Source organism: Leptodactylus fuscus, chromosome 5 (genome assembly GCF_031893055.1).
Source record: "Leptodactylus fuscus isolate aLepFus1 chromosome 5, aLepFus1.hap2, whole genome shotgun sequence".
Lineage (NCBI taxonomy): Eukaryota > Metazoa > Chordata > Amphibia > Anura > Leptodactylidae > Leptodactylus > Leptodactylus fuscus.
In genome coordinates, this window is record NC_134269.1 from 49,069,816 (window position 1) to 49,193,867 (window position 124,052).

The 124,052-nt window shown below is 42.5% G+C and overlaps 1 protein-coding gene across 1 annotated transcript; it reads right to left on the reverse strand.

The window, feature by feature from the left end:
* Nucleotides 1-9,406: 9,406 nt before the first annotated feature.
* Nucleotides 9,407-73,337, reverse strand: MINAR1 (membrane integral NOTCH2 associated receptor 1). The gene is made up of 4 exons (XM_075273148.1): nucleotides 73,024-73,337; nucleotides 17,159-19,311; nucleotides 13,973-14,215; nucleotides 9,407-10,489 (listed from the first exon to the last, which is right to left on the reverse strand). Exons 2-4 carry the CDS (start codon nucleotides 19,289-19,291, stop codon nucleotides 10,292-10,294), a joined length of 2,574 nt encoding a protein of 857 aa, XP_075129249.1. The 5' UTR covers nucleotides 19,292-19,311; nucleotides 73,024-73,337; the 3' UTR covers nucleotides 9,407-10,291.
* Between the last annotated feature and the right edge of the window lie 50,715 nt (nucleotides 73,338-124,052).

Sequence of the window (124,052 nt, forward strand, 5' to 3'; positions counted from 1 at the left end):
CATCAGCTTTATACTGTGGTAATGCATTTACAACCAATCCCTCATTACTAAACTGCAAACATAGCAGAGCAATTGAAACCCCGCCCACCAATGTGCCGAGAAATCCAGGAAGTGAAGAGAGCACAAACCCTGCATGCTGCAGAACAAGAGTTATGGGAATACCCATTTAAGGGTATATGAGACTTGGAAGTAAAACGTCATAGATCCCCAAATGCCATCTGGGTCCCCCACTGGTTATTATGCTTCTTGTTCACTCCCATGGGGGCTATACAGAATTAGAAAAATTCGGTTTTCTTCTAATAACAGTGCTATAGGTTGTGTATGGTTGTAATGGATAATGGACATACAGATCCACACAGGAATACATAACAAAAGAACATGTGTCCCCATGTTAACAGAAATGTGTACATAGCGGAAGTCCAAAGGCCATTCATGCGTAATGGAAGGACATATGCGTCCAAACATAATAGGCAGAGAATAGAGCATAGGTCAGATATCCAGACTTCAGTATCAGAAAGAAACATAACTCAGAATCAGATATACAGACAGAAGGATATGCACATCCAAACAGTAGATCATGAGACAGATAAATGGACACTACAAGGCCAAGGTGTAGCTACAGAAGCAGACATTTATACACATAGGCAGACATGGATTGGCCAGAGGAAGGTTAGGAGGTGAGCACACCTACTAGATCTCTAATCTTTAAAGAAACATAAGCGCTCTTATAGAGATAACCAGGCATATAGGTCAGCTGGGAAAGGTAGTACCATGGCAAGTGCAGAGCACTAGTGTCACAGTAGTATTGCAACTTGGCTCTGTTCACTTTGGGGAAGTTGAGCTGCAATTTCGGATGCAACATTTTGACAAGTGTGGAGATGTTTGTAAAAGAATACAGCCACACCTTGTTTTAATCCCTGATGTAATTTATTGTCCGCCATCTTGATTCCTTCGTCCACTTTCATATGGGTCCCCTAATGCAGGCTGCCTTTCCTGCGATATCTATGGCTTTGCAGCGACATAGGAAGAGGAATCTCATTACAGTGCACCTGCTCTGCTCCTATCTGAAGAAAGCGAGTGATAGATCAGTGATGTAAAGCTTTTATCCACTAACTCACACTGCAGAGTTTCAGTGTATCCTGTATTTTTGCAGCTTCAGTCTGTCTACTGCATGTAATCGCTTTCTTTCCGGACTCTTTCAAGTAGGGGGAGAACAGTGTGCCTACATGGCTTTCTTGCTGTTAACTCTTTCAAGCTGTTAACCGGGCAGTCCAATGTGAAGCAACATCTCCTAGAAATACACTGGAGACTGTGCACACAGCATACAGACAGTATAGACAAGTAGTGCAAGTCAGGGAAGTTTTATAACTCTCCTGCTCTGTAGAAAGTCTGGAATGTGATATATGGTGGTGCTGGTTTAGGACTGCATTTTTTTTTCTTGAACTTGGTTATTCTATCAGATTTGAAATATTTAGTAAATTATTGGCATCTGCTATCGGCTCACCTTCATGAACTTGGAAGGAAATGTAGGTTTGTGCTGTGTTGTGCAACAACCTATTACTCAATGGTTATATTATGAGATCATTCATGACTTAACTATTGCATGTACCATATTTTATTTACACAGTTTCGTGGTATCTGCTTTGCAATCTGGAATCATCTCTATTAACCCTTTAAGGATAATGCGTAATGACTTTTTTCATATTTTCCATCTCTATCTTCCAAAATTCATAGCTTATTTTGTTTTTCTGTTGGCATAGCCATGTAAGGGCTTATTCTTTGCGCGACAAGTTGCATTTTCAGTGAGCACCATTTGGGAGTACATATAATGTTTTGGGGGGTCTATATGAAAAAAAAAAAATTGCAATTATATCATTATGCTTTGCCAGGCAAGACTTCGAAATCTCTGTCTGGCTCTGTCATTCTCCCATTAACAGCGACACTGCGACCGATCGATTTGAACAGGGCACGAGCAGCCTACAGCGCAGGAGACACCCTCAGTGCTCCAAGCTGCTCATTTGCATAATAGCTTTTATGCAAATGATTTGGGAACCTGACCCTAAGGTATTTCATTATATGCTTAGTTTAATATGCCCTGGTCCTGGTGACAGATTCCCTTTAAAAATGACATAGCAACTTTGTCCGACAGGTTATTATTACAATTACAGCGCTACCATATAGATCTTGGTTTTATAATGTGTTAACACTTTTACTAATTAAAACGCCATTTTTCAAAACTAAACTATTTTCTTGGGGCCACCGTGTGCTAAAAGGGTTGCCCAGGCTAATTTGTTTTTTTTTAAATTAAGCTGGGCTAGGTGAAAAAAATGTCTTTTAAATATACTCATCTGTCCTGGTGCCGCCCAGCGTAGTCCAGTCCCACAGCTCTATTGTTTTCTTCCGGTGGAAGTCCTTGCAGCACATGACCGCAGCGGCCTCAGCGAAGAACACGGGATGTGAATACCTGTGACACTCTCCAGGCCCCCTTCTCTGGTCTTGGCCTTTGCTGTCACATGAAGAGGCCCGGGAGGTCACAACTGGCGAGGACTTCCACAAAAGAAAACGGGTGAGCAAGAGGATCGGGCGGGAGAACAACAGAGCACCGGGTACAGGTAAGTATATTTAAAAAAAAAATTCACCTCTTTGGCCTAATAAGAAAAAAAAAGTTGGGCCCGGTTCACATCTGCATTCGAGTCATTCCGTTCACCTCCCTTTGCAAGCAGAACTTTTCTCTACGCATTTTTCGAGCGAAGAGCACACGGACCCCATTATAGTGTATGGGTTGCACGGGTTTCCTAAGATAACTGTTTTTTTATTCGGATTAGGTTTCTTTTATGGGGGGTCATCCCCAAGTGCACTCCCTGAAAGGAAACCAATGCACAGATGTGAACCGGGCCTTAGCCTGGACAACATCTTTGATTTGTAGTTTTTATTGGTATCACGTTTTTAGTATATATAACTTTCCGATTATTTTTTATCGCTATTTTCCGTGACCTAGAAGTCACGTCGCAGCCTGTATTGTGCTGTTCTGTTATGGCGCTGAGCGTTAATTGCGACATAATAGTACAAGGCTGAGCAGGAAGAGGTTAACTAATCTAGAATGGATCACATTACAGCTTCCTGTTTAGATCTGTAAACCTCTATATAGTGTTCTATTACAATTTGCCATGTAACCATTCTATCCATCCCTGAATATGGATTGCTGAGGTCGTCACCTATAGTCGGCGCTTTGCACAGTGTTATTAGTTCATGCCACATTTGCTTTTTAATACTTCCCCACCATACAATTACATTGCATACATTAGAATTAGATCATTACCAGCTGAACGCGCCGCTCTCCAGAAGCCACAGCAGGGTAATTGGGAGGCAGATGTGTAAATTAATAGAGAATTATGTGGAGGAGGGTTCTGGTCCAGATTCTTGCACTAAGTGTCTATTATTTATGCATCTGGGGCATTTTACTTTATGTTTTGCTTTGAAGTTTTGTTAATGTTTGAACATTTCCCATATTCTACTCCCTTGTGATTTACTCCGAACGGCTCCAGAACAGGCGCTCACTACAATCTGCTTTTAATGCAGGGATAGAATAAATCCTAGTTATTATTTTAGTGTATTGAGAATTGTTGTTTTGTACAGAAAAACAAGAATTATTCATTATAAAGTGCCCCCATTTATTTGCTTCAAAGGAGAGTAACTTGGGCTTTAAAGAGGACCTTTCACGTCCTCGGGCACATGTGGTGTAATAAACCGCTAAAAAGCCGACAGTGTGCTGTATTCAGCGCACTATAAGCCTTCCCGTTCTGTAACCCCGCTGAAGAACTGTCGGTGCCAGTACCGTAGCTTTTCAGTGTCAGAAGGGCGCTGTACTCACTGCTCAGCGTCATGGTTGGGCGGTAAGGAATGCCCCCTCTCACAGTACAGCGGCATAGACACTACTGTGAGCAGGAGCGTTCCTGACAGACTGTCAGAAACGCCCTTCTGACAGTGAACAGCTACGGTACTGGCACCGATAGCTCTTCACTGGGGGCACAAAACAGCGAAGCCGATAATGCGTTGAATTCAGAGCACGGTCGGCTTTCTAGCAGTGTATTACACCGCATGTGCCCGAGGACGAGAGAAGTCCACTTTAACACTCGGCGGCTTTTTTCCTATTTTCCATCTCCACCTTCCAAAATGTTTAACTTTTTTATTTTTCTGTTGATATGAGAGTTTACTCATTGCACGACAAATTGTACTTCTATTGCTTGTTCACACAGGGCAAGAAGGGTGGATTATGGCGCTGAATCCACGTCATAATCCACCCCCTCACAATGGAGGTCTCCACAGCTGATTCAGCCCCGGCGTCCTCCTCGCGGCAGCACCCTCCGAAGTAGGCCCATTCGTTTGAGCCTACTCCGGAGGGGGAGGCCTCTTGCCGCATCACTCTCGGGACCATAATCCGCCAATCCGCTCCCCGTGTGAACGGGGCCTTAGTCAGTAACAATTTGGGGTATGTTTTGATTAGATTTTACTGACTTTTTGAGAAAGGAAGTACAATATTGTTATAGTTTTTTGTATTTTATTTTTAGGGCGTTCTCGCTGCTTTTAAAATGACATTGTAGCTTTGGATGGAGGGTCAGTACCAAGAAGGTGATGCCGTATTTATGGGTTTTATGTTTTACCACTTTTTGTTAATAAATTTAAAAAAAATATGCAATTTATCTGGGGTCACCATATTCTGATATCTATAACAATTTTTTTTTACTTTTTTGGCAATGCTTTGTAAGGACTCTTTTTTGTGTGTGTGTGCTTTTTATTGGTACTATTGACATAGACAATCTATCAATGTACTTAGCAATAAAAACCACAGTATAGGTTGCTTTAGTGAGTATACAAGGTCAAACATGATGCAATAGGGTTGTGATCTTAGATAATGATACAACAATAATCAGGTAACTTATAATGGTTGCACAAAGAACGTACACAGCAATGAAATAGAAGTGAACACATAAATAGTAGACCAAACAAGTGGAATTGCTGAAATGTCATTAAAAAGAAATTATGTACAGGCATCCAAGTGTTATGTAGGCTGGAACATGTACAGTACACGACACAGCCAACATGCTTTCCCATCTAATCCTTACAAGCTAGAACCGTGACATGGAGACAGAAGATCTTCCGCCGCCATCGCTGCTGCCCCCTTTTGCCGTCATTTTCTAGACAATCAGCTTGGCTATCTCATACATAAATGTGACTTGCAACTATTTATTATATTTTTAGTTATGCAGATTCTTGTCATGTGACTGTATTGTTACTGTTTTGCTCCTAAAAATCTAAATTATTATTTTTTATTATTTTGTAAATCCACCTTTGTCTTTTAGCACAGCCTGAATCCTTCTGGACATGCTCTTGATCAGATTCAAGCATGTCATGACCGAAATCTGATCCCCAGTCTCTTCTACACATAACCAGTGTTGGTGCATACTGGTCGACTCATTTGGGTACAAATACAGCTTTTTCTTCAACTCTACCTACAAGTGTTCACTTGGGTTAAGGTATGGGAGAGGGGCAATATGGTGGCTTAGTGGTTAGCACTGCAGCACTGTAGTCCTGGGTTTGAATCCCATCAGAAACAACATCTGCAAGGAGTTTGTATGTTTTCCCCGTGTTTGCGTGGATTTCCTCCCATTCTACAAAAGACATACTAATAGGAAAAAAAATGTATATAGTGATCTCTATATGGGGCTCACAATCTACAAAAAAAAATGTATGCGGTGGCCAATTCACCACCTCTATTTCATTGTCTTTGAACCGTTTCTTCATTGTATGTTTCAGGTTGCTGCTGGAAAACTATGTCATCCTTTTCATATCCATAGTACTCAAGTGTGCGAAGTAATTCATCTTGTAGGATACACACATATAGCTCATCACTGAGACCACCATTGATCCTGGTCAAGTATCCAACGCCTTTGGTTGTTAAACAACCCCATATCATCAGGCTTTCTCCACCAAACTTGTCCGTTCCTTCAATTTCTCAATCCGTTAGCCCATTTCCAATATTTTATTGTCCACTTTTCATACTTTTTGCAAACTTGAGCTGACGCTTCTTATGACGATTTAGCAGTTCAGGCTTCGTCACCTTTTTTGATCCATCATTCCAGACTTGTGTAATGCGTGTCGTACAGTGCTGGCATGGACGTCTGTGGTCTCACAATTATGCCACCTCCACTCCACTGCCTGTGTTTGTCGCGCCAGAACTAATAAACCTTGTGAGAGCCAACTTGTTGACTCTGATATTTTGCCTGGACGGACTCTGAATGGTTGGACGGACTTCATTTTGTATTCTTCCAACTATCTTGGCACTCACATGATGTAGTTTGGCAATTTTCCTGGCTGAAATACCGCGATAGATGAGCTGGATGATGCTGTCTCTCTTTTCTTCTCTTCTCCATGGCTGATCCTCGATTGAAGCCAGTGACCTTTCACTTGGGAATTAACTGGCTACTCACCTGTGCCCCAGCTTCTGATTGGTGTGTGAATCAGCAGGTCAGTCTGTACATCTCATGACCAACTGGAGGCTGAATAAAAGGAACAATGTACCTGGTGACGCTAGAAGACGGAAAGCACAGACCAGGTCCGGCCGTGAGCGGCGGTGAGTGTTTTATGCTCTCCGCCGCGAAACCGGATTTTTTAATCCGGACACAGAGTACTGCATGTCCGACTCTGTGTCCGGATTAAAAAACCCGGTTTCGCGGCGGAGAGCGCAAAACGCTCACCACCGCTCACTGCCGGACAGCTTTCTCACCCATTCAAATTAATGGGTGAGAAAGACTCCTGCAGGTTTCCGTCTCCTGCTCTGTTTTATGCAGGAAATGGAAACCTGCAGAACGGAGACCGGGTGCAGATGTGAACGAGCCCTGAGGCTAAGGTCGCACGTTGCAGAAACGTAGCTTTTTTTGTTGCAGATTTTATTTTTCGTTTTCTTGAACCAAGAGCTTCTTATAGATTTCTCATTACTTTAGTAGCCATTCTTGGCTTTGGCTCAAAAAAACAAAACAGAAAAACGCAACAAAATCTAAAATTACAAAAAAAAATCTGCCTTTCAGCAACGTGGGGTCTCAGCCTAAACCTGGCTTTCCACATTGAGGTTTTGCATGCAGTTTTTGAAGCCAAATACACGACTGGATGGAAGAAAGCAAAGGAGTACCAGTTTTGATTTATACTTTTTTTTCTGGCCTTACAGTCCCAACAGAGCAAAGAAAATTGTGAATAAACCCATAGACATTCATGGTCATATGGGCATCATGTGAATAAGGCCAAAGACTTTGAGGGGATCTTTATGATCCTTGTAGATTCATACACAAGACACACACAGTCCAATTGAAATCATTTTAATGAAATCTCACTTTTCCTCATACATTCTTCCTGTCCAGAGATATAACACATTATCATCTTTATAAAGAGTCCTTGTTAAATTTGCTGATGATTACAAATATCGCTTCCTTGGTCTTTCAGTTCACGTACAGACCACTATAGATCTCTAACTTAACTCAATATATAGTCTACCAGAGATGCCTGGCCTAGAGGACATGGCCCTTTAATAATTATATGTATGTTCAGTATATAATATAGAATTCATGCTAATAGTAGTGTTGAGTACAATGCATATTCTTATACATTCACATTATACAATATATATATATATCTATATAATATAGTCAACATTTCTCAATGTCTTTGCTCTTGTAAATAATCTGACTATTTGCAGATTTGTAGGAGTAAGAAAATAGCTTGCCCTTTTAGTACAGGTACGAGTCTATGCTGCTTTTTGTGTGTTATGAGAAGAAAAATCTCTCACCTTGAAGTCTGATGCATAACAAGAACCACCTGGAAAACCAGATTAGAAATTAGGGTTAGTCTCTGTCCATTGGCTGCCCTTTGACTTGAATGGGGATGGGCGGCTATACCAGACACTGACAGGTTACAGCAGTGGCAGTGTTTCTGGGAAAATAAATGAGACCCTTTTTTCTAAACCATGCCTGCCAAATGATTTCTGTGTCCGATATGGAAGCAATATATAATAGAGGGAGAGAAGCCGGGCGCTGTGATATATAGGTCCAGTGGCATAACTACCGGGGTAGCAGGGGTAGCGGCTGCCACAGGGCCCGGGACATTAGGGGCCCAGCAACAGCCACTACCGCTGCGTTTTTTTTTTTTTCTAATAGGCCATTACTGGCTGCAGTTACTCCAGACAGTAACAGGCCCTATTTACTTACCAATCCTGTCAGGGGCCGGGATCGGTAAGTGACGCCACGGGCCCCACACACATTGTGTCCCGGGTCATGTGACATGCTGGCGTCATTGAAGATGGCCGACACCACCGAGGACTGCAGCGGAGCCGGGGATAGGTAAGTGACAGTGTTTTTTTATGTTTGTATCCCCCCTCGGTCTCCGATTATTATACTCTGAAGTCTGAAAAGATTCCAGAGTATAATAATTGTTCATGGGTGTCCACATTGGGGCATAATAGTGTGTGCAGGGGACACTAAGGGACATAATACTGTGTGCAGGGGCCACTATGGGGCATAATACTGTGTGCAGGGGCCACTATGGGGCATAATAGTGTGTGCAGGGGCCACTATGGGGTATAATACTGTGTGCAGGGGCCACTATGGGGCATAACACTGTGTGCAGGGGCCACTATGGGATATAATACTGTGTGCAGGGGCCACTATGGGGCATAATAAAGCGCACAGGAATGCGGGGGGGGGGGAGGTCGGTTGAGGTCTTCGGTGTCAGTCGGGGGGGGGGGCGGGGGACCATGTTGAAAGTTCACCACGGCCCCGCCATTTCTAGTTACGCCACTGTATAGATCTATATGATTTGGAGCAAGAATTTATAGTAAAAAGCAGAATAGGACTCCTGCTTACTCCGCCCATACCGGCTGATTGACAGCCTTCTCTTTACACAATCTGACATAGGAAAAGCTGTCAATCAGTCTGTATGGGTTAGGGATTCAGGACTCATATTGGGTCTACTAGGTGTCCTGTTATGATTTATACTGCTGTTTTATTCAGACATTCTGCACCAAGCCATATAAACCTATAGCTTATCTGCCTCTGTCATATCCTACTCTCAGAGAGAGCAGCAGAAATCTCCTGTCACCAGAACCCAGCATATCAGCCTACACCTACAGATAGATAGGTTAGAGTCACCTCCATCACACTGTGTTTTGGCCTTGTGAATGGGTGCCTCCATTGACAAGATATCAATGGTTTTGTCAACATGCAAATGAGTTCTTTGGAGCAACAAGGGCTGTACCGTTGCCCCCAGAGAGGATTGGTGGCAATGCCCTCATCCCTCCAAAGAGCTCAATTGCCTATTGACAAAAACAGTAGGCACCATTTGATTTAGGTGACCATAACCGATCTACCTGCAGAGCTGGGTTGATATGCTTGGTGCTGGTAACAGACTCCCTTTAAGGAACAGACTTAAAGATAGTCTATGTTAGTGAAGATAGAAGGAAATCAAGATGTACCCCCTGTAAAAATGCCACTTTTGCACATTACAGTTTCGAAGACACATTCTGTCACTGTCGTCACGGAATTACAATCATGCTTATCATAACTCGGCTTGTTTCAGACTTTGACATTGAGTCCAGAGCTCCATATACAGGTATCGATGGCTCATTGAGCCTGCCAGATGTGGCTCTTCATGGTTCTTAGCTTCTCCACCAGTACTTGTTAAGAGGCAACTTATCCTAATATTCAAATAAAAAAATACATGTAATGCTAAAAGCAAGAATTGCTGTCAATGTATCGAAGAAAGGCACGAAAGATGGAATGATTGTGTATTGCTGTTGAACCGATGCTGCATCATCTCTTTGGCTGTTCACCTTGTCCTCTAAATGTCTCGCTGCTTTGTTCCCTTAGGCAGATGAATGCTGAATTCACATCTTTGAGGTCTGTGCATGTGGGTCAGCTCGATGCGTCTTCTTTGCGGTGGTTTTTATAGTGTGTGATGACTATCCAAGAGGATCTCTCTGGAGGGAGGAGGATTTGTAGTCTCTATAATCCGTTTACATACAGTATGTTTCAAGAGGTACATGCCATAGTGTAATTCCTACTCCTTGAATCTGAGTTCATAGAAAATGCTAGCATCATACTTGTAATGTTCACATTGTCAGTGTCCTACATATATATATAATGTTCTGTATCTGGCACTGGCACAGGGATTTATCAGTCACCTATTATCCAATCCTGGTCGGGATACATGGGGAGTGCAAGTTGAGCAGTCTGTCTGTTTCTGGAGATTAGGACTTCATGGTGCAAATAGGTACCACAATCACTAGGATTACCGTACAGGCAGCTGCGGTGATGAGTGCCGCCATCTTACAGACCTTGGCCCGCCGGAATTCAGCTTCCTTTCTTTTCAGTAGAGAGTCATAACCCGGAGTGTAGATGTCTTCCATCCAAAACTCCAAGTTATTTGGGTTCAGGGATTCCTGAGTCTGTAAGGAACAAAATGACAGTAGACCACAATAATGGTAGAAGCACAGATTTGCACAACCAATGACTACTACAGTGAGCATCAAAAAATAAAAAAGTACATGGACATACTGTATTGACACAATAGAAGCCAACAAGACACTGGAGCTTTAAGCCTTGCACACAAGGGCAAGCAGGGGACACAGATTTACCATAATTTATGGCAGAAATTTGGCATAAATGACTGGGGAAGTATGCCAGCTACGACCGGATGTCCATTTTTCCTCGAGGTGCACAGCCTGATTAATGAGGAGTCATGCACCTTGTCATAAATGTGGGGCAACCTCCGCTGGCTTCGGGGCTATGAAAACTGGTGTGGGTAACACCATATTTCATACACCCCAAAGTTATTACCTATGTCAGGTGAATGGGGGCATATCTATACAGTATGTTTGATATACAGTATATGCCAGGAGTATCCCAGAGCACACACCAGTGTGAACAGAACCTGATAGAGTACCTCCGATTATAAATCCACTTATCATAACTGAATGGTACAGGTAAATATATGAAACTTTGTAATATATTTTATTAAAGAAAAAAGACATTTGCTTCTCCGTCTATTAGGCTTCTTTCACCTTTCCCTTCACTCAGGGTCTTCTCTCTATAGTATCTGTACACATCATTAGGTTCACATACAGAAGTCTATGGAGGAGAAGGCTGCTGTTGACCTGTTAATTGATTTATGACCTCATTCTGTGATGTGGTAGAGCCTTGACTTTAAAGAAAGCAGGTTAAAAAGAGCTCTTTCATGTACCGTGTAGCAGAATATAGCAGCTGCAATTATATGTGTGTCCTCCTCTACATTCTCCATAGACTTCTATGTAAAAAGTAACTCACCTAGATAAAAGGAGAAGGAAACATATTTCTTCAGTAAGTTGCATTACAAAGTTTCTTATATTCACATGAATTATTCATTTATGTAAAGTTGTTTTAAAATTGGTGGTACCTTAAACAAAATTTTGGGGCCAATTTATGAAGACAGCATGTTCCATACCAGCTTGATCAATCCTCCTGCTGGAGTTTGCAGCTGATCCTATCATTACAACTCAATTTTTTCTCACTAACACGTCGGAATTGCCTTAAGAAAGGCTATTCGTCTCCTACCTTTAGACGTCTTCTCTGCGCCGCTGTATGGTATAAATCCCGGTTTTTGTTGGTATGCAAATGAGTTCTATCGCAGCACTGGGGAACTCTCCAGCGCCGCCTTCCATCTTCTTCAGGAATGTACTCTTCACGCGTCTTCTTCCGCGCAGGCTTCAGACATCTAGGCCTAGGGCAAAGCCGACTGTGCATGCCCGCCGAAGAAGATGCATGAAGAGGACGTTCCAGAAGAAGATGGCCCCATCTATGCCAAATTTATGGGGCGAATGGCCAAACCTACACAACAGCCCCCCCCCCCCCCCTTGTCATGCCTCCTTTGAAGAAAGTGTTGTGCAAAGTGCAGAACATAAAAAAGTCACAATATTTGTGCAAGTCTGCACAAATTTTGACTTTTTAAATCCTGTGCCCTGCAAGCCAGTTTTTATTTTTCTTGGCTTGTACGCCAGTTTTCTGACACCCAAGTCAGTATAAATGAGCCCCAACGTGTAAACTTATATACAACGTGTCCTTTTGCAATATGCTTTTTTTTTACATTTATTTTAGTCCTTCTATGTGGTTTGAACCTGCATTATTTCTTAAAAGAAGGCACGACTAGGGACGCAGGTTATACAAAGGGGTTAATTACTTTATAATATAAGAACCTAATATTTCTCATGGCAGAATTTAGAATTATATGTCCAGTCCAAGCGATCTTTTTTTTTTGGCTAAATAGCTTAGATACTAGAGATGAGCGAGTACTGTTCGGATCAGCCGATCTGAACAGCACGCTCGCATAGAAATGAATGGACGTAGCCGGCACGCGGGGGGTTAAGCGGCCGGCCGACGTCAAAGCGGAAGTACCAGGTGCATCCATTCATTTCTATGGAGCGTGCTGTTCGGATCGGCTGATCCGAACAGTACTCGCTCATCTCTATTAGATACCAGTGTCATACATGGAGGTAACTGGCAAGAGACATTTATAATGCTGACATATTTAGGTAAGATTTCTTACCCATGACGTTCCAACTGACCGTTTAACTTAAGGGTGACTTCTGTCCCCCAAAGGTGCTCAATTTTTTTTTAAAAAAAGGCATATTGTGCAGTATGCGTTTCTTTACCGGAAGTCACAGCATGAAATGGCACAGTCTGCTAAACAGAAACCCCAATGGATATGATCCAAATGAAGGCATTTTTAGCCTCTGTCTGGGTGGGGGGGGGGGGGTACGGGTCAGTGTAATAAATGCAGCAGGAGCTTTTCTCTGTGAATATGTCAAACGGACAAGAGCACAGTATGAAATAAGCCTTTGGCTGCTTTCACACTGCATTTTGCATTTCCAGTTGGACATATACTGTATGTCATGAGAATTTCCTGATGTATTCCTCTGCTAATACGCCTGTCACCCATAGGCTCCTTATTATAAATCTGCTCTACGCTACTCTATATAGCAGTAAAGAATGTATAACAACATGTCCTAGTCTGACAGACACTAAAAGGACACTCTTATGACCTCTGTCAGATGAATGTGAGCTTATGGATAGGTTTGACATATACGCTGGTACTATTCCTCGCACATACTGCAATCTGCCAATGCAAAATGGCGTGTGACAGTGGCCTAAGCAGAAATAGGTATTTACAGGTTGTCAGATGTAAGCTCAGATACTTGCATTAGACAGCAAACTAATACCAAACTAAAACACCAAGGGAGGATTTTATTAAGACTGCCCTGCTCTTAATAAGGCCCCTTGCAGACAGCCATGTTTGACTTCAGTATGCTATACGGGATTTTCCTGGATAACACACTGACCCATTCATTTCTATCGGCCCACACACATGACCATGTGTTACACGGATCGGTGTGCGGACTGACGGTCTGGGCTGCAAAACTCACAACAGGTCCTATTCCTGTCCAGTTTCTGTGGCTCCTATTCATTGAATGAATGGGGCACAAAAACATGCTTGGTGCACAGACGGCACACGGATGTTATTCATTTGCCACTCATGTGCCGATCATGCCGTTCAATCGTGGCCAGCCCACGGTCGTCTGAAAGGGGCCTTGTTCAGGTGCAAGTCAGTATGCCAGAACGGACATCTACATCAAGGACTGGCGTAGATTTCCTATATAACTTACGCCAGTTTTCTGGTGCAGGGCCAAGATGTCCCGTATCCGTCATGCCCCACTTTCCACCCTCATTTGCAGAAAGCGGCAAGCGAGGCACCTGGTGGGGAATATGGTGCTAGAAAGTTACAGAACATTTCATTATACAATGATTCAGCTTTGGTTATATACGGCTTTAACCCCTTTCATAGTAAAACAACAGTGCTTAGTATAGATGAGAATAGCCTACGTATGACACGGACGTACCTGGAGATCCAGTGCTGTGAGACGCCCCTTTTCTCCTGAGTTGTGTGCATATTCTTCTATAGTCCATGACGGTTGGGTTCGTTTTAACTCTGCCATCTCTGTTAGCCGCATGTCTGTGTAAATGGGGTTGCTTTTCATGTGGGACTTCAGAGATGCTGGATAAGGGTGTGGACTGAACACTTGCTCGACCATGTAGGAGTCCCTGGCAGGTTTTGGCATCCTGTGCAAATGAGGTATTTCATGCTGGCAATCCACCGAAAGCAAATAACAGGATAAAGATACATTACGAAGGTATACCAATGTAAGAGGTCAGCTCTAGGCTGGACCGGGGTGAGTCTTTGGATATTGTCTACCTTGAGTTTGCAAAAGCATTTTACGCTGTACTATATAAAAGGTTGCTACATAAAATGAGAAGACTTGGACTGGGGCGAAATGTCTGTGAATGGTAAGTAATGGTGATAGAAAACAGAGGATGGTCATCGACCGTAAGTACTGAAACTGAGCCACTGTTACTAGTCAGGTCTCACAGAGGTCAGTATTGGGGGCTATTCTCTAATATACTTAGAAATAATCTTATAGGAGGAATAAGTTGGATCAGGATAAGTTAGAGGCACATGGGAAGGGGAATACAGGACAAGATTTCTTACTAAATAGGAAAACACTGACTAAGGGATGTTAGTTCACAGTAAAGATAAGTGTAGCATCTAGTGCCAAGCAGCTGCTGCCAAGGCAAATAAGATCATGGGGTGCAGCAAAAGAGGAATGGATGTACGTGAAGGAAACATCACAGTGCTACTTTCCAAATCACATGCTAGACTGCACATGGAAATTTGGAAGTGATTTATCAAGAGGGGGTTTTAGCCACTTTTTTCACTTGGCTTCTTTTCCATTAGTGATTTTTTAGGTTTGCAGCAAATTTATCAAACCATCTCATGATGCTACTTGATAAATTTGTTGCAGTTCACTAGTAGGAGGGTGCCAGAGTTCACCAATTATTATTTTTGGGGGGAAATGGAGTCTGTTTGTGCAAACATTTTGCAGTCACAAGTAATAAATAAGGGAGTGTTCACACTACCGTCGGTGTCTGACAGCTAGTGTCCGCTGCTAATGTCCGTTCAAAATCTTGTGCGGACATTAGCATGGGACACTAGCTGTGTCCGTAACATTTTGCATTGATTTAAATGGACATCGTGTGCGTTCTTTTACTGTCTGTGTCTGTCCTTAACTGTCCGTTCCCAAAGATGTCCGACTTTTAAAGAGGATAGCAAAACCCCGACATGTAGTTTTTTTCTGTCCGCTTGAAAAGTCGGACATCTTTGGGAACAAACAGTTAAGGACACCCACGGACAGTAAAAAAACGCACCCGATGTCCATTTAAATCAATGCAAAATGTCACGGACACAGCTAGTGTCCGCTGCTAATGTCCGCACATACGGACATTAGCAGCGGACACTAGCTGTCAGACACCAACGCTAGTGTGAACGCCCCCTTAGGCTCAAAGGGGTTGTCTAGTTTCAGACAACTATTGAGAGGAAAATATTATTGTTAGTATAATGAAAAGTTTTAACAACTTTCCAATATGCTTTCTGGTTTTCTAGATCTCTGCTTGTTGTAATTCACTCGGTTTACTTCCAATGGATAAAAATCAGTCAATGGTCATGTGATATACAGTCTATGGTCACATTAGCTCCCACATTTCCCCACATGATATGATGTCATTTCAGGCTAAGTTTTTATGTCCAGGCACCATCCACGTGTTAAAAGACACGACTAGTGACGGCTCATAAAGTTTTATGTTTGTGTAATGACAGTCACCTCTATTACAGAATTGTCTGAATACTGTATAAGCAATGCCGCCCCTGCTACCTCTTGTGTCACGCCCTCTACCTCATAGATTGTAAGCTCTTGTGAGCAGGGCCCTCAGTCCCATTGTGTGAAATGACTTTCTTTGTAATGTATCTTTCTGTCTGTATTTGAACCCTACAAATTGTACAGCGCTGCAGAATATGTTGGCGCTATATAAATAAAATGTATTATTATTATTATTATTATTATGTGATGTACAATCCATGGTCGTGTGATGTACAGTCCGTGGTCATGTGATAGACACACAGGTACACAGTTCATACCGGATAGGTGTTTGATTACTGTGCTGTGACTATAACAAGCTGTGCATCTGTGTGTGCATCACATGACCATGGACATAATATCACATGACTATGGACTGTATATCACGTGACCACGGACTGACTTTTATCCACTGAAAACAAAATTAATGAAAGCAAGCAAAGATCTAGAAATCTGTGAGGAATTGATACAGAAAGCATATCGGAAGATTGTAGAATTTTTCATTATACAAACAATAACATTTATTTCTCAATATTTATTTGAAACTGGACAACCTGGCCTGGCCCTCATGTGGCTTAAACCATGGCGTAAACAATGCTACAATTTCCAAAACCATTGCATTTTTAGAAATTGCAGCAGTGAATTATGCTTATGGAAATGCTGATGGTTTCCCTATAGGTATAAATGAAGCTAAAAGAACTTCTGTGAAAGTGCTGCAGGAAAAACAGCGATACTTTTCAGTCACAGTATTTCCTGCAGCACTTTTTTGCTACGGCCCACTACGTGTGGCCTTAGCTTAAAGGGGTTTTTCCATCTCAGGGTTTCTCTCGCTCTTCTGTCTCCTCTCCCCTCCCCTTCCTGATTTTTAGAGCAATCCAGCAGGATGCTCCATGCTTGTAATAAGGAGCCACCCTCTACATTTAGAAGGAATAAGGTTTCTAAACCAAATGGGATGTTTTACTGTAAGACCATAAAGGCTTTGGAACTCTCTGCCATAGGAAGTTGTCGTGGAAAGGTCTATAAAAGAGTTCAATCCTGGAGGCCTTTATTGGGAGAGTCGAATATTACTGGGTTATGGTTATTGGATTTCTGGCGATGGATCATTGATCCAAGGATTTATTCTAATTGCCAGTTTTAGGATTTTCTACTAATATTAGAATTGGCATGTATCTTCTAAGGATTTTTCCCGACTCTGGATCAATATTGCAGGACAGTAGACTGTACTGAGAGGACATATTTTTTGAGCCTTACAAACTATGGCAAAATAAAAAATATTTCACATTAAAGAAGACATAAAATTATAGCTTTGAGATTTTACTTATGTGCTTGTTCTGTTACCTCTTTCGATTTGCGATGCCAGTCTCTACTCGATCCTCCTTTATCCTTTTTGTCATCTTCAGATATACTAGGCTGTTTTGGGAATCCCCAAGGTCGACATTCATGCTGGGGGTTTCCAGGCTTGGACTCAGTGGTGGTAATATCTTCATTTAATGATCGGACAGATCTTTGTGAGAATAGGGGCTTCTTCATGGCTTTTACTCTGAGACTTTCAGTGGCAGCATTAGAAATGTCTGGACAACAACAGTCAGGCTTGTCGCCATTCCCATTGTGGGAAGAGTTTTGATCTTGGAACGGACTTGGTGAAGCTCTTGTACTTGAAATGGCATCACTATGAGGTTGACTTTCAACCTCTAACTTTGCTTTCTCTGGGGGCTGTATTCTTTCATCTAGCTTATTTAACTTGGCCAAAACTTGGGATACCTCATCTCGCACACCAGAAAGTGACTCCAACTTTCTTTCTATCTCTCCAATTCTTCTGACTAATTTTCTGACACTACTTTTGAGTTCTTCTTCTTCTAAAGTCTCGCCCCGTGGGCCCTTGGTTGGTTTGTTGCTTGATCTATTTGATGCATGTTCTGGAGAACTTTCATTGTCTGCTCGTGGAATTTGAGATAAAGAACCACTGCTATTATAGCAAGAGGATTGAGGAATACCAGAAGATCCACAAAGACTCATGTCATCTAGGAATCTGAATATGTCACTGATGTCATCGCTAATGATTTCAGAATCTGCTTCAGATTGATTTCGAGCCCTGCCCTCTATATAGCGGCTGCAGTTGGTGGGGATATTTGGTTCTTTTCCCTTTTTCGCGTCGGTTTGTTCCGTCTGCGTACCAACACTCTCGGTCTTCTCAACACTGAATTGACAGACGGGAGTTTTTGTACCCTTATCTCTGAATCTTCTTAAGGCCTCTTGTTTCTCAACATCTTGAGGCTCACAAAATTTCTTTCCATTGTTTTTCAATGCTAGATCCGGTAAATAAGAATGGTGTCGCTCTGGTACAGAAACAAAATTTGCTGCCGGTAAGCCAGTACTTGGGTAACACATTGCTTCTTCTTTTCGATTAAAAAATGATCGTTCAAAATCCGGTACTTCTTCAGTATTTAGGCTCCAGCTTTTCACAGGCTTTCCTATAAGGTGTTTGGGCTTGCTAGTAAACCTTTTTGGATCTTGTAGCGCTGAACCAGTTGTTGGACCAAAGTATGTGGAAGCCTGAAGATCATCTAAGCTTTCATGCTTTGACCTTCGAAAGTCCTCGGTAGAGGAGTATGCTGTATTCAGATAGTGAGAGCTGTAGGGCATCTCAAAACTATGATTGAAAAAAACTGTCTTGGGACTTATTTTCCCTTCATTCTTTTTCATTGTTAGGTTAGGTGAGACTCTAACCACATTATGGAAATCATCCTTAAAGACGTTTCTTCTCTGTCCACTGGAGGGTGGAAGTCTGAAAGGCTCTTCACTAGGTGTGGGTGGCAGTGATTCCGGCTCAGATAATGGCTGACTGGGAAAATAGGTGCTTTGCATTTCACAGGATTGCGGTGTTACCATAGGGTACGAGTCCAAACTTTGCAGTCTCTCCATAGAAGATGCTCGCTCATTTCCTTCTTGCTTTACTCCTAAAAGGAAATTTGGCTCAGGGAGAAATGTATGACATCCTTCACACTCTTCTTTGTGGCAACTGGAGGACCTGGTAATGGAATAGCTACGATTGGTATCTCGTTTCTGTGCTTCTTTATGTGGGGCCATATCTTTGCCACTATAAACCTCTGTATCGGATTCCATGCCCTCTTTCTGCTGAGACTGCTGTTGAATGGGCAGTTTTTCTTTGGCAGCCCCATCATTCATTTGTATCAGGTTAAATATAGTGACTATATCGGCAGCTGCGATAATTTTTTTGGACTGTTGATTCTCGGCGGCATTTCTCATCTTGTCCCGGAAAAGGCTTGCTGGGAAGCTGGGATCTTGACAGGCAGTGTAGTAAAGGAGACTGCGTAGCTTTGCAAGTTCGGGTAGTTCATATCGGGAACATAAAGATTTACACAGATCTTGGTAAGAAACTGAGTTTTGTTTTGAGTCTAAATCTTCTAGAATCTTCACAAGAAGATAGGAAGAGTCCTGGGCATCACCCATGGTGACAGGTTTCTGTATTCCTACAGTGGGTGCAAGAAAAAAACATTATATTCCAGACAGCAATGATGCAAAATAATTTAACACCTAAATTCATCCAAAACCTTAAAGGGGTTGTCTGGGATTAACTAATCGGTAGGGGGCCAACACCCGGCCCCCAGACCAATCAGCTGTGCGGAGCCACTTCTGGTGCCTATTCTGTACAAAGTACAGGGATAGAAGCAGAAATCTGTGTCCCCTGTATAGCTGCTAGGCGCATTCATTGCAGTTCAGTGCAGTAGGAGCTTAGTTGTAGTGATAGCTCCCGGCCACTATATAGCAGTCAGAGCTGTCTGCTACTGGCCCTATATATTGTATAGGATGGGTGTAAAAAGCGGCTACTTACAGCTGATCAGTCTGGGGGCCAGGTGTTGTTCCCTTACCGATCAGATATTTGAGGAAAGGCCATTAAAAAATTAAAGCCAGGGACTACTGGACCCCTCCACCATCAACAGAATGAGGGTCTCTGATTGCCGCTTGTGAAATGAGTGGTGGTACACATACATTCACTTCTATGAGACTTCCAAACATCTCAATCATTCCAATAGAAGTGAATGAAATGTAAGTAAAAATTTCTCTATGCATATAAAATTAAGAATAAGTTATTTGAAAAGAATGGTGGACAAGCAAGTACCCCACCACTCTATTAATGTGGAACACTTGGGCACCCTCACTCCCAACAACTAGACATTTATACCCTTTGAATAGAATAAAAAAGGTTTCAGTAATGGTAAAACTGCTTAAATATGACTCTTCGGATAAGCTAGACTATACCCAGAAAACTTTATGGGGTGAGGCTAGGTTCACATCTGTGCTTGGGTTTCCATTCAGGGGAGTCCACTTGGGGACCCCCAAACGGAAACCTAATCGGTTAACCACAAACCCCATAGACTATAATGGGGTCCATATGGTTTCCAAATTGTCAAAAATGCAGACAGAAAATGGAGAGGAAAATTTTTCAAGCGGAGAGGGGAACTGCAGCAATGCCATGTGACCAGTGAATGGGACATCACTGACCTGAGAAGAGAAAGCAACACTATGGATAGGTCATCAATATCATAATCCCAGAAAACTCCGCTTTTCTTTATAGCTAAGAGCAGCCATTCAGTAATAATACACCTTGGCTGTAATCATGTAGAAAAACACAGAATACATCCAATCACGACATGAAAACAAATGGAAAAGATGTTCAGTATCTGCTTTTAATTAGCGAAAAACATCTAGGTGAGACATTCCCTTTAACATGTCTGGAGTATTACTAAAGGAGATTGTGTAGCAATTCTGAGTTGCTATGTGATTCTACTATTTATATCTCTTGTTATCTCTCCAAGTTGAAAGAGGTGTTAAATGTAATCAGAACTACAAAAGTGGAAGTCTAATTAATGGAAGAGTCAGGAAGAGTGATTAAGATGCTGAGCGCTAGTACTCACAGGGAGCGGGACTCATCCTGCAGATCTCCTATGGTTTTATTCTGCCATCCTTCAGCATTATGTAATGATTTCATATCACCTTGAATATCTCAAAAAGAAATGCTTCCCCCTTCTAAGTCCAAGTCCTTGCTGTGTTTTCATAGAAAGGTGAATATCTACCGTTTAATACTTTGCTTACCCCCTTAGCGCAATCACATCTTGCTGTAATTTTGCGCAAAATTTTTGCAGATTAGCAAAACCATAATTCAACTGAAATATGAAAATTCATCCATATACTCTGCAATCGTCAAAAGCCAAGCACTGCTTGCTTTAGGACATGTTCACATGTGGTGGATATGCTATAGATTTTAAACCAAGATATGCAAACAGAAAATCAACAGAATATTACAGCAGCAGCAAAGTAGATTTTAGCAGATCTTATTCACAGCATGTCAATTCTTTACTCGTATTTTTACATAAGGTGAAACCTTCCACACAATTTCTTTACAAAACTTGCTTGTAACATATGGATTTAGCTGCAGAATCAGAACTTTTTTTTTTTGTAACTTCAGGGCAAAAGTAGGGACGACCTTTTTAAGGGGCATGTCCTTTATAAATGGGCACAGTTACACTGACGAGCAATGTTTAGAGCTTGGGACTTTAAGGCTCCGTATCTCACCATCCACTACAGATTGGAACATGAGACTGCCATCACTTTTTAGACAATCATCTTGGCTATCTAATGCATAAATTTGACTTCCAACTATTTAGCATATGATTATTTATGGAGATTCTTGTCATTGTTACTGTTTTGTTCCTGGTGGTAGAAAAATCTTTTTCTTGTGTACTACACATTATAACATGTTCTCACATTCCCTAATAGCTTGGTGTGTTATTAGGTTGATCCCCAAGTGAGAGGTCAATAGTTGAAATTGAGGATCAGCCATGAAGAAGATTTCCCAAGAATAGAGAAACAGCATCATCCAGCTCATCGATAGTGGTCCCTTGGCCAAGAAAATTGTCAAATTGCATCATGTGAGTGTCATGACTGTTGGAAGAATGCAAAATGAAGTCTGTCCATCCATTAAAAGCCAAAAGGTGGGCATCCAGGAAAAATATCAAATGTAAAGAAATTAAATTACTGGTGCTATATAAATAAACAACAATAATAATATCAGAGTCACCAAGTCAGCTCATCACAAGATCTATCACTTCTGGTGCAACAAACAGTGCAGTGGAGGATAGTCTGGAATGGTGGCCCTAAAAAGGATGAAGACGCTTCAAATTCATTATTGTCCCAAGAAGCATCAGCTCAGGTTTGCAAAAAAGTATGAAAAGTGGACAGTAGAAGATGGGAAACAGGACTGGGTTCTGATGGATGCAAATGGGTCTGGAAGAACCAAGAGAAAGGGGGCTAACGAATCAAGAAACTGAAGGAAATGTCAAGTTTGTTTCACAGCCAAAGATGTTGGATACTTGGCCTGGATTGATGGTGGTCTCAATGCTGAGCTATATGTGAGTATCCCACAAGACAACTTACTTTGTATATTTCAGTGCTATGGGTATGAAAAGCAGGACAACGATCTGAAGCATATATAACGAAGAGATGGTTGAATGGCCATGGCGTACTGGATTGGCACCCACAGTCCCCAGACTTTAACCAAATTGAATACTTGTGGGTGGAGTAGAAGAAAATGCTGTATTTGTACCCAAGTGAGTTTACCAGTATGCACTAACACAAGTAACATGTAGAAGAGGCCGGAGATCAGATTTTGGTCGAGACATGCTGGAATCTTATCAAAAGCATTCTTAGAAGGATTCAGGCAGTGTTGAAAACCTGCAAAATAATAATAACTAACATTTTGATTTTTAGGAGCAAAACAGTGCACAATGCAGTAGTATGATAATAATCTGCATAACTAATCATATGCTAAATAATTGCAAGTTAATTTTATTTATGAGATAGCCAAGAGGATTGTCTATAAAAGGATGGTGGTCTCACGTAGGAAGCTGCAGTGGATGGTGAGATATGGAGCCTGAAAGTCAAAAGCTGAAAACATTGTTACCCTTTTGCTCCTCAGTGTAAATATACTCAGATCTGTACTGCAAGTTTTGAACTCAGAATCCCAGTTAATGGTGATGTATACAAGGCAAACTCTACTGCTTGAGACACTGCCTCCATTGGGGTGTCAGTGGGAGGTTTTTCTATTACCAAAATTCAGTAGTAACCATACATTGTTGAAATTTAGTAAGAGAAATACCTCTCACGGAGAATAATGGAGGTCGAGTGGGCAGTAGAGTGGCTTCTTCCATATATTATCATTAGGTGTATTCCTGGGTTCAAAACCTGGCTCACACCTAAGGAACAGATGAATAAAGGAAACTTTAAAAAGATTGAGGGATACCCAGGCAACCTCCTCTTTAGTATTCACTGCACTAATGTGACATGACTGTGCAGCGAATACTAATGAGCCGGCAGCCTGTATGAATGTGAAGGCTCATCAGATGACCTGACTGAGGTGACAGCACAATGCAGTGAATATTAATGATCCGGCAGCCTGGGTGAAAGTGATTGCCCATTGGGTGAGGCGACATCACAGTGCAGTGACTGCACATGAACTTACAGCCCAGGGGAAAATGAATGCTCAACAGGTGAACGGGTGAGGGGGCCTGAAAACTGGGGTACTTGACATGTCATGTACCAATTTATGCAAAACACTCTAGAGCTTAGAGATACCATGACCTTACATGGTGCGGATGATGTCACCACGGGTCCTGAAAGTTACAGCAATTGCTGCTGACTATACCGAAGAAGGTAATATGGGGGTATTTTGATTTGACTGTGAGAGAGAGGGAAATATGAGCAATGTGGGAGGCAGAGTGGGCATTAGACACTAGGGCAGAAGAACAGGGTGCAGGACTAATAAAAGAGAAAGAGATCTTTCATTTACATAGCAACCCATGCTCAAAAAAGAGGTCACTCTGATCTTGTGACTTATTGAAGAAGGGAAAGCAGCATAGGGAACGACTGTGTGAGCAGGCAACTATTACTATTGAGGAATAATCCCAGCATCATTGCAAAACAAAGGCCCTTTGGAAGGTCGAGCATGATGTTAAAGGGAGCAGCCTCTATTGGGCTTTATCACTGAGATTCTGTCTTCCTAATTACATCAGGTAAGACAGGCTTGCACATTCCAGTGAGCGCCCTCTATTGGTTTGCAACACTGAGGCACCTGACTTCCTAATTACATCATGGAAGACAGATTTGCATATTCTTCCTATTGAGGAAATAGTACTTCAAACAATATAATGAGTGAAAGAATAATCACTGGCGTCTCTTTAGGTGATTGGTTGCAGTGGGACTCAACCTCTGTTAGCTATGACTTAGAGTTGATGGTGTTTTTTAAAGAGGTTTTCTAGGGTTATGACATTCATGGCCTATCCTTAGGATAGACCATTAATATTAGATTTGTAAAGTCCAACAACCAGGACCCCCACTGTTCAGCTATTTGAAGAGCTAGTGATATTTGGGTGAGCTCCACTTCCTCTTCTGAGGCCAGTGACATCACATCTATTGGCACATGGACCCCCACTGATTTAATATTAATGACCTATCCATTGAACAAGTGATCGATATCTTAGTTTCGAAAACTTTATTATATTATTTATTGGTTTTCCTACTTGTGATGGCGTATCATACGTGTATACTACTGTTTCCAGGGATTTATTAGAGACACCTCGAGAGACCTTTGTCAGTTTCATCAGATTCCCTCCTATGCAATGCATCAATCAAGTTTGTTCATGACATTGAAGGGGTTAGGTAGAGGACATTTAGTGTGATCAGATGGACAAGACTTGATGGTCTGCCCCCACATACCATGTCTAGACTATAGCAATGACCATAACTCGTAGATAGTGGTGTAACTAAAGTTTTGCACGCCCTGGTGCAATCTTTTGTCCAGGGTCCCTACCTGATCCCTACAGCAAATTCTTGATAGTGATTGTTATGGGTTCTAAGGAGCTTAATCCACTTTAGTGTGGTTAGGGTAATCTGTGGGTCTCCTTGTCTTATTGGCCAAATGGAAGCTGCAATCTCAATACTGATGCCAGTGCCTATGGGCCCCCTAAGGCTCCTGGACCCCGATGCGACTGCACCCCCTCAAGTTACGCCCTTCTTGTAGACTTACTGCCTTGCCCTCACACTTAGCATCTTTGTGCAGACTGCAATCCCTCTGCAGACCTAAGTGACAGCGATGGCTATGATAGCATTGACAATCTGCCTGACATCATTTAGAAACCACAGTCCAAACATGTGGATAATGTAGGAAAATACTTGCAATATAAACAGGCTGCCATAACACTCACCGCAAATAGTATAGATGAAGAGTGTATCACGGTAAAATACATTGAACATGACATTCCTATTATACCAGTGTGCAAATGATGACAACGCAGATGGCGCTGTAGTTGATAATTAGATGTCTCGCCAGGTCTCTATAGTGCTAATTAACTTTGGACTAATCAAATACACAATGTAAGTGATCCATGTCGCTGAATTCTGATGCCTTTTAGATCATCTGTAGTACATTTTAACCAAGCATTTATATTTTGGGAAGAAAACTGATTGTCAGATTCCTTCATTGTCTTAAAAGGCTGTTAAAAGATTTTTAAAGTAATTTCAGGTATACATAATAAAGTAATATTAATTTTTTAAATTACATTCAAAATAATGTTTACTATTTTATATGTTTTCTTTCATGTAACCTCCTTAGTGATGCTAAGTATTAATGTTTATCACTAGGGCCTGTTTTGGACAGAATCAGTCTCCTTCCACCTCTGGCAGCTGACGACATAGTCCCTTGTTACTTCTCAGCTATACCACCATGTTACAGCAGGCGCTCCTTCCCTGGTATAAAAGCAACTTTTGTTGGTTGCTCTGCAGTGAACAGAGGATCACACTAGAGATCCACCTATGTAGGTGTGTCCACAGGTACTTAGCTCATTAGCTCCATTTTATAATGGACGCCACATGGCAGCATTACATTCAAGTGAATGGGGGCTATTTACATGCCAATTATTTTGACGGTCTGTTAAAACGGACCATCGGAATACTGGTAATGTGCTATTTACGTCCTTAATACACTGTAATGTATGGGGGATCTGTAAAAATAGCGGCCCTTTGGGTGCAACCCGTTTTGCACCTTGGTTATGTGAATGTATACTCAGGATTAGAGATGAGCGAACACTAAAATGTTCGAGGTTCGAAATTCGATTCGAACAGCCGCTCAATGTTCGTGTGTTCGAATGGGTTTCGAACCCCATTATAGTCTATGGGGAACAGATACTCGTTAAGGGGGAAACCCAAATCCGTGTCTGGAGGGTCACCAATTCCACTATGACACCCCAGGAAATGATGCCAACACCTCTGGAATGACACTGGGACAGCAGGGGAAGCATGTCTGGGGGCATCTAACACACCAAAGACCCTCTATTACCCCAACATCACAGCCTAACAACTACACACTTTACACACTCAATACCACATCTCTGACAGTAGGAAAACACCTTGAAACATGTGTATTTGGCACTTGCAGTGAGGAGAGCTTGTCACCAGCAGTGAATTTGGCCCTTGTAGTAAGTTGAGGTTGGCACCAACATTTGTTTTGAAAATCAGGGTGGATTGAGCCTCTAACCAGCAGAGTTTGGGCAAATTCATGGTGGAGGGAGCCTCTAAACACCCCAGTTTGGGCAAATTCATGGTGGAGGGAGCCTCTAAAAACCCCAGTTTGGACCAATTCATGGTGGAGGGAGCCTCTAACCAGCCCAGTGTGGGCAAATTCATGGTGGAGGGAGCCTCTAAAAAACCCAGTTTGGACCAATTCATGGTGGAGGGAGCCTCTAACCAGCCCAGTTTGGGCAAATTCATGGTGGAGGGAGCCTCTAAAAAACCCAGTTTGGACCAATTCATGGTGGAGGGAGCCTCTAACCAGCCCAGTTTGGGCAAATTCATGGTGGAGGGAGCCTCTAAAAAACCCAGTTTGGACCAATTCATGGTGGAGGGAGCCTCTAACCAGCCCAGTTTGGGCAAATTCATGGTGGAGGGAGCCTCTAAACAGCCCAGTTTGGGCAAATTCATGGTGGAGGGAGCCTCTAAACAGCCCAGTTTGGGCAAATTCATGGTGGAGGGAGCCTCTAACCAGCCCAGTTTGGACCAATTAATGGTGGAGGGAGCCTCTAACCAGCCCAGTTTGGGCAAATTCATGGTGGAGGGAGCCTCTAAACAGCCCAGTTTGGACCAATTCATGGTGGAGGGAGCCTCTAAAAAACCCAGTTTGGACCAATTCATGGTGGAGGGAGCCTCTAAACAGCCCAGTTTGGGCAAATTCATGGTGGAGGGAGCCTCTAACCAGCCCAGTTTGGACCAATTTATGGTGGAGGGAGCCTCTAACCAGCCCAGTTTGGGCAAATTCATGGTGGAGGGAGCCTCTAAACAGCCCAGTTTGGACCAATTCATGGTGGAGGGAGCCTCTAAAAAACCCAGTTTGGACCAATTCATGGTGGAGGGAGCCTCTAAACAGCCCAGTTTGGGCAAATTCATGGTGGAGGGAGCCTCTAAACAGCCCAGTTTGGGCAAATTCATGGTGGAGGGAGCCTCTAACCAGCCCAGTTTGGACCAATTCATGGTGGAGGGAGCCTCTAAACAGCCAAGTTTTGGGAAATTCATGGTGGAGGGAGCCTCTAACCAGCCCAGTTTGGACCAATTCATGGTGGAGGGAGCCTCTAAACAGCCCAGTTTGGGCAAATTCATGGTGGAGGGAGCCTCTAAAAAACCCAGTTTGGACCAATTCATGGTGGAGGGAGCCTCTAACCAGCCCAGTTTGGACCAATTAATGGTGGAGGGAGCCTCTAAACAGCCAAGTTTGGACCAATTCATGGTGGAGGGAGCCTCTAAAAACCCCAGTTTGGACCAATTCATGGTGGAGGGAGACTCTAACCAGCCCAGTTTGGGCAAATTCATGGTGGAGGGAGCCTCTAAACAGTCCAGTTTGGGCAAATTCATGGTGGAGGGAGCCTCTAACCAGCCCAGTTTGGACCAATTAATGGTGGAGGGAGCCGCTAAACAGCCCAGTTTGGACCAATTCATGGTGGAGGGAGCCTCTAAAAACCCCAGTTTGGACCAATTCATGGTGGAGGGAGCCTCTAAAAAACCCAGTTTGGACCAATTCATGGTGGAGGGAGCCTCTAACCAGCCCAGTTTGGACCAATTAATGGTGGAGGGAGCCTCTAAACAGCCAAGTTTGGACCAATTCATGGTGGAGGGAGCCTCTAAAAACCCCAGTTTGGACCAATTCATGGTGGAGGGAGCCTCTAACCAGCCCAGTTTGGGCAAATTCATGGTGGAGGGAGCCTCTAAACAGCCCAGTTTGGGCAAATTCATGGTGGAGGGAGCCTCTAAAAACCCCAGTTTGGACCAATTCATGGTGGAGGGAGCCTCTAAAAAACCCAGTTTGGACCAATTCATGGTGGAGGGAGCCTCTAAACAGCCCAGTTTGGGCAAATTCATGGTGGAGGGAGCCTCTAAAAAACCCAGTTTGGACCAATTCATGGTGGAGGGAGCCTCTAAACAGCCCAGTTTGGGCAAATTCATGGTGGAGGGAGCCTCTAAACAGCCCAGTTTGGGCAAATTCATGGTGGAGGGAGCCTCTAACCAGCCCAGTTTGGACCAATTCATGGTGGAGGGAGCCTCTAACCAGCCCAGTTTGGACCAATTCATGGTGGAGGGAGCCTCTAAAAACCCCAGTTTCGACCAATTCATGGTGGAGGGAGCCTCTAAACAGCCCAGTTTGGACCAATTCATGGTGGAGGGAGCCTCTAAAAACCCCAATTTGGACCAATTCATGGTGGAGGGAGCCTCTAACCAGCCCAGTTTGGACCAATTCATGGTGGAGGGAGCCTCTAACCAGCCCAGTTTGGGCAAATTCATGGTGGAGGGAGCCTCTAAAAACCCCAATTTGGACCAATTCATGGTGGAGGGAGCCTCTAAACAGCCCAGTTTTGGCAAATTCATGGTGGAGGGAGCCTCTAAAAACCCCAGTTTGGACCAATTCATGGTGGAGGGAGCCTCTAACCAGCCCAGTTTGGGCAAATTCATGGTGGAGGGAGCCTCTAACCAGCAGAGTTGTGGGAAAGCAGGGTGGAGGGAGCCTCTAACCAGCAGAGTTGGTGGAAATCAGGGTGGAGGGAGCCTCTAACCAGCAGAGTTGGGGGAAATCATGTTGGAGGGAGCCTAGTATTAGCAGAATTGTGCAATTGTGGATGAGTATGAGGATGCGGAGGAATTGGAGAGGTTGAGTACAGACATGGAGTTTCATGTTGGGGTGCTTTACACAGGTGGGCACAAAAATGAAGGCTCTATCCAGTGGTGGTTCATTTTTATCAAAGTGAGCCGGTCGGCACTCTCAGCTGACAGACGGGTGCGCTTGTCAGTGATGATGCCACCGGCTGCACTGAACACCCTCTCAGATAGGACGCTGGCAGCAGGACAGGACAGCACCTCCAAGGCATATAGGGCAAGTTCAAGCCACAGGTCCAACTTCGACACCCAATACGTGTAGGGCGCAGAGGGGTCGGAGAGGACAGGGCTGTGGTCGGAAAGGTATTCCCGCAACATGCGCCTATACTTCTCACGCCTGGTGACACTAGGACCCTCCGTGGCGGCACTTTGGCGAGGGGGTGCCATCAAGGTGTCCCAGACCTTAGACAGTGTGCCCCTCGTTTGTGTGGACCGGTGAGAACTTGGTTGCCTACTGGAGGAACTGCCCTCCCTGCCGCCAACATCACATGCTGGAAACATCTCCATCATATTCTGCACCAATTGCCTGTGGCAAGCATTGATGCGATTGGCCCTCCCCTCTACCGGAATAAAAGACGAGATGTTGTTTTTATACCGGGGGTCAAGGATAGCAAAGATCCAGTACTGGTTGTCCTCCATGATTTTGACAATACGCTTGTCGGTTGTAAAGCACCCCAACATGAACTCAGCCATGTCTGCCACAGTGTTAGTTGGCATGACTCCTCTGGCCCCACCGGAAAGTTCAATCTCCATTTCCTCCTCATCCTCCATGTCTACCCATCCGCGCTGCAACAATGGGACGATTCGAAGTTGCCCGGAAGCCTCCTGTATCACCATCACATCATCGGACAACTCTTCTTCCTCCTCCTCCTCCTCCTCCTCCTCCATTAAACGCAGTGAAGCGGACAGATGTGTGGACCTACTCTCCAGCTGTGACGGATCGGATGCTATCCCTAACTCCTCTGTGTGATCTGAGTTATCCCTGATGTCAATCAGGGATTCTCTCAGAACACACAAGAGCGGGATTGTAAGGCTCACCATCGCATCCTCAGAGCTCACCCTCCTTGTGGACTCTTCAAAGACCCGTAGGATGTCACAAAGGTCTCTCATCCATGGCCACTCATGGATGTGAAACTGAGGCAGCTGACTTTGTGGCACCCTAGGGTTTTGTAGCTGGTATTCCATCAAAGGTCTCTGCTGCTCAACCACTCTATTCAACATCTGAAACGTTGAGTTCCAGCGTGTGGGGACGTCGCACAAAAGCCGGTGTTGTGGCACATGCAGGCGTTGCTGGAGAGATTTTAAGCTAGCAGCGGCTACTGTCGACTTGCGAAAGTGGGCGCACATGCGCCGCACTTTCACCAGTAGCTCTGGAACATTGGGGTAGCTCTTTAGGAAACGTTGCACCACTAGGTTGAAGACGTGGGCCAGGCATGGAACATGTTGGAGTCCGGCAAGCTCCAGAGCTGCTACCAGGTTCCGGCCGTTATCACAAACGACCATGCCTGGGCCCAGGTGCAGCGGCTCAAACCATATTGCCGTCTCATCGAGGAGGGCATCCCTCACCTCAGAGGCAGTGTGCTGTCTGTCCCCCAAGCTGATCAGCTTCAGCACAGCCTGCTGACGTCTACCAACGCCAGTGCTGCAACGTTTCCAACTCGTAGCTGGGGTCAATCTAACAGCGGAGGAGGAGGCGGTGGCGGAGGAGGAGGCGGTGGCGGAGGAGGAGGCGGTAGAGGAGGAGGAGGAGGGGGGTGTTCTTCTCGTGTCCCTGCCAGGAATGTTAGGCGGGGAGACGAGGTACACCGGGCCAGTTTGGGAAGCAGTCCCAGCCTCAACTACATTCACCCAGTGTGCCGTCAGTGAAATGTAGCGTCCCTGTCCGCATGCACTTGTCCACGCGTCGGTGGTCAAGTGGACCTTTGTGCAAAGCGCGGAACTAAGGGCAAATGTGTTGAGTGACACGTGCTGGTGCAAGGCGGGGACGGCACACCGGGAGAAGTAGTGACGGCTAGGGACGGCATAGCGAGGTGCCGCAGTTGCCATCAGGTCCAGGAAGGCGGGAGTTTCAACAAGCCGGAACGCCAACATCTCCTGGGCCAGCAGTTTAGCGATGTTGGCGTTCAAGGCTTGCGCGTGTGGGTGGTTAGCAGTGTATTTCTGCCGCCGCTCCAATGTCTGAGAGATGGTGGGTTGTTGTAAAGAAACGCCTGATGGTGCCTTTGATGGTGCAGGAGAAGGAGATAAGACAGGACCAGGGGAGGATGAGGTAGAAGTCAACAAAGTGGCGGAGGCAGATGAAGTGGTGTCCTGGCTCGTCCTCTGGAGTGCATCGCCAGCACAGTCAGCAGTGGCAGTGGCAGAGGCAGTGGCAGAGGCAGTGGCAGTGGCGTGAACGGCAGGCGGCCTTTGTCCTGCCGTTGCTGCCTGCCACTGATTCCAGTGCTTGGATTCCAAATGACGGCGCATTGAAGTGGTGGACAGGTTGCTCTTCTCAGAGCCCCTAATCAATTTCGAGAGGCAAATTGTGCAGACAACACTATATCTGTCCTCGGCGCATTCCTTGAAAAAACTCCACACCTTCGAGAAACGTGCCCTCGAGGTGGGAGTTTTTCGGGGCTGGGTACGAACTGGAACATCTTGGGAGATTCCGGGTGTGGCCTGGCTTCGCCTAAGCTGCTGACCTCTGCTTCTGCCTCTAGCTACCCTTTTTGGTGCTGCACCTGCCTCAACATCCACACTACTTTCCCCGCTTGACATCCCCCCTGTCCAGGTCGGGTCAGTGTCCTCATCATCCACCACTTCCTCTTCCAACTCCTGTCTCATCTCCTCCTCCCGCACAATGCGGCGGTCAACTGGATGCCCTGACGGCAACTGCGTCACATCATCGTCGATGAGGGTGGGTTGCTGGTCATCCACCACCAAATCGAACGGAGATGGAGGAGACTCTAGTGTTTGAGCATCTGGACACAGATGCTCCTCTGTTAGGTTCGTGGAATCGTGACGTGGAGAGGCAGGTTGAGGGACAATGAAAGGAGCGGAGAACAGCTCTGGGGAGCAGGGACAGTTTGGGTTATTGTTCTGTAAAGCTTCGGAATTTTGGGAGGAAGGAAGACAAGACTGTTGGGTAATAGGAGGAGAGGAGGCAGAGTCTGACTGGCTGCTGGACAATGTGCTGTAAGCGTTCTCTGACAGCCATTGCAAGACCTGTTCCTGGTTCTCGGGCCTACTAAGGTTTGTACCCTGCAGTTTAGTTAATGTGGCAAGCAACCCTGGCACTGTGGAGTGGCGCAATGCTTGCTGCCCCACAGAAGTAGGCACGGGACGCCCTGTGGCTTCACTGCTACCTTGCTCCCCAGAACCATTCCCCCGACCTCGCCCACGGCCTCGTCCACGTCCCTTTCCGGGAGCCTTGCGCATTTTGAATTCCTAGTTAGAAATTGGCACTGTATACCAGTAGTAAAAATTGTGGGTGCACGTAACCCCAATATATTCTTTGAATTACCAGTCAGAAACTGGCACTATATGGCAGTAGCAAGAAATGAGGGTATTTGTATACCCAATATATTCTTTGAATTCCCAGTCAGACAATATAAAAAAAACAAAAAAAACTTTGCAAGTCTTCAGTAGGTGATACTTTTTTTAATGGCTAACTCATTATGAGTTAGCCATTAAAAAAGGTATCACCTACTGAAGACTTGCAAAGTTTTTTTTGTTTTTTTTTATATTTTATAACCACTGGCTAACACGGTACCAAAACAAACATTTTCCTTTTACCAGTCAGACAATGGCACTGTATACCAGTAGTAAAAATTGTGGGTGCACGTAACCCCAATATATTCTTTGAATTCCCAGTCAGACACTGGCACTATATGGCAGTAGCAAGAAATGAGGGTATTTGTATTCCCAATATATTCTTTGAATTCCCAGTCAGACAATGGCACTGTATACCAGTAGTAAAAATTGTGGGTGCACGTAACCCCAATATATTCTTTGAATTACCAGTCAGAAACTGGCACTATATGGCAGTAGCAAGAAATGAGGGTATTTCTATTCCCAATATATTCTTTGAATTCCCAGTCAGACAATGGCACTGTATACCAGTAGTAAAAATTGTGGGTGCACGTAACCCCAATATATTCTTTGAATTACCAGTCAGAAACTGGCACTATATGGCAGTAGCAAGAAATGAGGGTATTTATAACCCCAATATATTCTTTGAATTCCCAGTCAGACAATGGCACTGTATACCAGTAGTAAAAATTGTGGGTGCACGTAACCCCAATATATTCTTTGAATTCCCAGTCAGACACTGGCACTATATGGCAGTAGCAAGAAATGAGGGTATTAATAACCCCAATATATTCTTTGAATTCCCAGTCAGACAATGGCACTGTATACCAGTAGTAAAAATTGTGGGTGCACGTAACCCCAATATATTCTTTGAATTCCCAGTCAGACACTGGCACTATATGGCAGTAGCAAGAAATGAGGGTATTTGTATTCCCAATATATTCTTTGAATTCCCAGTCAGACAATGGCACTGTATACCAGTAGTAAAAATTGTGGGTGCACGTAACCCCAATATATTCTTTGAATTCCCAGTCAGACACTGGCACTATATGGCAGTAGCAAGAAATGAGGGTATTTGTATTCCCAATATATTCTTTGAATTCCCAGTCAGACAATGGCACTGTATACCAGTAGTAAAAATTGTGGGTGCACGTAACCCCAATATATTCTTTGAATTACCAGTCAGAAACTGGCACTATATGGCAGTAGCAAGAAATGAGGGTATTTCTATTCCCAATATATTCTTTGAATTCCCAGTCAGACAATGGCACTGTATACCAGTAGTAAAAATTGTGGGTGCACGTAACCCCAATATATTCTTTGAATTACCAGTCAGAAACTGGCACTATATGGCAGTAGCAAGAAATGAGGGTATTTATAACCCCAATATATTCTTTGAATTCCCAGTCAGACAATGGCACTGTATACCAGTAGTAAAAATTGTGGGTGCACGTAACCCCAATATATTCTTTGAATTCCCAGTCAGACACTGGCACTATATGGCAGTAGCAAGAAATGAGGGTATTAATAACCCCAATATATTCTTTGAATTCCCAGTCAGACAATGGCACTGTATACCAGTAGTAAAAATTGTGGGTGCACGTAACCCCAATATATTCTTTGAATTCCCAGTCAGACACTGGCACTATATGGCAGTAGCAAGAAATGAGGGTATTTGTATTCCCAATATATTCTTTGAATTCCCAGTCAGACAATGGCACTGTATACCAGTAGTAAAAATTGTGGGTGCACGTAACCCCAATATATTCTTTGAATTCCCAGTCAGACACTGGCACTATATGGCAGTAGCAAGAAATGAGGGTATTTGTATTCCCAATATATTCTTTGAATTCCCAGTCAGACAATGGCACTGTATACCAGTAGTAAAAATTGTGGGTGCACGTAACCCCAATATATTCTTTGAATTCCCAGTCAGACACTGGCACTATATGGCAGTAGCAAGAAATGAGGGTATTTGTATTCCCAATATATTCTTTGAATTCCCAGTCAGACAATGGCACTGTATACCAGTAGTAAAAATTGTGGGTGCACGTAACCCCAATATATTCTTTGAATTCCCAGTCAGACACTGGCACTATATGGCAGTAGCAAGAAATGAGGGTATTTGTATTCCCAATATATTCTTTGAATTCCCAGTCAGACAATGGCACTGTATACCAGTAGTAAAAATTGTGGGTGCACGTAACCCCAATATATTCTTTGAATTCCCAGTCAGACACTGGCACTATATGGCAGTAGCAAGAAATGAGGGTATTTGTATTCCCAATATATTCTTTGAATTCCCAGTCAGACAATGGCACTGTATACCAGTAGTAAAAATTGTGGGTGCACGTAACCCCAATATATTCTTTGAATTACCAGTCAGAAACTGGCACTATATGGCAGTAGCAAGAAATGAGGGTATTTGTATTCCCAATATATTCTTTGAATTCCCAGTCAGACAATGGCACTGTATACCAGTAGTAAAAATTGTGGGTGCACGTAACCCCAATATATTCTTTGAATTCCCAGTCAGACACTGGCACTATATGGCAGTAGCAAGAAATGAGGGTATTTGTATTCCCAATATATTCTTTGAATTCCCAGTCAGACAATGGCACTGTATACCAGTAGTAAAAATTGTGGGTGCACGTAACCCCAATATATTCTTTGAATTACCAGTCAGAAACTGGCACTATATGGCAGTAGCAAGAAATGAGGGTATTTATAACCCCAATATATTCTTTGAATTCCCAGTCAGACAATGGCACTGTATACCAGTAGTAAAAATTGTGGGTGTATATAGCCCCAATTCTATTGCTAGGGGACTTGCAGGGTATTTCTGGGGTGAAGGTGGGGGGGCACACCGTTGGAACGGGTATCGGGGTATATATCGGGTATACGGGAATACACTGACAGTGTATTCCATTCAGGATCCTGGGAAAGCTGGGTTGCGGCGATTGAGCCCGTCAGTGCCACGTTACACTGACAAGCTTCTCCCTGGAATTTAGCTCTTACAAGAGCTGTTGGTTGTCTTCTCCTTCCTATCCTAGCCTGTCCCTGCCTACCCAGAATCTAAGCCCTAGCTAGCTGGACGGAAACCTCCGTCCTCGGTGAATTGCAAGCTCAGAATGACGCGAACCTGGGCGGCGCTGTTCTTTTAAATTAGAGGTCACATGTTTTCGGCAGCCAATGGGTTTTGCCTACTTTTCTCAACGTCACCGGTGTCGTAGTTCCTGTCCCACCTACCCTGCGCTGTTATTGGAGCAAAAAAGGCGCCAGGGAAGGTGGGAGGGGAATCGAGTAATGGCGCACTTTACCACGCGGTGTTCGATTCGATTCGAACATGCCGAACAGCCTAATATCCGATCGAACATGAGTTCGATAGAACACTGTTCGCTCATCTCTACTCAGGATCTGTTCTGCTTTGATCCGTCCATGTCATGCAAGCCAAAATTGAAACTCAACTATATAACACATTTTCAGATGTAAAACCAGGCAGCTAAAGAAAACCCCCTTACCTCTTCGCTGTTCTCACTATATATGGTATCTGCTAGACATAAACGGGGTTAATCCTGATGTATAAGCCAAATTTTAACAATTGCTTCTACCTGGGAGCGTAAACTCATTGTACTGTCACATACAGACGTTCCATCCTGCTACTTGTTATCTCAAACTACAGGATGTCACAGCATTCAGGTGACACAGAGGAAAGTAGAGCAGCTTGCTGCAGTCATATAAATAACATCAGTGCGAAGGAGAGAATCTTGGAATCTCTTCTCTATTCCTTACCACTTTCTCGGAGCTCGTATTTTCATTTTCTATACTATTAATTGTATTACTGCGTGAGACATTTCTGTGACTTTCGGCAAAACACGACAAAGTCTATTTCTAGAAAATGTTAGCACTTTAGCCGCCCAGAACACAACACATTTGCCATTCAGTAATGCAGGAAATGAGATATTATATATGCAGGTTGCTCTTTACACAGGGTTATTTCTATAATGATTTTCTTTGTGAACCCTGCGGACTTATCTGGATTTCTGCAACAGTGACTCTCTAAGGAATCATGCATTCAGCCGTACTGAGTTGTATAGAGCAATAATAGACCTTTAGACGTTCATGGTTTTGTGCCCGTGCGGGTCTCCACTTTCATACAAAGGTATTTTTGTTTAGATTCTGTATGCTTCCAACATAGTCCATGTTTTCCTTGTGATACAGGGGTACAGAAGTAGCACCAACGTAACGTCACAGATTTTCCTTTTAACTGTATTGCCGTAGTAATTGGCATGACTAAGGGCACTACGTGTGCTTGAAACGTAGAAGCAATTTATGCGCCTGTTCACACTAATGGTTTTCATCTATCCCAAATGAAGCCGTTGATTTTGTTCAGAAGAATTGGATGCTATTCCTGTTTTGTCCTGCATTGAGATTTTCCCCTTCCTGACCATACTACCTGTAATGCTGGTGAGCTGGCTTGCTGTGTTCTTAAAGGGGTTGACCATGAATTGTATAAATCAAAATGGAGACCAGGGAAGGTCTATTCGACATGCACCATGCCTTCACTAACCTAAGGCCTGATTTACATCTGCGTCGGTAATCCATTTGGGAAGTCCGCATGGGGAGCCCCCCGAAAGGATTACCGAGCAGTGAAAGCACACGGACCCCATAGACTATCATGGGGTCCATGTGCTTTCCACACAGTCTCTGCACGAGTCATGTGGACAGGAAAGTAGATCATGAAGTACTTTTCTGTCCGCATGTTCCATGCAGAGACCTGCAGAGAGAACTCTGACATCATTATTGTCTATGGGGTCCGTGTGCTTTCACTACACACCACTTGACAATGCTTTTGGTAGTCCATTCAGGTGGGTCCACATGCGGACTCCCCGAACGGATTACAGACACAGATGTGAACCAGGCTTGAGTCTTACATTGCACGTCACCACTGAAGCCAATTTATGGCCTCAATGGTGGCTAGAAAGCACCTGGTCACTCACATACACTACAAGGAACTTTCCAGCAGCGGCCATGTGTGGCGCAGGACTTCCATTGGCAAAGGCACGGCACACGAAGCGGACAGTGGCGGCGAAAACTGGAACGCCAAGGACAGATGAGTATGAATTTTTTTTATGTTCCCCGGCCTCCTCTGTGATTTGTCCAATTCTTAGACAACCCCTGTAACTTTATCATCGTAATCGAGACTCTATTGGATGCTATTACTTCATTCTTCTCTGATATTATAACAAACAATCAAGATGACATAAATATTAGGGGGGTTTTTTATTTCACGATAATTTTTGTGTTTTTTTATCTTATATATTTTAGAGTGACGCTAGGTTCACACCTGCGTTCTACTCTCCATTCTGTGCTTTCCGTCCTCTGTATGCCAGAAGACGCAAAGCACAGACCGAGTCCGGCCGTGAGCCCCCCGAAAGCGTTTTATGCTCTCCGCCGCGAAACCGGATTTTTTAATCCGGACTCAGAGTACTGCATGTCCGACTCTGTGTCCGGATTAAAAAACCCAGTTTCGTGACGGAGAGTGTAAAACGCTCACCACCACTCACGGCCGGACATCTCTCTCACCCATTCAAATGAATGGGTGAGAAAGACTCCTGCAGGTTTCCGTCTCCTGCTCTGTTTTATGCAGGAAATGGAAACCTGCATAACGAAGTGCCGGACGCAGATGTGAACAAGCCCTAAATGGAGAATTAAAGGATTCTCTTATGGAGAGTCACTTCCTTCAGTGAGTGCTGTGTGCGGAGTAACAGTTTCTGCTACATGTGCCTGAAAGAAAAATCCACTAGAAAACCATGCAAGCACTGGAGGATATCATGATTCATGGTATGGATATACGTCTACTAATAATAATGAGAATAGTCATATTTATATAGCGCCAGCATTTTCCGCAGTAATTGGGAACGTAACAAACAAAACAACAATAATTGAAACAAATGAACAGACATTGAGGTCAAAGCAGAGGTCTCTTGGTGCCAAACTTTTAGTAGTTATTTGGTGCTAATTTTGTCATCGGGACCAGTTCTTTGTGTTGGTAATGGCGATATAAAAAACCTGCATGACTCCTCATTAATGTAGTATCTGAGCCAATATGGATATAAAGTGCTGACTAAACCTTGCACAGTATGTCGACGGTCCAATAACTAGTAAATGGCCGTTATTCAGCACATTGTAGAAATCCAGCCTAAGCATTGCAACCGTCGTCTAGACGGTAATGGACATCATTTCTAGGTGATGTATTTAAAGGGGTTGTCCATGATTTATAGCAAACTGTGGGGTGGCCAGGGTGCATGTTAAAAAAACAAAAAAAAACAACATACTCTTCTATTCCTGGCACTCCATTGTCTAGTCCTAGTCCTCTTTCAGTTCCGCACTGGGACTTGCCGCACCAGAAGGAATGAGTCTCACAAGATGACTGAGACCGACAGTGGCCTGAGGGGTGCTCGTGATGTATGTAAGGGATGTCACCGTTCCCTTTCCAGAGACAGCTGAGGCCACTGATTCGTCTCAGTGGTCATTTGAGCCTGTCCACTTCCAGGGCGGTGAGTTCGGATATAGTTCGAAGGATGAGCAGGACTTGACACAAGAGCACCAGGGATAAGTATGTATTTCTTTTTGCTTTACACACACCCTGATCGCCCCACAGTTTATACTAAATCCTGCACAAACCCTTTAAATAGGTTTCCTAAGGTAACCGCTTTTTTATGCAGATTAGGTTTCTGTTTGGGGAGTCCCCAAATGCACCCCCTGACCGGAAATACAAGCACGGATATGAACCCAGCCTAAGAAGAAGGGTTTTCTTACTTTTATGATAGCATTTCTTATAAATTGCCCTCACAGTAAGGAAATAAAGTTTTGCACTGTTCTATAGAAATAAGTATTGACAGGTCATTGTAGGATGTCAGACTGGGAACCAGACAACTACGTTCCATCAAAGTGACTTGCAATTGCTTGATGTTATAACCCAGAATGATTCATGTGATGGCTGCACCGAGTAGGAATGTTTTTCTCCATGTCACCAGTCACCTGTCACCTCACTGAGACTATAATCACAAGTGCAGCAGGTACCTGTCAGGAAACAAGGCTTGTTATGTCAGCTGAAATGAAGAGACGCCAAGCTTATAAATGCCAATATAAGACAGTAAGGATGGTATGATATGGTATGGAGGGCCGGATAGTTAGTGATATTACAATTCATCAAATACTAAGGGTCAGATTCTAGCGCTTGATGTGCACGCATTCTTTGGGCATTAAAATAGGTCTCCCTAGAACTGGCACAACAGTTGGTAAATGGGCAATGCGAAATGCAGAAATATCATAGATAGAAACACAGATCACAGATCTCAGTCTAAAGCTGTTGGTTGAAGATTTAGGGACCGTCTGAGAAAGTTCATCATCAGTTACCATATTAAGGACTCCTTTGTTAGCCAAAGTGTAGAGTGGCTACAAAGAGCATCTCTCATCCTGGAGGACCCAGCATATCCATGCATTACACTGAGACACCACTGATTTTATTGGCAACAGTGTAATTCAACATTTCTCCTGTAGGGGAGCTGCAGAGAAACTAAATACTTGCTGCAGGTACCCATCCAGATTACAGGGGTCACAGCAGAGGGATTTATAGAGATCAGTTTAATTGAGATTATATAAACTGATCGTCCATAAAATTCAAACTACATTAAGGGAATAACTGTATCTTGTGACAGTGGCATTTGACAAGGGATGGGATGTATAAGGTAACAAGTAAATGCTCAAAACTTCAAGTCCACGTGTTGGAAAAATGTGGCAGCCTAGGGATTTGTCTGTCTTTGTCAAAGCCCAAATTGTGATAGCAAAAGATCCAAAATGGCAGGTCTCCTTGGCTGTTCTTGGTATGTAGTGGGTTGTATCTACCCAAAAGTGGTCTAAGAAAGTGCAACTAGTGAACCTGTTAATTGGTATATAGGCTTATAGATGTGCAAAATACTGCCCATAGTATAAATTGCTTAAAATGTTAATACTGGCTATGTATGAGGTTGATCAGCTATCCTGCCCACCAGCAACAATACCTAATGGGCATGTGAGTATCAAAAAATGGACCATGGAGCAATGGAAGAGATTGACCTGATCTCATGAACCATACTTTGTTTAACATCATGTGGAGGTCAGGAGCATCACTTAGGGTACATTTACACATAGGAATCTGCCGCAAATTTGGGAGGTAGAGATGGTAGCAGAACGCAGCAAACGATCAGTGTCCTCCTCTATCTTGCCATGGATTCTAAGGCTTGGGAGGCCCTGACGATGAGGCCTATTCATCCAGGCCTAATTAGCAGAGGAATGCCAATGCCCTACATCGAATACGGTGGCCAAAAATGAAGAGTAATGTATCTTCATTTTCCGCCGTGTGAACATAGCCTAACCTGGGAAAAGATGACACCAAGATGCACTATGAGAAAAAGGAAAGTCAGTGGAGGGAGTGTAATATTCTGGGCAATGTTCATACTTTGGGTCCTAGCATTCATGTGGATGTTACTTTAACTTGCACAACCTACCTATTCACGACAGGGGTATACACTAATGGCAGTGGCCTCTTTCACCCCTGCCACCCTCCAAACATTTTCAGAAATGGTTTGAAGAGCATGACAAAGAGGTAAAGGTGATGACTTGGCCTCCAAACCCCCAGATCTCAATCTCATCAAGCATCTGTAGGATGTGCTTTATAAACAAGTATATCCATGGAGGCCCCAACGTGCAAGCCTAAAATGATCCACTGCTAATAGTACACCTTTAGAGGGATTGGAAGCTCATATCTTGAAGGATCAGAGTTGTTTTGATGAAGGGGGTGTCTAATGACTGATGTATATTTGTCATCTACAGTCACCTTTGTTCATTGCCCTATTATTCTTAGCTTCCCTATGCAGGCTGCAGTTGTCTGGTGCACATGTTTGACAATGCCATGGAATTGTGGCTGTTGTCATGCCCAGGTGGCACCGTATGCTTATTGTAAAAATATGTTTTACTCCAGTGTGTATTCTCTTAGAACTGATAGAAAGCCAATTATTTTATTTCCCACCAATCAAGCTGTACGTGATTCTATGAAGGACACTATTCAATAATGCAGTTGTGATCTGCGTCTGGATACGTTAATATCTACTGACATGGATAATGTTCACATACTTCAGATATATAGATATATATATATATATATATATATATATATATATATATATATATATATACAGTTTTACAGCTGATAACGTTAGTCTCCATCTGTCAGGCCCCATCTGTTAGCCAACACATGTTCCTGTTCTCTCATATAACAGTTTTTTTTATGTTTGACATTATGACTATAGCTTATTGTTTAATTCATCACAGTTAGTTTATAGGCATGAGGCCAACACGGAAATTGAAAGATAACGTCCAGATCTGGTTTCTTACAAAGTACATTGTTCATTGCCTCTCTGAAGTATAGCTAAGAATTGCCACAACTTCTTTATTTGCGGTGTGTTGACCTACGGGCCCCCAGCTATAGGCAAGAGGACTAGTAATGTCCAGTTGTAAAAGGAGGTTTCCTCCCCTGAAGTCTATCCCTGTAGATAGGGGATAAATGGTAATGATTAGAGATGAGTGAACAGTAGGGTTGAACGATCAGGATCGGAAAAGTTCGGATTCCGATCAGCGATCGAGTAAATTCTGCGATTGGAATTCCGATCCTGATCGTTTTAGGCAGGATCGAGGTCGGAGGTTATTTCCCACAATAGTAGCGAAGCATTGTGGGAAAAGCGAACAATGTTAGGAATGAATGGATACGCTCAGCTCGGCTCATCTCCGGAGTAGCGAAGCTGAGCGCACGGCCAGCACTGCAGTATAGATAGGATCCTTGTGATGGGACAACCCCTTTAATCTAATAGTCTTTACTTTTAGTAGGTCTGTCTCAGCCTCCAACCTTATAAATAAATCCTTTCTTACAAAAAAAAAAAAAAATTAAAAGTGTTGGCTTTCTTTTAATGCAACAGAAACATTTCCTTAAAGGAAAACTGGAGCTGGGAGACAATATGGCCTTATTCTTGTTTTTCTTTTCTTTCTTTTTTTTTTTTTTTTTTTTTGGGGGGGGGGGCAGATGTCTTCAGCCACCACCATGGAAAAAAAATGAGTAACGGGAATAATAAAGGGAATAAAGGGAACCTACTACCATGTCTGGGACCACTAAACCAAAATCACCTTGCAACCAAAATCATATCACATTTCTGATGGGTCCAGGACTGATCTGCTCAGCTTTGGGTTGCGTCCACGTTGTGCAGATTAAGTCAAGGACAACACAACCTCACTTGTGCATGCAGCAAAAGTACAACGCATGTAGAGGAAAGTGAGGTGTTCTGTTCATCTACACTATGCACATGCAGCTGAAGTTGAGGACATGAGTCCTAACCCTATCTTCAGTACATTATAAAATGCGTTTTCTAAAAATAGTCAGTTTGATGTTGGCAGGATTTCGACCCTATATACCAGCTGCATTGTGACATAATAGTGGTCTAGTGGACTCAATCCTGCTGACTGGTTCTCTGTAACTCAAAATTCTCATATAGGGTCATTGAAATGGGTTTCTTTATATAGAATACATGTGGGTCAGAATGGCCGTGGACTCCTGTTCCAAATGATCTATGTTTTTATATTTCTTTTAATAATTTTAGACTATGTTTATTAGCTGTACAAGTAATAATTCAATGCTGCCATCTAATATGATCCCAATATACGAGGAAGATTGTGTACATGGCAGCCTGTGGTGCGGAGCGCTGACGGTGGCCTTTAGGATGTTAATAAATGTTGAGTTTATTAAGCAGAAGTTAATTATACCGGTCTGGTAGCGATGGGCGCACACCCCGCCTGACATCCTGAGATGTAATAATAAAGTGTATCAATAAAACCAAAGTATCCATATTACAGCCATCAACAAAGACGGCGCAGTCACGTCCCAAGTGAAAAACTCTCCTAAATGAATCTCTCACCAATTCTTTAATCCCAGTCTGCGAGTTATACATGCAGGATAAAAATAATCCAACTAATAGCATTTCTATTACATGCTCCATAGGTGCACTGGCATTCTATATACAGATAATGTATTTATAGCATAATATCCCATAAGTCGGCAGAGGTAATTATGTTCTGCACCATTGGAAGAGGCGCCAAATCCTTTTAATTGGTATCAGGTCTCGTCTTCTTCAGTTTCTCATTTCAGATGCAATTTGGTAATTGTACATTGCAGGAATGTGAAATACTTAACATGGTTAAAAATCTGGGAAAGAGCGTCAGAACTACGGCTATAGTATCTATAGTGGATTCTACAGGTCCCGGGATACCAAGTGTCCTAACCGGTGGGTTGGGAAAGAAGAGGGCAAGCAGCAGGAGAGGCAATGGAGATAGAGGGAGAGACTCCAGCAATGCTCTTCGATCTCCTCTGCAGAACTTCTAACTGTTAAGGACCTGCACAAGTCTGATCACATGACCAGGTCTGTGCAGGTTCTCAAGCCAGAGATCAGGGCTGCATCACTCAACATAGAAAAGTGTGATGCTAGTTTCCACTTAAACAGTGGCTACATGTGGATCCGATTGACTAAAATGTGGTCCGCTGTATAAACATTGAAAACTACAGAGAAAAAAGTACATCATGCAGGACTTTTCTTTCCGCTAATTTTTGTCTGTTTCTGCGACAGAGTGGCCAACGGTGCAGATGTGAACCCAGTTTAAGTAATTCTGTGTGAGTATTTAGGGTTTGTAGTTGCTGTACCAATCTGGTCTGGGAATTGCAACTTAGAGGACATCTTTTTAGGGAGTCTGACATGGGGGCTGTATTTAGGGGATCTTTGTTTAAAGGGTCTGGTCTGGATCCGTGTTTAGGGATCTGGTTTGTGGTCTGTATTTGTTTAGAGGGCTGATCTACCATATTACTACTATCTCTACAGGGCACTTAATAGTATAAAGTTGAAGATGAGATGCTCGACAGGACGGTATATTTGTACAGACTATATGTGAGTTGTGTCCACACTATGTGCAGCAATTTTCAGCTTAGACCTTCTTTCAGTCTTTTTCTGTTACCAAGATGTCAAAAGACATATGTAAATGTATTATAGTATGTAGGACCTATTTATCTATAGGCACTTATGGCCTTTACAGGGAAGCTGGCAGGTCCAAAATGCATCCAAAACTAATAATGGTGCAATATAGGAGCAGAGCGTACTTTGTGGTCACAAAGATGAAGCAATGCAGAAAATCATCTTTTTTTTTTAGAAACGCCTGCAAGTGCACTGACCCGATTTGCCATATTTACCTACACACATCCACAAGTGCTTCATCTTTCTTTTGGACTAGCCATTGAATGCTGCCATTATTCTGTTATTGACATTGGTAAATTTGGCAAATCCGTCCCATTTCCAGAGCACTTTCAGGCGGATTTCTGTATCCATAAAAGATGATTTCATTGCTTCTTCTGTTTGTGGCCACAAAGCTTGTAGCTACATATCTATCAGTCCGGACATGGCACTATTATTGGTTTTGGAGGCATTTTAGGACTGATAGACTCCCTTTAAGTGGCCCTAGAGGACAGATACTTGCTGAATCATACATTTACATACGAATACACTGAACAGCATGTATTTATATGTAAATTATGGATATTTTTAGACGCTCACAATGCCGGCGAAGTGAGAAGAGGATGCAGGTGAGATAAGACGAAGGCAGAAGACAAAGAACACACAATATTTCTGAAATCATACATGACTTGTCAGGAGCTGCAGCGCTGTCAGGTCTTCGATCCTTCAGTTATGGGGGTATATGGACCTAGTCATGTCAACTTACCCTTACAATGATCCATAGAACAGCTAGAACGTACCATCCACACAGCAAGCAATGCATTCACACTAGTGCCTTTTTTTAGACTTGTGAACCTGTAAGTCTCTAGGTGAAGCACGGATAGGAGAAGTGAAGCATTTATTTCACACTCTGTATCCAAACACTTGTAAGTGTTGAGAAAATGTAGGAATAGATGTCTTTTCTACACTACAATCCTAGGCTAGAAATCCACGGCAATAAATAATACCCAGTTATCACAATAATCTCAATACATTACATTGCAGTGCGATATCATTTGTCATGTTTTCCTATGAGGTCGCATGAAAGTGCTAAAAACATTGGATTTCGTTGTGATCATTACAGATTCTATGCTATTTCTTTTCTCATAGGGGGATATAATAAGCAAGTCAAATTGGGATGTTATGCAAGATTACAATTCATTGTGTTTCTAGTCATATACGTCTCCACCCCTGAAAACGTAGAAATGAAATGTAGTATCACATATCACATGCAATAATGCAATGTAAAAGACACATAAGCCCTTCTGGAATGATCTTAGGCTATGTTCACAGTGAAAATTGGCCCTGGTGACATCTGATTTTTTAATGGACATCAAATGGCAGCAGGGCCGACGGTGGGGGGGGTTTGGGGCAAACTGGGCAATTGTCCAGGGCCCCTGTCCTTAAAGGGGCCCCCGGGATTCGGAGCATCAGGTTTAGAGCATGATACTCTGGATCCCAGGAGCATGTTGTGCATGCTGATACTATTTAATTGTATGACAGAGCAGGGAGCTAAAAGTTTCCAGCTCTGACATAGAGGACCGCTGGTAGTGAACAGGACGTTGCGGCGCACCTGGCGTGATGACGCCACAGCATTACGCCACTTGTGCCACTAATACAGGGAGAGTCTTCATCTGCTCCACTGATCGCATGAGCATGGTAAGGTGAGTACACATAATAAGGGGCACTATTAGGGCCCCTTCACACGGCGTAAGCGCTCGACTCATTCCGAGCCGTACACGCGAGCGCTTCTAAACACTTCCCATTCACTTCAATGGGAGCGCTCGTAAAGCCGGCTTTACGTGCACTCCCATTGAAGTGAATGGGAAGTGTTTAGAAGCGCTCGCGTGTACGGCTCGGAATGAGTCGAGCGCTTACGCCGTGTGAAGGGGCCCTTATATGTGAGAAATTATTATATATAAAGGGGACTATTAAATATAAGTTGGCTATTATAAGGGGGAACAATTATATATAAGGGGACTGTTATAAGGGGAGACAAATATAAGGGGGTTATTATTTATAATCGAGTAATTGTTTTGTAAAAGGAGCGCTACTATAAGAGAGGAATATATTACGAGGGCTACGATAGGAGAGGCCCTATTATATAAGGCTGGCTATTGTAAGGGGGAGACTGTTATATATAAGGGGCTATTATGTATAAGGGAGAAACTGTTATAGATAAGGAGGTACCTGTTATATATAAACGAGGAACTGTTATTCATAAGGAGGAGACTATTATATACATTAGGGGGGTATTAGGAGAGGAATTGATATATATTATAAAGAAATCCTTTTTGAGCCTTTTTGTCTGAAGCATGCCTCCACACAGACAAGGAAGACTGGTTTACACTAAGGAGACACTATTACACCTTGGAAGCATGCTGCAGGACAAGCATGCTCTTACCATCCCCCACGAACTAATAAGGAAACTTAGAAAACGCGGAAAACGAGCCGGCATACTGAGACGCGAAGGAAAAAAACGCAAAAAGCATGTGATCCCGTCCATCATTATGGGGAATGTGAGATCAATTGTGAATAAGATGGATGAACTGACAGCACTGACCAGACATCAACAGGAGTTTCGTGAGTGCAGTATGATGCTGTTTACAGAGACTTGGCTTACTGAAATCACTCCGGACATACTTGCCTCCGTGGAGGGCTTCAAACTTCTTCGGGCGGACAGAACACTGGAGAGCGGTAAGCGAATTGGCGGAGGGATTGCAATATTTGTCAATGAGAGATGGTGTAATCCAGGACATATTGTGGTTAAGAAACAATTGTGTGGAAAGGATATTGAACTGCTAGCCGTGGGCATGAGACCTTTTTACCTGCCAAGGGAACTATCACATGTTATCGTACTAGCTGCATATGTCCCCCCCTCTGCTAAAGCTGACGCTGCCTGTGAAGTCCTCCATGCTGTTGTGAGTGAGCTGCAATCATCTCACCCCCATGCCCTGCTCCTAGTGTCTGGAGACTTCAACCATGTCTCAGCATCCACTCTACCAGGCTTCACACAGTATGTAACCTGCCATACAAGAGACAACAAGACGCTGGACTTGCTCTTTGCCAATGTAAGGGATGCATATAACTCATCTGCCCTACCACCCCTAGGCAGATCAGATCACAACCTGGTACATCTGCGACCCACATACATTCCACTGGTGCGCAGAGAACCGGCGGTTACCCGTACCGTGAAGATTTGGTCAGAGGGAAGTGTCGAGTCTCTAAGGGACTGCTTTGATATAACTTTATGGGAAGAGTTTCAAGACTCATTTCCAGAGGACATTGAGGGACTCACACATTGCATAACGGACTACATTAATTTCTGTGTGGAAGCACGGTACCAACTAGGAAGGTGAGGTGTTTCTCCAATAACAAACCATGGATTAACTCTGAGATTAAAACTCTCCTCAAGCAAAAAAAGAGAATTTTTAGGTCTGGGGACAAAGATGGCCTGGGGGCGGTGCAGAAACAACTAAGACAATTGATCAGAGAAGGGAAAGCCAACTACAGGCGGAAGATGGAGCTACAGATGGGGGAGGGTAGAATCTCTGAGGTGTGGGACAGCCTTAAGGCAATTTCAGGACACAAGGAAAAGACAGGGCACCGAACAGTAGGGGACAGGAAGTGGCTTAACGAGCTTAATCTATTCTTCAATAGATTCGACTCCAAGCAAATGCTCCCTCCACCAGCATGTCAGCCAACCGCCCTCTCCTCACACACCAAGACTCAACCCCCACCGAACTGCGGTCAACTGCAATCTGACTATCTGATTCTGCAGGAATCTCAGGTGTGTAAGGAAATGAAGAATATTAGAGCGAACAAAGCGGGGGGACCTGATGGTATAAGCGCAAGAGTTCTTAAAATGTGCAGTGACCAGCTGTGTGGTATTATAACGCACATGTACAATATGAGCCTGAAGCTGGGAGTAGTACCTCAACTGTGGAAAACATCTTGCGTGGTACCAGTCCCAAAGAAACCCAACCCGATGGGCTACAATGACTACTGACCAGTAGCACTGACATCACACCTGATGAAGGTCCTAAAGAGACTGGTCCTGACACACCTACGCCCCCTAGTGAGCTCCGCTCTGGACCCCCTCCAGTTTGCCTACCGGCCAGGCATTGGGGTAGATGATGCCATCATCCACCTTCTTCATAGAGCTCTCTCTCACCTGGAGAAACCCGGGAACACTGTGAGAATAATGTTCTTTGATTTCTCTAGTGCTTTCAACACCATTCAGCCAGGGCTACTGAGGGAGAAGCTGAACCTTGGTGGTGTGGACCATCACCTGTCCAACTGGATCCTAGACTACCTGACAAACCGCCCTCAGTATGTGAGAGCCCAGGACTGTGTGTCTGACACTGTGATCTGTAGTACGGGGGCACCACAAGGTACAGTGCTTGCCCCATTCCTCTTCACACAGTACACTGCTGACTTCAGGCACAACTCATCCAGCTGTTACTTACAGAAGTACTCCGATGACTCTGCTATAGTCGGCCTTATCACTGATGGCGACGATAGGGAATACAGAGACTTAAACCGGGATTTTGTTGAATGGTGCCAGCAGAACCAGCTCAGGATTAATGCTGGGAAGACCAAGGAGATGGTGGTGGACTTTAGTAAACAGAGAGGTGCTCCGACCCCGGTGGAGATCCAAGGAACATGTATTGAGATAGTCAGGACCTATAAGTACCTGGGCGTGCTCCTCAACAATAAACTAGACTGGGCTGATCACCTGGAGGCGCTGCACAAAAAGGGCCACAGCAGACTCTACCTGCTCAGGAGGCTGAGGGCCTTCGGAGTCCGGGGGACACTTCTTAGGGCCTTCTTCAACTCTGTGGTTGCCTCAGCCATCTTTTTCGGTGTAGCCTGCTGGGGAAGCAGTATATCAACCAGGGACAGAAATAGACTTGACAGGCTGATCAGGAGGGCCAGCTCTGTCCTGGGGAGCCCCCTGGACCCAGTACAGGTGGTGGGTGACAGAAGGATACTGTCTGTGGTGACCTCCATGCGGGAGAACAAATCCCACCCCATGTATGGGACCCTGATGGGACTTGGCAGCACTGTAAGCGACCGTCTGCTTGACCCCAAGTGTGAGAAGGAGCGCTATCGCAGGTCCTTCCTTCCAACCGTGACCAGGCTGTATAATCTACATCAGACCAAACGAAGATCACTCCGCACAGAGAACTAAATGATTATGACGATGACCATGAGGTCTTCCTCTTTCTCTTCTGTTTTTTTTTCCTTAGCTGCCATGGACTCCTAGTATATCTTCTCTTCTCAGCTTATCTGTGTCTACGTCTGTAATATATTACTCTGTATTATCCTGTATCTGTATTACTATGCTGCTGTAACACGCTGAAATTTCTCCAATGTGGGACTATTAAAGGATTATCTTATCTTATATATATAAGGTAGATTGTCGTAAGAGGACTGTTATGTATAAGGGAGGAACTATTTATAAGAGGGCTATAAAAATAATATGGGCTACTTTTATAATGTGGTCTCATTTATAAGAGGGAAACTTTATAAAGAGAGTATTGTTAAAGGGACTATTTATAAGGGGGAGGACTATTATTTATGAGAAGGATAATATTGATAATGTGAACTATTATTATATAATGTGAACTATTATTTATGGAGCGGCTCTTACTGATAAGGGGGAACTATTACTTATATGGGGCACTGTTTATAAGCAGGGACTATTATATATAAGCAGGTGCTATAATAACTGATGAGGGGTGTGAAAATCTTTTAGGGGGTACAAAGGTGGTTATTTGAGTTGTTTGTAGGCATAAGAGCGGGTGGTTATTACTGTTTTGGAGACAGAAAGGGGGAGTTATTAAAGGAACTTCCACTGGCAATATGATGGTGTTGTTGGTAAATCAGCATTTGGGGCCCTACTTTTAATTTTGCCCATGGACTCTGTTTGCCTAAAACCAGCCCTGCATGGCAGTAAATGGGGAGTATTCACATTATTGTTATTATGATGGTCCGTTGTCTTGGACTGTCAAAATATAGTACTTACTTATAGTTACCCAGTGCCTGTACTGATGCCATCTGCGTAGTTTTACAGTAAACTCAGAGCAGATCACCATGGCTTCAGTGGGCATGCGTCCGACCATGAGCAAATGGGTTCACTCAACAACTGTGCAGAGGTGTGTCTGATCTCTGATGAGACTCAACGGACTCATGTCTATGTATATTTAATTTTTTTGTTTGTTTTCAGGGTTATTAGGGACTACTAAACCACTGGTCCATAAGAACCTGTGGTTGATTTAGTTTCACAAATTGACCTGACAGGTTCCCTTTAAGGCTAGGACTACATTTTGTCTTTGGCCAGGACACTTATCATGCAGTCAAAGATGGCAGAATATCACTATGTATGTATATTGTTGCTAATCCATCAGATTTGCAATTTTGGTAATCATGTTCTGGTCGCGGCAATTTGCAAGTTGCAGTACGACTACATTTGCATACATTAGCTTTGATAAAGGCATTGCTATCCTGCGATACTGAGCATGACGGGTCTTACATGCAGCTTCAGCCTTAAAGGAATTTCCTAAGACAGATTTTAATAAAAGCAGATCAAATTTATGATAAACGCCTTCCAATTCATGCACACTATTCTGAGCACGCAGGAAGGAGCCACGTTCCAATATGATAAATATATCATGATAAGGAAATTGCATTTTTTGCAAGGTTTGCACGTAGAAGGAATTAACGTATAATTGTAATCTATGGAATAGCCATTTAATACAAAGCAGTATAACAAGTCACCAAAAAAAGTGTCCAAAAAATCATTACCTAAACAATCACGACTATCAAACTCCAAAGTTTAAATTTAAACAAGAAGATATTAGACTAAATGCATTACTATACCACAAAGGAGTTATAGAAGTCGGTAGAGCACCATGGCCACTCCATTAGGTACAAAGCCACTGTTGTGTATTGTATCTAGTTGTTAGGGCGGGCTGGGCCTACTTTGTACCGTGCGGAGGCTGCCGGTCCACTGCGTATCCAGCGCTGGAATGGCACTTCCGCTCCCTCGTGGAGGACGGCCGGAACCTCCACTTCAGTCTGCGGAGTTTCGGTTTCCCTCTTGTATTGGGACCAGTGTTTCTGTGGTCAGGGGGAGTGGGAGTCAGCGGTGGGCTGGAAACTATTTAGGCCTCATTCTGGCTCCAGCCCGCCACTGGTTATTCGTTATTTATGGGAATCAGCTCCCTCCTGCGTTTGTTCCTGCCTCCTGTCCCTGAACTTCCTGATTGCCTCCTGTATATGTATGACCTCTTTTTGATCTCCTGATTTGGTATCCTTGTGACCTCCTCTGCATGACCTTTGGCTTTCCCTGACCACTCCTGTCTGACTCCTGTTTGGCTACTCCACAACCTCCTTTGTATGACCCGGTGCTCCTCACTACGCTTCTGCTTCTCCCTCCTGCTACCACATGACCTCATGTGTACCGACTCGGCGTGATCGACTACGTTTTTGCTATCCCTGAAACTTGCATCAACCTCTGGATTACCGACTTGGCCTGTACGACTTCCCTACGGTGCTTTTTCTACCACCTGGCAAACCTCAGATTTCTGCTCTCCGTGCTGACCAGCTCTCCTGATTTTCTTCCGCTGAGGTTAGTGTCTCTGGGTTTCCTGGGCCCTCTATTTACTTGGGGTTCACTGGGTGTGCGTCACTCTCTGGGTGGTTGCAGTCCTGGGTCCCAAAGTTTACTAAATCCAGCTCCACCATCAGGAGCTCTGGTGAAGAACTCCGGGGCCCGGTTCCGCTCTGGTTAGGAGAGCATAGCACACTCAGGGCTGTTTCTACCTCGGTGCTATTGGATTCTAGTTGCCCCGGACTTACTTTATTATTGTTACATCAGGTTCCTAACACTAGTATTGTGGCCCTATTTTACCAAGTATTAGGACCTGCTCATTTTTTAGATCTGGGTTTTTAAAAACTTCCTTACTAGACTAATAGACATATAGATATGTAGGAATATGGTGGCCCAGGCAGTGCATTGAGCTCTTAGATTAATTGACTTTCTTTGAGATTGACAGGGGTCAATGTGGACGTTACATTCCCCTTGCAGTGCTTATATATATATATATATATATATATATATATATGCTACATGAATTAATATTTCAGTAAATCGATTACTAGCTAAAAATATTGGATGTTATTTTTACATGGATTATATGTGCTGTCACCTTGTCTTATTCATAACTCACTAACCATTGTCTTCCATTGTTACGGTGAAACACAGCAGAAAGAGACTGCTTGCGCTTGAATCAGTGCCAATGCTTCTGTGATCACAGGACTTTATTAGCAAACAGGTTCTATCTACAGACACAAAGACAGTTAAGTTATTCCCTGTTTGGATAAGATATTCAATTAATTTTAGCTAGCTAGCTGTCATCTCTATGTCTGTAATAAGAAGTACAGTAATAATTCATGTCTCCTCCTACATTGCCCCATACTGAAATAAATGGAGTGTGCAGCCTGCAATTAAACAAAGCTAATAAACATCAGTGAGTGTTCTATGGAACATTGTAGATTAGAAATTGGAATGTACACAATGAGGTGCATATCCTAAGTGAATGGGGAGGGAGGACGGGATGCTTTGACGTGGGGTGTCCTTTGCCTAAGATTAGTGAGTCAACAGAGACTGACAATTCTATTCTCTTTTGGCAGCAGCATTCGCCATAACTATTTGCAGCACAGTGTTATTGTTTATTGTGCTTACTTGTATAGCGCCATCGTATTCTGCAGCGCTTTACAGAAATTGGCTCACAATCTACAATCCCTATCAGTATGTCTTTGGCGTGTAGGAGGAAACCCACACAAACACGGGGAGAACATACAAACTCCTTGCAGATGTGTCCTTGGCAGGATTCGAACCCAGAACTCCAGCGCTGCAGTGCTAACCACTGATCCACAGTGAATATTTTACTATGCAAAGAGCTAAGGTGAAGCATGGTTATGACACTTGGCTAAGGTGGAGCATGGTTATGACACTTGGCTAAGGTGGAGCATGGTTATGACACTTGGCTAAGGTGGAGCATGGTTATGACACTTGGCTTAGGCAACTTGCTTTTTGACATTGGGACCTGCATAAACTGACAAAAACTGTGCACCCCCGATGAGGAAAACTGTACAAGAGCTGTGTAAAATATGCAATATACAGTAATCTCCAGTCAGAACGTACATCCATGTCTTGCTTTTCCTCCCTGTTTTACATTAAATCACAGCATGTATGAACATAACAGGATAAAGACACACATTATAATCCAATAAAAAGTACATTTTCACCTTTAAATGCCTGTTGGTTCCACATCAGCTTATATTTCTAATCTCATTCTATCACGGGAAAGCTATCTTCTCAGCATAATATCATGTAGCACCGAGGCTGCAGTCACTAGAGGTGATCCATCCATATGGTTCGTCTTTACAGGACTAATTTGCCATGGCAGCACATGCAGAAAAGGTGATAAACATTCATGTGAAGGGATGTGTTAAATTGGCTGCTGATGTTATTATATCCACCACTGTATATTGGTAGCATTTAAAGGCTTACTGCGCCTCACCGCATTTGTGAAATTAGAACAAGAATAGCAACTAAAATTACTAAAAGTGTAGGGAAGATTTCTGGAAGTACTGGCCAAGCTCCAATTTTTGCGTCGGAGGATGTCCAGAGTCTAAGCCATTACATCATCTTACTGGCACCAGTTCCAGATCCATAGACAAAGCAGTGTCCTGACCGATACTGTACAGAAACCGAGAAAATCAATTACGTCACTGAGTTGTAAGATGTTCTTTATTCTGTATTCTAAGAGGTAAATCTAAGTGACAATATCAACAGATGACCCAATGGTTCATCCCATACTAGTCTTCATTTGAAACTTACGAAACATTAAAATCTATTCAAATGAATGTGTTTTAGCACTAACCACCAGGAAGTCGTTCCCTGTCTAGTGTCCCCAGGGCAGAGGACGGAAACCCAACAGAATGACATAGGGCAGACATGGGCGCAAGTGTGAACGTCCCCTTAGACAGCTGACAGCCAAACCCTTGCTGACTTTACAGTTGTTTCTCCCAAACCCACCATACATGTGCACTCTACTTAGACAATAAGAGAGGGATATAAACCTAAAATCAGCCAAAGTAAAATCCAACAATTCAGATCCTTCTTTCCCCTGACATTACCATTGAAGGATGAGTCAGAACCCCCATGTACATTAGATGGTCAGCCGTTTCCAACATTCATCAAATGTTTATGGGAATCTTAAGACCAAGAGAAAACTAAGAGTGCTTAGTTCCCCCTAGGCGCTAAATTGTCTACCAACTGGAGCGAGAAGACACTTGCATTAGTTTTATAGATGACATTATAATGGCTAAACTATCACTGGATAATTGGGAGTGCTGCACTTATAAGGCCAACTTATCCCCACCATTTCCTTCTGGATTCTCTCAGTCTCTACAACCCAATGTTGGAAGTCTCTCTTTCGCAGATAGGGTCACACAAATGACGCATTGTAGGTGTGCCCCTTTAAGGTATGCAATAAGGAAATGTGGACTCTACTGTCCATGAGAGCTTGAGGATTGCCGATGTAGTCATTCTTCCCCTGTCCAGGACATAATTGGAGTTAGTGAGTTGTTTTCACTGGTTACTGTCTATTTATCTGGTCGTGGGTGGTATAGTTACCGTATATAGCACTGCCGAAAGCCCCAACCAGCAACTACATGGGCAGATGGAAACGTTCTTATATTTCAGGGTGCTTCTTACATAACAATCTATTGTTATATAGGTCACTTAAGCATAGCCTGGCGGCATATCCTGTAAAAATGTCATCGCAGCCTTAGTCATGTCGAAAACTTTAGTTATACATTTTCCTGAAGGTTTTTCAAACTATAGGTAATAAGGCCTCCCGGGAGAGTATTTATTTCTGTAGAAACTGTGAAAAATACAGGATTAGGATGAGAAATTGAGAGTTGTACTCCACGGGCAGTGTGCTGTACAGTCATTGCGGGCTTTCAGAGGAGGTTACCGAGCTGACTTCTAAACAGTTGGACTGCGCCAATAATGCAATTTTGATATTGACATACCTGCATCTAATCGAGTGAACTCTAGCACAGTCTACAGGGATATCCTGAACATTTGGCCTTTCGCGGGGTCTTGGTGACGTGAGCTGAGCACACAGTCTTGAACTGCTCGCTAAATTGGCTACTTAAAATTCTTTGTGCACATCGACCTTGAAGGGATTTCTATCCAGTGAAAGATCCAAGGATTGTTGTGTAATCAGATTTTAATAAAACATGTAAAAAGAACGCTAAGCAATTAACCTTATCTTGCATTTCTGTGTGTAGACATGGGGCGACATTGTGTGAGAGTTGTGATTGAACATGACAATTTGGATTGCATTCATTAAATTACCTTTGTGTTTTGTCAGAAGATTCTTGTTGGTTGGTGACCTGTGGACGCTTATGGCCAATGGTTGATTAATGAATGGAAGGATCAGAATTAAAATGGGTTGTAGGTCATGCAATTGTAGAAGAATGTATTTTGAGATTGGGTTTATGAACAGAATTTAAAATGTATATATTAAACTATGACTACCGTTTTGTTGGCGCCATTTATGGTGGATCACCATATTTGATATTTTTAGTCTAAAAGGGATTGCCTCACAAGAACAACCACTATAGTAGAAATATAAAACAATTCACTGCTTTAATCTCTGTCCAAACATGGTCACAAGGATCTATAGGTAAAGACTGTCAGTGACCGACTGCTTCACCCCAAGTGTGAGAAGGAGAGCTATCGGAGGTCCTTCCTCCCAACCGCGGTCAGGCTGTATAATCTACATCAGGTCAAGCGAAGATCACTCTGTACAGAGAACTAAATGATCCTGAAGTCTTTCTTTTCTTCGTAGTTGCTATGACTCCTGGTATCTTTTCTATCTGCTATTCTGAGCGTGTATGTGTTCTTTCTTGTAATATATTACTGTATTATCATGCTGCTGTAACACACTGGATTTCCCCATGGTGGGACTATTTAAGGATTAGATATTCACCTGAATGGCTGCATCATCTAGTTTCTGGGGGATTGGACCAGTGAACATCATCAATGGTAGGAATAATCTAAAAAAGTGTTGCCTTTGGTGAGGCAGCCCCTTTAAAATAAATACCATATATAAGGTTAATTTTCTGGTTTTCTATCATGTTATAGTTAATTTATATATCTTTTAAAAAATTCTTATATACAGTCCTGTTACTTGGAGGTCTTAGTGTTTTTACTGTCTACTGAAGCAAAACTACAATGCTTAAAGATTCTTGCCTACAAGCAGTGAATGGCATAAAATAGAAAAAAAACCATGTTCAACTGTTAAAACCCCCTGCCACCCCAGTGCTGCTCTGATGGTCCCCAATGAATGGAGTGATGATGTAAGGTACATCATTCTTGTTCCTTCTAGGGTCAGTCATCTGACTGTTGCATGTGACTTCATGGCTACAATACCAGTAGAGACCACTGAAGTGGCAGGAGACACATAACCCATCCAGAGGTTTTGGGACAGTAAACCACGAGCATGTCCTTAAAGGGTTTATCAAGCTTCCTAAAATGGTCAGCAAATGCATCCACAGCAATGCAAAATACTTACTATGCACCTTTTGCTTGGCTTTATTTTACTTGCTGCTTCTTGTGTCACTGTTATTTACATGCAGTGAATCTGTGGACAAACTACATTTCCCATGATTCATCTGCCTGCTTTCCCATCTCCGCTCTCCCCTACAATGAAATAACAGGTAATAAATCATTCACACATCTGAGGTCACGTGATGCTGTGATGTTTCGTTCACTCCCCCGCCTCCTGTGATCAGCAAACACAAAGAGTGAGAGCAAGCAGATGAATCATGGGAAATGTAGTTTGCCAACAGATACAAGGAGCAGCAAGTAAAATAAAGCCAAGGAAAGGCAGTACAGCGGAACAGTGAGTATATAGCTGTGATGTTGATGTATTTACAGATAGTTTTTGGAAGCTGGTTAACCCCTTTTTAGGACCAGTAGTTTATGGTTCCAAGGATAAACCTTTTTGCCCCGGGATAAGTATTTCTCCATTGAAGCTAGACAGTACACCCATGCTGCACAGCACATATACTTGACATCTAGGAGCACCAGATGAGAATCCAATGCAAACATCAGATTTATCTCTCAGCTAGTACTAGAGTATTTTTTTTACAAAACCTGGGGCGGACAGGCTAGCCATAGACATATTTGAGACACCCCCCCAAAACTGGTGGTTCCCTATTAACTGGTTGAGTACTTTTTTAATGCCCTTCCCTTCTTGTAGGCAAATTTCAGAAAATCCAGAGAAAATTTTTCAGTTTAACTCCTTTAAGTGGAGTTGGCTTTCCAACAAATAACTCAGCAAGTCATACAAGCAGGATACTGTATGTCTCTAATCCTGCAAGCCGGGCTTGATAAATTCTAATAGTTCTGAGCTCTGATAGTTCTAAGAAAAGATGCCCCAGAATTCTTATTTAATTGGGAATACAAGTATTTACTAACACAGACATGTCAGGAGCGGTGACAGATCCTCTTCATCTAATGTGCAGGATACTGCAGCTGTGTCTATATAGTTCTGCATACATTACAAACGCACATAATATTACAATGAATAAGTCTCAAATATCCAATTCATTCATTCTATGCCGATTCATTTTAAAGTAAAGTACTGTATACATTTTGGTAGAAGGCATTGTTCACATGTCTCCCGGGATTTCTGTTCCATTATAGGAACAGAAAAATGAAAATGCCAATGGGGAAGAACATAAACAGATCCCTATGGACTATAACATCAGGTATACATTATGGTGTATACCATTTTGTCACAAAAAAGTCCACCACGCATTTTGGCCCACAGTCTTTTTTTTTATTTTTTATTTTTTTTAATCATTTCTGTCCCTTAAAGAGGATATTTCACCATTTGGGGCACATGCGGTTTAATATACCGCTACAAAGCCGACAGTGCACTGAATTCAGCGCAATATTGGCTTTCATGTTCTGTGCCCCTGGTGAAGAGCTATTGGTGCCAGTACCAGTCTTCACCATCAGAAGGGCGTTTTGGGGCGTTACCCCCAGCGATGATGCTGAGCGGTGAGGAATGCCCCCCCAGTACTCGTCTATGGACGAGTACTGTGAGGAAAGGGAGAGGGTGTTCCCCACCGCTCTCACAGTACAGCGCAATAGGCGCTGCTGTGAGGAAGGGTGCTCCTAACTGACTGTACTATCGGTACCGGCACTGATAGTTCTTCACCGTGGGCATAGAACAGGAAAGCCGATAGTGCGCTGAATTTAGCGCACTGTCGGCATTCTAGTAGTATATAAAACCGCATGTGCCCCAGGTGGTGAAAGGTCCCCTTTAAATTAATCCCGGGATCAGAGCAGAGAATCTTCCTACGTCAGGTGGGCAAATGCATATTATTCATAGAAGCAGAAATAAATATATTGGTTATAGTGAGAAGCAAAAGGAAATATATATTTCATCATCCTTAAAATGCCAACATCCGTCCTGAAATGTCAACATCTAACCTCAAAGACATCTTGTAGCGTTATATGTCACAAAAGTAGCAATTATGAGCCCACATGGATTTAGATGCTAATATAATGACAATCTCTCTTCTCAGAAAGGTCATCACTTTTGGGTTCCCAAGATCAAAGGTTCAATTGCTTTCAAAGGCCTTGCTGTAGCTTACAAAGTCTCCAATGACCTTGTTTTTTATGAAGTTGGCAAATTGAACAAATTTACATAGTTGTCAAGTCATACAACGCTATAGCAAGACTAATTCTCACTGTCACTGAGAGTTGGCAACTCATCTGCCCGTCCTTGGATCCGTATGTACAGTCTAGTGGATCTCACGTGAGGTGTATCAGTACCATCATGGGCTGTTTCAGCTATTGTATCTAAGCCTATACGAATAAGCTGCAATACACGCCACAGCCAAGAGACAAAAGTGGTGCAGTTTCTGAAATAAAATAGACATTTTTTGGTAATCTTAGACAACCCTTTTAATGCAAGATAAGAGATGGCAGATTCTTTAGAGGCACTCCAGTATTGTCTATATTGTGCAACATATGCTATTATTAAAGAAAATATACAGGCATATTTGTATACTAATGTATGGGTTGTCTGCCATCTTGGTTCCTTCTTTACCTTTGATAACGTTTCCCTAATTGAGCTCACATTTCCCATCATGCTTCTGTGGTACGAGGGGGACAGTCTTATTATACTGCATTTTCTCTGCTCTGAGTCCTAGCTATGATTTACAGGTGATAGTACAGAATATGTGTTTCCCCTCATACTACAGAATCTCAGCATATCCTATGTGATGCAGCCTCAACCTGCCTCCTGCTTATGATAGGTTTCTCTAATAGCTCTTACAAGCAGTAGGCAGGGAAAAGCAGTGTGGAGCTGATAGGAACATAGACAGTGCTGAAAGACAGTTTGTAATGATGTTAATGTTAATAATGTGTCGGCCAATTTAAAGCACTGAATATACATAACTCACTGAAAGCCAATGGAAAAGCAGGTAAAAATGTAGTTCATTTAAGTTAAAGTTTGCTATATCTGTACATTGTATATTCTGCACACAGCACTTACACTAGGTTCACGCTAATGTTTGAGTTTCCATACTTTTGATTCGCTTGGGGACCCAAAAAACGGAAACACTGCTTAAAAAGCAGTTACCCATAGAAAAGACTGTAATGGGATCCATTGGGTTTCCACCCAAAATTGGCAGAGAGAAAAGTCTTGCTTGCAGGACTTTTTTGATGCATATTTTAAGCGGAATGGGGAACGAAATTGTCAAATGGTCACACAACAACATTAGTGTGGCCCATAGCCTTACAGATTCCCTTGACTCACACTGCCTATCCTTGTGAGTCAAAGGAGTTTAGTTGCACAGTGTGAACTTGCCTATATTTGCTGCTTTAATATATAGGGCAGATATGATATCTTTAGCAGTATTGGAGGGCATGCAGAGGATGAAGACACATGGAGTTTGGAGGGGGTAGGTGTCTTAGAGCTGCCAGGAGGGATTTCATAGATGTCAGGCACATAGGAGAGACTGACATACGGGTTATAGAGGAGAGCTAACTCTGGATGAATGGCCACATTGTGATGAAATGACGCAAAGTATTCAAAATGCATGGGTGCAACTGAGCTAGCATGAAAATACTTCACAAGCCAGCATTGTATGCCCAAAAATTAAAATAATCTTGGAGTTCTTCCTATCAGAGTCATGTACAGTATGGCCGGCCTTGGCTTAGCATTACTAAGTCACTGTACTAGGAGAGTAGGTTATCTGGAGGATGAACACATACACAATGTACTGTATAACGTCCTGCTTATGGGGACCTCACAGAATTAGAACAAGCCAACACATCAGGAGATTTATTTTCTCCTACTGTCACGAGCCATCATTGAAATACAGTTTTTTCCCATTAAAATCCATTGCCAATTTTTCTATGCATAGTAAAATTCTTGAACACAAAATTCTGGAAGAACTCCAAAAGCATCAGTTTGTCTTTGCAGTGTAATCTTGCAGCAGAAAGTAACAACGTAACGCAAGAATAAGCCACATTACAGCAGGAAAATCTGCAAGTATTTGCATAAAGCAGAATTCTTCTCATGAAATTATACAGTTTACCACCTAGCCAAGAAAACTCAGCTCTGTACTGAGATTTTATTTACTCCACACAAAATACAGTTTCCTCTCTACTGTAGTATTTTTCTATTACCTTTGTTACTATAGACATTGAGCTGCTAGATAAAAATTACATTGTGAGCAATAGGTATGTAAAAAATGCAATGCACCTGGCAGAGCAATCCTTGGACTAGGAGATACATAGATAGATAGATAGATAGATAGATAGATAGATAGATAGATAGATAGATAGATAGATAGATAGAATATACGATAGATAGATAGATAGATAGATAGATAGATAGATAGATAGATAGATGATAGATAGATAGATAGAATATATAAGAGATAGATAGATAGATAGATAGATAGATAGATAGATAAATAGATAGATAGATAGATAGATAGAATATACGATCGATAGATAGATAGATAGATAGATAGATAGATGATAGATAGATAGATAGATAGATAGATAGATAGAATATATAAGAGATAGATAGATAGATAGATAGATAGATAGATAGATAGATAGATAGATAGAATATATAAGAGATGGATGGATGGATGGATGGATGGATGGATGGATGGATGGATGGATGGATGGATGGATAGATAGGATATATAAGAGATAGATAGATATGAGATAAATAGATAGATAGATAGGATATATAAGAGATATATAAGAGATAGATAGATATGAGATAAATAGATAGATAGATATGAGATAGATAGATAGATAGATAGATAGATATGAGATAGATAGATGATAGATAGATAGATAGATAGATAGATAGATAGATAGATAGAATATATAAGAGATAGATGGATGGATGGATGGATAGATAGATAGATAGATAGATAGATAGATAGATAGATAGATAGATAGGATATATAAGAGATATATAAGAGATAGATAGATATGAGATAAATAGATAGATAGATATGAGATAAATAGATAGATAGATAGATATGAGATAGATGGATGGATAGATAGATAGATAGATAGATAGATAGATAGATGATAGATAGATAGATAGATAGATGATAGATAGATAGATAGATAGATAGATAGATAGATAGATGATGATAGATAGACAGACAGCACATAAAGACATCCTGTATGTTGTAAAACGTTGTTTGCTATTTAGCATGACTTGATGTATTGATAAGTGTGAATTGTGGTTTTACATAATCTTATAGATGTTTTCTCTTGTTGGTGAAATAGCTTGAAATTGCTCTACAATAATGTACAGATGTAGCCATGATGTAACTTGTCATTTATGTTGATAATACAGAATTATTTATGCATTCTGATTATTTTCTAAGTTAAAACGGGTGTCTTGCTTAGAAAACCCATTCTTATATGGGTTTTCTAAGCAAGACACCCATTTTAACTCTGGGGTGCTCTGTTCTGGGCACTCATTGCTTGGCAAGATTGCAGAATGGTTACAAGAGTGTCTCTTGCTTTGGAGGATCTACCCTTTCCTGTATGACACAGAAAAGCCATTCATTTTACTGTTATGTGAATTTCCCCTGTGATGGTGCTGTAATGTACTTTGCTATCAGACACTTATGTAGATTTGGATTAAACAACTTTAAAGTGCTATGCAAATGAGGCAATAGGTGCACTGGGGGCGGGCCTTCAGCCCTGGGAGTGCAGCTCTTGTCAGTCTATTAAATGGGGCTACATGGGGCCTTAGCTTTAAATGGCAAATTCATCTCTGCCCTATTTGCAAAACATTGTATAGCAACTAGCAATGAGTGAACCCAAACTGCAAAGTTTGGGTTTGTGCTGAACTTTGTGGGTACGGGTACCTGAACTTCAGCGCTGAAGTTCAGGTTTAGCTCATCCCTAAAGCTGGTAGATTGGCTGTTGAGCAGCCTATCAACCAACTTTAAAGAGGACCTTTCATTTCCTGGGGCACATGTGGTTTAATACACCACTAGAAAGCCAACAGTGCGCTGAGTTCTGTGTTCCCGGTGAAGAGCTATCGGTGCCGGTATCGTAGCTCTTCACTGTTAGAATGGCGTTTCTGACAGTCGGTTAGTAACGCTCTTCCTCACAGTAGCGTCTATAGCGCTGTACTGTGAGAGGGGTCGTTGCTTACCGCCCAGCGATGACGCTGAGCGGTGAGGAAAGCCACCCCCCAGTATTCGTCTATGGACAAGTACTATCAGGAGGGGAGGGGGCGTTCCTCCCCACTCTCACAGTACAGCGCTATAGGCTCTGCTGTGAGGAAGGGCGTTCCTGGCTGACTGTCAGAAACGCCCTTCTGACAGTGAAGAGGTACGGTACCGGCATCAATAGCTCTTCACCGGGGGGCACAGAACGAAATTTAGCGCACTGTCGGCTATCTAGCGGTGTATTAAACTGCATGTGCCCCAGATCGTGAAAGGTCCTCTTTAAGCCCACAGACATCACAGACATGCCCAGTATGTCTGTGATGTCTTTCCATATAACAGGCAGGGTTACAGGTTCCGTCTCCATTCCAGCTAGTAAGGCTAGGTAGGGAGAGACTGCAGCTGGAGATAGGGGGGACAGTCAGGGCCTGAGCTAAATGTATAATAATTGTCCTTCTCAAGACAGTACAGCGAGGTAGGAAGAGGAGCCGGATACTGTGAGGGGCAGTTACCTAGAAATAAGAATTGTTTTTTTCAGGACAGTGACAGTAAACTGCGTGTGTACACCATCCTATACCATCTCCTAGCCACTGCGCGTGTACCCATACCGCCTCCTAGAGCAGTAACTGCATGTATAACCATATTGTCTCCTAGCACAGTAACTGCATGTGTACCCATCCCGCCTCCTAGAGCAGTAACTGCGTGTGTACCCATACTGTCTACTGGTGCAGTAACTGCGTGTGTACCCAGTGCTGCACCTCCCATGAGGCGACCTGAAGCGAGCGCTTCAGGAGGCACTATGCTAGGGCCTCAGGGAGGGCAGCATTTTTTGCTTCCCTAAGCCAGTCCAGGACAAGCTGTCCTGGACTGGCTTATCACCGAGCGGTGGTTTGGGGAGGTCACTGGAGCAGCGCTGCTCCAGCAGCCTCCCCTCACGCTCAGGCAGAGAGCAGGCAGTCTCGGGGCCTACTCTCTGCCGGCGAACGGCGCTAAGCCCAGCCCCCTTCACTCAGCCACGCCCCCGCTCCGCCCCCTCCTCACGGCGGGGGGGGGGGGCGGCTTTCTGCAGTTAGCCTCGGGCGGCGAAAGGAGCAGGCTCACCCCTGTGTGTACCCATACTGCCTCCTAGAGCAGTAACTGCGTGTGTACCCATACCGCCTCCTAGAGCAGTAACTTCTATGTAGCCATACTGTCTACTAGTGCAGTAACAACCTGTATAACCATACCGTCTCCTAGCGCAGTAACAATAACTACGTATATACTCATACTGTCTCCTAACGTAGTAACAATAACTGCATGTGTACCTATACCATCTCCTAGCGCAGTAACAATAACTGTGTATACCTATACCTTCCAGCACAGTAACAATAACTGCATGTGCACCCATACTGTATCCCAGTGTAGTAACAATATTTACGTGTGTACCCATACCGTATGCTAGTGCACTAGCAATATATGTGTGTGAACCCAAACCATCTCCTAGTGCAGTAACTGCATGTATACTCATACCATCTCCTAGCACAGTAACAATAACTGCATGTGTACCCATACTGTCTCCTAGAGCCGACTATGACTTACATAGTGGATGTGTATCTGTTGACATGTCTCCTGGTACTGAGCGAGGAGTCCTCCCTGTTCAGCTTCTGGGTTGGTAAATATGACACGTGGCTAGAGCTTGCACTCTACGCTTTGGAGATGCTGGCCTGCCCTCCAGCAAGTATCCTATCAGAATGTGTGTTCAGCATAAAAGAGGGGGGGGGTCTTCACCGATAAGAGTATTTGCCTATCCATAGCCAACGTGGAAGTACTTACGTTCATTAAAATGAACCAGGCATGGATCCCACAGGACTTGGCTGTGCCAGTGCCTGAGTGAGTGGTTAAAGTGTTGGCTCCCCCCTCCTCCACCTTTTCCACTTACACCTCCACCTCCTCCTCCCCCTGGACCTCTACCACTTGTTTCAAAATTATTATTTTATTTTATTTGTTTTTAATTTATTTTTTAAATTTATTTCTTTATTTTATTTTTCTATTTTATTTCATGTTATAATTTTAAATACTTTCCCTTCCCCATTTTTTGCAGGACCCTGTTATTACCCCCATTTTGCAGTCCTCTACCCCTTACTATTCTCATTTTATAGCCATTTTTGGGTCATCAATTTCCGGTCCCCATTGATTTCAATGGGTTCAGGTTCGGGTCAAGTTCTTGAACCTAAAGCGGACTTTTGGTTAAAGTTCGACTAAACTTGTTGAACCTGAACTTCAATGGGTTCGCTCAACACTAATAGCAACTGAAAGTTTCTGTAGTGATTGTGTTAGATTTATTTTATTTATTTAATTTGCTTACTTATATAGCGCCATCATATTCCGCAGCGCTTTACAGACATTGACAGTTGTTATTACTGTATATGGATTTTATGTTAGGCTAGGTTCACATATACGCTGGGCTCTGCGTCAACAGAGAACCTGACCTCCCAAAACAGCGTTACCCACAGACATTGGTAGACCCCAAAGACTATAATGGGATCTGCCAGGTGTTTGTTATTAATACTCAAACCGGCAGCGAGAAAAGTCCTCCGTATATGATGTTTCTCTCCTCCGATTTCTGCTGGTTTCTACGGCAGAGTCTCCATAGTGAACATAGCCTTAGATGTTATATTGAATGTGTGTAAGTTGTCAGATTGGATTTTTCGTTACATGTTAGACTGGATATGTGTTAGATGCTTGTTATATTGAATGTGTTTTAGAAGCTATAGTGACTGTGTCAGATGTTATATTAAATGTGTGTTAAATGTATTTTAGATGTTAATGAATGTGTGTTAGATGTTCTGTTGGATGTGTATTAGAGGTTATATTAAATATGTGTTAGATGTTATACTAAATGTGTGTTAGATGTTATACTAAACGTGTGTTAGATGTTATACTAAATGTGTGTTAGTTGTTATATTGATTGTTTTGGAAAATGTTATATTAAATGTGGGTTAAATGGTATATTGGGTATGTAGTAATAAATGTTACATGTTACATGGGTTAGATGTGTGTTAGATGATATATTGGTTGTTTAGACCATTTACCAAATTGAATTTTGTGTTGTCTAATCCACCAAAAAGTACAGTCAAACCTGTATCATCCCAACTCACAGGGCCCCTTCATACGGAGTATACGCTCACTATTCTGAACGTGTAAACGTTCCGAATCAGCAGCGTTTATAACAGATCCCATTGCTTTCTATGGGAGCCAGCATACGTGCGCTCCCCATAGAAATGAATGGGCTGCTTTTTTCCATTCTTTTCTATGGGGAGCGCACGTATGCCGGCTCCCATAGAAAGCAATGGGATCTGTTTTAAACGCCACTGTTTCAGAACGTTTACACGTTCAGAATAGTGAGCGTATACTCCGTGTGAAGGGGCCCACATAGTGAACTTTACTGGCTGGATCCGTACATATCTTTCACATGCCTGCTTTGCTTAGAAGATATAGTGGCTACACCTGCTACACTTTCAGTATAAACTGAGCTACAGAATCAGATTGTTATAATAGCTTTCCCGAAGCCCCGAACAAGAGAAGAGATTGTATGTGATGTTAATGACAGTTGTTATCATAAAAAGAAGTACCAGTAATAAGAACATATACAGCCACAGCTATAGGACCAAAATATCATTCAGGTGGGTCCTGTAAGCCTCCAACTGAAAAAATGAAAATAAAATTTACTTCAAACCCTAAATTACGTATATATATATATATATATATATATATATATATATTGTATATAACCTACATACTAATAACATTTGTACATTCATGTATCTACACACTGTATATGTATGTAAAGGAACCATAGGCATTATTAGTAAATTACATTTCTATAATACCCTGTGATATAATTTATATTGTGGAAATTATTTGCGTATTCTTCTTCCCCAATGCTGCTCAGATCAAGGTAAATGTACAGTATGTAGGCAGTGGGTATCAGGGTCATAGTTGGACCCCTATCTAGATCTTTCCCCCGAGGCTTGACAAGTATAGATATGTGTAATAAATTGTGATGGGACTTTACAAGCGCAGTGCTCACATCGTCCCTCTGTATATGACTACTTCTTGTGCGTCTGTGTTTTTGGATATTCTCACAACTACAGCTATATGAGATAAAGTAGTGATCATGGGCAAGCAGTCTTTGGACTTCCTATCAGTTACCCCACTAGGTTCACACCTGCGTTCAGGTTTATGTTCTTCGGGTCCATTTGGGAACCTAAAAAGCAGAATCCCAATCCACTTAACAAGCTGTTACCCCCAAAATCCGGGTTTCTTTTTTAAATGTAGATTTTGAGCCCCATATAGGGCTCACAATGTACATTTTTCCCTATCAGTATGTCTTTGGAGTATGGGAGAAAATCCACACAAACACGGGGAGAACATACAAACTCCTTGCAGATGTTAAACTTGGCAGGATTTGAACCCAGGACTCCATCACTGCAAGGCTGCAGTGCTAACACAAAATCTGGGTTTCTGCTCAAAAAATCCAGAGAGAAAAGTCCTGCTTGCTGCACTTTTTGCTCTGCACTTTTCAATAGGATTTGGGAAAGGAATCCCCGAATGGAGACCTGGTGCAGGTCTGAACCCAGCCTAAGTCAGAAGTATTAGTCAGCCTCTCCCCCAACCTCAAATGTCTCCCCACAACAAACGGATTCAGTGACTACAAAGTAACAGTCTCCTGCCGTGGAGGACTGACATGTTTGAGGATTATACAAACTGCCTATTGATTTCAATGGGGATTGTGTGTAATGCCTCATTTTACCTGCGGAGGTGCTACAGAGAAATTGAACTCTTGCGGCCAGATTTCCCTACAGATTATATCTGATAGCTCAGTGCAAATGTATTAACAAAAGTTTAGTATCCCATTAACCAGGTAAATGAGACATTTTAGTCGCTATAGAATAAGGGAGCATGTCAGGCTCTGTTCACACTGGTGTCAAGAAATTCTTTATTAGATCAATTTTTAACAGAATGAAACAAGATCTTGGCCACACAGCACACAATCAATACATGTACAATCACCCTAATACGTCCTTATACTATAAATCCTAATGCGTTTAATGGTATTGCTTGTATTTCCTCTTGTTTTATGGGGTAGAATAGTTAAGCAGACTACACAATTGATGGCACAGAAATTTCCTCGACAGCGATGGTGGTAATATTACTGGAGACATTTTATTATGAAACAGATAAATCCACCAGTGTGGACATGGTCTTACCCATGCAGCGTATAGACTATCACTGTATTATTAAATATAATTTTGCTGTAGTATTGGATCTAGAAATAGATCATTTGTGGAAAGGGCTGGCTTGCAGATTTTGACAATGCCTGGTTTATCTTCTGCACTGGCACAGGTTTTCTAATTCTCTGCTGTTCCATTTTTGACGGGTAAATGGAGAAGAGATTGATAATCACATTGCGATCATTGATCTTTATAAAGAACCGCCATCAGAATGCAACACACACTTTACCAAAGCCAGTGGGCAAGTAGAGCCTGACCTGAGCCTTATTGCCCCCCAGTCCTCACACCGTTGATAAGATGACTACTAGTGTTTTCCATCTATATACCATATTCCCTCCTCTCTCTCAGGCAATGCCATACACGGGTAATACTTGATCTATAATGGATTCCTGTTAAAGGGGTTGTCTACTTTTAAGCTTTTGTTACATTATATGGCCTAATGGAAGGAGTTCATTGTGACTTTGGAGGACCATAGCTACCCATTAGAGATGAGAGAATGAACAAATTTCTGACCTACGTTTTGCTAAGAGATACATTTTCTATAATGTAGTTTTTGCTGCAAATAAGACTAAGGAGGCTAAAGGCTGAAAATTATATATGTATTTTAGACCTGCTTCACATCTACATTTAGTAATCCGTTTGGGGAGTCCGCATGGGGACCCCCCCGAACAGAATACCGAATGCATTGACAAGCGGTGAGCAGTGAAAGCACATGGACCCCATTATAGTCTATAGACTATAATGGGGTCCGTGTGTTTTTCGCACAGTGTCCACATGGAACATGCAGAGAGAGAAGTACTTCATGAACTACTTTCCTGTCTACATGACTCGTGCGGACACCACACGGAAAGCACACAGACCCCATTATAGTCTATGGTGTCCGAGTGCTTTCACTGCTCACCGCTTGTCAATGCATTCGGTATTCCGTTCAGGGGTCCCCACGCAGACTCCCCGAACAGAATACGAACGCAGATGTGAACCAGGCCTCAGCCTTATTTTCATATACATGTCACTGTAGAAATTGACTATATTGGAAGCCTATCATATAATTTTTGTAGTGTGTAAGAAATGAAGTACAGAGAAGTAACCCATGTAAGCAGGAGATTAAAGGGATTTCTAGGATTTACATATTGATGGTTTATCCTTAGGATAGGTCATCAATATGTGGTCGGTGGGATACAACACAAGGGACTGCTGAGGCCGCTTCCCTAAGTCGACATCACATTTATTGATCACATAGTACAGAAATGTCCTGTTCAAGTGAAAGGGGCTGAGCTGTAATACTGAACACTGCCCCAACACTCGAATGCTGTGACCACATCATACAGCTGATCTGCGGAGGCACTTATTGATGACCTATCCTAAGAAGTTATGGAAAGCTGCTTTAGGTTAAGGCCTCACGTAGCGGGCCACATCCAAAAAGTGCTGCGGGAAAAACCAAGGAGAAAATGCATTGCGGATTTTCCCGCAGTGTTTTTCACAGACAGTCCACAGAGATTTCCTCTGCAGACTTTCTGCTTCCATTATACCTATAGGGAAACCGCCAGCATTTCCATAAGTATAATTGACATGCAGCAATTTCCAAAACTATGACAGTTTTAGAAATCGCAGCATTTCCGCTGTAGGGATTTTTATGCCATGTGTGGATGGGATTCACTAGAATCCCATCCACTTTGTAGGGACTATAAAATACCATGTTTTTTTGTCGCAGCGTTTAGGCCACGTAGGACCTTAAAGAACACATAAACGCTATCTAAAAGTTACCGTAATAAGATCCAAATTCGGGGCTTAGTGCAGTATTGCTACCTATTGTCACCAATAACAGCTGATCAAACAGTGAAACCCAAGATAAATTTATACAGCCCCTTTAATTCCTTAAAAAAAAAATATTAAAGGAGTTTTCCAGGATTGTTTTGACAGCCCATTGTTAGGATAGGCCATCAATATTTGACACCTGGCCCCCACATTCATGAGATATTTGGAATAGCTAGCAGGCTGAGTGCTATACAGTGTACGAACCTAGAAGAAGAGCGGTCTGTACGGTATATATAATGGTAGAGCCGTAATATTACAGGTCAGCTCTCACTCACTTCAATAGGAACAAAACTGCAGTAACACCGCTCGGCCACTAGTCATTGTATAAAGGCATCTGCTTCTGGCTCCATACACTGTATAGTGCCTCGCTGTAGTCGCAAGCAGCTGATCGGTGCAGGGGTCAGTTGTTGGCCCCATCGATCAGATATTGATGACCCATTCTAACGAAAGGCCATTGAAAAAATCCCAGAAAACCCTTTAAGCACTGCCACTTAGTTTTCCATTATACATTATATTATATGCTATGTGTAAGAGATACCATTTAATTTGCAATTTGCAATTTTTTTTGCAAAAATGTATTTCAAGATCCCAGATGTTGCTGTAGGCCTGCCAAGATTTTAGTTCCAATCACGGTACATATTCAGCTATGCAGAATAGAAGTGTAGTTATCATATCCTAATCTAGCTTTAGTATTATGTGCTGATAAGAAAACACATAGCCCAGCAATATCCAGGGCACAAAGCGATGATATGGGCTAACAAAAGACATAATAAAGTAACATAGATAAATCCTACCACTAGACTATGAACCAGGATTAAAAGTGGCTATAGATATTAATGTAGGCAATATGAGACAACTGGGGTGCGAACAGTCGACCATCTGATCTATATGGGGACCCCGCACCTGATAGCAGATATTGGGAAAAGTAGGGTTGGACATGCTAGATCTTACCATGCCCAATCCTTTTGTTCTTAGGGAGAAAACTCATTACCAGAAGAGTCTAGCAGTAACTTTAACCCCTTGTCCTCACTAAGTGGCCATTTACTCAGCTAATTTTGAGGCGGATTCCGGAATTCCATCCGAATTCTGACTCCCATTGTTTTCAATGGAGGACAGTGACGGCCACTTCTTTTTTTCTTCCAAAGATGTTTTAGTCCCAGAACCCTTGGCGTGAGACTACCATTGAATAGCCCCGCTGTGTCTGACGATAATCTGCAATCACCCATGGCAGAAAACTGAAGTTCTGCTTATGTTTCATAGGGCCCAAATTTGGAGAGGAATCCAAGATGGAAGACTATCTCAATTTCTTATCCAAATTTCGCCGTGTGAACCTACTTTAAGGAGCCAGTCATGCGTGTATATGGGGAGGGGGTCATGGGAAAGTGAATGGCCAGCTTAATGCCAGCAAGTCTTCTAAATGATGGCTAAGAACAACAGATTGTCACTTTAGGACATCCTGCACGAGACAGAGCTGCATGCAGGCGACACTATGTACCATGCTTAGGTGCTCCATATAGCATAATGTCCCTCTAGATGACATACAAGGATGCAAGTTATAATTTATTGCTGTCAGACTCATATAGATTTCTACAGAAAATACCAGAAGCATATTGTATAGTACACAGTGGTAGAGTAGGGCCCCGGTGATATGTAGCCATATTATACCATGTGCATTTTGTTGGCTGTTTTAAGACCAGGTTCACACACTGCAGCCCCACTTAAAGGTTTTATGGACAACCAAGAATGAACCTTGTACAGAAAAATAAAGATAAACTTTACAATACTTTATCCTCAAAGACTAGTTTCCATAAAAATCGTAAGTGGAAGTGGTGACATGGATGTAGTGTGTGCACCGTCATTGGTGTCTATTGACTCTGCTCATACATTTATCCTCATACACATTGAATATTAACCATGAGCCAATACTTTAGTCAAAGTGCCACGTTACACTACAACTGATATTAATGAAGTATCGATTTGTCATGTAGCTCTTGCAATCTGGTTCAATACAGCAGAATATTCCCATTATTCCTCTATGGTAGAGGTCAGGCACCCTTTCTCTATTGTATATGTGCTTGTATTGCACTCCAAACACAAAAATCCCAATGTCCTCGGATGTGCAAATACAAGCTCCATGAGTTCTTAATGACCTTCCTGGTGCTTAACGTAAATGCCACAAGGATGGGAAGAAAAGAGGGAAGTGTTAATGAACAGACCCCCAAGTGTCTTCCCCTGCTGATCCGCTGAGCCTTGTTCTCCCCCCCTCCTGGGACCAGCAGCCTCCCTCCCTTGGCCTTTTCCCTGATATCCCGCTTACCTGTAGCTCAGGACTGGATGTAGATCAGGCAAGAACTGGAAGATTGTTAGTGTTTGTGAGTGAATGTTGTATAGGTGTGTAATGTGTATATGGCCGTATAGGTGCACGGTGCAGAATTCCAATACTATATTAAAAATATCATATTCTCCAGTATTATGTGTTGTAAAATGCGTGCATCTGTCATGTGGATGGGTTCTTGCTCTGTACTGGAAATTCACAGCTCGGTGTTATGTTATTTTAACTCTTCCAGTTTGGCTGTGTCATAATATTTGCAACGTGTGCGTTAATGTGATCCTTCCTGCAGCGAGATGCCTATGTGTTATAGGTAAACAGTGATTTGTGCCCGGCGGCGGCAAATTTTTTTTTTCCCTAAAAAAAAAAATTGACTGTAAATATGTCCCAAAAATCTGTGCGTGTTGGGTTTATGCCTTTATTGGTCTATGTCTATATAGTATCACAGTGCAGACATATCATGGGTGTCGTGAACTGGTTGCAGTGGATGTGTTCTTGTAGATTGCTCAGCAAATGTTGATGTGGAGAAATGACCATCTCGCGCTGAGTTGAGTCTGTGGTGTGACTGTGTGTGTGTGCGATGCTGTCTGATTTATTGGTGGATGTCTTGGTTCCTAGAGAAGCAGTGTTGTGTCTGGTAGTATGTGTGTGCGGATGCTGGCACTGGTGCTGCTGTCATGTCTCTTCTCTTCTATGTGGTCCAGCTTTCAGGCTCAGACATCCTCAGTCCAAGGAGCAATGTCTTTTCCTCACATCCTCAGCTGCTCGAATGAATGAAGGAAGGAAGGTGTCCAGCAGACACAAAGCTGAGCTTTGCAGACCCCAGCCCAATGCTGCACAATTGACTGCTGCAGAAGTCCTTGCTGCTCATTCTCGCAGGCATCCAGCAGCACCGGCTGCACTGCTTTCCTGTCACACCATCCCCCTTTCTCCCATTCCCTTTTTACATTAGAGTCTCTGGGTCTATCCTGCAGTCTGATTTGTTGCTCTTCTTTATGTTCCTTCCTTCTCGTTTTAACCTTCCACCTCCCACAATATTATACCCCTCCTCTTATTTATCATCCCAGGCTGAATTTCAAGGGACACCCGTATAATATCTTAAGACTCTGAATGAAGGGTTCTCTTGTGGTCCCTCCTTTTTTTTTTCCTGAAAGGGAGGAGGCAAAGAGTATCCCTTATGGCTTTGGAGATGGATTGCTGATGCCATGTACCTGTACCTTATATCTGACATGAGCACACGGGGTCTCATCTATCGCAGCTTACTGCAGTGTGAGATGAATTAAATAGTATATGGCCAGAATAGGGTAGGCACAAGGCGCAGCCTATTACCGTGATGAGGTCACCATACGTTCTCCTGTGTATGAAGCTCGATGTGCATCTCATTGCACAGCATTCAATTAGCATTAATTAGGCGCTTCCTGACTGTAGTTGGCTTGCCGGTCAGGTTTGTACAGACAGAACATACATACCCTAGATAATACTAAACTTTCATATAGGAAGAGAGAATAATCCCCCTATCGGATGTGTTCTCAGCCGGAAAAAACACAAAAATCGGTCCACTGTGTGCTTATGAACTTTGTTAAAAATCCCAGCAATCCTGGAACTTCTCGAGAATCTTGATAAAGCGCTGCGGAATATGATGGCGCTATATAAGTAAGCATAATAAATAATATCTAGTGTCATAGGTTTATCAATGTTCTGTATTGTGTCATTTGTGGTATGTTTGGGGAAATGTATTAAGACTGACGTTTCCTGTTCCCGTTTTAATTCATCTCCTTGATGGCGCAGAAGGCGCCTGAATTATTAAAGAATACTATGACTAAGGGCTGTGTCAGCCCGAAACGCATCAGGATGGATATGGACATGTAGTTTTCAAAGTACTCCCAAATGCTATGTATTATGAAGATCCTGGGAGGGCTGAATTTTTTCTTCACTTATATGTCTGCCGTGCCCACAACATCTCCTACAGCAGGTCTTTAAAGGGGGGTTGTCCAGTTTCAGCAAATAAATGTTATTGTTAATATAATGAAAATTACCGTATATACTCAAGTATAAGCCGAGCTTTTCAGGACAGTTTTTGTGCTGAAAAAGCCCCCCTTGGCTTATACCCAAGTCAAGCAAAAAAATAAATAACATTTTCTTTTTTTTCTTTTTTTTTTTTTTTTTTGGGGGGGGGGGGGGGGGATAGGGGGGGTTGGGTGTCTATGACCAGCCGCAATAGTAATGTATAGAATCTCCCATAAAATAGTGAAAAGAAATCTTAAAAAAAAATATAATAAAAAAATTAAATAAGTAAAAGTTGTAAATCCCTCCTTTCCTTAGAATACATATAACAGTAGAAAATGACTGTGAAACACATACACATTAGGTATCCCTGTGTCTGACAGTGCCCGGTCTACTGAATATAGGGGATCTGCAGTGCTCCTGTGCTGTCAGGAAGGGGTTAATAGGAGCACTGCAGATACCCTATAGTCAGCCAGGCTGAATTCCAAGTGGGGGAAAAAAAAACAGTCCTCAAGCTCAGGGAAGGGGCAGACAGACAACCAAAACACCCCCTCCCCTTTCCCAGCAACTACTGCACCCAAAAACTCCAACCATTTTAATTTTTGAAATTTTCCAGTCGCTGATGCATTTCTTCCCCTCGGCTTATACTCGAGTCAATAAGTTTTCCCAGTTTTTTTGGTAAAATTAGGGGGCTCGGGTTGGCTTATACTCGAGTATATACAGTAATACAACTTTGTAATATATTTTCTATATCAATTCCTCACAGTTTTCTAGATCTCTGCTTGCTGTCATTCATTGTTTACTTCATATTGGATATAAAATTAGTCCATGGTCATGTGATAAACACGTCGGTGCACAGCTCATTACAGGACAGATGTCTGATTACTGAGCTGTGACTGTAACGAGCCGTGCACCTGTATGTTTGTCACATGACCATGGACTGATTTTTATTCCCTGCAATTAAACAAAGTATGACAGCAAGCAAAGATCTAGAAAACCAAAAGGAAGTAATACAGAAAGCGTATTAGAAAATTGTAGAACTTTTTATTATACAAACAATAATATTTATTTCCCTAGTACGGAACAGGACACATTTTCATACACACGCTTTTGAAGACTTTTTTTTTTTTGTTTGGGTTTGCTCCTCATATACACACATGGCTACTTATTTAGAAAAGTAAAATGAAAAGGCAGGTGTACTTTAATACTGCCTATGATAAAAGATGTCAGCGCCACTTGCTGCATGTAGTGCATAGTGTATAGCTGTAGAGCAGCCACGGTGTCCTTGATGACCTCTGTCCAGCACAGAACATACATAGAATGAGACATGTGTACATAGAATTGGATCAATGGCAATAGGTAGTTTGGTTTGATACGTTAGCAGGTGTATGTATATTGCTTGCCTGGGGAAAAGGTGGTAATTTGGGCTTGTTTTACAGCCACAGAACTTGGGCATCTTGGAACCATTAGGGGCAATTCATCAATCCCTTTCCACCAAAATTCAGGTATAGAGGGATGACATTAAGGCCTCAAAGACCAATCTGAGCCTCACCTGCCACAATCTGCGGGGACACCACAGCCTGACTGATTTATTAAAATTCACTGGCTTCAAGTAGAATATGAATCTACTGTAGTTCCTAACTGGTCTAGATTTCCATTCTGGCACCAGGACATCTGATAGATTTATGAAGAGGCTGCAGACTCTTCATAAATTTCTTGGTCCCTGCACCAGTCGGGCCATTTATTACGACAGATGTATGATACACCAGTCTCAATAAATTTGCTCCATAGAGGCTACCATGAACTCCAAAGAATTCTGGAGTCAAATGTGTGGACATCCGACCAACAACTAAAGCTTGGTTGAAACTGAGTCATGAAAGCAGGACAATGATCCCAACAAGTCTGCAACAGATTGAAAAATAAAAGAATAAAGATGTTGCAATGGCCCAGTCCATACCTCAACCCAGTTGAAACGGGGGGACCTTAGGAGAGCTGTACAAAATAGGGTAAATGCAATATCAATGCAGATCGCCCTCATCTCATACTATAATATATATATATATATATATATATATATATATATAGTGTTGGCCAAAAGTATTGGCACCCCTGAAATTCTGTCAGATAATTCTCATTTTCTTCCAGAAAATGATTGCAGTCACAGATTCTTTGGTATTATTATCTACATTTCATTTGTCTTCAATGGTAAACCACAAAAAGAATTGTCAAAAAGCCAAATTGGATATAATTCCACAGCAAACATAAAAGGGGGGTGAACAAAAGTATTGGCACTAAATCACACTTGCAGCCAGTTGAAATGGATTAAAGTTGACTCAACCTCTGTCCTGTGTCCTTGTGTGTACCACATTGAGCATGGAGAAAAGAAAGAAGACCAAAGAAGTGTCTGAGGACTTGAGAAGCAAAATTGTGAGGAAGCATGAGCAATCTCAAGGCTACAGGTCCATTTCCAAAGACCTGAATGTTCCTGTGTCTACCGTGCGCAGTGTCATCATGAAGTTTAAAGCCCATGGCACTGTGGCTAACCTCCCTAGATATGGACGGAAAAGAAATATTGACGAGAGATTTCAACACAAGATTGTGCGGATGGTGGATAAAGAACCTCGACTAACATCCAAACAAGTTCAAGCTGCCCTGCAGTTCGAGGGTACAACAGTGTCAACCTGTACCATCCATCGGCGTCTGAATGAAAATGGACTGTATGGTAGGATACCCAGGAAGACCCCACTTCTTACCCAGAGACATAAAAAAGCCAGGCTGGAGTTTGCCAAAACTTACCTGAGAAAGCCAAAAACATTTTGGAAGAATGTTCTCTGGTCAGATGAGACAAAAGTAGAGCTTTTTGGGAAAAGGCATCAACATAGAGTTTACAGGGGGAAAAAAAGAGGCCTTCAAAGAAAAGAACACAGTCCCTACAGTCAAACATGGCGAAGGTTCCCTGATGTTTTGGGGTTGCTTTGCTGCCTCTGGCACTGGACTGCTTGACCGTGTGCATGGCATTATGAAGTCTAAAGACTACCAACAAATTTTGCAGCATAATGTAGGGCCCAGTGTGAGAAAGCTGGGTCTCCCTCAGAGGTCATGGGTCTTCCAGCAGGACAATGACCCAAAACACACTTCAAAAAGCACTAGAAAATGGTTTGAGAGAAAGCACTGGAGACTTGTAAAGTGACCAGCAATGAGTCCAGACCTGAATCCCATAGAACACCTGTGGAGAGATCTCTTGATGGCAGTTTGGAGAAGGCCCCCTTCACATCTCAGGGACCTGGAGCAGTTTGCCAAAGAAGAATGGTCTAAAATTCCAGCAGAGCCTTGTAAGAAACTCATTGATGGTTACCGGAAGCGGTTGTGCTACCTAGTATTAGGCTGAGGGTGCCAATACTTTTGTCCGGCCCATTTTTGGAGTTTTGTGTACATTGATCAATGATTTGACTTTTTTTTCATTCTCTTTTGTGTTTTTTCATTGCAAGCAAAATAAAGGAAGATATTAATACCAAAGAGTTTGTGCTTGCAATCATTTTCTGGAAGAAACTGAGTATTATTTGACACAATTGCAGGGGTGCCAATACTTTTGGCCAACACTGTATGTAGATAGATAGAAGTTAGATTTAGATATCGGCTTTGATCCTGGGACATGATCTGATCGCCATATTTGGGGTCAGGAAGGAATTTTTCCCCTTGAGGACAATTGGCTCACTCCTCAAAAAGGTTTTTGCCTTCCTTTGATCAACTCAGCCTTAAATAGGTTTAGTGTAATAGATCCTAAGGTAATAAGTAATAATTCATATAACAGAATAGAAAATAGAAAAAAAAGAAAAAAATAGTTTTAGTTTCATCTAATGTGAAGCTTATATACTAATAATAAACTTTTATCCACACCAGACTGGCTTTTGATCCTGGGACTTGCTCTGATCGCCATACTTGGGGTCGGGAAGGAATTTCCCCCTTTACCTGAGGACAATTGGCTCTATCCTCAAGGGGGGTTTTCGCCTTCCTCTGGATCAACACAGTCTATAAATAGGTTTAGTTTGACCCAATTTATATTGTAGACACAAACACAATATTGTAGTACATATATATATATATATATATATATATATATATATATATATATATATATATACAGTCCTATGAAAAAGTTTGGGCACCCCTATTAATCTTAATCATTTTTAGTTCTAAATATTTTGGTGTTTGCAACAGCCATTTCAGTTTGATATATCTAATAACTGATGGACACAGTAATATTTCAGGATTGAAATGAGGTTTATTGTACTAACAGAAAATGCGCAATATGCATTAAACCAAAATTTGACCGCTGCAAAAGTATGGGCACCCTTATCATTTTATTGATTTGAATACTCCTAACTACTTTTTACTGACTTACTGAAGCACAAAATTGGTTTTGTAACCTCAGTGAGCTTTGAACTTCATAGCCAGGTGTATCCAATCATGAGAAAAGGTATTTAAGGTGGCCAATTGCAAGTTGTTCTACTATTTGAATCTCCTCTGAAGAGTGGCATCATGGGCTACTCAAAACAACTCTCAAATGATCTGAAAACAAAGATTGTTCAACATAGTTGTTCAGCGGAAGGATACAAAAAGCTGTCTCAGAGATTTAACCTGTCAGTTTCCACTGTGAGGAACATAGTAAGGAAATGGAAGACCACAGGGACAGTTCTTGTTAAGCCCAGAAGTGGCAGGCCAAGAAAAATATCAGAAAGGCAGAGAAGAAGAATGGTGAGAAGAGCCAAGGACAATCCACAGACCACCTCCAAAGAGCTGCAGCATCATCTTGCTGCAGATGGTGTCACTGTGCATCGGTCAACTATACAGCGCACTTTGCACAAATAGAAGCTGTATGGGAGAGTGATGAGAAAGAAGCCGTTTCTGCACGTACGCCACAAATAGAGTTGCCTGAGGTATGAAAAAGCACATTTGGACAAGGCAGCTTCATTTTGGAAACAAAAATTGAGTTGTTTGGTTATAAAAAAAGGCGTTATGCATGGCGTCCAAAAAGAAACAGCATTCCAAGAAAAACACATGCTACCCACTGTAAAATTTGGTGGAGGTTCCATCATGCTTTGGGGCTGTGTGGCCAATGCCGGCATCGGGAATCTTGTTAAAGTTGAGGGTCGCATGGATTCCACTCAGTATCAGCAGATTCTTGAGAATAATGTTCAAGAATCAGTGACGAAGTTGAAGTTACGCCGGGGATGGATATTTCAGCAAGACAATGATCCAAAACACCGCTCCAAATCCTCAGGCATTCATGCAGAGGAACAATTACAATGTTCTGGAATGGCCATCCCAGTCCCCAGACCTGAATATCATTGAACATCTGTGGGATGATTTGAAGCGGGCTGTCCATGCTCGGCGACCATCTAACTTAACTGAACTTGAATTGTTTGTCCAAAATACCTTTATCCAGGATCCAGGAACTGATTAAAAGCTACAGGAAGCGACTAGAGGCTGTTATCTTTGCAAAAGGAGGATGTACTAAATATTAATGTCACTTTTCTGTTAAGGTGCCCATACTTTTGCACCGGTCAAATTTTGGTTTAATGCATATTGCGCATTTTCTGTTAGTACAATAAACCTCATTTCAATCCTGAAATATTACTGTGTCCATCAGTTATTAGATATATCAAACTGAAATGGCTGTTGCAAATACCAAAATATTTAGAACTAAAAATGATTAAGATTAATAGGGGTGCCCAAACTTTTTCATAGGACTGTATATATATATATATATATATATATATATATATATATATATATATATATATATATATATATATATATAAAAAACAATATTAAAAAATCTAAATCAGATAGGTTACATACTGACTTTTGCTATGGACACATGTAAATAATATAGATACATTAAAAATAGGTTTAGTTTGACACATTTTATTCTGTACACATAAATATAGTATTTTAGTATACCTTTATAAAAATAAAAAAAAATATTTTATAAATATACCAGATAGGTTAGATACTGAAATTAGCCATGTACTTACATATATATATATATAAATATTATATACTTCTAATATAATATTAATACATTGCAAAAAATAGGTTTAAAGTCATAAAATAAAGTCTATATATTAGAAACAGATGTATAAATATAGTATTAGTGTTTGCCCCAGTATTAGCTAGAAATAAAATGTCAATTTCCCCCTTATATCTTTGTGTCCATGTCTTAATTCCTATGGGATGTCCATGTGGTGGACTAATAAATGAGTAAATTTCCTCAATGTGATCTGAAATCAAGGAAATAAAGATGAAATCCAGAGGAAAGTGACTGTGATGGTGACACCACCTGCATGACTGCTCACTACACATATTAACAAGGCATCCCTAGCAACCGTCCCAAATTCCGCAGGAGATTCACGGATTCGGTGTCCTGTCCCACAGTCCCGGATGGTGGGAGGTATGTCCAGGTTTCAACTCATCAGCGTCCTCCGGATGCCGATGAGTTGAATAAATAGGCGATTAAAGCAGGAGCTGTCACAGCTCAGCTCCTGCTTTAACGCTGTGCTCCGGCATGTGTAGGTGCGATGTGATGACATCACATCGTGCCTACAACTATGTGAGCGAGTGAGACTTCGAAGAGAGCTGTGGGGGAGCATTGGAAGGTGAGTATAAGTGTTTTTTTCGTGTTACAAATTCAGGGGAACATTATGTAGGGGGCCCATGAAACTGGGGTCAGATGAAGGGGGGGACGGCATGACACTGGGGCAGATGAAGGGGGGAGAATGGTATGAAACTGGGGGCAGAGATGGGGGGCATGAAGCTGGGGACAGAGATAGAGGGAGGGACATGAAACTGTGGGCAGAGATGGAGGGGAGATGAAACTGGGGCAGAGATGGGGGGACATGAAACTGGGGGCAGATGGAAGGGTGACATAAAACTGAGGACAGAGATGAGGGGACATGAAACTGGGGGAAAATGAAGGGGGTATATGAAACTGGGGGAGAGATGGAGGGGGGACATATAATTTACGGGTGACTGTAGGAGGATTATACTGTGTGGGGGCACATGAAAAATGAATGAGAATGGTGGAGTCAACATAAAAGTGGGTGGAGCTAAATTTGCCGCAGCGCGCCGCACATTTTTTCCCTCTTTCTGCTCTTCAAAAGTTGGGAGTTATGCACTATTGTGACATCACAAATGAGTTCCAGTTAGGTTTACTGTTGTAACATCACAAGTCAAGTAAGCGTCACAACTTTTTGAGCCAAGAACACTGTAGTGATATCACAAGTCGGCATCCTGCCTTCAAGCCCTGCCGTGCCACTATACCCCCTACTTAGTGCCACTTGTATCTTCCTTCCTCCTCTTCAGTGACTGCTCACATGTGCTAATCTGCTGTGTCTGCTGACCAGTGCACCAGTATTGTATCCCTGTCCAATTCCCTTTTGCACCTGGTTACAAAACGCACAGGAAGGTGTCTGAGCAGAATAGGTTCCTTGCTTGCTAGTTTCTGCGGAAGTGTGCTTCCTTATGTTCTGTATGACTACCTGGTTTTGAGCCAGCTTGTGATTTCACTCTGTCCCTTCTATCTGATCACTTTTGTGCTAACTACCCATGCCTAACCTGGCTTCCTCCAGACTAGAAATGAGCAAAGTTGTTGGTCGTTACGAATTTTGGGGGTCCATCTGATAAGAAACCAGGAAAATTGATTGTTATGTTCTGAGATCTTTTCAGTCCAGAGTATCAGAGGCTGCAGAGGGTGTGTAAAAATTTTGATAAATACACTTTCTCACCTTTCCTGGGTTCTGCGGTGGCATCCTCTGGTGTTCCAGTCTTCACATGCATCCCTGATCTCTTCTTGACATTGTAGGCCCAGGTCACCACTGAGAGTTGTAATTGGTCCTCAAGCAGTCACATGGGGGTATCAATGTCATGACATTTTGACAATACAGTGATATATCAATTCCCACCACATGAATGCTGAGACTCAATCACCGGTCTCAGCTGTGATGTAGGGCCAATGATGTCAGGGAGAGAGCCAGGTGACAATAGAGAAGCCCAGGGAAGAAGACAAAGCATGCTCTGGCAGTGCCCACTATATGGTGAGTAAGTGAGGTTTTTTCATTATTATTTTACACCCCTTCTCTGGCCTGAAGTGACCTCAGAATATAATAATTGTACATACAGTTCAAACCTCTGAAACTGTGTTGCCTGTTCTGACCTGTTTCCAGGATCACTGACTGTGAACATACTCTACCAACCCTGACCTCGGCCCATACCTGACTACTCTCCTCCCTGATCCCTTGAATGACGTCATAAGTATCTGGCAGGTATCTAATTACTGCTGAACAGTCTGCACTTCTTGCATGTCTACTTAATGTGATATGGAATTGGTTACACTATGTGCAGATCAATGTGAAAATGTATAAAAGTAAGAGAAAGACATTTGCCTAGACATTGGGTATGAAAATGCTCACCAGCATGGTGGATAGATGGTTGGAGACTGGACATGAATAACAAAGGCATCATGTATGCAGCCATAGTTTTGGCCTGTATGCCATACGTTTTTTACAATACAGCGATTCAATGTCTGTAGTTTTCAGGAATCACTTACAAGCCGTAGAAATATAGAGCGGGTCCTATACCTGTCCATTTGTACATCTCAGTCCGTTCATGTAAGCGTATGGATCGTGGAAAACACCAATGGCATAGTAACGCCAATCCATGTGCCACACGTTCTGTTTTTATGAATCCATACTCTGCCTATAGTCATCTTACCGGGCATAGATAATAACTAAGAATAGAGGTCGAGGCCCTTTAAATATATTTGGTGCCTATTTATTGTTTGCACTGCGAGAAGAGTGCCTATTATACGACAGATACAAGGCCATAATACATATATACTGGCTATCACTTGGTTTATGAATTGAGCTATTGGCATGTTAGTCAGCGCCCTTCCGCCCCAGAAGTCAGTGCGCCACGGCCAGGAAAGTAATAGGGAAAAAGAATTATGTTGCCGCCTTAGGCCTAGGATTGTGTAGTAAGTATGCTTGGGTGCGGAGGGTAATAATCCATCACACTGACACTGGTTGTTAGCAGCCTATAGGTTAGATGGAAAATAAAGCAGCGAGTTATGGTGGTGAGTATGAATGGGGAAGAGGAGAAACTACAATAATTACAATAGTCTTTAATTAGAACCATTTGTCATTTTTATTTTAGAATTATTTCCTCTTTTATTTCATAGTTTAACCTTTATAAATATGTAAAAACACTTACCTTTAATGCCATTTCTATAGTGCTGATAGATCTGACCTTCATTATGGACGGAGCCTTGGTATATTTATCCTATGGAAGATTAAAGCAGAAATACGTAGCCGTAACTTTTGTTTAAAAAATTTGGTTTTAGTGCAAAAAATGGTGCTGTAGCTTAGCAATGCACCAATAAAGTATCCCAGAGCGACAGATACGGCAAGTTGTACCGATGTGTTACAGAGGAAGCTATCTGAAGAGGTTTTCATATGAACATAAGTTACATTTGTAGATAATTATTAACATTTTTAATAGGTTATTAAAAATTTTACAGCGCTTTAAAGATTTTCTTAGTAGCGACAGTCTTGTGTCTTCATTGGTTGCCAACGGGTACAACCATCAATGCAGGAACTTACAATGTCCTAGTCCTGCATACACAGCTTTTTCAATGGGATTTGTTGGGCTCTGTTTCTCAGTGTAATTTTAGCGGTCCGTCTTTCTGTTGTTCTGATCCGCCAATGGACCAGAACAACGAGCAGCCGACACTATGTGAACCGTAGTGTAAATAAGCAGCCATCAATTGGCTAGATGCTGCACTCATCAGCAGGACACAAATTTAGTTATCCATCTGTGTGCTTAGGGTCTTTGTCTTGTTATAAGGTGAACCTTCAGCCCAGAGCGCTCTGGATCGGGTTTTCATTAAGAATATCTCTGGACTTTGCTGCATTTACTTTTTTCCTCAAGCCTGACCAGTTTCCCTGTCCCAGTCACTGACACTACCATGCTTCACATTGGTATTGGACAGGTGATGGGCAGTACCTGGTTTCCTCCAGGCATGTTCAATCATGGTTTCATCACTCAAGAGAATCTTGCAGTCTGCAGTCTGCATGTCCCTTAGAATTTTTTTGCAGGAGCTTTTTTTTGCAGAGAGTTTTTCTCTGGCCGTTCTGCCAGTCCAGAATGGTGGAGTACTGCAGTGATGGTTAACCTTCTGTATGTTTCTTCCATCTGCACACCAGATCTTTGGAGCTCAGAGTGACCATTGGGTTCTTGGTCACCTTTCTAATCAAGGCCCTTCTCCACTGCGTTTGGTGGGGTGGCTAAATCTAGAGTGAGTCCTGGTTGGTCCAGACGTCTTCCATTTAGGCTGGTGTCCCATGTGGTGTAAAAGCTGGTGCTTTGACCGCATCACAAAAACGGCAGTATTTTATCGTCCCTGCAAAGTGGATGAGATTCTAGCAAAATGATGCGTGTTGATTCTATTTAATACATCAGCAATTTGATATTGTATGAACACACATGGGAGGAATTTATCATCTCATCGATGCCAGTTTTCTAGTGTATGTGGCACGTCTTTGGTGCAAGGCCTCTTGTGCCATAGATACATCTTATCTGCCGTTCTGGTCCTTGATTTTCACTTTCTGCAAATGAGGTGAGAGCAGACCAAGGCAGAGACACGGCCTAATATATTTGTTATAACTCATGCCAGAAAACTGTCTTTGGCGCGGTCCCACATGGTGTTTCTACCGTGGTGTTTTACAGTCACTGCAAAGTGTGGAAAAATATGCACAGCGGACACACTGCGATTTCCATCACAGTTTTGGAAATCACAGCATGTCAATTATACCTATGGAAATGATGGTGGTTTCCCTATGGAAGCAGAAAGTTCAATGCCTTTCCGCTGTGTTTTTTCCCACAGAACTTTTTAGCTGCGACCCTCTACATGGCGCCTTAGCCTTAAAAATGATAAAGGCCTTTGTGTTCTTGGGAACTTTCAGTACATCAGAAATGTTTTGTACTCTAGATCTGTGTGTCCACATAATAATCCTGTCTCTGAGCTCTACAGACTGTTCTTTCCTCCTCATGGTTTGGTATTTGTTCTGATATGTATTGTCAGCTCTGAGATCTTATATAGACAGGGGGTGTCTTTCCAAGTCATATATTATAGCGTAGGGTCTGATAACTTTTGCCCATGTGAAATAGTAGTTTTAATGAATTTGCAAACATTTCTAAAATTCTCTTTTAACATTTGAACGCAGATTGATGGGGAAATGTTGAATTGTTTTATATTTTAGTACAAGGCATCAATATAACAAAATGTGAAAAAAGTGACAAGGACCGAAAACTTTCCAAATACATTGTAGATACATGTCAATACAGGTAGTGGAATGAATGAGACATGCCATTTTAGCGTGGGCAACCATCAATCGGCCCAGTGTTACCTTGGCAGTGGCGTCTTTCAGCAGGATATTGCGCCCAGCTATATGGTTAAAATTTGTAGAATTTTTAGTCCTCCACGAACTCACCAGTCAGAGCTATTTTGATGCCATGAGAGTGACCAACCCAATATTAGGCAGTTGGTGGTTGTGTTTTAGCTGGTGAATATTTTTGAACATAAAATGGACATTTTATCTATGGGGGTCCTTGGACAGTTTTTTATGTAGAACTTGATTACGTCTTGGACTTGCATTCATCTTATGCTTCTGCATGGTGCCGAAGCGATAGTGCATCCATTTAGTCTATATTATTCCTAGATATGTTTCTTTTGGAGGGAATGGATGCCCGCACTTTGCAGTATAAGAGTACCAGTTAATAGATTTGTTACTGTTGTGCTACTGAGATTAATGTTGCATTGAGGAAATTACCCATGACCTTTTAAACAGCCTCTCAGCAAATGTATTTTGGATGGTGTATTGAGATAAATTATTTTCTCTGCAAATGTTTATAAATTGCCAGCACCATTCTCCATTGTAACGTAGAACAATCCAACATACTTGGTGTAATTCAGATGACACGGCCAATGGTTCAGAGAAGAACTGCTTCCATTAAGTTCGGGTTAGGGGGATATCGTCACTCCTTGGGGAGAGACCACCATATAGGTGTGTGGAGACTTATTAAGCCTTTAGCCTTTAGCCTTTAGGGACCATGGGAAGAATATGCAAATCTGTCTTCCATGATGTAATTAGGAAGTCAGGTGCCTCAGTGTTGCAAACCAATAGAGGGCGCTCACTGGAATGTGCAAGCCTGTCTTCCCTGATGTAATTAGGAAGACAGAATCTCAGTGAAATAGCCCAATAAAGGCTGCTCCCTTTAACATCATGCTCGACCTTCCAAGAAGCCTTTGTTTTGCAATGATGCTGGGATTATTACCAGGTATAGTCTCTCAACCGAGGACGGCCATATAGGATGTTATTGCATCTCGTCAGCCCGGTGTACAGAAGATTAACCTGGTGGAGGTGAGAGGCTTAGACAGGGTTAGGGGGATATCGTCACTCCTTGGGGAGAGACCACCATATAGGTGTGTGGAGACTTATTAGGCAGCCTTTATTGGGCTATTTCACTGAGATTCTGTCTTCCTAATTACATCAGGGAAGACAGGCTTGCACATTCTAGTGAGAGCCCTCTATTGGTTTGCAACACTGAGGCACCTGACTTCCTAATTACATCATGGAAGACAGATTTGCATATTCTTCCCATAGTCCATTAAGTTTAGCAGTTTTAGAGTGGGAGAGTCAAGTACCAGACCCTGAGCAAAAAATTCTTTCTACAGGACTGAACTTCTTTACAATGTTTCATTTATAACTAAAGGTTTCTTATATATCAATAGAAACATACAAGAAGTCAGCAAAAAGTCGCAAAAATACTCAATAACTGTACACATTCATTGTGTATATTCCAGTATATGTACTCAGCTTCTGGTCCTCTTGTAAAATCTATAATACCAACCTACCTTGTGCCATGTAGGATAGTGTTATATTTTATGTGTCAGAAGGACAGTTGGGGCCCCTCCAGGCCCAGGGCCTAGCTTTGCACCTACTATAGCTATACCCCTGTATGTACTACATTTGTTCTTAATATGCAATGCAAAATGAATGAATAAAACAAATATACTGTATTTTGGAACATACAGCATGATGGAAATTCAACTTTTTACTTTACTTGATGCAAAAAGGGATTTTCCCATAATATATATATTTATAACATGTCGACCTGATCTTGAACGAACATGTTATTGCTTGTTATAGGTGGGGTATGTTGGGATGCCTTGGGGGAGAGTTTTGCAAGAATAAACATTTTTTTCAGAATTTTTTTGGTATATTGTGCTACTGTAGTAACACGAGTAGCAACCTGTGATTCTTGTGTCTCGAATTTTGGACAGAAGCAGCATAGGCAACACTACTAGGGTCTTTGTAAATAATTGGGTTAATGGGCGTATTTCAGATTCTAGTACTTGGTGTGCAGTGGTTACTCAACTACCCAGGCTCCAGTGCTGACTTGCCCCAGTCACTGGCAAGAAGTGAGTACAGGGATGCTATAAATATCGACAGCCAGTTTGGAGTGTCAATGGCATGTTCTGAGATTCTGTAAAGAGGTGATAAGCATCAACAACAGCACTCGATGCATACATTTTTCATCACAACCGAACATTAATAAAGATGCCAGATCAAACCAGCCCCCATATAGGAACATTGCAATAAAAAGTGGGCAACTTGTGCATTCATAGGCATAGCCGGTGCGCCCAACTCTGGCAATGACTGTCCTAAATACTGACTCTCTAAACACAGGCCTCATAAACAATTACAGATTCTAGACACTTGCACAGTCCATACCTCAGACATCTCCATTCACAGTTGCTTCAGGACCTGCAGACAGCTCATTATATGAGGCATTGATGAAAGACTTCATAACATTATGCAAGGCCCTGTAATCCATACTGGTCAACTGTACCAAATTTGATGGGAACAATTCTGTGAAATTTGGCCAGGTCCTGGCTTAAAAGGGGTTGGGACTTACTAGGTGGTGGATGAGAAGGAAAGGTGCATGACCCTTTTCCCACTCACGAGGGTCCTCCTAAGGACTGCTGATGGACCTTTATGGGAAATGGCATCTATTTTTAAGGATTAATATATGGCATTTTGCAATGTAGTAAAAGACCTTTGATGATCCCATGAAGGTCCTTTGGCAGTACATAGTTTACATGAAATTTGAAGACCAGTGTCAGGCAATATCTGCATTTAGCTGTATAGTCGGCCCCCAGAATTAATTTTACTGATGGCCACAGGCAACCCAATCGGACACTACTGATTTGAGATAAAATTTGGACTACTTTCTAAATTTGGGTTAAACCGCAATTGGAGTCCCTGTGTGTCATTTTGACTTTGGAAGCCTATACATATTTTATATGTATTCCCAGAATGCTTCAACTATATTGAAAAGGAAAGTTGACTTCAGTTGCATATATCTGGACAAATAAACAGCGCCCCATTTTCTGTGATCCCAAAAGTAGTGTGAACATAGCCTAATAATGACTTTTTTTGTATATAATGTTTCTTTTTAGGTGCTTTGTGGCTTTTGTGAGTTGGGTTTAATAGGCCGTGTTCCATATGAGATGTGATGAATACATGTGACTCACTTGTCCCCGCAGATTACTAGCATAATACTAATCCAGTACCATCATGCCACATTATTCACTATTTTACAGTTTTGCTAAAACTTCAGAATTTGAGGTAACAGTTGTCATAGCAATCTATTGTACGGAAACCTTGACGGCACTTGACCTGATTTTATTCCAAGATGGAATGGCACAGTTACCAATAACATTATTTTCTGCCATTCTTATAAGGCATAGAGCTATCGTCGTATAAAAATATTCAATTCTGTTGAACCAACGAAGAAAGAGATTTTTCTGCTAATATAATAGGCTGCAGCAGACCTGCAAATCCAGCGGTATAGTGCGTCTTTCACATCCTGCCCGTAGAAGTCTGTAATCCGATTAAGAACAGAATCCATACCAGTGAGCGCTTGAAGGGTGAACTCATTTCTTCACTTAGTTAAGTGGATACCTAACATTAAGAACAAATAAGGAATAATAGAACAATACTTATACCTTCTTCCTGCAGCATATGATCAATGGAAGAGAGCAACCAACTGAATCCAAGGAACTATGCTTATTGTTAGAATTCGCCATTCACCAACCTGAAAGGAGCAACATCATATTCAATAGAGAAGTAGAAGAATAATTGTATAATATAAGTATAGGACAGTATAGAAGAAAATCGTGGCTGGGCTTCTGACAAGTGCCAGACCATAGGACGTTCCTGCATTCATGGTCATATCCATTGGAAACAGATGAAGACAACAGACAGTCATCATTTAGATGGTAGACGAAATCTAAAGCTCTGCAAATATTTTATTATTTTTTAATGACTCTAATAATTTTAAATATGGTTATGTTCATGGAAAACAACTTTAACATGGAAAACCTCCAAAATTCAATAGTTCTGGTAAAATTTTAAGGAGTATACTTTGTATTCTAAAAGTTATACAAAATGACAATATACTCTTTGTATAAATTCTTCATGTTTTCCACCATATCTGTTTTCTCAAATTCAATAGGAAACTACATTGCTAAAGTCAGAGGATGAAAATCTATCATATACACACACAGGTCCACATCTTATCGCAATGTTAGATATTATATACTGTAGTTAGGCATGTAATGGAACCTGATATAAACTGAGCATTCAGTCAAACGAAAGTGATCACGTCCAAATGTCCATAGCATGCAGCTTAGAGTTTGGCTCCGTTTGCTTCAGCTTAGGTAAAGGAGTTATGTAGTTATGCCACTGTTCTTAGTCCTGATGGTATGGGGTGCTTTACTGGGAATACTAAGTGAACAGAGGGCCAATCATGATAACTGGGGAGAAAAAGGGGCTCTGTCATAAGTACCTGAAGATGGTGGCGGTGCTGCAGAGTATAATTCAGGGAGAGAGAAATGTACTTAAAGGGGTTTTCCAGTAAAAAAAAAAGTTTTTTTTTTTTTTAAATGTCTGTTAGTGCTACTAGTGGGTTAATAAATGTGTCTCTGGGGGCCATTGGTATTTCTGCTATTTCTGCTTTTCTTTACTTGCTTCAGCTTCCTGCTATGTAACTTCCTCAATAACCCTCCTACCTTACTCCCCCTCCTTCCTTTCTCCCCCATCCCATACACAACCTCCCTGTCTCTCTAACTATCCCACCCTTCCCTAACTACTCAGCCCAACCCCTGACCCATAGTATATAATTACCCACACACACACACACACACTTCTTCCAACAAGACTGCTCCTCCTGTATTGCTCCCGTACTCCTTCTTCTCTGCAGCGATGATCCACTTCTACAGCGCATACATGAAAGCACAGTAGAGATTAATTACTGGCGGTGGCGGCGCACACAGTGGAGAAGAGTGTGCACAGACAGTATCATTACAAGGGGAGCAGCCGTCTCGCCGGAAGAAGCCTGAATGGTAGGTATAATGGAGTGGATGGGAGGAGTAGTAGTGACGATCTGTTTCCAGAAATGGAGAAACAGATCACCGGATAATCAGAAAATGTCCCTGTGTTACTATCCATTTTTGATAATTGATGTTAATTAGAAAGTATGAGGGGAAGGATGTTTAGAGTAGTGTAGGGATTTCAACTTATCCCGGACAACCCCTTTAAGTGACCCTGGAGGAAAGCTAATGAAGCTCTGCTGTACTGACCATGGAAGGCCCTGCTGTGACTTCTGGGAATAGGGGAAAAGCATTGCTTTTTTTCTGCAGCTTTTTTTCACAGAAAGTCCACATAGTTTTCCTGCTTCTAGTATACCTACACTGTTGGCCAAAAGTATTAGCACTCCTACACTTCTGTCAGATAATACTCATTTTGTTCCACAAAATGATTGCAATCACAAATTCTTTGGTATTATTATCTTCATTTAATTTGTCTTCAATGGAAAACCACAAAAATAATTGTCAAAAAGCCAAATTGGATATAATTCCACACCAAACCTAAAAAAGGGGTGGACAAAAGTATTGGCACTGTTTGAAAAATCGTGATGCTTCTCTAATTTGTGTAATTAACAGCACCTGTTACTTACCTGAGGCACCTAACAGGTGGTGGAAATAACTAAATCACACTTGCGGCCAGTTGAAATGGATTAAAGTTGACTCAACCTCTGTCCTGTGTCCTTGTGTGTACCACATTGAGCATGGAGAAAAGAAAGAAGACCAAAGAACTGTCTGAGGACTTGAGAAGCAAAATTGTGAGGAAGAATGAGCAATCTCAAGGCTACAAGTCCATCTCCAAAGACCTGAATGTTCCTGTGTCTACCGTGCGCAGTGTCATCAAGAAGTTTAAAGCCCATGGCACTGTGGCTAATCTCCCTAGATGTGGACGGAAAAGAAAAATTGACAAGAGATTTCAATGCAAGATTGTGCAGATGGTGGATGAAGAACCTCGACTAACATCCAAACAAGTTCAAGCTGCCCTGCAGTCCGAGGGTACAACAGGGTCAACCCGTACTATCCATCAGTGTCTGAATGAAAATGGACTGTATGGTAGGAGACCCAGGAAGACCCCACTTCTTACCCAGAGACATAAAAAAGCCAGGCTGGAGTTTGCCAAAACTTACCTGAGAAAGCCAAAAATGTTTTGGAAGAATGTTCTCTGGTCAAATGAGACAAAAGTAGAGCTTTTTGGGAAAAGGCATCAACATAGAGTTTACAGGAGAAAAAAAAGAGGCCCTCAAAGAAAAGAACACGGTCCCTACAGTCAAACATGGCGGAGGTTCCCTGATGTTTTGGGGTTGCTTTGCTGCCTCTGGCACTGGACTGCTTGACCGTGTGCATGGCATTATGAAGTCTGAAGACTAACAACAAATTTTGCAGCATAATGTAGGGCCCAGTGTGAGAAAGCTGGGTCTCCCTCAGAGGTCATGGGTCTTCCAGCAGGACAATGACCCAAAACACACTTCAAAAAGCACTAGAGAATGGTTTGAGAGAAAGCACGGGAGACTTCTAAAGTGGCCAGCAATGAGTCCAGCCCTGAATCCCATAGAACACCTGTGGGGGAGAGATCTCTTGATGGCAGTTTGGAGAAGGCCCCCTTCACATCTCAGGGACCTGGAGCAGTTTATTTTGTCTAAAGGTTGTGCTACCAAGTATTAGGCTAAGGGTGCCAATACTTTTGTCCGGCCCATTTTTGGAGTTTTGTGAAAAATGATCAATGATTTGACTTTTTTCATTCTCTTTTGTGTTTTTTCATTGCAAGCAAAATAAATGAAGATATTAATACCAAAGAGTTTGTGCTTGCAATCATTTTCTGGAAGAAACTGAGTATTATCTGACAGAATTGCAGGGGTGCCCATACTTTTGGCCAACACTGTATATGGAAAACGACAGTGGTTCTGTAGGTATAATGATTTGTATAATGAAACGCTCACGTTTTTGAAATCGCAGATGTCCGCTGCAATTTTTTCTGCAATGTGGGGATGGTATTAGCCAGAATCCCATACACTTTATCTCTGCTATAAAACACTATGGTTTTTAGCAACGTTATCCTCACCGCATATAAACGCATGAGTAGGGAGAAAAAAACTAGAGGCAGAATTTAGCTATGTAGCACAATAATAAATGACAAGTGATATCGATGTAATGTTAAGCCCATCGATTAGCCTTCTTTCACCAGCGCTACAATGAATCTCTGGGCTTTCCAGTTTACTACAAATATAAATGGATCGCTGAAGCAAAACTGGGTCATTTGTAAGAAACACTCAGATTCCCCAAACACTGCAACTAGTCAAAGTCTTAGAAATAATGTTTCTCCCCATGGCACTTAAATTTACAATGGTTTGATGTTATATACAAATCAATACCCGGCTGGTCATTTATTTCTACAATAAGTAGAACCCTTCTGCACTTTCCCAGGGTTCTTGTGTTTTCACTCTTTATAAATGACTTTTATTCTGACGTTTGATGTGACTTAATTGATAGCTTATGTTCTTATATGAATTATGCTGCCCTTTATGAAAGAAACAGAATAAAACGGAAGTCTCCATCGCTCAACACATGGCTTCCCACATTGTGATCTATTGTGGATGATTTAGTACATATCTCCTTGCATTGTTCAAACACCAAGATACATTATATGGGACACTTACAGATTACACCTACCAAGAGCTTTTATGACATCCCATTCTAAATTCATAGGCCAAGAGTCGGCAACCCCCTAGCACACCCATTACCCTCTGGTACGGCTTCTTCCTCCTCTGCGCCGAGTGCTTTAGAAAGGATGATCATCACTCCCATTCTGTCAACCCCAGCACTTGCAGATATTGATCCTGTCCATGACTTGACGATGGAGGAGGACCATGTGACTGGACGTAATTTAGCATCCTCTATAGCAGGGGTGCTCACACTTGTACAGGGGTTGAGCTACTTATAAATTGACCAAGTCAAAATGATCTACTGTGTGTGCGGGGCTTGGGTCTGCTGTGTGCGTGGGGTCCACAAGTCTAACAAGACTGGCTTAACAAGTCTAAGGGGTGGGGCCTGCTCTAATGCAGTCGTTCTGATTGTCTCAGAGCTCACATGGCACTGCCCGGGCACTCAGCACAGAGCCGACACCACTGCCAGTAATGTCGGTGCCTGCAGCACAGACTCCCCAGGCTGGAAGGCTCCTGCCCATGGCCGCCTGGAGACTGGAGAGCGGCAAGCGCATCATTCCCTGGAGCTGCTGCTGTTTCTGTCCCGTGTGTCTCGGCAGCGGAGCGGAGGGAAGTCTTCCCTCCGCTCCACCGCCGAGACACATGGGACAGAAGCAGCAGCAGCTTCGGGGCATGACGCGCTCCCCGCTCTCCAGTCTGACATGGAAACTAGGCAGGGCTGCGACCCAGGCCCCGTCCACACAGCAGACCGCACCTGCAATGAACACTTCTGGCTGTGTCACGCGATCGACCCATACTTCCTTTGCGATCGACCGGTAGATCGCGATCGACGTATTGGGCACCCCTGCTCTATAGTAATGTACTAACTGTAAATTATTGCAGGCATGGTGGAGGAGGCTGAGAAACGTGTAGTCACATGGTCCTTCTTCTGGCGCCAGGTTATGTGGGATCGATGTCTGCATGTACCAGAGGCTGGGACAGGGCAACAATGAAGCATCATACTGTGTATAGGGGCCAAGAACGAGGCATCATACTGTGTATAGGGCCAAGAATTGGGTATCATCCTATGTATAGGGGGCCCGGCATTCTATGCACAAAATAGTGTAGTATGTTAAATTTGTGTGGTAATTGTTTACCTGCAATGGAAGATTCTAACAGAGTATCCAATGGGCATATCTGGCCAGGTTCATACAGCTGTAGTACTGAAATAATCTACACTTTATATTACAGTTACAAGTCCCATTGTTATGAGTATTATGTATGCTACACGAGCACCTCATTCTCAATGTATCTGTTTAATTGGCATGCTGTACCAAAAAGGTTGCATCCCCCTGCCACATTTCCGACCTCTAGTGAGCTCTGCTTTGGACCCCTCCAGTTTGCCGGCCAGGCATTGAGGTGGAGAAACCCGGGAACACTGTGAGAATAATGTTCTTTGATTTCTCCAGTGCATTTAACACCATTCAGCCAGGGCTACTGAGAGACAAGTTGGACTTTATTGGAGTGGACCACCACCTACCCAACTGGATCCTAGACTACCTCACAAGCCGACCTCAGTATGTGAGAGCCCGGGGCTGTGTGTCGGACACTGTGATCTGTAGTACAGGGGCACCACAGGGTACAATTATTGCCCCTTTCCTCTTCACACTGTACACTAGAGATTTTAGGTGCAACTCATCTAGCTGCTACATACAAAAGTACTCCGATGCCTCTGCAATATTAGGCCAAATCACAGACGGAAACGACAGGGATTACAGAGTCTTAAACCAGGATTTTGTGGAATGGTGCCAGCAGAACTGGCTGGGAAGACCAAGGAGATGGTGGTGAACTTTAGTAAGCGGAGACATGTTCAAAATCCGGTGGACATCCAGGGGACAGGCATTGAGATAGTCAAGACCTATAATTACCTGGGTGTGTTTTTCATTAACAAGCTGAACTGCACAGAAAGGGCCATAGCAGGCTCTACCTTCTCAGAAGGTTGAAGGCCTTTGGAATCCAGGGGCCACTTCTTAGGGCATTTTTCAACTCTGTAGTATTATCAACCATCTTCTTCGGAGTGGCCTGCTGGGGGAATAGCATACCAGCCAGGGACAGAAATAGACTTGACAGACTGGTTAGAAGGGCCATCTCTGTCCTGGGGAGCTCCCTGGACCCAGTGCAGGTGGTGATGACAGAAGGATACTGTCTGTGGTGAGCTCCATGCTGGAAAATAACTCCCATTCCATGTATGAGACCATGATAGCATTGGGCAGTACTGTCAGTGACCGACTGCTTCACACTGTGTGAGAAGGAGTGCTATCGGAGGTCCTTCCTCCAAACCGCGGTCACGCTGTATACTCAACATCAGGCTAAGCGAAGATCACTTCACACAGAGAACTAATGATGCTGAAGTCTTTCTTTTTCTTTTTCTTTTTCGTTGCTATGACTCTTCGTATCTTTTATATCTGCTATGTGTTCTTTCTTGTAATATATTACTGTATTATCATGCGGCTGTAACACACTGAATTTCCCCATGGTGGGACTATTAAAGGATTATCTTATCTATATGGGGTTGGTCCCTCATTTGCAGATAAAAAAAAAGATTCCACTCTACTGGGAAGATTTTTTTTATAGGATTCGGACTGTGTTTGTGAGAATTTTTACTTTTTCATGCAGAAAAGCATTTTTGAGACCAGACACTGATGATGGACATCCAGGCCAAGTCTCTGTTCTAGTTCATCCCCATGGTGTTGAGGTCGGGGCTCTATATGTCAGTCAAGTCCTTCCACACCAAACTCACCCAACCATGTTTTTATTGACTTTGTTTTCACCAATGGGCATAGATGTGATGGGACAGAATTGATCCTTCCTCAAACTGAAGCATTAAAACTTAACTTTTGGTCAACTTTTGATTTTCTGTCACTATTTGTATCATTGATAAATTTTGTAATTTGGGTCCTATCCATGAAATCCTGAATTTTTCCCTCTTTCCCTTCTTTCTGTATTGAGAGTTGTTCCTACCTATCGCTGAATGTAACTGTGTATGGGGCTGTCTAAGACATTCAAAATGAGGTGGGAGGGTCAACCCCTTCTGAAATATGTTATTAAAGTGGTTTTCCGAGCTATAAATAGAACACTAATGTCAGATCTGGGGGTCCAACACTCAGAACCCTCATCGCCTAGCAATTCTCAGCAGCTGGTACACAGACAATGGAATCTGTTCTCTGTGTTGTGTCGGAACTGAGTCATTGAGCTGATCTGCAGTAACCTGGACTGACTTCTGCTCCATTCTGTGCATCAGCTGCTGACAACAGTGCATTGATGGGATTGTGGGGGGGCCAGACCTTCTCTAATCTGACCTAAGGGCAGGTCATCAGTATTTTCAGCCAGGAAAACCCCTTTAAATTACTGCAAATTACTATATATAAATATAAAATTTCTAATTGCAAATTGAATGTTACGGTCAGGATGGAGCAGTCCCTATTCTAAGTATTGCAATGTGGCTCTAGGGTTACGTGCTCCTTCGTCTAAATATGACATAGATGACAATAAAATGAATAGAAACTAAGGGTCGCAGGATAGTTAATAAAGTATAAAGATAGCATGTATGATACTGATGGAGCTGGTGAAGGTTCACGTTGTGTTCATAAATATTTCCCAGCATTCATAAGTGAAGATTCATGTGAGTTAATCCAGGCTTGGCTTCAGCATACATCATCTGTAAATCAGACTGATGTGAAATCCATAGTGAAGGCTGATGAGGAATGACTTTCTGCCTCCCAACATAGCACTACCAGGTATGCAGCCGTTGCATCTGCTGGAAGGTACTACGGTAATACAGTACTAGAGGTAGAGAAATCTGTGCAGTTTGATGTGACTGTACCCAATATGGTAGTTTTTAGGGGAATGACAGATGTAGTGTACATTGTATGTAGTCTATCTCCTAACACTTTATATTCCATATGTACATGTTGATATGGATATGTTGAGGATCTACCTGCCCCAGGGGCTATAAAGGTGACAGTGGCAAGAACGCTATACATGGTCAGAAAGCTCAAAATGTCTGCAGGAATCCTCTAAGAATGTAATAAAATGGGAATTCATTGATATCATTAGTCTCATTGTCAGAGAAAATATATATTTAAAGGGATTCTACCATTAAAAAACTTTTTTTTCTACGTAACACGTCGGAATAGCCTTTAGAAAGGCTATTCGTCTCCTACCTTTGGAAGTGATCTCCGCCGCGCCGTTCGTTCGAAATACCGGTTTGTACCGGTATGCTAATTAGTTCTCTCGCAGCGATGGGGGCGTCCCCCAGTGCAGGAGATGCGATGGGGGCGTCCCCATTGCTGCTCGAAAACCGACTCCAGCGCCGCCTCTGTCTTCTTCTGCATCCTCTCCTTCCTTCTTTGGCTTGACGTCGGACACCTGCGCAGTACGCTCTGTTCGGTGAAGTTCGCCAAATTTTTTCTCCCACCATGGAATTTTTTCTCCCATCGTTTCCAAGTACTCAGTGTTGTTAGTTTTGGTGTATGATATGCTATTGAAGGTTCTGTATAGTCAGGAGGGCGGGCTTGGGCAGCAGCAGACAAGGGGTGTGATTCTGAGCTCTGACATTGGCTGCTTCTGATTGGAGCTCTGAATCACGCCTCTTTTCCTTCTCCTGTCTAATACATATGCGGCACCAAAACTAACAGCAATTATTGCTCAGGAATGGTGGGGGCTAGAGAAAAAAATCCAAATGTTTTGGAATCAGTGAAGCAGCATCTATTAACCCCTTCCCGACATGCGCCGTAATAGTACGGCGCATGTCGGGTCTGTAACTATGGCGACCGCCCAGGAGCCGGGCGGCCGCCATAGCCGCCGGGTGTCTACTGCTTTAAGCAGTAGACAACCGGCTCTAATGCCTCCGATCGGTCCCCGGACCGAAAGGAGGCATTAACCCCTTCAGCGCCGCGGGCAAAGGCGCCGGAGGCGCCATTTTCCCGGTGGCGCATGGGCGCCACCATTTTGCCGGTGATCGTCGGCTCCTGGAGCATGCTCCAGGGCCGACGTCACGTTGCCATGACAGCCGGAAGCCTGTACAAGGCTCCCAGGCTTGTCTGCAAATTGTCTCTTTTGCAGGCTGGTCTATGCAGCCTGCAAAAGAGAGGATGATTTTTTGCAATGCATTGCAATGCATTGGGAGCGGAGCAATAAAAAAGTTATGGGGTTTAGAAGGAGGGGAGTCAAAAACGAAAAACGAAAATCAAAAAATGCCATCGGCAGGAAGGGGTTAATAGATGCCGAGAACTGGCAGTGGTAGCTGTAGAGAGAGTTCTCCTTCAAAGGCTGGTCTTACACGACCATAGTTTAAGACCGCAAATGGTCCACAAATGAGGGTTTTCAATTGCGGACCATTTGCGGACACATTATATTCAATGCGGCCTCTTACACCACCAGATATTTTATCCGTGGTGTGCCGGGCCGCAACCGAGGTCCGCACTTTATAGAACATGTCCGTAATGGCCATAATTCACGGCACTGCATGGACTCGCCCATAGTACTCTAGTACTCATAGTGTGGCAGTTTATGGGCATCTGCGGAGTCTATGTTGATGATCAGCAACTTGCAGACCATAAAAGCATTACGGTCGTGTAAGACCAGCCAAAGGGGTTTTCCAGGCTACATAATTGATAACCTATCCTTAGGGGATAGGTTATCAATGAAAGATCAGCAGGGGTCCTACAGCCGGTCGATCAGCTGTTTGATGAGACTGCAGCATTCAGTTGAGTACTGCAGCCTCTTTAGTATCTACTAAAGTCACTGAATGGGACCGAGTTGTGATCAGGTCATATGACTGATGAACTTGATGTCACATGGACTCAGACTCAGAGCGCTTCAACCAGCTAATTCTAGGTATTGTACCCCCACAGATATTCAATTGATAACCTATGCTGTCTACCAATAAGTATTTGGACACCCATGCAAATGAAGATATCTGCGGTCGTGAAGTACGTCACTCCTTCCACCATTAAATAGGAAACAGCATTGGCATGGTGTAATAGGCCCAATTTCCCTAACATAAACCTAGCTAACCCAAAACCCTTAATGCATAAAAAATAAATACTCCACAACGACTTTATGTGGCCAAAAATAGGCCGCGATGTTTATTTGTTAAGGGTTACATCAGAATTAGTTAGAATGTAATACCAAAAACCATCAATTCATGAACCAATAAATAAATAAATAAATAACCAATAAAACCAACTCAATCAATAAAATATATAACCAATAAGCATAAAAAAGCAAATAATCTAGTCCACCCAGCATTAGCAGGGTGACCATTTCTCTCTAACCAAAACATCGCGACAAGGAACAGTTCATCCCATTAAAAGGGGGGGGGGGGGGCGGGAGCTCAGGTTCAAATAGCTTCCTTGACAAAACTGTTTGACCACAGCGTCCGTTCCCTTTATTTCTGTTCAAATTTCCCGCTCTTTTTACAGCCTTGACCAATCAACAGCTGCCCTGAAGAAATCTGCCCGGTGATGGAGAAGCTTGCCCAGTGATGAAGAAACATCTGCCCGGAGATAGAAGCTTCTGGATCTTTCGGTGATGACCACTGCGACCAACTTCAGAGGGGAACCCTCTTGGTAAGTACCACTGTAATTCTGAGGAGAAAAGAGGGGGAGAAAAGGGGAGAGAAAACACCAACAAACACACACAAAACACCTCAAAATTCTTCATTAAAATTTCGCTAACACTCTAAAAAATTAATGGGCCATTACACCATGTGTGCCCCAGGCGATATTCCTGGGGGGCCCCTTTTCATTAGTGCATTGGCATTAGTCACATGCAAGATGCCACAAAGTGCAGAGTTGTCCGATTTCGAGAAAGGGGTAATTGTGGGGTACCACAGAAATGGTCGATCCTTAAGGGACATAGCAAGCGAACTGAATGACCCAAAATTGACAGTGGCCTATGTAATTATGAAGTGGAAGGTGAACAGTGATTTCGGAATGTGCCCCGAGTCGGCAGACCCCCGAAACTGGGAGATAGAGACCGACGAGTGCTGGCCAGAGAAACCGCACCCAACCGATGGCTCACATACACCAGGAGTTTCACCAGGCACCCGGGAGTATTGTGTCTATCATTACCATCTGTAAGGAAGCATCTGCTGGGGTCTACCAACTATTGGATAGGAATACATGTTGTTTTTCTATTCTACCCCAGTTGTCCTAATACTTATTGGTAGACTGTGTGCTAGTTTTGCTCGTGACTTCTACAAAGCCTTTCCTGTAAGCGTCTGTTTTAAGCACAAGTATTCTGTTGGGACTCGGTGTGACATGGCTTTCCCTCTCCATACTTCTTCAATAACATTACCTTGAATGAACTGAGCAGAAGTTCACCCACCGGAGCAAGCAGTTGCCATAGCGATTAGAAAGCATGTGTAGTCCTACAGGGTGGGCCGTCATCTGGCTTTGTGGTATGATAGGGAATTATGAGGAGGAAAGGTGAGAGTTGGCAACAGGTCAATCTGATGGATTCAACTGACCTGATGGAGGATGAAACAGATTAGTACTCAATGGAGGCTGGTCGGCGCAGGGGTGAACCTAGCCTCTCTGCTGCCTGAGGTGACCTATAGAAAGGTTCCCCAACACGATGATCTTTGGTTCGGCGATCGGGCCCCCTTCAATAAAATTGTAGACCCCATTTGCAGATGAGAAAATCCCTTTATTTGTCCACACATAGTATAACGCCCCCTTTACTGGCCCTCACTGTATATTATCCCCCTTTACTGATTCCTACACAGTATAATACCGCCCTTACTGGCCCTCACAGTATAATACAGCTTTTACTGGCCCTCACAGTATAATACCGCCTTTACTGGCCCTCACAGTATATTACCGCCTTTACTGGCCCTCACAGTATAATACCACCTTTACTGGCCCTCACAGTATAATACCGCCCTTACTGGCCCTCACAGTATAATACCGCCTTTACTGGCCCTCACAGTATAATACCGCCTTTACTGGCCCTCACAGTATAATACCGCCCTTACTGGCCCTCACAGTATAATACAGCCTTTACTGGCCCTCACAGTATAATACCGCCTTTACTGGCCCTCACAGTATATTACCGCCTTTACTGGCCCTCACTGTATAATACCGCCTTTACTGGCCCTCACAGTATAATACCGCCCTTACTGGCCCTCACAGTATAATACCGCCTTTACTGGCCCTCACAGTATAATACCGCCCTTACTGGCCCTCACAGTATAATACCGCCTTTACTGGCCCTCACTGTATAATACCGCCTTTACTGGCCCTCACAGTATAATACCGCCCTTACTGGCCCTCACAGTATAATACCGCCTTTACTGGCCCTCACAGTATAATACCGCCTTTACTGGCCCTCACAGTATAATACCGCCTTTACTGGCCCTCACAGTATAATACCGCCTTTACTGGCCCTCACAGTATAATACCGCCTTTACTGGCCCTCACAGTATATTACCGCCTTTACTGGCCCTCACAGTATAATACCGCCTTTACTGGCCCTCACAGTATAATACCGCCTTTACTGGCCCTCACAGTATAATACCGCCTTTACTGGCCCTCACAGTATATTACCGCCTTTACTGGCCCTCACAGTATAATACCGCCTTTACTGGCCCTCACAGTATAATACCGCCTTTACTGGCCCTCACAGTATAATACCGCCCTTACTGGCCGTCACAGTATAATACCGCCTTTACTGGCCCTCACAGTATAATACCGCCCTTACTGGCCCTCACAGTATAATACCACCTTTACTGGCCCTCACAGTATAATACTGCCCTCACTGGCCCTCACAGTATAATACCGCCATTACACAGTATATTTTTCCCTTTACTGGTCCCTACATGGTATATTTTCCCATTTGAGGCCCCCACACGTAATATTGTCTCCTTCTTGTTGGCCTCCACAGAGAATATTGTCCCCTTTTAGAACCCCGCCCAATATGTTGCCTCCTTTTAGGCCCTCCTCCAGTGATATGTTAGCCTTAGATTCAACCCAAATTTTCCAAAAGTTTCAGGCTCGGGCTGAACCAAAAACCTTTGGGGTTTGTCACCCACAGATCACTTTTTTACTCTGACATCTACTCAGACCCCAGAGTTTAATAAGGGGGTGAAAAAAAATAACAAAACATATACTCACCTTGCTTTACCTCTTGGCGGGGTTGGCGGTACCCAATGTCCTCTTTAGGTCTCCATTTGACGTCACATGGCACTAAAAAAAAAGACATCATGGGGGAATTTATCAAGCCCTGCACTCCAGAAACCTGGAACAAAAGAGTCACAATAGACTTTTTGAGCTAATGTACGCCAAAATTTTGTGAAATTTTGCATTTTTACAATATTCGCTTCACTTTTGAAAAGTGGCTTGTGGAAGTGAATTTGGTTAGACTGTTTTATTTGTCAGCTGCCAATACATCAGATCTATCACATGCTACTAAATAATACTAAAGTTCTTCCAACCTCACTCCAGTAATGAGGTTGTCGGCCACAAAACCAGACACAAATAGGTCCTGTCCTGAGTTTTGCAGCCCGGATAGCACACTGAACCTCGCCATGGTCATCTGCAAGGTACTTAAAGGAAACCAGTCAGCATGAAACTGCAGTGCACTCAGCAGGCATCATGTTATAGAGCAGGAGGAGCCGAACAGATTCATATATATATTTTTGGGAAATTACTCAGCATAACTTGTAATTTTTCCATTGAAATGCTCCTTCGTTGTTATAAATTCAAGTCATGAAAAGGAAGGCTGTCAATCACTGATAGGACCGCCTCCTGGACTCCTCAGCATACAGCAGAGATTACAATGGATAAATGACAGGCTACACTGAATTTTTTGCCACAAACCTGTATCTCAATCTGTTCGGCTCCTCTTGTTCTATAACATACTGCCCGCAGATTGGACTGCAGGTTACCTTTAACTCCTCTCATGTGTATTACGTGTGCACATAAAATGCTGTGCGTTGCTTTTTGATCTATGTATTTTCTGACTGGCCAGCAGGTGGCAGGATTTCCATTTAAACCTAAATTACTGATAATTCTATAGATAAGAGATTTGCATATATTTCACATTTGTTTGTTTAATAAAATTTTGAAAGACAGCTTCATCCACAAAGTAAAATTCCAAAATATTTTATTGATCCACCTGTGCAACCATTTTGTATCTTCTATGTATCTCATATTAATTATGATACATAGGTTGTCGTGGTTCTGCTCAGTATCACAGAGTAGTTTCAGTACTTGTATTGCACTTTGCAGTCCCCATTGTTTAGCTGTTAAATCCCACAGAAAGTGCTGACACCTGCACAAAAGTATTATTACGTAGCTGCCTTATAAATCAGTGTGTAACCTTGTATAGCTGGGAACACAACGTGCAAAGATGGGAAATTCAGCAGCGTGTTTCTTTGTAAAATGCAGCAAATCTGCAAGAATTGTTGTGGACCCTGAAATTTTTAACCTTTAGGCTAAGGCCCCACGGGATATTCCGCAGCTCTAAAGCGCTGCAGGAAAAACTGTGGTGGCAACGCATCGTGGTTCTACCCGCAGCGCTTTGAACAGAAAGTTTACGAAGTTTTCCTCCGCGGACTTTCTGGTACCATTATATCTATGGGAAAGCCGCCGGCGTTTCCATAGATATAATTGACATGCTACAATTTCCAAAACGGTGTCAGTTTTGGAAATCGTAGCGTGTCCGTGCTGCGGTTTTTATCCGCAAAGCGGCCATGGGATTCACATGAATCCCATCCACTTTGCAAGTACTGCATAATGCCGCGATTTTTCCCACAGCATTTCTGCCGTAGGCAAACTGTGGCGTTTCAGGCCCGTGGGGCCCTGGCCTTATATTGCCATGAGTGACATGAGTGACTGTGATATATTATTATCATCAATAAGGAATCACTTGAAATATTTTTTTCAATAATGACTATAAACATAGATGGATTATAAAATATACATAGTAATTTTTTCATTAGTTATGTTATTTTTATATGCCAAGCTTTTTATTTCCCTGCATCTGTATGATATTGTACAGCGCTGCGGAATATGTTGACGCTATATAAATAAAATTTATTTATCATTATTATTATTATTATTATTATTATTATTATTATTATTATTATTATTATTATTATTATTATGATATGTAGAGAAATATCTCTCTATGTTGATACATTGTATGCCTAGACAATATATATTTAAGCATACAATGGACTGGCTTATAGGGAGCTCACTATATTCCAATATATTATGTAGGGACAGTACAATAGTATTGATGCTTGGAAGAAGAAAAAACTTCCTATTGAAATAATAGAGCTTGAGGCTCAGTCAGTAGAGTAACAGCCTCACATACTTTACTTCTTGGGTTCAAATCCTCAGATATCTCATGAAATAAAGAAAACGGTGAAGTTAAACTTAAGGGTGAATTCACACTGAGTAAACGCTAGCTTATTCTGAACGTAAAACACGTTCAGAATAAGCGGCGTCTAAAGCAGCTCCATTCATTTCTATGGGAGCGGGGATACGAGCGCTCCCCATAGAAATGAATGGGCTGCTTCTTTCACTCCGTGCAGTCCCATTGAAGTGAATGGGGAGTGCCGGCGTATACGGCAAGCTCTGATCATGCCGGAGCGTACACGCCGGCACTCCCCATTCACTTCAATGGGACTGCACGGAGTGAAAGAAGCAGCCCATTCATTTCTATGGGGAGCGCTCGTATCCCCGCTCCCATAGAAATGAATGGAGCTGCTTTAGACGCCGCTTATTCTGAACGTGTTTTACGTTCAGAATAAGCTAGCGTTTACTCAGTGTGAATTCACCCTAATAGAGGATTTCCTACTTAATATTCACTGTACTGAGGTGACAGAGACTTTGAGGGGACCTGAAGACTCATGGGAATCCTATATTATCAGTTCTCTATCTTATATCCCATCACTCTCCTTCCTTAATATAGTTTGCTTTTCTTGTACTTTGTGATTCCAAAGGGTTCTCATTTTCAAGGATTTAACACTACAGGGTTATTAGCTATTTGGGTATAGGGTGATAGGGGAAAAATTGTTGTAGAGGAGCAGGGGAGGTATTAAAACTCAAGTCAATCTTGACCTTGTACCAGTCCCCCATAATTAATGAAGACCTCCAAATTAATCCAGACCTCCAGATGAATCCAGATTTTGACTTGATACAAAATCAGTGCAGATCCCAATTTAATCCATACTTCAAGTTAGACGTCTAAATTCAGACCCCAAACCAGACCCAAAGGTAACCAGACCCTAGTCAAAACCCAAGAATTAATTTAGTCACCCAGACAACTCCAGAACAGACCTCAGATCAGACAGCAAAAATAAATTAGACCCTAGATAACAGCAGAGTTCCTGTAGTAATTGAAACTTGTAAAATCTTACCTAAGGCTGAGGCCCCTCGTTGCGGAAACGCAGCTTTTTTTTGTTGCAGAATTTGTTGCAGTTTTTTGAGCCAGAGCCAAGAATGGCTACGAAAGGAATGGGAAATATATAGGAAGTATACTTATACTTTGACCTTTTGGTAAACCCACTCCTGGCTTTGGCTCAAGCAAAGCAGCAAAATCTACAAAAAAAAAAAGAAGTCACAATTCTGCAACGTGGGGCCTCAGTCTAATGGTGAAGGCGGGTATCACCAGTATAGGAGCAGCGTAAATACCATAGTGCTATCTTATGCAACAGCTATAGAGCAATGACATGGTCATGACAGCTACCTGCCACTAAGGGGAGCTCACTGCATACAGATGGACACAGCTCCTAAATTATACAGTACAAAAATATATATGTAAATCCACCAAAAACATCCTGAATGGTGACTGTATGGCGGTAGAAATATAGAATTATATAATACACCGCATAGTATAGTATAACACATACAATATGACATTAATAAGCGCCCAGTTTTGGACCTAGATAGTGAATGGTGTGGCATACTTATAACTTGTTTTGTGCCGTATGAATTTGTTAGTATCATATGTAAATCATAAAGAAGCATTACAAGATGGTTTTTTTTTTTTTTTTTTATCTTTACCTCCATTTGTACATCAGGTAAAAGTTAGTGCAAGTATTTCTTTCACTAGCCACGTGCTGAATCCATAGCTTTGCTCAGGTGCATTATTGGATCATTCAACTTGCACTATAAATATCAAAATCCTGATTCATTTTAGACATACAGTAATGTGCAAAAGTTGTAGGCATGTGTAAAAAAAATGCTGCAAAATAAGAATGATTTGAAACAGAGAAGTGTTGATTGTTTATTTTTCTCAATTAACACATTGAAGTGAATGATCTAAAGAGAAATTTAAATCTCATCAATATTTAGTGTGACCTTTGCCCTTTGCCTTCCATCATTTCCTCTAGATACACTTACAGACAGTTTTTGAAGGAGTTCAGCAGAGAGGTTGTTCCAAACATCTTGCATACCTCCCAACTTTTGAAGAACTGAAAGAGGGACAAAGTGTGCGGCATGCTAAGCGTGCTGCGGCAAATTTAGTTCCACCCACTTTTATGTAGATTCCACCCATTCTCATTCATTTTTCATGTGCCCACACAGTATAATCCTCCTACAGTCACCCGTAAATTATATGTCCCACCTCCATTTCTTCCCCAGTTTCATGTCCCCCCCCCAGTTTCATGTCCCCCCATCTTTGTCCCCAGTTTCATGTCCCCCCTCCATCTCTGCCCCCAGTTTCATGTCCCCCAATCTCTGCCCCCAGATTCATGTGCCCCCTTCTCTGCCCCCAGTTTTATGTCCCCCCCATCTCTGCCCACAGTTTCATGTCCCCCATCTCTGCCCCCAGATTCATGGCCCCCATCTCTGCCCCAGATTTATGTCCCCCATCTTTTCTACAGTTTCATGTCCCCCATCTCTGCCCCAGATTCATGTCCCCCCATCTCTGCCCCCAGATTCATGTCCCCCCATCTCTGCCCCCAGAATTATGTCCCCTCATCTCTGCCCCCAGATTCATGGCCCCCATCTCTGCCCCAGATTCATGTCCCCTCATCTCTGCATCCAGATTCATGTCCCCCCCATCTCTGCCCCAGATTCATGTCCCCTCATCTCTGCATCCAGATTCATGTCCCCCCCATCTCTGCTCCCAGATTCATGTCCCCCCCATCTCTGCATCCAGATTCATGTCCCCCCCATCTCTGCTCCCAGATTCATGTCCCCTCATCTCTGCCCCCAGATTCATGGCCCCCTATCTCTGCCCCCAAATTCATGGCCCCCCATCTCTGCCCTCAGATTCATGGCCCCCCATCTGTGCACAGTTTCATGCCTTTCTCCCATCCCCCCTTCATCTGCCCCCAGTTTCATGGGCGCCCTTCATTATTTTCCACCTAAATTTATACTCAGCTTTTCCTCGCTCCCCTGCTGCTCTCTCTGCAGTGTCACTCACAGAGTTGTAAGCGCGATGTGACGTCATCACATCGCGCTTTCACATCCACTAGTCGGAGCACCGCGGCAAAGCAAGGAGCTGAGCTGTGACAGCTCCTTGCTTTAGTCGCGTGTGTATTCAACTCAGATCTGTATCCTGACGCAGCTCTGAGTTGAAATTAGGACATACCTCCTGCCAACTAAGACCGCGGGACAGGGCACCGAAATTGTGAATGTCCCACGGAAATCAGGACATTTGGGAGGTATGATCTTGGAGAACCAACCACAAATATTCTGTGGATGTAGGCTTACTCCAATCCTTTTGTCTCTTCATGTAATCCCAGATAGACTGGATGATGTACAGTTCTAGTCTCTGTGGGGGCCATATCATCACTTCCAGGACTTCTCCTTCAAGGGGCAGTCACTCTAAATATGGATGGGATTTAGGTTTCTTTTTTGTTCATTCACTTCATTTTGGTACTTGACTAACATAAAGTATTAACACTTCTATTTTTGAAAGCATTCTCACTTTGCAGCATTTTGGCCACCTGCCTAAAACTTTTGCACAATACTGTATGTTTACCTCCATTAGTAAAAGGTAAAGGATCAGATGTATTTGAAGTGTTAAATTAAATGATGGTGTGGCAGTATCAAGACATATGTATTTCTTCCTTTGCACACTAAATACTGGCTTGGTCTTCAATCCAAATTACATTGGAATGTATTAGCAGAATTATAATTATTAATACTAATAATATTAGAATATCTAATCACGTCTTAGGAAACATTTGTATTGTGAAAATAGTGGCTGAAGGCTTAGGCTTTGTTCACATTTGAGTCAGCGATTCTTCAGATTGCCATTTTGCCAACAAAGCATGCAGCATTTTTTCAGACTATAATGGAAACTTGATAGACCCCATTATATTAAAAATGATCTGTTAGACTCCAATCTGTTTCTGCCCCTATTATACTTATACGGAAAACGCCAGCATTTCTGTAGGTATAAATGATATGCAGCGATTTACAAAAATGCAACAGTTTTTGAAAGCGCAGCATGGCCGCAACAGAATTTTTTTCTGCACTGTATGGATGGGATTAGCCAGAATACCATCCACTTGGCAGGTAATGTAAAACACAGCGTTTCCGCCACTGCCAAAATGTAGTGCTTTCGCAACATGAAGCCCCAGCCTTAATGTAGGAGCTGCCCCCTCTGGAGGACTCAATGTGCTTGCGTTAGGGTGCATTCAGACTACGTAACGCCGGGCGTGTATGAGAGCCGTACACGCCGGCATTACGGCAGACTGCCGAACACTTCCCATTCACTTCAATGGGAGCGCTCGTAACAGCGGCGTTTACGAGCGCTCCCATTGAAGTGAATGGGAAGTGTTCGGCAGTCTGCCGTAATGCCGGCGTGTACGGCTCTCATACACGCCCGGCGTTACGTAGTCTGAATGCACCCTTATACATACAAACCACTGACATTAAAGAGGACTGTGTAATACTTAATTTGTCCTGTGGTGGCACTGTAGGGGGGAATTAAATATTTGTACTTAGAAATACAAGAACTTTCTATGGCCAAAAAGTTCTGATAGTATCCATTGCCAACCGATGCAGACAAAAGATGTTAACACTAATGTAGGAAAAAAAAAAAAAAACTTTAAAAAAAACTGCAAAATTTGCAAAAGTGATTAATTTGAAAGGGGTTATCCATCTTCCAAAAAATATCTGCAAATACACCCTCAGCAGTGCTAAATCCTCACTTCCCTTGTGCACCCTTTGCTGTTCTTTATTTCGCTTGCTGCTCCTTGTATTACTGTTATTTACATGCAGTGACTGTGGGCAAACTACGTTTCCCATGATTCATCTGCCTTCTCTCACTCTCTGTGTTTGCTGTTCACAGAGTGAAGGGTGGGGTCGGAATTTGAGCTTGCAAATGAAATATCACAGCACCATGTGACCTCAGATATGGGGGGGGGATTTATTGCCTGCGATTTCATTGCAGGGGAGAGTGGAGAAGGTAGGGGTACACAGAGAGTGAGAGCAGGCAGATGAATCATGGGAAATGTAGTTTGTATGAATGGGAAATATATAGGAAGCTCTGATACTTCCTCATTCTGCTCAATTCACTCCGGGGTTTGGCTCAAAAAACTGCAACAAAATCTGCAACAAAAAAAGCTGCGTTTCCACAACGTGGGGCCTTACATGGGGAATTCCGGGTATGTAAATGATGATATTCGTTCCCATTGATTCCACAATTGTACCATCTCACCGTTCAGGTTATACTAGTCCATTCACTGGTTCTAGTTATTTTTTTATTTCACCTATGGTTCTCATGACAAATCCCTTCCCTCTACTCTCCCTTCAAAACCCCAAGCTCACGCAAACTGCACAAGCGTGCCCAGATATGTAACATTTACTCTTGTATTATACAAATAGAAGATTAGTAAGGACAAAAGTTCCAAGCACTAGTTAAACATCTGGGCACTGCTGGGACTCCAGACCGTGACCTTACATCGTATGTGTCAATGACATTTGTTGGCTCAGCACAAAAGAAATGAGAAACTAGAAATTTCTCATCTACAGCGGTGGGTGCAAATAATGTGCGAAACGTGGAAGAGGTGTAGAAAGCTTTCAAAGAAACTCGGCCTAAGCAAAATACGCACAGATATTTTAAGCAACCGGGTATCAAGATGGATACCGTGGGGAACGCAACTGGGCGGTATTATTATTAAAATTACTAACATGGCAAATAATAAGTTATGGGAGACATGACCAAGGCAATGTAACCGAGTACAATACAATCAGTGGTGCCTGTGTTGGTTAGACTATGTTTGCAAACAGTCCCATTGTGCAAAATATATATAATGGTAAGCATAAGGATACTAGGACATCACAACTTCATATGCTTAAAGGAACACTCCAACCAAAACATATATATTTGGTTATGTTTAATTCAAGACCTGAGGGGTGGTGAATGACACAGGGCTTCTCTTGATGTGCTTCTTTAAGCTATCCCAATGAAATGATTAAACCGGTTATGCCATCTGTTGATGGTGACCATATTAGATCTGCAGGGACTCCCCTAGATCACCGGCCCAGAGAAAGCATGGCTCTCGGTTATATTTATATACCATGAACTGCGCTGCAGTGAATGTAGATAATACAACGCCGTCCCATTAACGTTATAGTACAAGTGATCTGTGGGGATCGGACAGTAGGAACCTCTACAGACCTCCTGTACCAAGACTTCAGTGGGACAGCACTGCAGTACCTATATTTGCTGCTATGGTTTGTACAGTTTGTATGCTAAGTTTGACTCAAGGATAGGCCATCAATAGTACAAATTGGATAATCCCTTTATTGTCAGGATCACTTGTGTAAAAAGTTATTATAATTGGTCTAGAATAATGAAGAGGTCAATTTCAGCAGACCTGATGGTCTAAAGGAGTGAAGTGGTTAAGGTAAGGATACCTGGCTGGTGGGAGAGCTAATGTTACATGCCAGCGATTACTCACCTGTCAAGGCTTCAAGGTTACTCTGACATTCTGTTTCCTATTTCCACTGATTCTAAAGGTAAGTGGAGGGAGGTGGTAGAGAGAATTGGGCAGCTGCAACAATATGGATGCACAGTTCTCTCTATGATCAGACAAAGCACCTTATTAAACACCTTGGGAAATAATTGGAATGTAAATTGCAAGGGATGCTTTAGTGTTTTCTTCTTGCTCCATCTGTTAGTTTAGATGAGCGGCCACCTCTTGGTAGGTTTGCAGTTGTAGAAATTATTTTCTATTTTTGGATGCTAGATTGAACAGTGCTCTTTGGAATGCTCCAAGCTTGGGATTATACAACCCATTCCCATTTAATGGATTAAACTTCTCCACAACTTTATCTCCGACCTGTCTGGTGAGTTCCTTGGTCTTCATGATGCTGTTTGTTCACTAGTGTTCTCTAACAAACCACAGAACAGGTATATTTATACTGAGACTAAATTACACACAGCTGGACTCTATTAACTCATTAAGTGAGGTCAATTGAATTCACTGGATTTTATTTAGGCATATCAGAGTACAGGGGGCTGAAAACTTTTGCACGTCACACCTTTCAGATTTTTTATTTGATTAAAATGTTGAAAACCATGTTTCATTTTCCTTCCATTTCATAATTATCTGCTACTTTGTGTTGTATGAATACGTTTGCAAGGCACTCTGTAATGGTCAGGTGTCCAAACACTTTGGATCATATAGTATCGCTATAGACACATATATTGTACTGCAGACGATGATAATAAAGCTATCTCACCTCTAGGGGGAACACTTACTGAAGTAATAAATCACGTTAATATTATGCAGTGAAATAACAGTTTGATTTTTTTTTTATTACTATTTTTACACTGTTTTAAGGATTCTTCATAGATAAAAAGGTATTTATATGGCTGTTGTAAAGAAAACAAAATGAAAAGTTACGACATAAGAAATGAAAACCAGCGGGACGTTTCATCTTCTACCGTCAGGTGCAAATGATTTGCTAGCCATTTTGTCGTAATTTATGTGAAAAAAACAAAGTGTATGAGAACTAGATCATAAACTAATAGAAATCTGTAATAACAATGAGGATCCGTCAGTAGCTGAGCACACATCAGCCCTAATAACTATCAGCAGAGGAGAGACGCCATATAATATAGAAGTCTAAGGAAGTTCATGCAGGTAGTTTGGCTGCCACTATGGAGGCAAAGCCTATGCTTGTAAGGCCGGGTTCACATCTGCATTTGGTATTCCATTTGGGGATTCCGCTTGGGGTGAAGTTATATCCATAGGATAGGGGTTAACTTGCAGGTAAGTAAGGGTCAAGTCTCAAGGGATTATTGCCACTCCATTCTGAATGCAGCGGTGGTCAGGCACTGTACCATAGCTATCTCTGGAACTCCCATTAAAATGATTAGAGGGGTACATGCTTTGCCCGACCACTACTCACCCAACACTCCCATCAGAATCAGGAACAAAAATCCCCCATTCTGCTGATTGGTGGGGGTCCGAGTGGTTAGACCTTAACAAGTTGCAGGTCATCCCCTTTCCTGTGAATAGGGGACACTGGTATAACTGTAGTGGCCACAGTGGTTGTAGCTGCACCCAAGCCCCTAATCCAGGGAGCCCAGAAGTCACTATCAACACACTAGAACCAGATAAAATTTCTAATTTCTTTTGATGGCTGGCAGTCTGTACATTGTAAATTTATTATCCCTATCTGGTGCACCAGCGTGAGAAGATTTGTGTTGCTCTTTAATAACATAAGTAGCAGTTGATCAGCATAATATAGTCTAGATGGGATTCTGAGGGTGATGTTGTGGCACTAAAACGTGTATGATTACTACATGGGGGGCATGATGGAAGCTTGTGTGCACACACACATGGTGGTGGTCTGGGACCAGATAGAAAAGGAATGTACATGGTGCTCAAATGGCTGATGGTTATACGGATAAGTTGTGAAAGGGAACCAAGCTGAGTTTTTGCACCAGGGCCTATAAGGTTTTAGTTATGTCCCTGATAGAGAATAACTTCCCCAAATAGGAAACCCCTTGCAAGTACAGTTTTATTATATATTAATTTTAATCTTGACATCCTGGGCTCAATAATCTAGTGGGGGTCCTGTTTATTGATAGTCCTCCTTCCATGTATAAGGGTGTGTACAGAGATGTTGATTACTAAGTAGGTCACTTAATGGACTCTTAAAGAGGACTTTTCATGTCCTCGGGCACATGCGGTTTTATATACCGGTGCACCTTCGACTTTCCCGTTATGTGCCCCAGGGCAAGAGATATCGGTGCAGTTACTGATATCTCCTCACTGTCAGAAAGGCGTTCCTGACAGTCTAGCCGGGCTGTGAGGAACGCCCCTCTTGACAGTACTGTCCATAACTCTATACTGTCATAGGGGTGTTCCTTACAGCCCAGCCATGACACTAAGCTGTGAGGAACGTTCTCCCAGTACTAGTCTATGGACGAGTTTCTCACAGCCCAGCTAGACTGTCAGGAACGCTCTTCTGACAGTGAAGAGATATCGATAACTGCACCAATATTTCTTGCCCCAGGGCACATAACAGGAAAGCCGACAGTGCGCTGAAGTCAGCGCTCTGTCATCTTTCTAACGGTATATAAAAGTACATGTTCCTGAAGACATGAAAGGGAGCAAATTAATAAGAGGTGCACAGGTAGCCCTAGAGACTGAGTGGTCCGAAAAACCCCTCTACCACATAATAATACACCAGTATACTTAACAAATGATAAGTGGGCCCTGTTACAGACTTCACATTGGGGCCCATGCATGTTACGCCTCTGCCTGCTGCTCTATATTATGCTATATGCAGACTGGACTGAATTATCAGTTAGTGGAGTCCGTCGGGTGTAATTTTTGGTTTCCTGTCCATAGGACGGAACAGAAAACAGGGTTAGTGCAGATGTGAACCCAGCCTAACCCTGCCTGCTCAGGTTTACTTTATGAATAATAGACACAAGAAAGGAAGGTACAGATCATATATCGTAAGTGTATACTCTATTCAGCATTACAAGGACAAGTGACTTGAAGCAGATAATCCAGATAATATAAGAGGGGACATTGCTATAGCTGCCTTCTATAAAAGCCTCATTGTGCCAGAGATATGGGATGCTAGCAAGGTGTCTGCAGATCTTGCATTCATAGCCTTGACCATGGGGAGAAGCATTGGCGTCTATACCCTGGCGTATGCTTTGTATTACGCCTGGTATTTCCTGTCCTCAGCCTGCCTGTAGGAAAGAGCACGGTCTGCAGAGCATTGCAGGGTGGCAGAGGCTGCCCAGTCTTTGATCCTAACCTCACATACCAGACGAAGCTGTGTTGGGTTTGGGGATTTGCTGGGATGAGCAAATTATTATTCCTCCTGGAAATTGCGCTGCCACTGACATTCCTGTGTGTCGGGACCTAAATCCGTCCATTCAGAGCTAATAAAACAAGAGCAGAAATCTGGAATGGAATGAGACAGAGGGAGAGAAGAGACAGGAGCGGCAGAGGCCAGTAAAGAGCATCTGTCACCTGCAACTTCCCAAGCTTCCCCTTAGTATCAGTGTCTATGCGGCTGTGTGAAATCAATGCCTATAGCTCATCTGTAGGCTGGGGACACGGCTGCATGAATGATTGATCATCATCACTCCCATCATTAACAGCAATTCATTAGAAATAGATTCCGCATGTGCACAAGACATCATGGATCTGTAATGATACTTGGATTCAGGTTTTCTAGTCTCTACCCACCATAATGGAGGAGAAGGTATTACTTACAGGAGACATAATTATGCAGCATGTACAATTACTAATTTGGGGTTTGGCTCGTTCCTTATCGGTAAAGGAACGTCAGCTCTAAATATAGCTCTCACATTATCACATTGCAGCTCCTGGAGGTCGATTGTGTTTTATTCAAATAGGCTATCTAGGATTAGAAGGGTTTACTTTTCTCTTTCAGAAACAGTGCCACTCTTTACTGTAGGCTGTGTCAGGTATTGCAGCTTAGATACATACAAAGCTTAAAGGGATTGCACATTGAGTTGAGATCAGATTACTTGATCCGTCATACTCTTGATGATGGGCCCAGGGTTCTAATCCCCGGTCACCTGATTGAAACAGTATTCCGGCCCCCATGTTACTCCACCGCCTCCCTCCTCTCCTGATCTCACTCTGCTGACATGAGTGCACATGTCTGACCGATGCCGCATACAATACCCCAGATCAGATGCCCCATAGAATTGACTGAAACGCTGGTCTTGGAATGCTCCTGTATTTCATTCATGTGAATGAAGTACACATGGAGGACTTTTGGACGTACGTTCTGATCACTGCTGGTCCTGTGGATAGGAGATAAATGTCTTTAATTATAAGAACCTTTAAGAGGATTTGTGTTCTCCGGACATACTGTATATGTGGCATAAATTTACATTCCACTTAATATCACTATTCTTAAACATTTTTGCTTAGAGCTGTGTATTGTGCTGTCCTTCTGTTATTCCTTCAAGAAATGCATGAATGAATTGACAAGTGGGTGTGATCATTCATCTCTCTTTTTCTCTCTCTGTCTCTATATACAGTGTATATACTGTATATATATACTCTGAGAAGGTGACAGGCAGAGTGCTGGAAAAAACACAGAGAAGAGCACCGCGCGGCACCTTGTACATTACCCTTAAATGATTCTAAAGATACATGAACAATCACCTTTTAGTGCTGTGAAACAATCACTGCACCTTAAGCATTATTTGATAACCCAAGGTAACTAGCAGCAGGCAGATCCTGGCCGTATGCTCACGTCCAGATATTGTCAAAACAAAAGGACCAATCCAACCAACATATGACAAAGTATAGAGTGGACAAATAGATCCGCACTTACCAACCATGGTCTTGTCAGATTCCTTTATTAAAATCCTCACACACAATGCGTTTTGAAACCAAAAGCTGGTTTCTTCATCAGGTGTACATGGGTACAGCATAACATGAACACTGTGTACATTGAGTATAAATAGACATACGGGGGACACCCCCCCCCCCCCCCCCCCCCAAATGACCTCATCACAATTTAAAGTTGCCATAAATGCCAAATACATTGTAAAATAGACATAGGTCAGCCCCAGGTTTCTGACCTATGTCTGGTCCAGGGCGGGTCTGGAGTAGGCTTCAGCTGAGGTGTGGGTCATAGGCTCATTACTGGCCCATAAAAGGCTGCAGATCCTGCACTTCAGGGCAGATCCAGGGAGTGAGAGGAGACGTCTGGGTCTGTCCTGTTGCTCTGAGTTCAGTGAAATGGTATTGTGCTTAGTGGTTTGTTCGTGTGGCTGTTAATAAGCCACATGTATAGTTAGGTTACTTTTACTGCTTAGTTAGTTGCTCAGACGAGCAGGATTTTGTTTGATGTTGTTTTGCCTGAAGTTAAGGCTGTATTTTATTTTGCTCATTTTGTGCCTTAAGTCAAGGTTTATTTTCCTGTTTTTTTTCTAAACAAGCCTGTTTCCTACATATTTTGTGTCCCTGTCTCTGACTGCTTGGGTCTGCACCACTGCTTCTACTGAGCTACCTTCCTCACAACATATATATGTATATAATCTAACTCTGCAGAGAGACCCTTCCCCCATCTGATAACACCTAGTTGTCAACTTTTATACATTTCCAAGAGGTATAACGGCAACTACACAACACAGAGTTTAAGCAAAAATTGCTCCGAAATTGTTAATTCATGAGGAGTATAATCTGCTCCTAAAACAGACTTTTTGGGAGAGGTAAAGTGTCATAAATTAGAATTGCAGGTCCCAGCACTACAGATAGGGAGGGCATCATGGTGGCTTGATAGTTTGCTGTTGGCACTGAGGTCCTGGTAACATTTAGTGTCTTTCGTTTCTTGTGATATAATTTGCACTAGTGAATGTGTAAGATTGGGAAATGACATTGTGAACCTTATTGAGGGAAGAGACGGATGTGACTCCTTATAATAGGTTATATGAATTCTAGGAATTATACCAATGCAGCAGTGCACAGTAACAAACAAATGACAAGTTACGTGCTATATGCTCATTTCATGACAGTTGTCATAACCTGCATTTCATCCAAATCTAGTGGATTGTAAATTTTTTGCCTTCTATGTCCTCATATTGAGAGCCGCCTGAAGCTTGTATTACAAGTGTGCATAGTAACAAGTAAGGCAGTCACATTTACATACCCTGCACCCCTACACGCTTAGACACCTTGGAGGAGACTATATTACTAAGCCTTCTTTTCCATAATCTTGTCCATACATTATTATACTTTTACATGTCTCTAAGGATCTCTCTTACATAATTAGCTAATATACGGATTATAAAGGGTCCTAACATAGGGATAGTGTGGCCTGTAAAATCACTCGCACACAACCTGATTAAAAAAAAAAAAAAAAAAAACTTCCATATGGGAAAAGTCCAAACTATGCAAAAATAGCGTTATTTATCCCGTATGGTGAACGGAATAGTAAAAAAAAATACTGCAATATATAAAGTAATGTGTTTTGGTCACTTTGCCTCTCCACAGAAATGCAATAAAAAGTGATGAAAAGTTTCACATATCAGAAGATGGTGCCAATGAAAACTACAACCTCAACAAAAAAAGTAAAAAAAGATATAGAAATCAGAATATGGTCATCCCTATACATTTTTTATTTCACATGAAACCTCAAAAATATTAATAAAAGCTAAACAAAACATATGTATTCTAAAATGGCGCCAACTAATAGTACAACTCATTGCACAAAAAATAAGCCCCCACAGAAAAATAAAAAAGGCAGAGATGGAAAGTCCAAACTACCCTGCGTCGTTTAGTACTGAAGAAGTATATAATTTGTTTTTGTGTCATCCTATTGTAAGAGCTATAAATATTTTATTTTTCTGTTGATGGAACTGTGAGGGCTTGTTTTTTGTAGGGTGAGCTGTAATTTTTACAAGTAGCATTTTGGGGGTATATAAGACATTCCATTTATTTTATTCTGGTTTTTTTTGCGGAGGATTGGAGCAAAACTATAAGGGTTTTGATACTCATAGGATTTCTACTGTGCATATTTTTTTCTGCACAAACCACATGGGGCCCTGGCCTCGCTGGTATATTCAACGCAGAATACAAATATTTATATACAGATTTATATACTTCTATTCCATTAGTAGCAATATTCAGAGAATCATTAGTCTATGCCCCTAGGGACATACAGCCTTGGCCTCACTCAAGCATGGACTATGGACTAAATATAGAAAACTCCATAAGCCTACAGTAGCTGTAAAAGATGCAAAGGTGTATCACTGTATCAGCCACACCAGTGCATGAAAACTGAGTGATTCTCTGACATATTTTGAAATCAATTGGCCGTCTGGTGGATGTGCCATATCTTCCAGAACAAGAGACTCTCTGTGTATTCCACCCCAGCTAACAGATGAAGGTCCTGAAGAGAAAACATCTTCTATAAATTCTATAATTGTATAAATAGTTTGATACTTATGGAAGCAGTTACTGTTTTTTTCATTGTTGCCTCCCACTTTTTTTTCCTCATGTATTCATATAAAGGCTTGTTTTTTGTATGAGGAATTGTATTTTTCAATAACAATAAATACATTTTGTGCTGTGCGTTTTCCAGCCTAAAATACATTTATACCTATTACATAGTTTGACGTTTTGCTACTTTTGCACAATAAAACCCTTTAAAAATTATGGTTTTGTGTCATGATATTTTGAGAGCCATACATATTTTTTATTTCAGTAGATGGATGTGAGGGCTTGTTTTGTATGGGGTGAGCTGTAGTTTTTACTAGTAGACATTTTTATTGTTTTTTGTAAAAATGTTTCTATAATGTTAAAAATCTTAGATTAAATTCTATAATATAATACACTGGAACATAATAGAATATATTTCTGTACTGTGCAGCATTATACTTGTCAGTCTAAAGCTGAAAGTAATATTATTAGACTTTACCTATGGCATAAGTTAATTAATAAGCATAACAGATTTTTTTTTTTTTGGGGGGGGGAAGGGGCGCGTCATTGGACCACACTGTCTTAGCATCCCATCTGCATTGACAAATCCCTTAGGCTCTATGCACAGGGGCAAATCTGGACCAGAAAATCTAATCGTACATCTGCCAGACTTCCTGGCCCGAACCAGGTCAGCAGAACGGGACTTCTTGCACCATAGTACAGGACAGTAAAACCAATGGAAGGCAGCAGCATCATAAATTTCTATAATGCAAGGGTTCCCAGTCTCTGACCTGGATTCGGGCCAGAAAATATGTGTGGACGGGATTTTCCAGTCTGGATTCCCCATCAGGCCTTAGATATAAGAGCCGCTATTGACTGTAGAATCCAAGAGACGAAATGGCTGCAATGAGTGCTGCAGCAGGGTGTGAACTGTAGGTTACTGCTGACACTGTGTAATAGTGTACAAATAGTATTATATTAGCTTTGCTACTTAAATTTGATAATAAAATGTATTTTTAGCCACAATATCAACCCAATATTGCCTGTATCTGCAATTTTTTATTTTTCTCAGAGCTATAGTTATAGGGGATCCTGAGGTTACAATTGAACCCAGGTCCAGGGGTGCCCAAAAGCTTCTTAGCCACCTAGGATGACACCAGTATTATAACTGACACAATAGTGAGGTGGGTCACTATTATACAAGTTCTGAGTTTAGGAGAAAAATGTACTGACGATAGGGGTCACATTGTAAGGTGTGCACCGCATAGTTTCACATCACGTGCACTTGCATAACGTTGAATCACTGGGAGCGGACTTTGGTAACTAATTTGAACATATTTTAGCTTTTCACAGGTGTTAGGATCAAAATGACTGAGCAATTGGTTGTGACACGAGCACAAGTGCGTGTCATGTGCAAAAGCAGGATTGTGCTTACAGGACACATTCTCTTCCTTCCTTAAACTGCAACCTGTCACACCTGGTTTACTGACAGAAATGCAAACTCAATCATAGGCCCGGGAAAGGTCAATGCATTTCCTTCCTAATGAGCCCGTCTTCAAGAAAATCTGGCGTTATTGTTATTCATTGGTGTCCTTGAAGATGAATTCCATAGTGCGCCAAGGTAGGTTTGACAAGTCGTGAACAGTGTACTAAGTGCATCGCAAATTTAGATGGGGGAAATTTAACAAAACTAGAATAAGGGAAAGTGGAGCCGTTATCCTTAGCAAACCATAACGGTGACACCAGCTTGATGCTCGCATACATGTGTCCAGTAGAGATTCTGAGGTCTATATTTTGCCCTCAATAAATAATACAAACATAGTTTTAAAACAATTTTATACACGCGTGAACAAAATTTTTGGTACCCCTCGTTTAATGAAAGAAAAACCCACAATGGTCACTGAGCTACTCTGTTGCCCTAAAAATGAAGCATATCTGCAAAAGAACATTGTACCTACTGTGAAACATGGAGGAGGCTCTGTTATGTTGTGGGGCTGCTTAGCTCCATCTGGCACAGGGTGTCTTGAATCTGTACAGGGTACAATGAAATCTCAAGACTATCAAGGGATAGACTTGACAGGCTGATCAGAAGGGCCAGCTCTGTCCTGGGGAGCCTCCTGGACCCAGTACAGGTGGTGGGTGACAGAAGGATACTGTCTGTGGTGACCTCCATGCAGGAGAATAAATCCCACCCCATGTATGAGACCTTGATGGCACTTGGCAGCACTGTAAGTGACCGTCTGCTTCACCCCAAGTGTGAGAAGGAGCGCTATCACAAGTCCTTCCTTCCAACCGCGATCAGGCTGTATAATCTACATCAGACCAAGCGAAGATCACTCCGCACAGAGAACTAAATGACTATGAATGTCCTCCTTCTTTCTTCTCTGTTCCTTAGCTGCTATGGACTCCTAGTATATTTTTCTCAGCATATGTGTGTCTACTACTTCTGTAAAATTTACTGTGTATTATCATGTATCTGTATTACTATGCAGCTGTAACATACTGAAATTTCCCCACTGTGGGACTATTAAAGGATTATCTTATCTTATTCTAGAGAAAAATGTGCTGCCCAGTGTCAGAAAGCTTGGACTCATTTGCAAGTCATGGGTCTTGCAACAGGACAAAGACCCAAAACATAAAGCTAAAAACACCCAAGAATGGCTAAGAGGAAGTTTGTATGTTCTCCCCATGTTTGCGTGGGTTTCCTCCGGGTACTCCGGTTTCCTCCCACATACCAAAGACATGCTGATAGGGAATGTAGATTGTGAGCCCTATATGGGACAGTGACTAACAATATCTGTAAAGCGCTGCGGAATATGATGGCGCTATATAAGTAATCATAATAATAATAATAATAATAAGAGGAAAATATTGGACTATTCTGAAGTGGCCTTCTATGAGCCCTGACCTAAATCCTAATGAGTATCTTTGGAAGGAGCTGAAACATGCCGTCTGGAAAAGGCCCCCTTCAAATCCAAGACAACTGGAGCAGTTTGCGCATGAGGAGTGGGCCCAAATACCTGCTAAGGGCTAGTTCACACGTGAGTATAAGGGGAGGTTTTTGACAGCGGATTTCGCATCCAAAACCTCCCCTTATAATGGTGGTCTATGGAGACCGCCGGGCTTCTTTTCTCCGCTAGCGGCGGGCTGCTGCTAGCGGAGAAAAGAAGCGACATGCTCTTTCTTCAGGCGGAAGCCGCGCGGGCTGCGCCGCACGGCTTCCGCCTGGCTGCAGCACCCTCCATGTCGGCTCATTCATTTGAGCCGACAGCGGAGGTGAAAGCCGCGACCGCGATGGTCGCGGCGGGCGGGTTTTGACAAGAGAGAGACGCGGCTCGCCGCGTCTCTCTCTGTGTCAAAACCCGCGCGGGCAGTTCACGTGTGAACTAGCCCTTACAGGTGCAGAAGTCTCATTGACAGTAACAGGAATCGTTGGATTGCAGCAATTGCCTCAAAAGGTTGTGCAACAAAATATTAAGGTAACCATCATTCCTGTCCAGGCCTGTTTCATGAGTTTTATTTTTTTAAAAAAATAAATTCTGTTGAAGCGAATAGCAATGTCTGACTTTCATTTGTTCATTTTCATAGAATTTTGTATTAAATATTACTTTTGTCAGATTTAAGTTATTTCTGTGACCATTGTGGGGTTTTCCTTCATTAAATGAGGGGTACCAACAATCTTGTCCCCGTGTGTATGTCTGATAATATATCTCTAAATAATACAGTCACATTTATCAAAAGACATTGCTATAAGAAGCAAAATAAAAGAAAAAAATGTGAATTCATTTCAAATATGTTTCAAATCCTCATTCATGAGCCTTTGTGTTGTCATTTTATGGATTTGTTTATGAAGGAAATTTTTGGATTTTGATCTGATTTCAGGTTGTTGCTACTGTGGACTTTCTTTTTTAAGTCTGGGTTCACATATGATATACCAGCCAGGGACAGAAATAGACTTGACAGGCTGATCAGAAGGGCCAGCTCTGTCCTGGGGAGCCCCCTGGACCCTTTACAGGTGGTGGGTGGCAGAAAGATACTGTCCATGGTGAGCTCCATGCTAAAGAATAATTCCCACCCCATGTATGAGACCGTGACAGCTCTGGGCAGTACTGTCAGTGACCGACTGCTTCACCCCAAGTGTGAGAAGGAGCGCTATCAGAGATCCTTCCTCCCAACCGCGATCAGGCTGTATAATCTACATCAGACCAAGCGAAGTTCACTCCGCACAGAGAACTAAATGATCCTGAGTCTTTCTTTTTCTTCTTAGTTGCTATGATTCCTGGTATCTTCTCTATCTGCTATGAGCTTCTATGTGTTCTTTTCTTGTAATATATTACTTTATTACCCATGCTGCTGTAACACACTGAATTTCCCCATGGTGGGACTGTTAAAAGATTATCTTATC

Coding starts and splice junctions, on each gene's coding strand:
- MINAR1 (XM_075273148.1), bottom strand. CDS start 19,291: ATGGGTGATGCCCAGGACTCTTCCTATCTTCTTGTGAAGATTCTAGAA. Junction 14,216..17,158: donor GGCATCGCAAATCGAAAGAG/GTAACAGAACAA, acceptor GTGGATTGCCAG/CATGAAATACCTCATTTGCA. Junction 10,490..13,972: donor TCACAGCACTGGATCTCCAG/GTACGTCCGTGT, acceptor TGTTCCTTACAG/ACTCAGGAATCCCTGAACCC.